Here is a 143,090-nt window from a genome sequence, read left to right on the forward strand (position 1 = left end):
AAATATGAACCACACAGACTTCCACAGGGCCACCGCCCCAGCAGAACGGCAGGCTCCTGCTTGTCCGACTCAGTCAGCTCATAAGTAAAACACGGTGGCAAGCTTATGACCTCAGCCTCCCCTCCCACCTCACAGGCGTGAACACTGCCGCAACGGGAGCGCCGCCAGCCCAGTGTCCGCAAACAAGAAGCCTGGTCCTCGCCCAGCTGCCTCGTGCTTGCTTCCTGACCAACGGCACCCCTCGAGCCCCTCGCTCAACCTGTGTCCCCCCCACATCTGTGTGGATACATGAACTCAGGAGAGGGGGGTTGTGTCACCTGTAGGCTCCCCCAGGACTTTGAGAAGCTTGGGAGGATACCTGGGTTTCCTGCCTCTCTCTAGTCACTGGGACAGTACTCAGCATGGCCCAGCCACCTCACGGCTAGAGTACAGCCCCATTGTGTCAGCCCGTTGTGTACTCACTTCCTTATCCCAAATCCACTCAACTGTGGTACATGTGTGGAGAGCACCTAGCAAAGGGAAGGTGACAGAAGGAGGTGCAGATGGTGGTGACGGGTGATGGTGGAGGTGGTGATGATGGTGATAGAGGGGATGTTGGTGATGGTGATAAACTCGACGGCGTTGCTGATGTCATTGTCAGCCTCGCATCTGTTCTGCACCCTCTCTGCACCGGGCTCACCTCTGAGTACTGTACGCGCACCAGAACCAAAATGGGAGATGGAAGCCTAGGTGGCTTGTACATGCTCATTCAGATGGCCATCCGATATGAAGCCGGTGGCAGTGCCGGGGAGGCTGAGGTTGGTAAGTTTGAAGCTAGCCTGCGCTACATGTGGGGTTCTGCGATGCAATACGTCAGGGGAGTAGGTTATGGAGATGGAGGACAAGCTTAGTTGAATTGTGAAAAGGACAAGGAACAGGGGTGGGGTGAGGGTGAGGGTGAGGGGATGAGGGAGGGGTGGGATTGGGAAGGGGGAGGGGTGGGATGGGATTGTGTGGGGAGGGGGGATTGGGGAGGGTGAGGGTGAGGGGATGAGGGAGGGGTGGGATTGGGGAGGGGGAGGGGTGGGTGGGGGAAGGATGGGGTGAAAGAGACACTGGCAGGTAAGTCTGGTAAGTGTCCACAGTGTCCAGCAAGAAGAGCCGCTTTCTGGGAGGTGCCGCTCCTCTTCCCGTACGCCCTTCCTCATTTCCAAATCACGGCTGGGGAAAACTGAAGGAGCGCAAGAGGAAAGCCTGCAGGCTGCAGGTGAGCCAGCTCTGGCCACATCACTCTGTGGGCATGATGGTGACGCTGAGGGAAAGCATCCCTGACCTACGCAGCTGGACAACGGCTGCACTGTGAGTCAGCCCCCGGATGTCCCTTGACCTCACAGCCCCAGCTCTGCGGGCAGACGGCAAAATGGTTCAAGGTGTCTGTCACACACCAGGGGCACCCACTCTGACGCTGCCAACATCAGGCTGGGCAAGCAGACGTCATCAGGACAGTGGAGGCTGGGACCTGCCTGTTTGTCAGTCAGGGGCTCAGAGGCACTTCTCCATCCCGGGCCCCAGCATTCCATGAGGACCTGCTCACTCCATGTTATCAGCAGGCCCCTCCAGAGATAAGCAGCCTTAATGTGACCCGCTAATGGTATTATTTTAGGGACCACTCAGAGGACATGCTGGAATAGAGACTCGGGCCACCTGTCATTCTTTCTGTCATCATCACCCTAAACAGGTCAAACAAAGACCAGCACTTGTACACGGAGGGGGTGGGACGGGGGAGGACACGATGGACGACTGGAGAGAATTCTCAAGCTGAAAACAGCCCCTCCCAAAAAGCAGTCGGGCAAAGAATGTGTTCAGAAAGCCTCCGCCTCTCACAACACTCCTGGGTGAACAACTCCCACGCTGAAGCCAGGGTAACCCTACAGGGCGGAGGCACAAGGCTCCTACCATGCAACTCTGTGTTGAGGAGACATGTTGAAGCCTGCTCAGACAGACCTCTGGTTGTCTCTGGATTCTGTTAGGAAGGGTCAGGGCTCAAACGTGGAATTCTCTGCTTCCTTCGGTGACCGAAACCATTTTCATGCAGCGTGACTGTTGGCCAAGCTGAACACTCACCGTCAAAGGTCGGGTGGGGAAGGTGCAGGCCTCTGAGCTCATGGTGGCCAGGCTCCGTGTCCCCATAGCCTCCACCACACTCACGTAAATTGTCCTTGGAGATTATTTAGTCTGTTATCCGTGGCTTGCCTGTGGCATTAAACAATGACGTGAGTTTGGGCAAACAGAGGGGTAATGCGTCCTTCTTAGTCTCCCTAGTCATTTCCTATAAGAAAAAAAGCATAGGAAACAGTTCGTGTGGAACGAAGGTCACGGCTCCCTCAGAATCCATGGTTTGCACACCCCCCCTACCCCCGTGAAACTCAGCCCAGGACCACCAGAGTTGCAGAACAAAATCCCACTGAGTTGTCAAACACTGACTTGGCAGTGGGAGGCCCGGAAGACCTCTCTCCAAGGTCACATGACTAGTTGGAGCAGCAACCACATCTCCTGACTCCCGGACTGTTAATAATGACATCTAGTCATCAAAACACATCCAGTCAGCTGTGCCATGTGCTGAGTGAGAGCTTCCGTGTGGTGACATAATTTGGATAACATCACTGGTCAACAGTGGCCGCCTGGGCCAGAAAGTTCTGCTCCTTCCGGTACCTCGGGGCTGAAAGTTTCCAAGGTTTGTTCACGCACCATTAAGAATGCAAGCTTGACAGTGGTGGGCATGACCTTAATTCCAGAGGCTGGGAGGCAGAGGCAGGCAGATCTCTGTAAGTTCACATCCAGCCTGGTCTACAAAGTGAGTTCTAGGATAGTTGGGCCTACACAGAGAAACCCTGCCTCAAAACAAAACAAAACAAAACAAACAAACAAAACCCAAACCAACCAAACCAAAACAACAACAAAATATCCAAACACCCAAAACCCAAAAATCAAAGCAAAGCAAAAGAAAACTCAAAAATCACCATTAAACTCTGGATGGTTGACAGGGTTTTCTGTGAATGACGACAAGTGTTCTTGTCCCTACTAAGGAATTCCAAGGGTATCAGAAACTGTGCTAGGACAAACACAGAACTCTCCTTCTCCTTCTCCTCTTCCTCCTTCTCCTCTTCCTCCTTCTCCTCTTCTTCCTCCTCCTCTTCTTCCTCCTCCTTCTCCTCTTCTTCCTCCTCCTCTTCTTCCTCCTCCTTTTCCTCTTCTTCCTCCTCCTTTTCCTCTTCCTCCTCTTCTTCTTCCTCTTCCTCCTCCTTTTCCTCTTCCTCCTCTTCTTCTTCCTCTTCCTCCTCCTCTTCCTGTCAGTTCACTAATCATTAGTTTATGTGTTGGTATTTTGCATGTATGTCTGTTTACCAAATGCATGTTCTACCTAAGAAGACCAGATGAAACCATCAGATCCCATGGAACTTGAGTGACAGACAGTTGTGAACAGTCGTGTGGGTGCTGGGAACCAAACTGGGTCCTCTGCAAGAACAGCCAGTGCTCTTAACTGCTGATCCGTGTCCCCAGCCCTCCACCTACCTTTTTAGGAGACTGGGCATAGGAAGAACAGTTTAAGGGACTGTGTCCAGCTCAGGACAAGCCCGCCCTATACTCTGTCCTGCCTCCTGCTTCTCACGTGACACATGCCCACTTCCCTCCACTCACCTCTGAGAGCCATATCTTGAGACGATTTGTCTTCCTTCTGGGACCCCTGGGTACACTCCGGTGAGAGCTTGCTGGTGTCTGACCTTTTCCTTGACAGCTTATCATTCTTTGTATTGTCATCTGCAAAAGGACCTCATCTGCCCTTCACAGCACGCCATGCCCAGGATACCACCTAAGGCTCACAGACTCTAAGAATGTCCTTGGTGAGTAACATGTGATAGATACCCCACTCTAACCTTTGGGCACAGGATCTGTGGGGCCTCAGGCAAAGTTAAAAACATGGGGCTCTTGTCCAAAGGCAGTAATCAATTCAAGCCAGCCAGGGCCCTTTGGAGGGTGGCGTCTGTGCCCTGGGACCAGACTTCAGGGGGTCCAGGAGAGCTGATAATTTATGGGTTCCAGTCAGCCCCCACGTTTTGTCTGAACTGATCAGAGTCGGGGCCTTGCCCTACAGAGCAGAGCAGTACAGGAAACCGAGATCAGTCAAGCCCGTGCGGTGGGGGCGGCGTGGCCCTCCTGGCCAGGTGCACTGTGCCTCCGTCCAGGCAGCTGCGGAACAGCCTTGGAGAGCTGAGTGTTTTCCTCTTCTATTTTTAATTCCTCAAATCTGGAACCAAGAGAGGCCAGCGCCAGAGTGCTAAAAGGTCTGAGCCAGGAGAATGGGGCCCACAGGCCAATAGGAAATGTCTAAAGAGGTCATCACGCATGTCTTTGGCAGGAACAGACGCTCACCACCCCAAGTGTGGGTTGGGAGCAGCCAGTGTGATAATGCGGCTGAGCCCTAGAGACTATGACTGGTTGGGGCTGGCAGCACACACTCCTTGGATGTGCTGTCCATCGACATCGAGATAGAGGCATCATTTTATTCATGCTGTGTGCAAACGGTTGTGTCTGCGCAGCTGAGCCCCATCCAGAAAGACCGCTCACACCTATATGGCTTCCGCTACTGAAGCCTGGGGCTGAGGAAGCTCTTGGGCTTGTCCCGAGCCTGTTCAAGTGCCAAGTACTGTGTCCTGAACAGGTCTCCTCTGTGGAGAGCAGACCACCCCGAGCCCTTCCCAAGCATACCTAGGAACTGTGAGATGAGTGACCTTCTAAAGAATTTGGGGGGACAGGTAACCATACTATACACCTAACCGGGGTCTTGGTGGGAACCCTGGGCTCAGCATAAGCCTGCAATTTTGCTTGTTGTCAGTTGACAATGTGGTCCGTGTGGTCTCTGTGTGGTTCCTGGGATACACAACAAAACAGCGTTCCATGAGGCTTTTGAGAATTCTGCCGTCTCTCCAACATGTACTTACTTGGATATGGGGGACATTGTTTCTGAAGAGAGGGCTTTCTGCAGGTAGGGTCAAGGTTTCTAAGTGTATGTAGCAAAGTGCTATGTTGGGGGCTAGAGAGATGGCTCAGTGGTTAGGAGCACTGGCTGCTCTTCCAGAGGTCCTGAGTTCAATTCCCAGCAACCACAATGGTGGCTGACAACCATCTGTAATGGGATGTGACACCTTCTTCTGGTGTGTCTGAAGACAGCGACAGTGTGCTCATATTCATACAATAAATAAATCTTTTAAAAAACAATAGAAAGAAAAGAGCTATGTTGGCCCCAGGAGACTCTTCCACAAAACCTTTTGCAGAGGAAAGATTGATGTTCCTGTGAGAGGCTCCTACAGAAGAAGCCCATGGGGCTGACACCCTCCCTGCTTCCTCACTGGTTACCAGCTTAGGGAGGGGAGGAGGGACCACGATGCTTGCCCAGGGCAATGTCATGGGCAATCTAGTTCAAGTTCCTGTCTAGAGATGCAGACCCTCAAACACTCGAAGCAGGAGAGAGACTCAGCCTGGTTTCAGACACTAATGCATAGGGTTGGCAAAGGGTGTCAGGGTCCCAAAGTTGGGAGACAATAATCCCTGCTTCTTGTTATTTTTTCAAAGAATTATTTATTTATTTTATGTATAGGAGTACACTGTTGCTCTCTTCAGACACACCAGAAGAGGGCATCGGATCCCATTACAGATGGTTGTGAGCCACCATGTGGCTGCTGGGATTTGAACTCAGGTCCTCTGGAAAAGCAGTCAGTGCTCTCAACTGCTGAGCCACCTCTCCAGCCCCAATCCCTGCTTCTTAAGCAACCCCAGGAAAATTCCAAATCTGGGAGCATGGGTTTCCAGAAGTTGTTAGCCAGAAGGGCTTTTTAGCAAACTCTGTCATCCGCTGGTGCTCAATGTTAAACAGCGCTTAGCAGAGAGGCGGAAGCCAGGAGAACAGAAAGGTGATGGGCTGTGAGTTCATCTGGTCTACCACACATGACCTGCTGTGGGAACAGGCCAGCTAGAAACAAAACACAAAAGCCAGAATCTCCCAGCGTAGCTACATTTCCCTTTTCCTTCTGGGGCTTGGGCACAAAGAGACATTCATCTGCCATTTTGAAGATGTCAGCTGACCTCGCCCCTTTGTGGAAGAGGACATAGGGTGTGGGGTGACAACGGCCCTGGCACCTCTGTTTAGTTAGTTGTGGCACACAGGGAGGAACCAGGTGGCCCACTATGCCGACTGTTGAAGAGAAGCCCAAGCTTCTTACTTGCAAAAAAAAAAAAAAAAAGTATTGGCAACAGATTAGTGTTTTTTAAAACGTGTAAACACCACTGGGGGTGGGGTTGAGAGGCTAAGGCACATCTGAGAGGCCACATCTGGACCTCCGGCTTGCGGCTCTGGTCTTCGGCCTGGAAAACGGAACAAAAGCTAAATTGTCGGGACAGCGACAGGAAGGTTTAGAAATCGCAGGGGCTGGAACGTGTTAGGAGCGGCTGGGCTGCTGGGTCTGAGTCAACAGGGGAAGACAGAGCAGCATGTCCAAGTATCGGCAGGGATTCTAGAAACATCCATCAGGTGACCTTCATGCACACTGCAAAGACAGATGGAGCCAGATGGGTGCTGCCCCAAGCCTGACGGGCTCACTCCTTCCCCCAGGCCTGCAGTGGGCCGCCTACCTCCACAGCTGGCCTCTGAGGGCAGCCCTCAACTGCCCGGGTGACAGGCACTGAATGACGCTAGCTGTGAGGCCAGTGCTGCTTTCAAGTTTGGGGTATACACCCCCCTTTCTCTCTTGTGCCTCTATTTTATTGGGATGACTAAATCTTTCGACTATGTTAGCAGTAAACACAGCTAATTTACCCCCTGCCTCTTTGAAGCAGCTGCTGACAGCTGGGCTGTAATTCAATCAAGGATTTTTGCCATCCAGCCTACCAAACTCACATTTGTTGTTTGGTTCCGTCTCTCCCGCCCCGGAGCCCCACACAGCTGCACCAAATATTGACGACTGCCCCCCCGCCCCTCCCTCGGGCCTGATGATAAACATCCCGTTAACAGTGGAGATCAAGGTCAGGGTTCTCAGCAGATGAAACTCCAACGGGAGTGCAGGGGGGAAGGGGGGGGGGACAAAGACACAAATACACACATGGGTCTGACAGCCAGAACCAAACGTCTCCTTTTATTGCAAAGTCAAACCCCCTTTTTGACTCTATTTATACAGAATTTTCACTAAGGACCACTTTATTCGACAGCTATGGGTACATCGGTCCGACTGTTAATAAATAGTCTTAAATAAGAAAACAAACAGACTGAAAGGAACCGGCTTCATTGTTCTCTGCAAGGAGCCTTTGACAAGAGCCTCGGATGGAAATAAATAACTTCTTTGTCTTGTCACAACTATTTACACATTTAAATGTACAAAAGACGCCGACTGCAGGCGGACGAGGGCCGTTGAGTAGCAGGGCGCGCGTACCAAGAGGGAGTCTCACAAAAGCCCCAGATCTGCGAAGACGCAGATCAAATCACAGGAAGAAACGTAATTCATCAGGCAGAGTAGAAGCTGCGGCCCAAGCTACTGGAGAAGAAAAACTAAAACAAAACAGAAGAGAGCCCAGTGTTTCCCGGAACACAGACACGGAGAATTGGTTTCCCGCTTGACCAGACGTGACACAGCCACCGGTCCTGCCCGGCTAACCTCATTCTTTGTGTGGATGGAGGAACAGTGGCAGACAGTCCGGCCCTCTGCATCTGAAGGTAGGAGCCAGTGTGTGATAGCTGGGGTGCTGCAGACCCAGGCAGAGTGGCCTTGTTTGAGCCATGACCAACATCTCACCTCTGAGGCAGGAAGTTTGGTTGAGGAGATTACGTTCTAGAACCTTCTAAGCCAGTACAACCCTGTTATGCAGTCTCCCTCAGACGGAGGAACCAATCTGCTGCAGGGCCTTCTGTTAGGGGTTGAGAGTGATGAGAGGCAGAGAGGTGGCTGTGAAGGGCAGGACCCGGCTCCAGAGAGCAGACACAGAGGGGCCAGAGGGGCCTTGTTTGGAAGACAGTATCCTGAATGCCCAGCATCCCCTGTGCTTTCTCAGGGGATGGGTCTGAGGAGCTGACAGAGCCATTCCAAAGTCTACACATGCTTCATGTGTGTGTGTGTGTGTGTGTGTGTGTGTGCGCGCGCACACACACACACACACACACACACACACGCCTCCCTCCACCTTCACCCCAACACCCCTTAAGGCCACATCCCTCACCGACCTCTTCTGAGCAGACATCCTCCTTCCCTCCCCACAGGGCAGATTTGGGCAGGTCTGGGTAAACACACACACACAGCCCTGCAGCCTCAGGAAGAAATAGAACGGAAAGGAAGGGCCTCTCCATCCTCCACAGCCCGGGCTTCTGTTTACGAAGTCAGAATAAACCAAGAAATGGGGATAAACTGTTTGGGAAAATATATCTGTAACATCCTAACCATTTTCAGTCATGGTTTGGTTTTATTGTGACATTTTATTACAGGGACTTCTGCTTGGTTTTCCTTCAGCACAGACGTAAGCGCCCACCCTGGTTATGCCCTTCCTCCTGCTGCAGCCGAAGGAGGTGCTTGTAATTACCCCTCAAAGGTTCCGAGCGCCAGGGACCAACATGGCCAACGGATTCTTTCTTGGAAGACATTTTTCCTGCTAGTCGTTTCCAGAGGCAGTGTGTAGGATCTCAAGCGGAATGTGCCGGAATGAAAGTATGCTGCTTATCAACCACGGTGTGCTCAGGTTTCTAATGCCTTGCACGCTTCCAGCTGGGGAGGTGAGGGGAAGGCTCAGGAGAGGTGCTTGGTCTGTTGGCTCCTCGCCAAGGTGGGCAGTGAGAGACCTAGGTGGTGAGACATTGGGGATCTGGAAAAAATGCGGTCCCAAAAGGTCAGGGTCTCAGGAAGACCTAGTGGCAGCCACAGGCCCGGACCACCATGTTTCTGTACTTCTTCAGGATGACGTTGGAGCTGTCGTCGAAGTAGAGGACAGATATCGCGTTGAGCTGGGTGGGGGCACAGCAGGGCTTGGGTACGGTGTCTGGGTTGATGAAGTGAACCTGCAAGCCACCAACATGAATCACGGTGAGGGGCGGGCGGTGTGGCCTTCTGCCTGCTTCTAGATTTCTCTAAAGAGCATCTATTCTCTGGCTAAGAGGACCAGAAAGGGCAGGTGAGCAGGTCTAATGACCCAACATGGCTCAGGACTTGCCTCCACCTTGCAGAGGAGGGGGAAAGGGTGCTCAGTCTTCTTCAGGCACAACATCTGATACGGAAGAGACAGCTGGAGCTCCTGAGAGGCTGTGGAGCTCCCCCGTGACCCCTGCCTATTCATAAACACACTCTGTTCTAAGGGTCGGGGTTGCAGCTCAGAGAGGCAGCACTTGCCTGGCACTCACGAGATCCTAGGTTCAATTCCCAGCATCACAACAACTAGACGTCTGTTTTGCTCATGGGGTTCAGACAGGGGGAAACTGAAATGCCTTGCTGGTATCGTGTGAGCACCATTGACAAGCAGGGTGAAAGTAGGCAGGAGGGGGGGGGTTGGAGGGGACTGAAAAGAGAGAGAGGAGAGAGAGAGAGAGAGAGAGAGAGAGAGAGAGAGAGAGAGAACTATTCATCAATGCTGACCTCAGCCCAGCCGACCAGTCCATATCATCAGGAGAGCCTAGTGCCCAAGACAAGCCAGGGGTTGAGTTTTTCTCCTGTTACTGGCTTGAGACAGGGGCTTTGATGTCCCAGGGCTGGCCTTGAACATGCTATGTAGCCAAAGCTGACCCCTGAGAGTCACATTATCTAGCCTCTGCTTCCTGAGTGCTGGGCTGAAATGACAGACCTAAGCCATCACATCTGCCCAGTTAATGCAGCACAAGGGACTGAGTCCCAGGGTAAGGAGTCTGTCAGCTGAGCCACGACCCCAGCTCCTGATTTGTCATTAATGAGCAACTCAAACAGTGTATGGCAAACACACGAATTCCATCTCTTCTGGTGGACAGTACCAAATTCTCATCCTCCCAGACTTCCTCCTCTTTGAGTAAATTTAATGCAGCCCCAGGTGTGTTGGTCCACTAGGACCTCAGAAAACCAGAACTTAAAGATATTCCTCGCTGCTGGCTTTGGGGGGTGGGTGCAGGCCTGTAATTCCAGCTACTCAGAGTCTGAGGCAGGAGGATCACAAGGTCACAGTGAGATCAAGACCAGACTGGACAGTTTAGTGAAACCCAAGGGCTAAGGGTACAGCTCTTAGGTAGAGAGAGCTTGAAGGACATGTGTGAGGCCGTGGGTCCATCGTTTTAACCTCGAAAGGAGGGAAAGAGTGAGAAAGGAAGAGGGAGGAGGAGGGAGCAATGGGTTGGGGACCCTCCCTCTGCCAAAGGGCCAAGCTTGGACTGACCCTGACCAAAGGCTGAAGGGCTCTGGTGACCTTGGCATCCCTGACTCACAAGTAGGAGTGGCATCAACATAGATTTGAATAACAAAACGAACCGCCCAGAGGGGCATCAGGCTTGAGCTCTTTGGCACCAGAATTCAACCCAGCATGGGTGATCCGTTGTCCAACAGGCACTGCTGAGAGCAAGCAAGGTCGCCTGGAGCCTGGTGGAGCAGCAAACACAGCATCAACCAGAGGCTGTGTGCACCAGCGTGGGCTCAGAGCACCGCTCCGCTCTCACCACATGGCTACTTCCCCCGTGGGCCATGGAGGCTGATGTGAGTCAGTTGCTGCCGTCCACCCTTCCACACACTCTCTCCCTCTGAAATTCTCTCATCTGCTTGGTCCATTTCCTCCCCTGGACATTAAAGCCCTAAGGTCAAGAGTAGTGGGCCGTTCCCTGCAGTGTCCCTAGCTCCTCCGGGCGCACAGCGGACAAGAGAATAAAGCTTCTCGAATTACTGACCTGAAGGTTCAAGTTCAAAGCTTAGAAAAGAAAAGCCATGTGCTGGGCCTAAGAGACTAAAGTCTTCCTCTCGCACGCACGAGAGGGCGGGAGTCGGCGGTCAAGTCTAATCCAACACAGGATAGCAGGCTGACACTGGAGAGGATTGTCCCCACCGGGAGGGACCCAGTGTGAGACACAGTGACCTTCCTCACCGGGAGAGGACCCAGTCTTCAGTGAGGCACAGTGACTCATGGTCACAATACCACGGGAGCCCATGAAACTGTTCAACTTTTAAAACTAGGACAAATAGGGGTTGGGGATTTAGCTCAGCGGTAGAGCGCTTGCATAGCAAGCCCGAGGCCCTCGGTTCGGTCCCCAGCTCCGAAAAAAAGAAAAAAGAAAAAAAAAGAAGAAAGAAAAAGAAGAAGAAGAAAAAAAACTAGGACAAATAAAGAAGTAAAAGAGTTTTAGGGCCCAAGATATATATATCTATATATATATAGATAGATAGATAGATAGATAGATAGATATATCTTTATACCATTACATGCCTAAAACTTGTTTCAGCCTTATAGAGAGCAGGTACCCACAAGATTCATTACACACTTGCGCAGACAGCTACTCATGTTCTGGGTCAAAGACAGTAGAAGCCAATCATACCCCCACTGGCCACACCCCCAGGAGGCACTCACAGCCCCACTGGCCACACCTCCAGGAGGGACTCATACCCCCACTGGCCACACCCCCAGGAGGTACTCACAGCCCCACTGGCCACACCCCCAGGAGGCACTCACAGCCCCACTGGCCACACCCCCAGGAGGCACTCACAGCTCCACTGGCCACACCCCCAGGAGGTACTCACAGTCCCACTGGCCACACCCCCAGGAGGTACTCACAGTCCCACTGGCCACACCCCCAGGAGGGACTCATACCCCCACTGGCCACACCCCCAGGAGGTACTCACAGTCCCACTGGCCACACCCCCAGAAGGGACTCATACCCCCACTGGCCACACCCCCAGGAGGCACTCACAGCCCCACTGGCCACACCCCCAGGAGGCACTCACAGCCTCACTGGCCACACCCCCAGGAAGCACTCACAGCCCCACTGGCCACACCCCCAGGAGGCACTCACAGCCCCACTGGCCACACCCCCAGGAGGCACCCACCAGTGTCTGGACGATAGCATGGTTGGTGGCGTTCATGTAGGAGTTCAGAGGGAAGGCACACTCTCCCTCACAGTAGTAGGCAGCATAGCCTTCAGGTGCGATGATCCAGTCCTGCGAAGAGAGGAGAGTGAAGCCAGGCGTCCGTCAGTCCACGCAGAGGGCCCAAGCAGGGTCCCACCCTTGCGTGTCCTACCTCTGCATGTCCTAGCCCTGGGTGGACTCCTTCCTCATGTCCTGTGGACACAGGGCTAGGCTATGCTTTCCTGACCTGCGGGGATTCCCTGTAGGGCCAAGGAAGTGAGCATGCATGGTATTTTGTGGCCCCAGCAGAAGGAAAAGAAAAAGGACTCGGGGTCTGGAGGGGACACTTGTGTTTCATCTCCTGGACCAGGGGTGCTATCAGTAGGGAGTGAGACGTGGGTCAAAGACCACACCTAGAGCCACCCCGTCCCAGCTCGGGGTGGTATGCTTCAGCTTCTTCCCAGGCGTGTTCATGCTACAACCGAGACCCAACACGCCACCGGAAACTTCATTAAAACACTCTAAGTCTTTCCGTTGGTTTCGCTTTGCTTCTTCTTTGTAAGTACGGTTTCAGTGAACTCTGTAGGTGGCAAGATTTTGTCCCTCTGCCAAGACCGGACATGTCTGCAAATCTAAACCAAACTCCTCTGCCTGGTGCGCCTTCTTGAGAAAAGAGGCTAATGACCCACTGTGGCTCCGGTAATCCAGACAAGGCATCCCCAGCTCTGGAAATGTTGTGTCAAGCCGCTTCATAAAGTGGTACACTCTAGGGATTCTAAGCAGAGTTCCTGCTGACGGGTGTTGGACGCAGCACACAGTAAACACTTGTTATGTGCACAGCTTACTCCCAACACGCAACATGCTTGGCTCGGGAACAAACACCTGACCTTTGTCACAGACCAGGACAGACAAAGGACAGACGGAGAAAGCTGACACTCCAAGGCTGGATTTGAACACACGGCCTTATGTGAGAGAGGCGGCCAGCCATGGGGTGGGGAGTAGGGTGCTCATGAAGTTCAGACTTCAGAAGGGTGGTCTAGGGGGTGGTTCCGATGCTTTGATTAGGGAATCTGTTTACTGGCGCTGAAGGCCCTCGCCCAATCGGGTTTTGAACTATCAATAAAGATAGCAGTGGCCAATGGCTGGGTGGAAAGAGAGAGGCGGGACTTCCGGGTTCCCGCAGGGTAGGAGAGAGGAAGAGAATGGAGATACCTGGGAGAGAAAGATGGACAGACTCGGAGCTACAGGAGAGAAGGAGAGGGAAAGCGGCCCGAAAGTGTCTTGGGCAGCAAGACTAATGGGCTTCACAGAAGGCAATGAGCAACTAAGCTGAGGGTAGACCTAGGGGTGTTGAGCTGACACTGAGCCAGCCATAAGGCAGCCTATAAATGAGCAAATGTGTGTGTGTGTGTGTGTGTGTGTGTGTGTGCGTGCGTGCGCACACGCATTTCCACAGATCTGAGGGAACCAGGGAGGTGGCTGACAGCGTGGCCCGCCCGGAGTTTAAAGCGGGGTAGTAGAAACTACACGCTATTAAGGTGGTGCGCTTCACGTTCTGGCCCAAGAGTCAATCACTCTGTGGGTGACACGGGACATCACGATGTCCTCGTATGTTCAGCCCAGGTTCTCCTCTTTGGTTGGAGCTCCTGGGTTCTGACATCTCACATGTAAAACAAGGACTGTGGGTGGGGGCTGGGACTCGGTAGGGTGCTTGCTTAGCATGCAGGAAACTCTGGGTTCCATTCCCAGCACAGCGCAAACTAGGCATGGTGGCACACTTCTGTATCCCAGAACTCGGGAGAAAGGCAGGAGGTGTCAAACTACAGGGTAATCTTAGGCTACACAGTGAGTTTGATGCCAGCCTGGGACACAGGACCATGTCTCTAGGGGAACAGAAGACATGAACTGTGACACACAACACCAACAGAGACAGCCTTGTGGTCACCGGAACAGAGCAAGCCCCAGTGCTGGAAGATTCGGGCTGTCCTTACCTGCCAGCCAAGGTCTCGGAAGCTAACATACAGCTCGTGTTTCTTGCAGGCCTGCCTCTGGTCACTGCTGCTGTTTTCTGCATGGACAAGGAGGCGGAGGAAAAAGCCCAGGAGGAGAGAGAAACACATGTTCAAATCCCTTTGGTTCTGCAGTGGGGAAGCATTGGATTCAGGGGCTGAAGGGCAGCGGTGGCTAACCAGTCACTTTGGGACCCGTGAACCTCCAAGGTCACCCCTGCCCTTCTAGAGGACCCCAGTCCCACTCAGACTTATTCTGCTTCCAGACCACTCTGCCTGAGGGGGCACCAAGATGCCGTGCACCTGTCCACAGTCGAGGTCCAGAGCCAAGGCTGGGGAGGGAAACCAGAGCGGTCCCACAGCTCCCAGCAGTAACTGCTGAGTTTCTTCAAGGAGCAAGAACAGTGTGCTTATGTTAGCCAGGATCTAACTGTGGCATTTGCGCCAAAGACGGCACTCCGTGAACACTGTGGGAGTCTGTCTGTCCGTCCGTCCGTCCCTCATGCACAGTTACGGAATCTTCCTCTATCCTGCAGCTGCACAAGTGGCCTTTCCCTAACCTGCGACTCCTGGGCCTTCCTTCACCTGTCTTGCCCATAAAGCTTGGGCCCCTGGTCTACACTCTTATAAAAGCCCTGCAGGCCAGGTGCCCGAGTGCTCAGGCACTGCTCAGCCCTCCCCCACAACACCCTGCAACTATTCTAAAACATGGTGACTGCTCCCTCTGAAGCCACTGACAGGCCACCGGGCGTCTGGTGACAAATGACACATCCCACAGAGCCCACTTCCCAGGATGCACAGGAATTCCACCTGCATAGCTCTGAGGTCAGAAGAAAGCACAGGCTAGTCTTTAGCACGCAAAGGTCAAGGCACTATCACAGCACAGGCCGCAGAGCCTGGACACCTGGTCTACCTTCTGGGACAGCTAAGGACCATGCCATAGCTGGAGGCGACAGCTAGCACTATCCACCCACAAGCCTCATTCCCCTCTTCCCTGCAGGAGCAGAGAGGGCTGTGAACCTCCTCCTCCTCAGGTCAGGGTGAAGCAACCTAGCTAGATATGGTTCTGAGTAGGATCACTGGGGCTAGACTGCCCACAGCTCCCAGTCCCGAGTAAGGGCAGATCTTGAAGCAAGATACGGGGGAAAGTGCCGTGATTATCAATGATGTGAAGGGGTAAGACCTCAGTGAAGATCTTTGGTTTAGCATGGGCAGCTAGATGTGGGTGTGCTGTGGGGGATGGGCCCTTGCTTATTCTATCTGGAGTTGTAGCTGCCCTGGGAGAAGGTGGTTGGAACCCCACCCCCAGCAGGTCCTTCTTAGCAGAAAAGGAGAGACCTAGCTCCTTTACCTTTACCCCTAATCCTGTTCCATTCACCCCACCCAGCGCAGCAGAGGGCCTGAGAGCAACAGCCAGTGCAAGCCACCAGCCACTGGGCAGCTCCCTCCAAAAGGCCCTGCCCTGGACAGGTGCTCAAACTTGCTTCCACACCCAAGGGTCAGCTAGCCAATTACTAGGGTGTTGGGCTGAAGGGGACGAGGAACCCAGGTTTTCCACTTGCAACCCAGGAGCAGCTGGAACCCTGAGGCAGGGGTGGCTGACAGGAAAGAGGCTTTCATTGCAGAGGCATGCTGGGACATGTGTCTCCAGCCGGACACATAAAGGACGATGTGTGTGCAAGAAAGAATTCAACTTGTGTGGCCCGTCATGTGAGGTGTGAGCACTTCAAAGGCACTGGGCACACGCCTACACACACACACACACACACACACACACACACACACACACGCAGGCTGCCTCACTAAACCAGGGTGGGGCTCCAATCCTGTTTTTTTTTTTAATTTTTTTAATTTTTTTTAATGTTAAACTTCCAGGCAGGGTTTGGAAGAACTTAAAAAGAGAGCAGGGAGTTGAAATCTATGGGAGTAGGCAGATTCCGAGCCAGATGGACTAGCTGTCATACGAGGGAGCGTCCCATAGCTATGGAAGTGGGTACTCTGTGGGATACCGTGGGGCGGTCAGCTCCCAGCCCTCAGTATTCCTCAGTGTTCCTCTCTTTCTGGAGGCCAATGTCTGTCCTAGATCGTCAAGATCCACGTTGCAGATCTACAAGACAAGGCCAGCTTTGCTGGGATGGGGCACGCCCACACTTTTTGCCCAGCTGAGTTGTTTCAGATTCTGAATGAAGCCCTCCTTCACCCCTGGGCTATACCCATTCTTCTCAGAGCAGCCAGCATGGCCTCACACCTACACTGCGGGCAGCCTGAAGCTGTAAAACTCCCACTCCTGCTTGGGATGGGTTTCAGACTCGAGATGAGATTCTCAAGAGAATGCCCCACCCATCCGTGGCTTCGGCCACTTCTTCGGTCCCAGCCACCAGTCTTTAAGGCTGGTGAGAGACGTCAGAGAAGCTATGTACCCTCGGGGTGCATGGGCCTCGGGGATGAGAACCAACCTGGCCTTAAGCTCTCAGCTCAAGTCCTAGGGGAAGTGTTTTTGCACCCCTGGAATGAGCGGAGTTACCCAGCCACCACCCTGACTCCTGGGCCTGTCACTGCATTCCGATGAGGGTGACAATCTGTCCCAAATAGTCTACAGCTAGGCTTTCACCACGAATTCCAATCCCAGCATGAACGAGGCCCCAGAATATGAAAGAACCCGGCATTTTATTTGGGGGCTCACAAGACCCCTTTGAGGTGCCTATCAATGGCCCCGCCTGGCAGAAGAGAACGCTTATGAAGACTTTAACCGTGACCCACACGGGCCACTGGCAGAGCAGGCAGTGACTCTGTTCAGAATAGCAGCTTGCAGGCTAGGCCTCACCCACGGTTAACATGTCTTATTGTGCTGTCCAGAGCTTCCCCATGTTGGGTCTGAGTGCTGAGGAAAGCAGATTCTTACAGCTTATTTACACGAGCAAAGCAGGACCGTCAGCCTCCTCAGAAGCTGCGACCAACAGGTTTGTGTCTATAAACAATGCTATCCAGGGATATATTTATGTCACAAACGTCATGAGCCATCCGTCATACCAGATGGGACTCTCTCGCCTGGGCAAGGAACAAAGGTGTGCACCCAGCACAGACAGGCAGGCACAGTGACCCAGGACCTGGTCGCCGGTCATGAACCTTGCACAGGGAAATTGCCACAGGGAAGGACTCCACCTGTCCCCTGGCTCTAGGTTCAGCTCCTGCCTCAGCTCTCTGCAGATCAATACCAAACCTCACCTAGGCCTACATTTGACAACTCTGCCGGTCCCGAGACTCCTTTATTTAGTTCCCACAGAGATGTTCCCTATGGCCTGGCCAGATCTGCAGCCCCAGCGTTAGGGTAGCCTCACTGAGCTGCACTGCCTCTTTCCGAGCCACTCCTTAGCCACTCTGTGATGAGTGCGTTATATAGGCAATACCATGCTGTGTGTGTGCACTGTGTGTTAAGTAAGAGTTTACTAGTTCAGTAGTAGCAAGTAGCCTTGCTGGTTAAGATCAGAATAAAACCTGAGATTGGAGGTAGCCGTCTCTACCAAGGCAAAGGGGTTCTTGGTAAATTAAAGCCGACGAATCAATATATATGTCTCTCTCTACTCACTGACGTCTACACAGGGAATAGGGGATAGCCTAGAACCAGTAAGTCCAACTCCCCCTCCCCCGTGGGCTATTTTCTCTCTTCAGAAATAAGAGTATCAATTTCAAGGCAAGAGGAAGAAGCCGTGGACAAAGCAAGTTGACCTGGAGTGGAGGGGTGGGAGGATGGGGGAGGGGAGGGGAATGGCCTGGTGGTCTCACACTTAATTCTAAACAGTCCGAACCCCCCTTGTGTGTTTCCTCAGAATTCTGAGGGCAGAAGCTAGAAGAATGAGTTAGCTGAGAGCCTTCAGAAGCAGGCCTAGTTGGTTTGTGTCTAGCCCTTGCCTTGCTTCGGGTCACCAGAGTCCTGGAGAAGCTGCACACTGGATATACATGTCCCGGGTCACAGGGAGATCTGTCTGGAAGCATCTGCAATGAGCTGGTCCCTCTGGCTGCACGGACCTACCTGCCACACTGGCCATCCTCAGTGCCTCTTGGTTCTTTGGAGTCTTGGAGCGGTTCTGGCTGCGTTGTTTGCCCCCCGTGGACCGGATGCTACGGAGATGAACCTCCGTGGCCTTGAAGAAGGCCACCATGAAGGGTTGCTTGTTCTGGGGTCCATGCCGTCCAATCAGGCCTGCCAACTTGGGGTTGATGCTCTGCCCTGCAGAGGAGGTATTCAGTGTTGGGGACAGGGACGGGCTGGGGGACACAATTCTATCCCCACCTCATACCCCGTTCACACACTTGCTGTCCACTCATCCAACAGGGGCTGACTGGGGCATTCGAGGAGCTGTCTGAGAAGTGCCCTGGTCTCTGGTGATGCCTGTGGGGCGGGGATTGAGGGCTGGGGAAGGGCAGCACATAACCAACCAGGTGGTGACCCAAACACTAAGCAAGGACCGGGAGCATGGGGATCCAGGCCAAGACCAGAGAGGAGGGGGTGTGTGTCTCAGGCTAGTGAGTTGGTCACTTGGTCAGCCAGGCTTCTGGGGATGGGACAGTAACTGTGGTGCTCTAGGAGGTGAGCATGGCTGCCAACAGTCTGATGACAGTGGAGAGGCGGCAGTGAGGGATGAGCCCTGAGTGGGAAAGGACGGTATGGGTGTCGAGCGTTGTGTAAATAAAGGCCTGATGGGAATACTCCAGGCTGGAGTCTAGGAGTGTGAGAGCCTGCTGGAGGGAGAAGCAGGCACGCAGGATAACAGTAGACAGGCTACAGGCACAGATACCCTCCAGGTCAGGAGAAGCACTCGGCCTGAACAATGTCTTTGCAGGTGTAAGTCCTTAAGAAACAGCCAGGCTGCGCAGAGCAGGCTTTACGCCAGGCAGCAGTGGCTCCGTGAAAAGGGAGAGGCCACACGTCACCACGGATGCCAGGAGACGGAGCTGCCTGAAGTCGGTGTGGGGAGGCACACAGCCAGTGACACCTGGGTGCAGGATTTCTGCGTTTATGTGGGGACAATAAAGGTCTGGTACTTGGGAGAGGGCAGCTTGTAAAAATACTCAAAGTGGGGCAAGACGAGACTGTAGAAAGCAGAGGAAGGGGCTGGGCTGGGGACTTCAAGTATTTTCTACGATGACCTTGGGCTGGCTCTGAAACCAGGTTGTAAGCTGAAGGACAGAGGCCAGACCAGGCAGAGTAGTTGAACAGCCTAGGAGGGTGGCCAGGGACCAGCCTGGGGCAGCAGAAGTGAACCTAGTAAGACACCATCAGATTCTTAGATGCCCTTCCCCTGACACCCACCCTCCAGCTGGTCCCTCGCTGCTGCCTGCTTAACGCTGGAAAGCCATTGATCTCAGTGTTCTGTTTGGAAATAGATTCACATGAAATCTCAAGAGAGTGAGAGAAGGAGAGGGGGAGGGAGGGAGAGAGAGGCCAAGCTCAGTGGTACATTCCTGTCATTTCAGCTGCTCTGGAGGCTGAGGCAGGAGACTGGAAGTCCAGTTCATGTGGGAGACAGATACATTTTGCTCAAAAATATAAAGATGACTTGGGGTGGAACTTAGCTCAGTGTAAATGGCTGTGAGCTCCATCCCATCATCTCACACACACTCACACACACACACACACATGCACACAGAGGGAGAAAGATAGAGACAGAAACAGAGAGAGATGGAGACACAGAGAGACACAGAGACAGAAACAGAGAGACAGACAAGCATGTCCCTGGAGGTCCCATTCACCCATCACCCAGTTTTCTCCAATGGGAGCACCACCGTGGCAATAATGAGTTTCAGACCTGGAAAATGGTAGGTTCTGGTGTGTTTTGAAGAAAACTGAAGGTAGTCCCTGAGAGACAGCAAAAGGACTGAGAGAAAGACAGCCTTGTGAGACTGGAATCTCCTTGGCCTGAAGCCAGGATAGCTTTTCAAAGATGGGAAACCGAGTCAAGTGGGTGCAGAGTGGAACACAGGAGACAAAGTTCAGCTTGGCTGTGCATTTGGAAATCCCTTCTTGGCACCAAGAGTTAGGGTTAGGGTCATGTGGGTGGTAGGAGGTCCTCACCAGAGTTAGGCAGGAGCTAGCAAAAGAATGGACAAGCTTTACAGGACACCTAGGCTCGGGCCAGGCTTCTTAGGTGGCTGCTCTCCTCGATTTAATAGGTCCCTCTTCCCACCATGGTACAGAGCTGTGCTCAGTTCCAGTTGAGGGGACTTGAGGCTAGACGAACATGACTAAGGTGCCCAGGTGACCCCTCTCTTCCTTAGAGAGTCCAGGGCTAGCAGCTCCGTGTGCAGGCTCCCCTAATCGGGAGGAATCTTAAAAACATGAACAAGGCGGGGTGGGAAAAGGAACTCCAAGAAAGCCTGGTAACCCTGAAACCAGAGTTAGAAGGTACAGAGAGGAGCACCCAGGCTGTGATGGCCAATCGTGACTGTCAACGTCAGCAAGCCTCTGGTTCTGTCTGTGAGGGAGTTTCTAGACTGGGTTAGCTGAGCTTCGAGGATGAGCCTCGAGCTTGGTCTTGTCCCATGGACTGGGATCCTGGGATTAATGAAAAGGTGCTGATCATTGGTGTGTCTGCTTCCTGGCCATGGAGGCAGTGTGCTGGGCTGCCTCACACTCCCAATGCCATGACGGACGGTACCCTCAAGCCATGGGACAAAGCAGACCTGAGCTTAGTGCTTTCGTGGGTTATTTTGTCATAGAACTGAGAAAACCAGCTCACACCCAGGCCAGGCTGTGCCAAGGCCCTGGCGACAGGCATGCTCTGTCTCTCCCCGTGGAACAACAACGGTGAGATTATTAGAAGCAATAACCATCCCATCTGGTGATGAATACTTCAGAGCGTGGAGACATCATGTGGCGACAATGCCAATTGCCCATAGCAGGACAAGGGTGGAGAGGCTGAGCCACCTGTCTAAAAAAACCATGCAGCCCAGAGAGCAACGGCACTCAATCTGACCTCAGACGAGGCTCGGGGGCCGGGCGGGCTTCACCAGTGCAGCTACTGCACCCCAAGTTGAGCGACAAAGCCAAGGCCAGCCAGAGGGATGTTTGGAAGTCACACCAACTAGTAGTGTTCCCTAGGCAGGTTGGAGACGACGGTGAAGGAAGCCTGACAGTTAGAATGGGTTTTAAGAGTTTGCGTTTAAGAAAACACATTTCCCAACCCCCACGATTCACCTTCCCCGCCTTTCGGCGTCTATCTCTCCTGCATTCTTGAGCAGGGGTCCCCCCCAGTTCATCCATCTATAACAAGAGCGAGTCTATAAAAGAAACCATTAAAGTCGGGCCCTGAGGAATTGCACTTCCCCCCTGGAAGGCTTTTAGGGCAGAATAAAAATGCCTCAACTCAAGCCCCCATGCCTCTCTGGACCCCTTAAATCCAGGCGCCAAGCGTGGCCCCAGTCCCCGAAGCCCTTCTGACCTGCTGGCCAGGGCCAGAAGCTACCAGCAAACCCACCTCCACCCACCTCGACCTCTGCGAAGAAGGAGCCAAAACCCACACTTGTCGCCAGCGGCCTGCCTAGCCTTGATTTCCTCCGGTATGAACTGGACGAGGCCACTGGTCTCGAATCCTCGCTTCCCTAGTTGATGGCCCGCCTTTCACCCAGGCAGCTTTGCTCAAGCTCACTCTGCCCTGGCCTCAGGGCTGGGTGGAAGGCGGTTTGACAAGAGGCACCTAATCCTTTTGGCACAGTGGCTGTCGCTGCTCAGGGGTGAGACGTGACCCAGTTCAGCCAAGACATGGAAGGGAGAAGTTTCTAGAACTTTCTAGAAAAACCTGCTAGAAATTTCTAGAAAACACACGTGCCGCTCTAATGTTCAGAGGAAACCCATTCTCAGCAGTGAAGAAACTCCACCTTCTGACTCCAGGGAAACCATGTTTCCAGACGAGGGCTACCCACGGGGGGACACCACAGAGAGGGGCTCCTGTGACACAGTTGTCACAGGGTCAGGCCAGCCTGCAGCCTACATGCTCACCCCAACCATCACCATGAATGTCCCACCTCAATGACTAAGTCTAGAGTCTGGAATTACTTCCACGCCCTCCCACACACACCAGAGGCTGGCGACAGAGAACATGGGCACAGGCTGTCTTTGGGCCTGTCACGGAGCTGGTCCTCAGGAGCACATGCATCTGTCTTCATCACCTAACATGGGGAAAAGAGCTGGGTGAGGACAGCCCAACTGCATTTGGCATCTTTAGAAGGATTGAAACACTCCCTACTAAGAGTCGACAGCTAAATTTAGAGTCAGAGACACACCTCCGGGGGTGGCTTCGAGGCACTTTCCCGAGAGGTTTAACTGGAGAGGAAGACCACCGTGAATGTGGTCCCAGGTCCCATACTGATCGAGCACCAGCGTTCATCTCTCCCTGCTTCCCTGCTGCTGCCAGAACTTCTCTGCAGAGACGGACCGGACCCCCCTCACCACGAGCCACAGGAAGCCCCTCCTCCTCTAAGTTGTTTTCGTGGGTGTCTCCTCACCGCTGTGTAGGTAATGCAGCCCAGTCCACACACAAGAGCCCACAGCTGTCTTATTCCTGATAGTCTAGAAGCAGAAAGCATAGCCAGGCACACGGGAAACGAGGGAAGGACGGTGCACCCCATTCATGGGTCCCTGGAGGGGCCTCTGTGCACTGAAGGGTGTTCAGATAGCCTCCACCCAGGACCCCAGACAACGTCACATGTCCCTTCAGAAGCAAACGTCTTGGATGGAAGCTAAGGCTGGCGGCTTACTCTGCCTCCTCTTAGATAGATACAAAGTAACCCAAACAAAGCACTGAACAATGCAGCTCTCCGGTTTGCCCATGCCCAGCGTGGAGGAGGCCCTAGGTTTGTGGCCCGCGCTGGTAATTGTTACATCATGATGGCATGAGCTGTTATATCCAGAGGTGTGCATATATACACTCCTACACATAAGCACACCCATACATGATATAGAGAGTCTCACTAGGTAGCCCAGGCCAGTCTTAAACCCACCACCATCCTCCTGATTCTCCTCCTGAGGGCTGGGCTGCATGAGCCACCTGGCTGAATCCTTCTTTTTGATATTGAACAAGGGGGGAGGGGTAGTCACAACAGGGTAGTTAAGGGAATTTCTTTCCCCTCCGATCAGGCAAGGCAGTCTTCGGTGGATACTTGTGACTGTATGTTTTGATTATCTGTATATAGCAAGGTTACTGAAATGAGGCATGGGGTAGAAATGGGTGAATTCATTAATCTTGGCAGAAAAAAAAAAAAAACAAATACTTTGAGCCATAAAATCTGTGTCTTTGGCAAAACCAGAAAATATTTCTAATTTAGTGGAGGGCTGGCTGAACGAGCGTTGTTCTCTAAGCCCACAGATTTGCACATGAAAAGGCAAGTTTTGGAAATAAGGAAGCAGGCGGCACAAACTGAATAAGGGCTTCAAAAAAAAACAAAAACAAAAACAAAAACTGTTGCTACACGTTGTTACACTCTGGGCTGCGCTGAAGCCATTACACTCCATCAAGTGTCACTCAAATTTAAGTGGCATCTTCTGTCTTCTTAAGGCTGGGACGGGACATTTTCCTCTCTGTGTCCTAAGGATCTCCTTAGAACAACAAAAAGCTGCAGGGGTGTGCACCCCTGCTGGCCTGCCAGGAAGTTAGGATGAGACCAAAGGGACTCTGCTGGCCCTCTGTGGCTGCTCCCATTTTCTGAGACAAGGTTTCACGTAGCCCAGGCTAGCGTTGAAATCATTATATAGCTGGGGCTGGCCTTGAACTTCCTGTCCTCCCGCCTCTACCTCCAGAGTGCTGGAATTCCAGGCGTGCACCGCACAACCCCTTTACGAGGTGCTAGAGATCAAACCCAGGACTTCAAACAGGGTAGGAAGTCTCCACCAAGTCACAGCCCAGCCTGTTTATTTTATTCCTTTTAAAAGTAAGGAATAATAAAAATGACTTTTTAGGGGTCTTTTTTTTTTAAATGGTGTTCTGTCTGCAAATACATATGCTGCCACGGGTGTCAATGCCTGCAACAGCTAGCTGAGTCAGCACGTGTACACACACATGCGCACACACACACACACCACACACACACATGCACATACACACACACACATGTGCACACACATACACACACACAGCACACACACACATACACACCACACACACACACACACACACATATACACACACACACAGCCTCTTCCAGTTCTCAGCGGCAGGCTGCTGCTCTCAGAGGCCACTAGGCCACGCACCGTGGTCTGGGGATGTATATGACAAAGGAAGCCCATCACCACTGCCATTGCACAGAAGCTAGCCATGCCCAGTTAGTTAGGTATCCAGTTTCTCAGGTCACTATCCTGATCCATGAAGTGCAATTTGAGGTCTCATTGGGGCTCTACATTTTCTTGACCCGTCCCCTGGACTCGCCAGTCTTCTGCGCTAACTTACTTCTATTTACACGTCATCCAGATTCTTCCACAAAGCACCATGTTGACTTTATTCTCTTTTCATTGCTGAGTAGTATTTCACCACACACACACACACACACACACACACACACACACACACACACACACACACATGTCACAGTCTGTTTATCTTTATGGACGCAGCGGGAACCACACAGAGGTTGCCATGGGAAACTGCCTTCTCATTGCCTGACGGATAGTAGAAGCTAGATCCTTCACACCTCCAGTTCCTGCATTGTGGGTGCTATCCATCGGGAAGGCCAGGGAACTCAGCTAGGCCTTCCAAGAGGTCCAGGCAGAGAAGCAAAGGTGTGATCTGAGGCACCTTTAGAGGACAGAGGGACCTGCTGACCTCACCACCCAACCCTGGTCTCTGGTCTCCCTCCTCCCTGGAGGCTGCAGACCAGAATTTCTCCTGCCTCACTTGTGCTGCGGCTGAGTGTTCTGGCTTCTGGCTTCTTGGATTTGTCTTCCTCCCTAACAAGGCAGGCACGAGAAGTGTGAAACCACTTATCCTACCCACCGACTCCCATCTCCCTCCCGACTGGAGACCCTGAGACAGCCATTTTGCCAAGTGTGCTGTGATGAGGCCCAGGACAAAATGCCAATGTGCTTAAGTGATGAACCAAAAGGGGAAAAGCCTCGATACCACAGATATTCCAGCCCAGGACTCAACAAACTGCATCTGGCCAACTGCCTGCTTTAACAAATAAAGTTTTATTAGAACACAGCCAGTGCACAGTCACAAATGCAGCCTTTGGCTGCCCTCACGCTAACTAGCGTTGGTGAGAGCGAACAAATTCCCCTCCGTACCCGAAAGCATCCAGCCCCTGGAATGTTCTATGGGCATTGCGGACATTCACTCTAACCCACATTGACCATGCCTCTTTATTTACACATAGTAAGGAAAACTACAGGTGAGTTGGGAGCACGAAACCAGTAGAGTGCTGGTCTAGCCTGCTGCACAGAGCCCCAGCTTTGATCTTCGGTACTGCCTAAAACCAGGCCTGGTGGTGCAAGCCTGGAACACCAACCCTTGGAAGATAGAGGAGGAAGGATCACAAGTTCAAGGTCACCCTTAACTACATAATGAGTTTGAGACCAGACCACTGGTGCGTCCCACAGATGAGACAGCGCCATGATTGTGCTAAGAGCCAATGCGATAACCACCATCCTCATACAGATGTGTGTTGCTGCAACAGAGGTGGGGACGAGAGTCCATACCTGGCTGGCTGACCCAAAGAGTCCAGGCAGATGTCAGGAGAAAGGACCCACAAGCCTCAAAAGGACCAGACCAAGGGGACTTCCAGGAAGCCATCAGGTAGGCATGGCGCTTTGGGAAATGAATTGAGGGCAGGGACCAACAGCGCATTGGGGCACCCAGCTGGACACGAGCACGAGTTAGCTCTTAGAAATATCCCAGAGCAGGCAGGAAGCACAAATGGGGCCTCTGGAAAAGGAGGGGTGTGTCCTCCCACATAGAGGGTGGTGCCCCGCTTTCCTGTGGCTTCTTTGCTCTCTAAGCCCAGGACCCCAGCCACCCCACTGAGAACCCAAGAATGTTCTTCATTAATTGTAGAAAAAAAAGGATTCCAGCCACTGCATTGGAAGGACCAAGGCCCCGGTGACAAATGCTTGTGACCTCCTTCTGGCCCCAATGACCCAATTCTACCCAGACCTAAACAGCCTGCTGGACCCTGGGAGGACAGGAAGGGCCACTGGGCCTCTTCTGTCCTCTGTCTTTTGGGATTCTGGGCAAAAAGGAAGTGATGTAATTCTAGAGCGCAGAGGTGCCTCTAGCCAGCTGTGCTGTGAGAGAGGCTACCCACCAGATTGGCTTCACGCCAGAGTGTCCCGGCCTCAGGCCGGAGGCTTGGTCCCTGCTTTCTCCCACATATGCCTCAGCACCACATCTGGACAGCACATGCCCTCTGGTCCTGTAAATGCCCTGTGACCACTCGGGAAGAGGAGTACATGTTCCCCTGTGCCAGAGCAGAGACTCCCTGGGCAACACACACACACACACACACACACACACACTACCACCACCACCACCACCACCACCACCACCACCACACCACACACGGAGAGAGAGATGGAGGGAGGGAGGGAGGGACATGTTTTGGAAGGTAGAGGTAGGGTGCAAAGAAGGAGGAGCCCTGTGGCCTTGAAGCTCAGGAGATGGGGTGTAAGTCCTGGACGGTGCTGAAGAAGCAGTTGTGAGAAGACTGAGGAGCTGGATGGAGCTGGATGGAGCTGGATGGAGTTGGATGGAGCTGGATGGTCTTCTGGAATTGACACGGTGTTTCCTTCTGGAGCAGGCAAAAGAGCAAAGAGTGGGGCCTGGAGTGGACCACAGGAGCTAGGACAGGATGGCTGGGACCGTCATGGTGGAAACAAGGTGGCTCTGTACGGGCAGGAGTCAGTGTGTGTCTGGGACTAGATGGCACCTCGGGAAAGTAGGCACGTCCATTTCTGGACCACAGAACGCCCTTCAGAGCACTACCCACTAGGCACCAACTTGTCCACTCAGTCTCTGTTTCTCTCTCCTTCACCACATACCGCCCCCCTCCTTGGGAGAGGCTGTGGGTCACATGACAGCAAACGCACCTTTCAGACTGTTTGCTGAACGACTGCGTAAGCTTCCAACCAGTGTGGATCAGCAGGCTATTAGCTGCAGAAAGTGCTTCGAACACATGGGCATAGGGTTGGGGAAGGGGTCAGCGTGTCTCTACGGTGCCGTAGACAACCACATCAACCAGGACACTGAGGGGTCCAGGAGTGGGTTCTGCTGACTCCTCAAACATAAGCCCAGGCGTGAGGTTTGAGTAAGGGGCGGGGGGAGCTTGTTTTGGTTTGGTTTTGGTTTTCTGTTTGAGTCTCAATCTATAGCTCTAGGTGGCCTAGAACTGTACGAAAGAATTTCGTGGCAATCCACCTGCCTCTACCTTCCACTTGCTGCCATTACAGATGTAACTCACCACCCCATGCGCTGAGAAAATGCCTTATTTTCACGGCAGCCAGGATAATTCAGGTGACACGGTCATTAAAAACTAGAACGAAGGCCATGGTACGTGGAGACACGCTCATTCTGTAGGCCCTGCAGGGGATCCATTCTTCTCTCTCCGAGGTCTCTCCACACCAGGGGAGAGAAGGGAGGTTGATAGTCAGGTGTGCAGAGGCCTGAGCCTCTGTCTGATCTGCTCAGCTGACCCTAGCACAGTCCCTTACATACCCACTGTCCCCTCAAGGCTCTCTCCTACCAGGTCATTGGTACCCACATTCCCAAAAGGTGTTTCCATCAAAGAACCCAAGCCTGAGTCCCAAGTGTAGCACTGAGAACCATGTGACCTAACCCACTAGCTTCTGTCTCAGTTTCCTCATTTATAAAAGGCTGTCCATGACCGCTGGCCTCCCCCCCTCCCCCGGCAGAATTAGGTAAATCAGCAGTAATGCAGACATCTACCATTCAGGAGCACAGAGGCAGGGCTGCCCCGAGGCTTGGCACTTTCATGGCCTCACCCTCTTCTTCCTCCCAGCCTTACAGGAGAGGTAAGGTTATCGTGTCCATGGAGAACACAAAGGAATGGAGAGGTTGGTTGGGATGAAACCACATAGCAATAACCTGAGGGGCAGCCATGGTGTCCCCAGGGGCCACAGGACTGTCCTGCTTCTAGTAACTATAGGTGAGCCAGAACCCGGAGTGACACCAAGTCAAAGCCCAGGGGCCTGGCTCGGGCCAGCCTGGTGTGCAGGACATGGCTGGCCAGGAGCTTGGGCAGAAGGAGCCATCACCTCTCCTGTGGTCTTTTCTGTATGAAAACCAGGGTCACCAGGCCTTACCCTCACAGCATTCACCCGCTCATCCTTCCCAATGCTATATGCCTGTCTCTGGGAGCCGAGGTGTCCAGAAGGTATTAACTTCCGCCCCACACCGCACACTCGCCCCCGGAGCCCAGCTGTGGTACTTTGGTGACTAACGGGGGGTGTGGGGGTGGGGGCTGCAGCTGGAAGGAGGGATAACAGGCAGGCTTTGCACACTGCCTGGGTGGTCTGGGAAGGGCACCTCTGACCCGAGACCTCCCTCAGGGCCAGATGGAGGAAGTGAGCGTCAAGCATGCTGGAGACTCTGCAATTTGCCATCCAGTAGGGTCTGACGTCAGGCCGGAAAAACATCGGGCTTCCAGAAGGAACTCTGCGGTGTTGACACCACACTCGGACAGAAACAGATGTTCTTGAGCAGGGAGGGAAACTGAGGCCTGCCAGGGAATCAGGTCCAAATTCTGGCCACCACCGGACGGGTCTCCTCCATCCAGGTGGTGTGGCTTCAAGGATTTGACTTACTGTTAGACTCAGGATGAGGACTGGTAATTTGCCTCCTGGGAGTCCGGTGCCACCTTGAGCTTGACCTCTGCAGGAACTTCCAAAATGCCAAGTTCCCAGGGTGGGCACAGGGGACTTGGCTGTCAGCTCTGTGTCCAACACAGAGTCATAGGGACTTCCCAGTGGGCCCTGTGAGCCTTTAGGCCATGTGGTTGCAGGAGGGGAGTCTGTCAGTCATCCAGCTTTCTACATAAGCAGGTATCCTCAGCGTGCGGTAGGAGAGGGACACAGTACTGTTGCTACCTAGCCAGACGCCAAGGTGCTCAAGAATACAATTATGGGACACCCTCAGGGCTTTGCTGTGGGTGCATGCCTATAGGACGGGTACACCCAGGTGACTCTAATGGGCCTGTCGCCAAGACCACGGGATGGAAAAGATCATGAACCTGAGGCCAGGAAGTGCCAGTCACTCTACCCTGTAGCTCATCCCATAAGTCCTAACCCACACAGCCTCAATGCAGTTGGATGGTCTGAGGGCAGTCCTTCCGCCAGGCCCGCGGTAGGGGGCCAGGCGACCAATGAAAGGCCGTCCTGAGAAAACGCTATACCTAGACGCCTTCCCTTCTGTGCCTTATCCAGGAAGCAGGTACATACAGCGCCTCTCCCCGACAATACAAAGTTTCTTTAGCTACCAGCCCGGAGCGCTGTGGAGGGCCTCCGATGAGCTGTTGATATTTGGAGCCCCGTGGGCCTCTGGGTATCGGGTTCCTCTCCTTTGTTTATTTTATTCGGCTGGCATTCCTCAGCCTTAACAGACCGTGGACACTTCCCTTCGAGGGGCACCTGTGGCTCTTCGGGAAGCACCGGCTGAGGAAGGCTGGTGCAGACCCAGCACCATAAGTTTATCTTTTTCTAAAGAGCTTGGCGGGTTATCGAGTGTCTGCCATAGCGATTCAGCTCTGTGATTGGAGCTCAAGAGCTGCTGTGGCCCACGGGGTCAGACGGACGTGACTTGTGTCACCAGACACATCTGTGGACGATGCCGAGAATATCACTGCTTACGCCAAGCAGAACTTTCTTCTGGTTTGTTGGAACTCATTTAAAAATACGAAAACTCCGGCTGGGGAGATGGCTCGGTGGGCCAAGCGTGCACCAGCCAAGAGCAAGGATGTGATTGGATCCCCAGCAACCACGTGAGGAGCCGAGCATGACTGACCGCCTGGGAAACCCCAGCGGGTTTAGAGACAGGTAGATATCTAAAGTTCACTGGGCAGCCTGTCCAACCAATCAGTGAGCTCCGGATTGAGGGAGGGAGGGACCCTTTCCAAAAGAGAAAATTAGGCGCGGGGGTGGGGGTGGGGGGAGACACACACATACTGGAAGGCAACTGATCTTGACCTCTGACCTCTACATGCCCGTGTGGTCTTGTATCTGTGCACACCCACCCAGGCATACCCACACCTACACACATGTACACATTCACTCCACAGAGAAAAACAGGTAGACTCAAAAGTGACCATAGCAGCCTTCAGGCTGAGAGGAGTCACCACGGTGACATTTATGTGACATTCATTTGCCAACTACTGAGGCAGAAGACAGAACTCCGGAGCTCCAGTACTTTCTAGAGACCCGGGTAAGTCTTGGGAGAGGGGGAGACAGGAAACAGTCCAGAAAGCACAGAACGATCCTAAACACTTCAGTCTACACTGAGCCTTGACCTCAGGTGAGCTTTCACAAAAGGAATGTTCTAGAAGGTGGGGGATGGCGGGGAGGTGGGGGGAGATCAGGATTGTTCCAGTTCTCTACATCTTGCTCCCACGGCCCTGGGCTGCAGCAAAAAAATTTAAAAAAAAAAATGGATGCCTAAGCCAGACTGTCTTTCAGTTACCCTCAAGATTCTAACTAGGGTCCAGACTGAAGCCATGGCCTCTGGCAGCAGGGAAAAAAGAGGCAAAGGCTAGAAACCACAAAGGAGAAAGTGATCGTGCCCACTCCTGTCTGGGGCCACAAGTACAAAGAAAGCCAAACTAAACTGGAGAGAGCTGGAACGGAACAGAACATGGCTACCAGAGTCCCAGACAGACAGGAAAATAGGGCGCAAGGTGGCCCAGTCAGTGAGGGGCTCGCCTCCAATGCATGAGGACGACCTGACTTTGATCTCCCAGAACCCATGTAGAGAAAAACACCAGGGAGTGGGAGGCAACATGGCTCAGTGAGTAAAGGTGCTTGGCACCAAGCCTGACAGACTGAGTTTGGAATCCACACGGTAGGAGAGAGCAGACGTCTTCAAGCTGTTCTTTGACCTATGCTGTGCGCGGGTGAACACACACACATACACTCACTCACTCGCCCACTCACATACACTCACACTCACACTCACACACACATACACACACACACTCACATACACACATACACATCCTCACACTCACACACACACACTCGTGAGTACACAGATACACACACTACACAAGGGGGGAAAAATCAAAGATCGAAAGTCTTTGCAATGGGAAACGCCACGCCTCTCTCAGGAGGAGAGAAGTGCTACCAGATGCAAGGTGCCTCCACCCTGTTGGGTCTTGGGTCAGGAAGAGCAGGCATGGGCACTCAAACCCACTGTGCCCCTAGAGGCCTCCGGGAGGCCTGGAAACTGGGCGGGCTGAAGAAAGACTGCAAGCAGCACAGACGGGGTCAAGTTCAGACATGAGCTTTACTCACTCAGTGGAGTCCCCACTCCTCACTACAGTCCCATTTGCAAGAGTCACAGAGGGGAAACATCAGGCCTCCAGCCCTCACCCACAGTCATAGTTTTCTCAGGCCACATCTAAGTTCCGACCACTCACAGCGTGGTCTAGGGACCAGCATCCAGCATCCTGGGGAGCAGAAGAGGCTGTCTTGAAAGACAGGCTTTCCTGTACTCTAAACCTATTCAATTTGAATCTTCATTTTTGAAAGGTGCCCTGGGAAGTCCTCTGGGAGGCACACATATTCCAGGGCACACATGTGGAAGACACCTTGCGTGTATTTCTCTCCTACCCTACGGGGCTCACGGATTAAATTCAGTCAGCTTAGTGGTAAGTGTCCCCACCCCTCTCTGTGTTCCCACTGAGACACAATTTTAAATCTCTCCCCATACCAACTCATGAAATCCTCTAACCACCCCATGGCCACACCCCTTACCACCTGCACGTTGGAGACAAGCGCGCCAAGATCCCGACGGGTCCAAAGTCACAGACTTGAGAGCGGGCATGGCTGTAGACACTAACAATGTGTGGTCATAAAACACACCTTAAAGCAAATTAGAAAGCTCTTTAATGGCAGATGGGACCGATCTCCAAGATAAGGTGCCACCTGAACACTGTGGTAGTTTGACTAAGGGATGTCCCTCTTAGTCTTTGGCATTTAAACAATTGGTTCCCTGTTGGTGGCACTGTTTGGGGCTGGGGGCAGATCAGTTAGTGCAGCTGGAGGAAGTAGGTCGTGGGGTGGGGGTGGGGGGCTCTGCGAGTAAAAAGCCTCTCCTTCTACCTTACTGTTCCACAGTTTCAGTGTGAAGATGTGAGCTCTGTCCCTGCCTCTATGCCTGCTGCCTGCTGGCACCTGTCACCATCGAGGACGCTGAGCCAAGATAAACTCCTTTTTCTATAAGTCACCTTGGCCATGGTGTTTTACAACAGCAACAGGAAAAGAAGCTAAGACACACACCATCCTCGGTGTGAGAGGCAGAAGATGGTCAGAACCTATAATAAATTCTTCAGCATCCAGACAGCATCCCTGTAAAGGTACCCGGGAGCGCTCCGTGGGAGTCGCCTCTGGGAAGTGGAACTCAGAACCTAGGGGAAGGACACTAGGGGAAACTCCTTACTGTGACACACTTCCGTCAAGTTGGCTATGGGGGAGTGAGTAGTTTCTATTCAGAAACAAATGAAAACAAGGTGCCCCCCCCCCGACACACCAAAAGAAATGTTGGAAGGGGAGCGGGAAAGATGGCTTGAGATTGAGAACACTTCCTGCTCAGGGTGGTTTGTACATGCTTGGCCCAGGGAATGGCACTATTAGAAGGTATGCCCTGCTGGAGTAGGTGTGGCCTTGGAGTGGGCGTGGCCTTGTTAGAATGGATGTGACCTGTTGGGGTGGGTATGGCCTGTTGGAGTGGGTGTGGCCTGTTGGAGTGGGTCTGTCACTGTGGGCGTGGGTTTAAGACCCTCGTCCTAGCTGCCTGGAAGCCAGTCTTCTGCTAGCAGCCTTCACGTGAAGATGTAGAACTCGGCTCCTCCTGCCCCATGCCCGCCTGGGTGCAGCCATGCTCCCACCTTGATGATAGTGGACTGAACCTCTGAACCTGTAAGCCAGCCCCAATTAAATGTTGTCCTTTATAAGACTTGCCTTGGTCACGGTGTCTGTGCACAGCAGTAACACCCTAAGACACTGTTCCGGTTGGAAGACCCAAGTCCAGTTCTCAGGACCCACATCACTCATCTCGCCACCCCAGGTAACTCTGATCTCAAAAGGATCTGATGCCTGCTCCTTGCTCTGAGGTCACCTTTGATCATGTGCAATACCCCCCTACACACACACACACACACACACACACACACACACACACACACACACACACACACGAGAGGAAACCAGGGAGACACTTCAGGAAGGTCCAGCTACAAACAATGGCAACTCAGACCACTAAGATGCCTTCAGGGCTCCAATCTCACCCCATAGAGAGCATCTGGCAATGTCTGAAGACTTTGAAGACCCGGGATGCCAGCAGCCATGCTTCATTTCCCAGACAGCCAGGAGTGCCAGGGCAGGGAGCCGAAAGCCTGGCTGGCACACCCCGCTGTTCTGCGTGTATTATGTCACCTCAGGGCTCTAGTTTTGGGAAGTTCTCATGTAGCAGGTCTCGGCTGACCCAAGATTCTGCACATCCAACATGACTGCACCCCTGCTGATGCTGTGAGCGGCAAGGCCATCTCTGGCCAAGCTTGCCCAACTCATGCTCTTCTTTTGTGAACAGCAAGAGGAAGCGTTGGGTTTAGGCGAGAAACCAGAGTACCGAGGCTGGTTTTGGTGGGTGCAGGCAGAGGACAAAACAACATGAACAAGCTTGTGGACTGCTACTGAGCCCCTTCTGAAGCTCAAGGGTAGGAGGTTTCCCTGGGACTAGAGGCGTTGGTGTCTGGGACTCACCATCCAGGGTCTCCACGGAGAGCTGTAAGCCCAGGTTGTGCCGAGGGTTGACCACCCAGTGGTTGCTGGTGGCTGTGATGTCAAATACCAACCAGCCCTCCTCAGAAGCCCAGATGGTACGGCTGTCCAGCAAGAAGAGGTCGGACTCCCTGGAGAGGAGACAGAGAGACACAGGCTTGGGGTTAGTTAGGTCACAGCCCGGCCACACTGACAGCCCATCAGCTTACAGACAGGAGAGGCTCTGTGTAAGACACCAGGCGGGGGCAGGGCACTGGTCCTCTTCACACAGACTCGTCAGAAAAGGACCTGGGTATGATGACCTCTCAGCAGTTGTGATGGGAAAGAAAGGATCGAATTTCCCTAAACAGGGAACTGACACAGGTCATCTCACTCTACCATACGTCAGGGGACCCCAGCAAGACACAGGAGAGGCAGGAATTATACAGCCTGCAAGTGTCTGGGGCAGAAGGTAACACCAACAAGGTCATCCACCATGAGTCTGCCACCACGACAAGAGCTCCATGTGCCACCACGACAAGAGCTCCATGCACCCTGTCGGAGATGGAAGGTGGCTGGGAGTCGGAGCAGTGGATGGATTTACAGATAGAAGACGGATGGGTAGCTATGGAGCTGGACAGGTTGAGTGAGTAAATGAACAGAGGAAAGATGGACAGGTGGGTGGGTGGGTAGGTAGGTAAGCAGGTGGGTAGGAGAGATGGACAGGGCATGGGTGTGTGGATGAGCAGAGGGATGGGTGGGTGGACGGTGGATACATGGACAGATGGATGGATATGTAGGTGGGTAAATGGAGAGGTGAACTGATAAAGACAGAGACAGATGATGGAGAGATGGCATATGGATGGGTGGGGGATGGATGGATGGATGGATGGATGATGGATGGATGGGTGGGGTGATGGATGATGATGGATGGGATGATGAGTGGATGGGTTGATGGATGGATAAATGGATAGATAGATGGTTATGTGGATGGGTGGATGAATGAATGATGGGTGGATGGATAATGAATAGATGGATGGATGGATGAATGGATGGATGATAGATGGATAGATGGGGTGTTGGATGAATGGATGAGGTGATGGATAGATGGGTGGATGGATGGATAGATAAATGGGGTGATAGATGGATCAGGTGAAGAATGGATGGATGAGGGTGATGCATGTGTAGGTATGTGGAAGAGGGATGGGTCGATGAACACCACCCAGCCCTTGCATACAATCTATAAGGTATTCAAAACACCTCCTGTGGATTTTTAGTTATCGAGACTCAGTTTCAACATTCTGAGCCCTTTGGTGGTCAACTGAAATGCTAGAGACCCCATGCTGTGCTGGGCACTGACGTAGTGATACCCCTCTCCAACCTGGACCCACCTCAGGGCCCTCACAACTGCCATCAGCCCTGGGGTGGCTGCCTCCCCTGGAACAGAGAAACGTTTTTGCTGTTCATACGCAAAACCCTCAGATATGGCAACTGTTGGTTGAGCACAGTTCACTGGTCGGCCTCTGGGGAAGAAAATTCAGGCAGATTCCTGTCTCCAGGTCCTCATGATAACCCTGCAAGTTGGGGATCCTGGCCCACACAACCGGGGAGATCTCACTGGGCAGGACTGAGATTCGAAAGCCTGATGGGACTTCCTCTAAACTCTCAGAGACTTTGACAAATCCCACCCATTGCTTTGTGTTCCACTAAACAGCACCCACAGCCAACACCAGATGCCAGTCTGAAAAGAGCCTCCAGTTGGTCCCAATCCCCTCCTCCTACTAAACTCCTGGCCTTTCCCAGTCATCAGTCCATGTATCTCAGAGGTCTCCATGTTCTCTCCTTGCTGGGAGCCATAATACATTGAACTGCCACCAGGCCCATCAACGCACCCAAGCGGGGAAGCTAAGCTGTACCCAGACTCGGAGCCAGTGTTTTTAACTTCTCTTGACTCAGAACCCATCAACATTGCTCTCAGAAGTTCAACAGTCGGGGGTTGGGGATTTAGCTCAGTGGTAGAGCGCTTGCCTGGCAAGCGCAAGGCCCTGGGTTTGATCCCCAGTTCCAAAAAAAAAAAAAAAAAAAGAAAAAAGAAAAAAGAAAAAAAAAGTTCAACAGTCACTCAGAAACCAAACATGGACACCACCAGACTCAGAGAGCTAGCGCCTAGCGCTCAGGCAGGTGTGAGGGGACCGGTAGTTTCATGGATCAAAGTCACCAAAGGCACAGAGAACCTAGGTGACCTCGGCAAGTCACATGCCCAGGCTTGGGGGGGGGCGGCGGCAGGAGACTCCAGACAAGGATGACATTACCAGGACCGTTGGTGGAGGTGTGGGTGGTCCCGAGGCACATGCTCCACACCTGATTTAGAAAATGTTGAATCACACCATTGCTCCAGCTAGAGAGTCATGCCAGACTCACATTGAAAGCTAATCTGTAATGGGACAATATTAAGAGGGGAGCTTTTCAAGATGGCACCCGTGGGACGAGACCAGTCCTTGTGTGAGGTTTCCAGGGAGAGCACTTGAGGCTTTCCCCTCTTCCACTGTGTGAGGACATAGCAACAAGAAGTCATCTCGAAACAGTAACATTTGCCTAACCCGGCTCCTGCCAGCACCTTGACCTCTGGCCTCCACATCTGTGATCGTGAGTTTCTGTTCTTGTAAGTTTCCCAGTCTTGGAAAATGTATCACAGCATCTTAAATGAACTAAGATGCTACAAATTCTCATGTTAAACCAGTAAACCAGCCACAGGGTAAGAGCCTATGTTGCCCCTTAGGGGGCCTCCAGATCTGCTGTAGTTGTCCTCTCTGTGACTTATTACTGGATCGAGGAAGCTTTTTAGGGCCACATAGGGTTTGAAAGGCCCTAAGTTTGGTTCTGATGTCCAAACTGAGGAGGAGGAGGAGGAGTAGTAGTAGTAGTAGTAGTAGTAGTAGTAGTAGTAGTAGTAGTAGTAGTAGTAGTGATGATAATAATAATAACAACAACGATAACAACCAATCTTCAGATTCTCCTACCTGGATGCCCCTTTAGAAGTGACCGCAGAACTTGTTTGGGGAATATCTTACCATAGCTTTCAAAGCCACACACACACACACACACACACACACACACACACACACACACACACACACACACACTCGCATGCACGCACATAGAAATCTACCTGGCTTCGTCTCCAGTTTGCCTGATGGCTTCCCTGACTCTGGAGAGCTCCCTGGACCGAAGCACTTCACTACCCTGACAGACAGTGGCTGGAAGATGTCACTCCAAGCCAACTGGAGACATTTGCTCCAAGCACGAGATGAGAAACCACAGTGGTGACGCTGTTGAGATATGAGATGTGCAGGGAGAGGGGAACAGATGCTGGCACAGGAAACGATGCCTGTGACCAGGGGACAGGGCAACTCTTCACACAGGCTTCCTGCCCACGAATGCTAAGCCTTCTTTCATGAAAGGCCAGGACACTGAGGCCAGACGTGACTTGCCGCCGGATCGCCAAGAAGGCGGCCAATCCTTATAGCCATCTCTGTTTGCAGCTTATCCCAGGCATTCGTGGAAGAGCCGCACCTTATCTGAAGGGACAGAAGGGGATGGAGGTGTAGAGACCCTTCATTAGAACGGACTCGGGACCATAGGTACTCAACAGTGTTTTCCCAACTGCGTGGGAAAGTGGACTCCTGGTCTGGTTCATAGCATCCACTGCAAGGGGACTCAGAGAGCAGTGAATGGGCCCCGGGACATCCTTCATTACCTGAAGCATAACGGCTGCCTGCCCAGCCCTGGTGGAGTGCGGAGGTGGGGAACTGGCAAGTGCTAGGGCCCCTGGGAACAGATGCACATTCATTTACCCCTGAAGCCTGGGGGCTTTCCAAGCTTGGCACTCTGAACTTCCCTCAGTCCTCAGTCATGTTAGATGCCACTCCCACGATGGGTGTGGTGGCACATGCCTGTAATCCCAGCAACCGGGACTGCTACAGGTCCAATCTACGTGATGAGTTCAGGCAGCAGATGTGGTTTCTGTCTCACGTGTGGGCCTGGGGACATGGTGCTGCTGCTTTATACATGGCAGAACTTGGTGCCATAGCAAATCTAATTTAAGAACCTCTATCCCCTGAGCCTTGTCCCCATCCCCTGACCCCCAGGTCACATCTCAGCAGGGAGGGAGGGGGGATGCAGGATCTGTTAGGTCCTGCCCGGTGTCTGCCATTCTCTGCACTGTGGGGGACAGAGACATCACCAGAGGAGCGTGGGATCCAGGTGGGTAAATACAGAAACCAAGACAGCTCATCCTTAGCTCTGGTGTCTGCCTGAGTAAAAGGAGAACAGGGTCACCTTACATGGCCATTGGGAAGAGCCAAGGAAGACAGGTACACTCCCTGGTGTTCCTGAGACGCACGCTGTACTGGTTATGGCAGGGTTAGTGGATTCCCCCTGCTATACTCTAGGAAACCCCAGGACTTGCTTGAGTATTCTCAAAGACTGTCAGCGGTGGACGTCACACACGTGAAAAGGCGCTCACAGCCGTGCAAGACTCTCTCAAAACGACCACCACCAATTCCTCCTGTCTGTCTGACCAGGATGCATTCCCTCATCCAGCAGAGGAAGCTGGTCTCCATCTTTGATGTCCAGACTGATTGTGTGACCTGTTGCGTCAACAGGTCCCTGTGGGAATAAGGTCCAGGCAGGGCCAGGCCTTGAGAATCTGAGTTGCTTCTAGATTTGTCCCCTGCAAACTGAGTCACCAGGTCAGCAAGCCTTGCTGCAGTGGGGGTTGGGGAAGGGAGACGAGGGGACCCTCCTGTGCTGGATAGTTTCATGTCAACTTGACATGGGCTAAAGTCATCTGAGAGGAGGAAACCTCAATTAAGAAAATGCCTCCAAAAAAAAAAAAAAGAAAATGCCTCCAAAGGATTAGGCTGTTCACAAGACTGTAGGGCATTTTTAAATCAATGACTGATGTGGAAGGGCCCAGTCCATTGTGGGTGGGGCCCTTCCAGGGCTGGTGGCCCTGTGTTCTATAAGAAAGCAAGCTGTGATGAGCAAGCCAGTAAGCAGAACCCCTCCGTGGCTTCTGCATCAGCTCCTACCTCTCTAGCTTCCCGCCCTGTGTGAGTTCCTGTCCTGACATTCTTTGATGTCGAACAGTGCTGTGGAAGTGTAAGCCAAATAAACCCTTTTCTCCCCAACTTGATTTTGGTCATGGTGTTTTGTCACAGCAATAGAAGAACCCCTGGCTCTGACGTCTCCTGAAGAGGGGGAAAGAGATCGTTCAGCTGGAGGTCTGCAAAAAGAGTATATCAACTACTTTTCCATTGCTGTGATAAACACCATGACCAGCAGCAACTTAAACAAAAAGGTGTTTATGTTAGCTATGTCTCCAGGGAGTAGATTCAATCCATCATCACTATCAGGGAAGTCGGGGTGTCGATCAAAGAAAGCTCAGCAGCAGGACCAAGAAGCCGGCAGATCATAGACACGCTGTCCATCAACAAAGCACAGCAGCAGGAGCAAAAGGCTTCAGTGTTCTTTGGAAAGTCGGTTGGATGGTGTTTTGCTGGGGCAAACATGTGAAGGAACATTTAGCTGAAGCAGACACAGGACGGAGGATGTTCTGCTAAAGCAAGCACATGAAAGGGCACATCGTGAAGAATTCTTAGCTAACAACACGCATGCACTGGTCCTCTTTACATGCATAGTTGGGCTGCATTTGTCAGGACTCCATTCCTAAGTGAGGTGTCAGCTTGGGCATCTCAGCTCCCAGCTTCATCGGTGACCTCCCATGGCCCCAGAAACAGAAGAGGCACCTGGCTAAGCGCTTTCCTTAGCAGAGTAGCTGTGACTCGAAACTACTCACTGTGGACAGTCAGCTCCAGAGAAAGGTTACCCGGACAATATGCAGGACGCACAGTACTGAAACCAGTCCCCCAAGAGGACTGCCCAAAACACTACAGGATGTCCGAGGCAGGAGAGTGCTCCACGGCCACCTCAAAGAACTGCATAAACCTACTTGGTGGCAAAGGGACGTGGGCACTGAGCAGAAGGGGTGCACAGCATGTCAACACCTGGGAATACAATCTAACTCAGGGAGGAAAGGAGGGAGGGAGGAGAGGAAGGAAGGGAGGGAGGGAGGGAGGGAGGGAGGGGAGGAGGAAGGGAGGGAGTGGAGGAAGGGAAGAAGAGGGAGGGAGGGAGGGAGGAAGGAAGGAAAGAAGAGGGAGGGAGGGAGGGAGGAAGGAAGGAAAGAAGGGAGGGAGGGAGGAAGGGAGTGGAGGGGGAAGGAAGGGGAGGAAGGAAGAGGAGGAAGGAAGGAAGGAAGGAAGGAAGGAAGGAAGGGAGAGAGAGAGAGAGAGAGAGAGAGAGAGAGAGAGAGGAAGAAAAAGATTAAACCTCAAGTATGCACTAGAGAAATTAAAGCATAAGGCGCCTTCCCCATCCTCACAAGATTTCCTGGTTTTCGGGAAATCAATGATGGAGCTGGAGAGATGGCTCAGCCCCTAAAGGGTAGGCTCACAAGCAAAGCCAACAGCAATGCCGTCTTAGTCAAGCTGATCAAGAAAGTACAAGACGGGAAGACAGGCTCCAAGCCTACACAGCCAAGTCGGCATGTGGCTGCCTCAGAGGCCAAGTGTAGCCGATTCTGATAGGACACAAGGAAGAAGTCGGCTGCAGCCGCTGTCAGGGAAAAGCAAATGGAAACGAAAGTGGGTACAGGCGCTTGCTGCTGCCAGCCTGACAGGCCTAGTTCAAGTCCCAGATCCACAGGGTAGAGAGAGGAGCCCCAGGTCGTCCTCTGCAAACTGACAAACAAATGTGAAAGATAAAAAGGACAGGGCGGGCGGTTCAGTCAGCAAGGTGCTTGTATTGCAAGCATGAGGACCCAAGTTCAAATCCCCAGCATCTATTTAAAAAACTGGGCATGGCAGTGCTTGGGAGGCAGAGACAGGGGGATCCCTGGGTTTTAGTTAGCAGCCAACCTAGCTGAATTGGTGAGCACCAGGGTCAGGGAGAAATGGTGTCTCCAATAATAAGGCATTCCTGAAGATGACACCTGATTTCAAATTCTGGCCTCCAAATATGAGCACATGAACCACCCCCATATATGAACCACATGCTGTACATTTCTTTTTCTGGCTTGAGTCTGAACAGATTTTATGCACGCTGTCACACCTACTGTGCATCAAATGTGCAGCCGCCCTGCATGCTGTCACACCTACTGTGTGCATCCTATGAGCAGCCCTGCATGCTGTCACACCTACTGTGTGCATCCTATGAGCAGTCCTGCATGCTGTCATACCTACTGTGTGCATCCTATGAGCAGCCCTGCATGCTGTCACACCTACTGTGTGCATCATATGTGCAGCTGCCCTGCTGTGTCCAGAAAACAGCGTTTCTTTGTAGTCATCCACCATCTCTGGCTCTTACACTCCTTCTGCAATGATCCCTGAGTCTAGGGAAGCGTGTGTGTGTGTGTGTGTGTGTGTGTGTGTGTGTGTGTGTGTGTGTGTGTGTGAGAGAGAGAGAGAGAGAGAGAGAGAGACAGAGAGAGAGAGAGAGAGAGAGAGAGAGAGAACTGTCCCATTTAAGGCTGAGCACTCCATCGTCTCTTATTCTCTGCACCCTGACTAGTTAGTTGTGGGTCTCTCTGTTGATCTCCATCTACTGCAACAAGAAGCTTCTCCGATGAGGGCCGAGAGACGCTCTATTTTTTAAATGGATAAAACTCACGGGTGGGGATCCCGATACTCGGCACAGCGCCCCCTGCAGGAATAAGGTCCTAAAGCTTGCAGCCCTCGATCAGGAAACCTGTTTGTGTACTCTTTGGACTCTAGAAGGTGGAAACTTCAACTGGTCTGAGGTTATCCTCTGGGCTGCGTGGTAGCAAGTGCACGTACACACATGCACACACACACATGCATACATACATACGCATACACACAGATGTGTGCACACATGTACGCGCGCGCGCGCACACACACACACACACACACACACACACACACACACACAGCATCAAGACACAGAAGGTCACCTTCTCCCCTCCAGAAACCCAGGCTTCCCTAGAGCCCCACTCTGTATGGCGTGAACTTGTGCTGACCCCATGCAGGCACTGTGCTGTTAATAATTAACCACCTGGCCGTGGAACGCAAGCTGCCAGGCCCAGGGCACCTCCTCCCAAGGAAACCGGTGGATGGCAGAAACCTACCAAACCGAGCCCTGGAGGGGAAGTGGGTGGAGCTGCCCTCCACACACACATCAGGTCTCCCAACACATGCTCCCTGGAAAGTTCTGCCGCCATGGAAAGTGGGTATTTTAAATCTCCAGTGTGGGAGGGCAGAGAGTCCTGTCTGGGACTTCTGACTACTCTGAGGCTATTTCTAGTCTTCAAACCCCAGGAGCCTTCAACCATTCCCTTGGGGATACCCACCTGTCCTGCTATCAAGACTACCAAGAATGGTCTTTTTCTTGGGAAGAAAAAGACAGGGCCCCCCTGGAAAATCTGAGGGCTCTCGACCACAGGCGAAGGCCTGTTTCAGAGCCCAGTCCCACCTTGGGGAACATACCTTATTTGATTCCTGCCAGAGGGCCCAGTACCCAGGGTCTTGAGGGCCCAGGAGGACCTTGAAGTCCCTGCAAGACATCTTAGTTGCAGCTGAAAATGGGGAGTGTCTGTATCGCTGCCGGTGGTGGCTGGAAGGGAATCTGGGTGGTTGCCTTAAAGAGATAGGACTAAAAGTGTTCTCAAAGTCACACACGGTGGTGTAGGCCTACAACCCCAACTACTAGGACAATTTCAAGTTCAAGGCCAGCCTGTGCAATCTGGGTAAACTCTGCCTCAAAGTGAAAATGAGAGAGAGAGAGAGAGAGAGAGAGAGAGAGAGAGAGACAGAGAGAGACAGAGAGAGAGACAGAGAGAGAGACAGACAGAGACAGAGAGAGACAGAGAAAGAGAGAGACAGAGAAAGAGAGACAGAGAAAGAGAGACAGAGAGAGTTAGAGGTGTGTGCGTGCGCGCAGAGGGGCGCATAGCTCAGTAGTAGAGTGGATAATTAATGAACTCCAGGCCCTGAATTCAAGTTTCAGAATTAAGACAGGTTCCCCAATATCACAGCCTGAGACTCAGCTGGAGCTCCTCCAGGGACCCTCAAGTGCAGTGTGCCACCTGCAGGGACCCTTAGGCAGGGGTCACCACCTGCAGGGACCCTCAGGCATAGCCCACCACCTGCAGGAATCCTCAGGCATAGCTTGCCACCTGCAGAGACCCTCAGGAATACCTCACCACCTGCAGGGACCCTCAGCAGAGCTCACCACCAGAAGGGTCTCTCAGTCATAGCTCACCACCTGTGAGGTCCAAAATCACCACAGAGTCATCCTTAGTAAAAGGAAACAGTGGACAGTCAGTCATCAACATGACATGACGGTTGGCGGAGCACCCTCAACCATGAAAAGAGGCCACTTCTAAAAGTCAGAAAAGGCTAGGAACTGAGTCACCACCCCCACCACCCCAGTCCATTTCAGACATCTGCTGTCTTCCTCTGTAATATGTATGCCATTTTAATCTTTGCAATAGGGTCCTTCTGTGAACTTGGAGCCTCATGTTTGCGGTTGCCCAAACCAGCTAGCCAGCAAGAGCACCAGGATCCATCTGTCTCTCTGCCCTCCACAGAGGGATTGTGGATTCACATCACTGTGCCCCGCCTTAAAAACAGAACACAACAAAGAAACAAAACAAAGAAGAAGGGTCTCCCAGGCTGGCCTCAAATTCACAGAGATCCACCTGCCCCTACCCACTGAATGCTGGCATTAAAGGGTGCCTGACTGCCCCGCGCTCCCAGCTTTCCTTTGTGTGTTAAGCCTCCAGATCCAGGTCTTTATGCTTATGCACCGAGGACTTTATCCCACCGAGCCATCTCCCCAGCCTGAGAGCTTGTACTTTTAACCCATTAAATGTGTGGTCCCTTGTTACAGCCCCCGGGCCAGCATCAGCATCAGGGGTCTATGCCAGAGCCGGGGACAAAGGCAGCCAGAATGGGGTCTGAGGACCAGAGCCCAGGACAGCGATGCACAAATTGGGGGGCCAAAGTGCTAACGAAGCACCTAGAAGAAAAGACTATGGGAGAGGAAAAGAAAAGCACAAGACGTGGGGGAGGAGGCTCAAGGGGACACCCCAGCAGGGCAAGAGGAAAATGAGCAGAAGCGGTATAGACCAGTATAGACAAGAGGGCTGGCACAAGTGTATGTGACAGAGGGGACAGAGAGGACCACGTATGAGACCAGTGGGGAGAGGGTACAGGTGGCTATGAGTCCACAGGTGACTGGGGTCACAGCCCGCAGGCTTCTGGCCACTGTAAGTCAGGTGCTAAGCGCTGGAGAATAGAAAGAATGTTGGGGGGCAGAACCTTTGCCAGTTATCCCCCCACCCTCCTCATCTTCCACACCTTCATCCCACTAGGCACGATTCGGGGACGGGGAACAGAGAGTACAAGCAATCCCATTCCCGTCTAGCATGATGTCATGTGGGCAGAGCCCTCATGACTCAGGAGAGAAGGCACTTGGATGCTGTACCTGGAGCCAGCCCAGGATGCACACGCATACTCCAGGCCTCGAGGAGGCCCGGGAGGCAGATCAAAGTCCTGAGGCGAAGTTGGCCCCTGCAGGGTCAGGTCACCCGGCGCCTGGAGCTGCCCACCTCAGTGTTAGGAAATGCCCTGCTTTTCCAACAGGGACCTAAATGGTCCTGGCGTCCTTGAGGCTGGCTGATGAAGTCAGAGAGGCCGATGCTTTTTATAAACCGTTTTCTGGAGGACTTACATATCCAGGAAGACCAAAATTAAGTCGTTTGGGAGAAAGGTGGAAAAACAGAGGAAAGCCACAACATCTCTTACCACAGACTGAGCTGGGGCCACCCACAGCCTTCCCAGCCAGCCCAGGACTGGCAGGCTGCCCACCGAGGAAGCCCACCAGGCAGAGGGCCCAGGACGTCCTGCACGGCAACCAGAAGGGCCATGCTGCTACATGCAGGGAACAAGCGGCCATTCATGCTCGGGACTTCAAGAGCCTGTCTGGAAGAAGATGGGTTTGGAAGGTATCAGGGTCTCCAAAGTGTGCCCCATTAGCAGAGGGCCAAAGGCTAACAGGGCTTATGGTGAAACAAACACGCTGGCCTCCAGAGATGTCCTGCCACACATATGTACATTAAAGGCTCTGACCTCAAGATGGCTTAAAGGGCTCACACAAAGCATGATCCCCAGAACCCACACAGTAGGAAGGAACCGAGTTCTTCAGATGGTCCTCTGGTCTCACACACACACACACACACACACACACACACACACACACACACACAAAAGCACACCCAACAAATACGTAAGTAACACAAAATGAATATGTATGTAAAAAAAATTTAAAGAAGAGTGAACGTTTCTCTCTGAATGTCATAAGTGTCCCAAGACATGGACTGGATTCCCAGCTCCCTGGGATTTTTGCCCACTGGTCCTATCTGATCCCCATGGAAACCGACTCCCAAATCCCAGGGCGATCGCCCACACTGACTAGGGAGAGACTCCGGGTACCTCCTCCCACCGCCTGCAGGGACCCTGACTGGTACTCTAGACTTGGAAACTGGGGGCAGGGAAGCTGCCCATTCACTCCCCTTGGTGAGGTCCACTTGGACACAGTGCACACAGTCAAGGATTGAGCCACACTGTTCATCCGGTGACACATCGAACATCATCACAGAGAGACCTCGGGAGGCCACCCTACACACACACAAGAAACTGTGGGGAGCCCTGTGGAGCTCTGAGTCAGCTCCGTGTCCTCCTGACGGACCCCTGACTGCTGGTGGTGGTGCAAAGGCGGATCTTTCCAGACTTGCACCAGTCGCCCCCGTTTCCTGCAGCCTCCAGCTCTACCCTGAAATAGGGCAAGGAAACCTCACTCCTCCTCACGGACACTCGGGAAGGCATCAACGAGCCAACATGAACAGCTTTCTCACCGTGTCACCTTTCCAACCTTTAGGGAAAGAAAAGAACCACAGACAGACTGTTTTAAGCTTCCAAAACCCAGATACCAAAAGAGGAAGGGAGCATGGTGTAGCAAGAAAATGAACTTGGCGTTGGCGGTGCGTTGAGCCGCAGACAGAAGAAGCAAGAGACGCCATGGCTGTGCCCTGCCCCGGGGCCCTCTGTAGTGTGCAGAGGACAGTCCAGTCACCTTCAGGCTTATCTCACTCTCACAAACAGAAGTCCCCACTATTCAGAGTGTGAACTTTTCAGAGCCTAGTGCAAACCTTATTCTTTTTTTTTTTTTTTTTTTGTGGTTCTTTTTTTTTCCGGAGCTGGGGACCGAACCCAGGGCCTTGCGCTTCCTAGGCAAGCGCTCTACCACTGAGCTAAATCCCCAGCCCCGCAAACCTTATTCTTGCAAGTCGACACTCTCCTCGTGCTCCCCGAACCATGGGGCACAGACCAGTAAACACCTGATTTATGCAAATGAGATATCACCAGCTATCGAGTAATCAGATTAAGTCAGGAACATGTGGACATGTAGGTGCATCGAAAACACCTCAGACAAAACCACCTCAGGGAGCTAAGGAGATGAACCAGTCTGTAAAGTTGCCTTGCGGAAGCACCCGGATCTGAGCTCAATCCCTCAGCAAACTGTGGACAAGCTGAGGTGTGTTCGTGTGATATCACACTGAGGAGATGAAGGTCCCTGGGGCTCGCTGGCTGCCCAGGCTAGCCTGCGTACTGAGCTGCAGGCCAGTGAAAAACTTCACGTCAAAATACAAAAAACGAGGGGCTGGAGAGATGGCTCAGAGGTTAAGAGCACTGGCTTCTCTTCCAAAGGCCCGGAGTTCAATTCTCAGCAACCACATGGTGGCTCACAACCATCTGTAATGGGATCCAATGCCCTCTTCTGGTGTGTCTGAAGACAGCTACAGTGTACTCACATACATAAAATAAATAAATCTTCAAAAACAAAAAAACCAAAGTGGATAGTATCTGTGGTCATGGCATACAAGTACACACTTGCACACTTACACGCTCACATGGGCATACACAAAACCATTTCATGGTTAACAGGCCCATTAGTTTATCAGACATATTAAGGCCAACGAATGATACACCATGCAGAGAGGGCACCTGGGCCAGCGAGACGGCTCTGCAGGTAACTGCACTTGCCTTCAAGCCTAAGGAGCAGGTATAAAGACCACAGCACCCTCAGTGGCTTCAGGTCCGAGTCTAACCTGTGTTTGGTCCCAGGACCCACACAGTAGGAGAGAACTATGCCAGGAGGCTGCAGGAACACTGTTTACTAGCCTGTGGCATTTCAGAAATGTGACCAGGGCAAGCCTGGAAAGATCCGACTCTGGGCCACCAGCCGCAGACAGAGGTCCATCCAGAGGACACTGGGCTGACTCACAAGTTCCACAGGGCTCCCCACAGTTTCTTGGGGGGTGGGGGAGGGCTCCAAGGTGTCACTGCCTCACTGTGATGATGTCCGATGTGTCACCGGATGAACAGTGCGGTTTAGGCCTTGCTCTGTGTCCAATCTCAGCACCGGGGAAGCAGACGCACACACACCCCACCCCGGTCCCCACGTCTGCAGCACCAGGCAGTGGCCTGAGAACCCTCACACCAAGGGAGCTGATGCGGCTTTCGAACGTCACCAGTCAACCCTGACAAACACAAACCTGCAGAGCTGTGTGAAGGACAGTGAATGCTCGTGACCACTTCCGAGCTTAAGAGTCTCCACAGCTGGCTTGGAGAGGTGGCTCGGCGGTTAAGAGCGCCGGCTGCTGCTCTTCCAGAGGTTCTGAGTTCAAATCCCAGCAACCACGTGGTGGCTCACAACCATCTGTAATGGGATCCGATGGCCTCCTCTGGTGTGTCTGAGGACAGTCACAGTGTACTCACATACATACATACATACAGACATACATACATACATATATACATACATACATAAATAATGGGGGCCTCAGGAAGCAGGGAAGGGGGTCAGAGGGAGCAAAGAGAAGGAGTAGCTAAGAAAAATGGTTCCTACTTTTGTGCTTGCTAGGTGTTGAGAGCCAGGCCAGACCTTGATTATCCTATGAACGAGGCTCTTGGGTTAGAAAGGAGAGGCTGGACTCTTCTCAGATCTGGATGGGAGGGGTTGGGGATTTAGCTCAGTGGTCGAGCGCTTGCCTAGGAAGCGCAAGGCCCTGGGTTCGGTCCCCAGCTCCGAAAAAAAGAACCAAAAAAAAAAAAAATCTGGATGGGATTCTGCGAGCAGGTGGATTCAGGTAGATTCAGGCACTGTAATCAGCGGGAGCCTAGGGGCGAGGCAATGAACAAGCTGAAGGGAGGTCGGAATGCAGCTCTGGCCCCTTCACAGCGGCTGGCCCCAAAGGCTGACACCTCCTTCCAACCTGGGCACCAAGGCCTCAGGGCTCTCACTGTTGGCTCTCGGTGACCTGAAGTCCCTGCCCCACCAGGGCCACTCTGCCGCCTACAGAGTCCACCGGCTACTCTGTTTCCACACCTAGGTGCTACAAAAGTTGTGTCAGAGGCTGGAGAGGCCACTGACCATCAGCCACCCCAGAAGAAGGCCAAACACCCACGGCACCAGAGCTAGGAGCCCTGTCTGAATGATGCCCTATGGAAGTGTAAGTTCTACAACAAGGGGATGCAACCTTGTCTATGAACTGCCACCCCCAGCAGGGGAGTGGACCACAGCTACCCCCCCCACCCCCCCGCCAGAACGTTGGCCAACAGCACCCTCCCTCCCGGCCCCACCCCTCTATTCCTATGGGCCTCTCTGAAACCTTTCACAAACCTTCATTTCAGGGCTGGGAAGAAGGCTTTTAGGGGACTTGGCTCAGGTCTGTAACCTTTCAGGGCAAGTCGGGCAAGGAAGTGCATGTATAATTTCAGTGCTAAGGATATGCAGAGCAGACTGGCTGGGAAGGAAGATTAGCCAAACTGCAGACTCTGTGAAAGACAGTATGTCAGACATGAACGTGGAGTATAATTGAGGGAGACACCGGTTTATCATCTCTGGTTTATGCTTACACACACACACACACACACACACACACACACACACACACACACACACACACACGGCGGGGGGGGGGACGGAGAAGGGAGCGGGGGAGAGAGAGAATGAGAGAGAGAGAGAGAGAGAGAGAGAGAGATACACTCACATGCACACGTATATACGGGCACACATGCACTCTCATGAGCGTGCACACACACACACTTCACAGTTGGCCCTGGAGAAACCTTGACCTGAGACCAGGGCCCCACAGGCTTTCCCGGCTGGCTGCCTCTCTCTTGTCAGGCAGCTGCATTGCCGACTGCAGGAAGCAGTGCTGGGTTCCATTAGTCGAGCCCAAGAGAAAGAAGATGGCACCCATGGGGGTGACAGTGGGAGGAGGAAGGAAGAAACCAGAGCTTGCAGAAGCCTCGGTCGTCCACTGCTCCTGACCCATGTTTCACACAGCGGAGGGCTTTGTGGAAATAGCCGACCCCTCGGAAACAGCACCTGTTTCCCCCTAGTCCTCACGGTGTTAGCATCTGAGAAGGCATTTGTTATCCCGGCTACAGATGACCACTCATAAGCAAATTGAAAAATATCGATTCCTGTTGCCTCCCCTCCAAGGAGGCTGAAGCAGTTACAGGCCCTGATATGAAACACATATGTTGATACATTTGGAAAAACAGGTTCCTAGAGGCAAGCAGGGGTCCCAATCCAAGAGCGGAGTGCTTTCGGAATTAAGGCGTCTGATCAAGTTATCCAGACAGACCGGATCCTACAGCCCACTGTCCCCAGATGCAGCCCAGCATCAAGAACCCAGGGCCCCAGCACCTGCAGCCATTCCCCTGTCAATGAGAGCCCATCGACCCCCAGACTCTGGAGCAGCCCCCGGCTGGCTCTGCCTAATATGATTCTCTCAGAGAATTGAGCGCTGTTATAATTGTAGGCAATTTTCACGTTTTTAGCAATTGAACTCAGATGGTGAGGTAAGACTGAAATCACAGCAGTTGGCAAGCGTGGGGGGGGAACCAACCAGTCCATGAGCAGATGCCCCGGGACCTCTGCACACAGAGGCTACCTGTGGGCACATCCCCGTGGCGCACAACACCTCCACACAAGAGGCACTGGCCCTACAGCAAGAGGCCAGACTATTCCCACAGTAGGCATTCTCTGAGTGCCTACCGTGTGCCTTAGACTTCACTCCTGCAGAAAGCCTCTGCAGTTGCCATTCAGAATCCATTCAGAGCTCCATGAGGCCCTGCCAGGCCAGCAGCCTGTGAACTTCACGCACTCGTGCATCTGGAGGTGGCTGACTGGGCCGCCTCACGACATTGTTAGGACAAGCCAGAAAGGTCATTTGCCTTCTCTACCTCAGTTTCCCTGGTGGATATCCGGCTGACCTATGACCCAGCTCGCAGAACTGTGTAAGGAGGAATGCATGCCCTGGTCAGCCTTCATCTTGGGTCACATGCCTCGGTTCTCTGCAAAGTGGGGGGAGAGGAAGCCTCGACAGGGTTTTGTAGCCACACAGGCAGATTCTGTGACCGCCGCCGCTCAGGGGGACAGCTACCACTTCTGGCACAGAGGTAGATCACTGGGAGAGGAGGCAGAGGATTATATCTCAAACGCTGCCCTCCCCGTGCACAGGTCTACAACAATGCTGGGGCTGACTGTGGACCCCTGCCCAGATTGACTTCATGGGATTCAGTGCCGACCGGGGTCTGAGAAAATGAGAACCCCCTGCCAAGTACCCTGCTGAACCCCAACAGGACTTTATCACAAGTGCCCCACAGATATGCCCTGTTAGCACTGACACCCAAGAAGCCGGGTGTGGGTGAAGGATGGGAGGAAAGGAAAAACACACAGATCAAACCAGCCGCCGTAGCCCACCAGCTGACCTCAGACCACAGGAAAGGAAGCCAGTGGGCACTTGGCTCCAGGACACAGAGCAGGACCGGCCGGCTGACTGCCGTTCCAGAACTAACTTGATTGGACACAGTGGCTTGCCATCCTCCCCGCTGGGTGGCATTGAATGCAAGCTTTTTCCAGAGTGACCCTTGCAAATTAGTGAGGGGACCCTGAGAGGAACCAAGCAGCACCAAGAGCCATTATCTGCCTTGTCCAAGGCTCAGAGCTGGGGTCTGGAGTGTTACCCAGGGAAAGGGGCCTTTAGAAGAGATGGTGGTCCTAAACCGGGCTTTCCACAGCTGCCCTCTCTTATGATCTTCCAGGATAGCGCTGGTCTGCTGCTACATAGTGCTTGCTGCTAAGGCAACTCACATCCCAAGCTTACGCCCTTGTGCCGAGGTGTAGTGGCAAGAGCTAGAAGCCAGGAGATGCAAAAAGCAGACACATAGGCCTTTAGAAGCAGGGGGAAGACTGGAAGCTTCTGGAAGGATCCCCACTCTCAACTGGTCTCCTCCCACCCCAGTGAGATGGACAGACAGAGTCTGGAACACTCACAAGAGTAGGTATCTGTTCTGTGAGGAAAAAAACAGTCTACCAGGGGACAAGCCATTGGTCACCAGGGCTAAAGCAGGAGTGCCCCACGTTCTGCTTATCTGACACTAGAGTTGGCCAAGATGGCAGCCACCTGCCCGGACAGAGCCTGGCACCTGGAACACATGGGCTATCTCAAGAAACGTCGACACCCAGCTCAGACCTGGCTGCACCCAGCCCACACTGGCAGCTTTATCGGATCTTTGATCAGTCTAACTGATCCCAATGCATAACCATGGTTGAGAATCTCATGGTTGCGGCTCAGAATGCAAGTGGTGCAGGGTGGGCCAGCCTCAGAGACCTGGGTTCAAGTCCCCACTCTGCCACTTCCTGACCATGTGACCTCAGCTGAGTCACTCAGTTTGTGGAAGGAGGATAACACTAAAGAGGCCCTTTGTGGGGGTGGAATACCCACCGTGTTACTGCAAACGGAAAACCCCCAAAATGGGAGATGTCCCAGTCCTCGTGCTAGAGATAGATGTCTCTTTGCTGTGTCTGAATGTGGTTATATAAAAGGCCATCAAATCCTGAGCCTGCAACCAAAGCCATGTCCACCTGAAAGTCCCCACAGAGGACAGGGTGAGGTGAGGTGCCACCCCTGGGGCCACCTTGAGACCACTGTGGGATATGGAGACCAGAGACCCTTTCTCTGGCCCTCGGCCCCAGCAGAGCTCTGCAGCAGAGCCCTGTGGTTCTCCATGTATGTCCTGAGGTACAGAGCCATGGCCTACCCTGGTGTGGATAAGAGGTCATGCTCTACCTGCTCACCCTGGGATAGAGGGAGGGAAGGCAGATGCCTCGAAGGTTGGATGCAGCGGGCTGCAGAAAGAAGCTGTGGGCAGGTTTGTAGCTGTTCTTGCAGTGGGAGCACCCTGGATGGGATGCCTCCTCTAAGTGAGGTGCGAAAGCCAGATGTCCTGCAGGAGGCCGCCGTCCCCACCTACAGGCACTCAGAACAAGAAAGGCTGGACTGGGTTGGGGGGGGGACAGTAAGCCACCCCTTTGGCCTCCTCTGCTGCGAATATCTCTCTGGAAGGACAGACAGAAATAGCCCCCTCTCCCTCACAGTGACTTGGGCTGAGGTTGATCCAAACCCTGGCATTAGAGAGGCTGAGGTCACCTTCCTGGCAGCCAGAGGCCCTGGGATGAAGCAGGGGACATTTTTTCAGCCAGCTGCAGACAACATCTCTACCTTGGGGGAATGACAGGGCCTGGCCTCCTGAGGCTCCTGGTGCAAACACATCCCTGCAGTGCAGGAGGAGCAAGCTGGGAAGCTCCCAGTTTGCAGATGGAAACAGGAGCAGAAACAAGCCTGGGGCACGGAAGCTGACTGGTCCAGCTCCAGGCTCAGGGTCCAGGAAGAAAGTCTAAGCTCCTGATCCTTTCGTGTCAACCCCGGGGCCAAAGCCTCCAGAATGAAGCCTCCATCTTCTAGGCCCACCTCTGAGCTCTGGCTCCCCAGCAGCCAGCCAAGGGCGGCTCTGGCTACCTCTCCAGCCTTTCCAGAGATCTGGGGCTTGGCTTGAGGCAGGGACAGACCATGGAAGGCTTCCAACTCCAAGAGATCAAGAGGACTTGGTGGAAAGTGACTCCCACAGGGGAGAGACGCTGAAGCCAGCCCACAGCTGGCTAATCCCAGCACCCCTGGAGTGTCTCTGGAGCCTGCCAGGAAGCCAGATGTCCAGGCCCTGAGCAGCTGGGTGGCTCGGGGGCAGCAGAGCGCAGATCCCAGGGAGGTGGCAGAACTGGGAGGTGGGGGAGGGGCGGGCACTGGGCTGGGCGAGTGGGAGGCTTGGGACAGAAGATGCACAGTTGGGGACATGCAAAAGAGCCAACGTCTATACCTAGCTCAGGCCTGAATCCTCAGGCACATGCCTATGCCTAAAGTATACAAGTCCTCAGAAGCCCAGAGAAGAGGGCAGCGCTGTGGAAGTCTGCAGCTAAGAACTCTCCCCCTCCTACAATGAGGGAGACCATTACTGAGGAGCCGTTTACTGTGGAGAATATTCTCAAAAAAAAAAAAAAAAAAAACTTCTCCATAACCCTGGGAGGGAGACACCACCATGATCACTCCCTCTCAGAGGAGAAACTGAGTCTCCAAGGCCACCACCATTCTAGCAGGATTTGAATCCAGGTTCTTAAAGCTGGGTTGCCACCCCCATGCCTCCAGAGAAGCACCTAGGTTCAAAAGCAACTGAGTAAACAGCATTAACAGAAAACAAAGCCAAAGGTTAACCTTAACTCCTGGAGAAGGGAGGCATTCTGTGAGGCAGGTTTGGAGGCCAACCAACCTCTGGGTACATGCCTGCAGGGCTCTGGAAGAACACCTACTACACCTCACTGGTCCCGCCCTCCTGCTGTCAATCAACTCTTCTCCCTCAAGGCTGCACACCAGCTGCTCTGTGTCCCCTCCTCTGCTCAGCAAGGAGCCCCGCCCCCAGAGGCAAGCCCTCAGTACTAGCCACCCATGTCACCAGTACCCCAGGGAGCTTCTATACCACATGTCCCTCTGTCAACTAGAATCCATACCTCCTCATGGCCCAGAAATGACAGGACCCACCTATCACCTGATCTCAGGGGCAGAGAGGAGAAGATGCACCAAGCTTTGTGTTTTCTGCAAGGCCCAGGTGGCCCATCCCATTCCAGCAGCGGCTGGTCTCTTCATGCTGCCTCACGTGACCCTAGGACCCTTGTGGTTGCTCCAATAACACTCTTCCTCTGTCCTCTGCTGACAGAGCTCCTGTCACTCAAACACCCTGAGGACATTGGTAGCCACAACACAGATACCAGTCTTGCCACCACTTTCTGTCACAGCTCAAGCCGTTTGCTTCTCTCTCCACTTGCTCCTGAATTCACGTCACCCTGTTATAAGTAGAACTGTACCCCCAAAAGGAGATTCTAGTCCAAACCCGAGACCTGCCCGTGGAACCATCCTTGTTTAAGAACTAATGTCTCAGAAGACAGATGAGGCACTCACAGCAGAGTGGGGTGGAGCCCTCATGCCACAGGAGACATGGGGAATGCCCAGGTGGAAACAGTTGGGGTCATGCTCAGAGACTGAGCCTAAAAGCAACCAAAGCTGAAAGCCACGTCAGGTCAAGAACCTTCAGACACAGGTGCACAAGTGCAAGCATGCACATGCAAGCCTGCACACACACACGCATGCACATACACACATGCACATGCACACACAGAAGCACACATGCATGCACTCACACGTGCACACACCTGCACATACACACAGGCATACACACAGCATGCACACAAGCACACACAAGTGCACACACACAAGTGTACACGCACACACACACACAGACACAGACAGACAGAGGTTTCAGAGGGGACAGGCACCATTGACTAATTCTGAAGTTACAGACTCCAGGGAATCCAGTCCTATTGCTCTGGGCTGCCATTTGTGAGACTTAATCATGGCCGCATCCTGGCAAACTCAGGCAACCAGTTTGCCTGGGAAACTTGGGCAAACCAAAACTTTACACGGCGGCGTTCATGCTCTCAAAGTCCTTCCCCCATTTATTCCTTCTGCCTGACCTCTGAGAACAGCAACTGGCGTGTGCACACACAGAAAGCCGTGCCTCCAGCACCTTCCACCACAGGGTAGGGCGGGTGTGCACGACACGGGACAGACATCTGCTGCACAGGAAGAACAGCGTGCAAGGCTGTGGTATTGGGAAGCGAGCTCTGCACAGGTAAGAGAAACCTCGGTGTCAGAGGCGACCCCCAGACCCAATGATCCTCAACCACTTGTCCCCACAGGGAGATGGGGAGAAGAGTGTGTCCGTGACAGTCAACCATCTGAGGTAGGCCGGCCGGGACTGGCTTGGATGAGGCTATGTGCTAGTGAGGCATTCTGAGAGGCAGGTTTGGAGGCCAACCAAGAGCCCCAGGCATAAGTGGATGCCCCACTTGTTGGTAAACGACCTCTGGGTATGCTCCTTCCCTTAAGCCATCAGCCATGGAGAAAGGTAAAACCCTCATCTGGCTAAGAGTCTTGATGGTCTTGGGGTGGAGCACTTATTGCTCAGCTTACAGGAGGGCCAGATTCAACTCCAGGCTAGCGGACAAACAAGAGTCCCCAGGGCAAAAATGGTCCCCAGTGCACAGCAGGTACCGGACCTCCAGAAAAAAGCCCATGTCCTCTTCGTGAGGCTGGGCCTGAGGAACAAGCTAAGATACACCGGGCATCTGAGTGAGTTCCTGGGAAGATTCAGAGTTGACCCACATGGCTGCCTTCCTGCCCCCAGCCACCCAGCTCCTTCTTGTGCCCTGCCTGCCCTCTAGTTCACTGTAGGTCTCTCTAGCAAGAAAGCCATGCAGGGTTGAGCTTGGTGCAGGGCACTGAGGGGCTGTAAGCATAAATTATAGCCACACCAGGATGCCTTCTGTCAGCCATCAGAGTGATCAAAAAGGTTCAGTAGGAGGCCTTGCGGAGTGTGTGGGGACAAGTCCTCCCTGGTTGGTGGAGAAAGCCCGGTGACCTCTGTGAAGGCCATGTGTGGGTACGTACGTGGGTGTGCACGTGCACACAGGTGTGTGACCTAGTCACAGTTCTAGAACATCAGGCAGACACGCTCAGGAGTGAGGCCACCCTCCCCCACAGCCCCGACCACAGCAGCAGAATGGAGGTCACCACACACTTGTGGGCAACAAATAGGTGATATACACAACGACACTACACCACACAACACAGCCCATCCCATGGGACTGTGTGAACATGAAATAATCAGGCTGGGTTATTGCCTGGGAAATTGCCACCACTTAGAAGCAGGAGAGAGTGGGTGGTGGTCTCTCCTCCAGAGAAAGAGAAACCCGGAGGACTGAGGACAGGAAGTCACTAAAAGATCATAATCCTCCTGTCTCAGCCCCTAGGTGGCTGGGTACCACCAGACTCAGCTCAAAATTAAATCATCGGGGGTTGGGGATTTAGCTCAGTGGTAGAGCGCTTGCCTAGGAAGCGCAAGGCCCTGGGTTCGGTCCCCAGCTCCGAAAAAAAGAACAAAAAAAAAAAAAATTAAATCATCATCAGAAAGTCTTTCCATAAGCTTGGTTTCCAGTTTGGGTCAAGTCCTCTTGTGTTCTCTCTCCTCTCCTCTCCTCTCCTCTCCTCTCCTCTCCTCTCCTCTCCTCTCCTCTCCTCTCCTCTTCCCTCCCTCCCTCCTTCCCTTCCTCTCCCTTCCTCTCCCTCTCCCTCCCCACCCCCTCATTGGCCTTCTGTGGTGACTTTAGGACACTTAGATCCTGTCCGTTTCCCAGATTTGTTACCTCAAAGTGCTTGCTGGTGTGTATATGAGGTGTCGCCTGGGTGCAAGACACCAGAAACACCACAGAAATTCCATTTCCTTCACCACCCAGATGAGCTGCCAAACAGCCATGCCAGAACCAGGCTTCCCTTGTCCCCGTTCCCGTCCTAGCTGAAGATTCCCCCTCTAACTTCCATGCCACAGCATCTGTGGGGACAAGTCCTACCGCCTCAGAGTACAAAAACCCAGCCACAAAGAAAGGAGACCTTGGCTGCTCCAGCTCAGAACTTTGGAATGTATCTGAGGGGATGGCCACCATCATCTTCAGTTCCTTGCCTTTCTCGAGGCTGTGAAGTGAGAGGATCTCCAGAAACAACAAACTTTGGTTCCTGACCTAGCACCTAGCGATTCTTAGATAGCCAAGAGTTCTCCAGCTGTTTGCTTTTGGTTTGATCCTCCTCTTCCTCCTCCTCCTCCTCTTCCTCCTGTTCCTCCTCCTCCTCTTCTTCCTCCTCCTCCTGCTCCTTCTCCTCCTCTTCTGTTCTTTTTCTGCCCTTAGCATTTGATTATAAATGGCTATTTTCATTGGCTGTCTGATATCCTCCAGGGCTACAGATCAGTGAATGGTAGGACCATCAACACCAGCTCTCCCTCCCCCCACCTCTCTCTCTCTCTCTGAACACAGCACCATACATAGAGCGTTCCTGTAGTCCTGTCCAGGGAGGCACAGCCCCAAGGTTCCCAGGGTTCCCCGACTCCCAATATCCGTGCTCGATTTTGCATGGGGTCATGGTTTGAAGGGACACTGACTCACCACACACCTCTGAGACAGTCATCTGGTAGCCTCAGCCCAGCCGCAGCCCGTCACCCACTCCTTCCTCGCAGCTGCAGGAAGCTGAGCATCCCACTGCCACGCAGACGCAGAACTTACCTGCCTGAGTGCTCCTGGAGCACCTGATAGACTGTGATCTGGAAGGTCTCGTTGTCAAACCGCTCCCGGATGTAGTCCTTATAGATCCTGAACTCGGCTGCGGTCACCGCCTCTCCCTCGGGGATCTTGGAAAGATCAAACCGGAACTCTCGATGGTGGTATCGAGGGTGGAAGAATTCCTTGTCGTGCTCCACTGGAGGGGAAGGAAACACACCAGCACCAAAACGGTTTAGCGTCTTGTTCCTTTCTGTCCATGCGACTGGCTTGAGCTGGGTGGACGCTGCCTTTGTGACCACCTCCCATCCCATGTAGGCACACCGTTGATTTTACAGTCGCAGGCTCAGACCCCAAAGCCACCTTGAACATAAAAGGGTGTGGCTCTGGATCCAGCCTGCTGGGGGAGACGAAACACAGCACACGAGACTGGAGTCCTAGCAGCTCAGGACTGGGTTCAAACCCAGCCTGGGCCACTAGAGTAGCTGTGACAGTAGAAAGATTCAAGACATCCCATTTGAAACTCAGCTCCACCACATGGAAAATGGGACTGTGACGGGCAAGAGACCAAATTCACATAAGCGACTACGATTAGGTAACTGTTGCTGGTGAACACAGACCTTGCTAGACCTGTCCTGGGACAGTGTGGAACAGTGGTAGTCTTCAGCCCTGGCTGCACAGAAGAATGACTGAAGATGCTTTTAAAAAGTAAAGGTGTTGGGGGCTGGAGAGATGGCTCAGCAGTTAAGAGCACTGATTGATCTTCCCAGAGGTCCTGAATCCAATTCCCAGCAACCACATGGTGGCTCGCAACCATCTGTAGTGGGATCTGATGCCCTCTTCTGGCATGTGTCTAAAGACAGCTACAGTGTGCTTGTGTAAGTAAAAATAAATCTTTAAAAAAAAATAATTAAAGGTGTATGTCATGGTGGGCTGGTGATACTCCCGGGTCTCATAATACCATCGAGAGAGAGTTCAGTGCTGACCCAGAGGCATTGACACGGGCTGGGAAGGAGTTCCCACAGCAGGCACCTCATACCTCACAGGGAACCAAAGGGGATCAAGAGCTGGTCAGAGAGAACTCTCCAGAAACCCCTCTTGTGTCTCCTGGTGTCCGCCCTCCTCCTGCCCACTCTTTGCCCAACAAGGAGCACATCCCTTCTACACCAGCACATGGGAAAGCCCAGCACACAAGAGAGAGAGGGGTCAGAGATGCCACCAGACCCTCTGGTTTACTGACAGGACAGGGAAGGAGAAATTCTGCAGCAGCTGCTGAGCGAGGCAGTCTCCTGCATGTTGAGAGCCTAGGGAGGTGACCCCAGGATAAGGAGGCAAGCTTAGGATAGTCCTTGTCATCTGCTGCTTCCTCCCACCCTGCCTAGCTTCATTTCCGTTGCTGAGAAAACACCCTAACACCCAGGAGAGGGGAGGGGCCATTTGGCTTACAGTTCCCGGTTCCAGTCTCTCATAGCAGGAAAGTCAGAGGCCAGAGCTTGGTCACAGGCAAGCAGAGAAAATGAATGTACCCACGTTGCCTGCTAGCTTCGTAGCTTTCTTCACTCTTGTGTGGGCAGGGCCTCCCTGCCTAAGGAATGCCACCGCCCATAGAGGGCTCGTTCTACAACGATTAGCGATCAAGACAGTACTCCACAGACAAGCTCACAGGCCCACCCGATCTAGACCAGTCTTGTACTCCCCAGCTGACTCTAGGCAGTGTCAGTTGGCAGTTAAAACTAACCAGTCCGCATGCCCAAGTCACCTTAGGAGGGGGGCCTGACACAGCAATGGGCAAGCATACACCTGAGACCCTAAGGTCTCTAACAGACTGCCTGGAGTGATGAAGCTGGATTCAATCCAGGACCTGCCAAACCGGAGACCTTCACCACCACGTACGTCTTCAACAGTACATGGGACAGAGATCTCTGCTTGTTTAACAGACTCCACCTATGTGTACATGTGTGTGTTGTGTTCATGAACCATGCATGTAACTCAGCAGACTGTCATGCAAATACTCCTGATGGAAGCCCCTCTGATCATTAGCAGAGCACACCAGCCTGCCCAGCCCAGACTCTCCAGCTGGGAGCTGGTTGTTGCTGTTTCCATCACTCTGACAGGAGTGACCATACAGTGTGTAGGTTCCTCAGTGTCTGACCTCCTTAACATGTTTACAATGCTGCCCTCTTACATGAATATTCATGGCTGCATAAAAGGCACAGTTCGATGACATGTCAACTCCCCATGATCCTCCAGGAAACCAGGATTCTTTTTTTTTTCTTTTTCTTTTTTTGGTCTTTCCAGACAGGGTTTTTCTGTGTAGCCCTGGCTGGCCTTGAACTCAGAGACCCACCTGCTTCTGCCTCTGCTCTGACACCGAACATACATTTTGGTGGTAGCAGTGTGTGCAGACCTGTGCTGCATAGTTTTATGTCAACTTGACCGAAGCTGAAGTCATTTGAGAGGAGGGGGGTCTCCAGAAAATGCTTCCAGAAACAAACGAATGAATGAATAGGAGATGCTCCGATAAGATCGCGCCGTAGGCAAGTCTACAGGCCAATAAACTAGTGACTAATGTGGGAGGGCCCAGCCCGTTGTGGGCGGGGTCAGCCCATTGTGGGCGGGGTCAGCCCATTGTGGGCGGGGTCAGCCCATTGTGGGTGGGGCCATCCCTGGGCTGGTGGTCCTGGGTTCTATAAGGAGGCAGGTTGAGCAAGCCATGGGGAGAAAGCCAGTAAGCAGCATCCTCCATGGCCTCTACATCAGCTCCTGCCTCCAGGTTCCCGCCCTGTTTGAGTTCCTGCCCTGACTTCCTTTGATGATGAACAGCGATGTGGAAGTGTAAACCGAATAAGCCCTGTCCTTCCCCAGTTATTTTGGTCATGGTGTTTTATCACAGCAATAGAAACCCTAAGATAATAATTCTCTTTCTCCCAAAGTGCCAGGGAGGTTTATGAAGGCAGCGCAGGGAACATGAGCTACAGGAGGTCAGAACTACGCAGGGAACAGGGAAACATGAAGCCACACAGAACCCAAGGATCAGGACAGAGACACACATCCCGAGAGCACCTCTGTGCCCTCACCACCCCAGGAAGGGACTTCCAGTGCACACTCCCATGTCTTTACCCAAGCAAGGTCGCAAAAGACCATACTGTAACCAGCCAGGACACAGATGGCCAGCCACAGTCTGCTGGCCTCCAGGAGGTAGCATCGAATGCGTGACTCCTGCCTTTGGACGCCATCTTCCCTTCCTCCCTCATAGGAACTGTGAGAGGCCCTGCAGACTCCCAGCCATCTCTTCTTGGCCCTAACTGCTGAGCTGTCCTACACTCTTCGGTCCACCTTACAAGCATTCCCCTAAACTCAAGCTTGGCTTCCTCTCTCGCTCTGCAGCCTCCCAGGGAGACAGGATGACAGCCCGCAGGCAGGCTTCCTGGATGCAAATGACCCCACCTACAGAAGACTGCCTACATGCTAATGGCTCCAACACAGAGAAAGTTCTGCATATAAACAACCCCCACACACACTAACACTCATGAGGCTTTCTCTCTGAGCCTCCTGCTCCTGCATCCAGTCCTCTCTTGATGGTTATAGGCCTCACAGACCAATGACAAGTCAGTGCCCAAATCATTCATAACCCACTCCAGTCATGGATGGCTGTCTCCTAACACATTCTCAGCTTGACCAACCTGCCCTGTTCCCTTGCTCTGGCAGAGCCCCCACAACCAGATCCACCATCCCCTCCCTCAGCCTCCAGGGCACTCATGGGCACTCCTCTCTATGTCCTCCCCATCCCCTCCTTGCTTTCCAGATGCACAGTTGAGTGTGGGTGACTTTGTCTATGGATGGGACCAGGCTATTGTGGGCACATCTGCTTTGGGTCCCATGGTGTTATGGAGTCAGGAGAGTACTCATGTCCCCATTCCCCCCACCCCACTGACACAGTTGACCCTCACTATGTCTTCCAATGTCTTCCCTGCTCCTCCTACAGAGCAGGCCAGGAAGAGTCCTCCACTTCCCTTTCCCTCTCTCCTTCTCTTCTCCTTCCTCTCCCCTTCCCCTCTCCTCTTCCCTTCTTCTCTTCCCCCTCATCCCTTCCCTTCCTCTTCCCCTCCCTCCTCCCCTCCTCCTGCCCCCTTTCCCATCCCCTTCCCCTCCTCTCTCCCTGCCCTTTCCCTCCCCATCCCCCTCCCATTCTTCCCCTCCCCTCTAGAACAGCCAGGTTTCCCAGAGCAGGTGACGCTTTCACCCTCAACAAGGAGAACTGCCCTGAGTCTGCCTAGGAGCACAGTTTTAGTCCTGGGCCTCCGGGGTTCAGAACAGTCCCACTGGTAAATGAAAAGATTGGCCAGAAAAAAAGGACAGTGGAGTGGGCCTCTCTCACAGCCAAGGATGGCTGAAGCACACGTCTTGCTAGTGCCAAGATGCTCCAAGATGAATGGCTTGACCATTGTCGGGGGGGGGGTACCTGTAAGGCTGGAGGTACCCCTGTTTTGCAGTCAGCTCACCCACAGTGCAGGTGACTACGGAGCTTGCAGCCCCGCAAAAAGACCCCTACTTTCTGAGGTCTGGCGTCCAAGTCTGGTCTCCACTGTGTCACTGACCAGCTGTATGGTCTAGATCATGTGACCTGTGCTCCATGTGCCTCGGTGTCCTCAGAGGATGGCTCTTAAGCAGCAATGGCAAAAGGTGTCTGACACTGTCACCAGGCCTCTCAATGATGAGGCAGGAGAATACCAGTGCAGAGGACACCAGGATAGGGTCACTCACAGAAGGAATCCAAGGAATCAAGGCAGAGAAATAAACAAAAGGCGACCATATTAGTTGCTTTTCTGTAATGATAAAATGCTCAGGACCGAGGCAATGCTAGCAGGACGGGGTAACTGAGCTTATGGCCCCAAAGCTGTTGAGTCCATCACCACGCTGGTGAGGAAGCACGGCAGCAGGCAGCTGGAGCCAGGAGCTGAGAGCTCACATCTTAAATGCAAACAGAAAGCAGAGTGAGCGAATCTCGAATCTCGGAAGATTAAAGCAGGTGAGAGAGCTGGAAAAGGCCTCTGGAGATACAGGAAAGTGCATGGGCCAACCCTGGGCCTCTAAAGGAAAGCGTGTGCCCGCTAACCCGCTAACCCGGCAGGGCCATACGGGAGAGCCCAGGATGCCCACAGTGCTCCTGGGGGAGGGAGGAGACAGGTTTGCTAGGAAACAGTTTCCATAGCCACCACATTGGTCAGCCCAAGGCTTGGGCCTGAATTCAAGGGCCTGCCTGGCTGGTCAGCGTCTTTTCCGAGGTGGCCTCTAATCCAAGCAACACAAAACCCATATAATTGATGATTTTTTAAAGATTTATTTTTATTATTTTATAGGTGTGTGTGTGTGTGTGTGTGTGTGTGTGTGTGCTCGAGCGTGTGCATGCTCATGTGTGTGATGCCTAAGCTTCCTGTGGAGGCAAGAAGAGGGTGTTGGATCACCTGGAGCTGGAGTTACAGGTGGTCTGTGAGTCAACCGATGTGGTTGCTGGGAACTGAACTCGGATCCTTTGGAAGAGCAATGAGTGTTCTTTAACTACTCGGCCATCTCTCCAGCCCTCAGCAGCTGCTCAACTTTAATGTTCACACGGGTAACAAGACACAGCCTTGCCACCTGTGCACAAGCCGTTCAGTCGTGCGGGACACGTTCACACGCGGCTGTAAGTGAAACTCTGCCCCCACTAAATGCTCAGGTCACTCCCCACTTCCCCAGCCCCAGAGACCCCTGAGTAACTTCCTGCGTGGTGACCTGCCCTCCTTCGAGGACCTCCTGTCAGCAGTTTGTCCTGGCTTGTTTCACTCAGCAATGCCCTCAGGATTCCTCGAGGATATAACGCGCACGCGAATGTCCCTTTTCAAAGCTGAATAATATTCCATCGTAGGTTAGACCACATCCTGTTATCTATTCGTCCTCCTGTGGAATGTGAGTAGCCTCTGTTTCAGCTGTCGTGACAAATGCCACCATCGGCATGGCTCTACAGACAGTTCCCAGAGACCCTGCTTTGGATTCTTCTGGGTAGAGACCCAAAAAGGGAATGGCTGGATCCTAATACTAATTCTGTTCCATTATCACGGGGAACCGCAATCGCGCGCACCACTGTCAGCCAGAGCAGCTGCCCGTTTCCCCAACAGTGCACTGTGCCCCGATTCCCCACGGGTCCATGGAAGCAGTGTATGGTCTGCGGAGAACACTGGAAGGCCCCAGAAACTGCTTCCATGAGTTAGCAAGTGTCCACTGCGACTGGCAGCTGTAAAGTGGGCAGCCGCCACCTTCAGAACCTTCCTTCTCGGCTAGGAAAGGCCCCGAAGTTCTGCTGCAAAGGCATGAAGATATGACTTCGATCCCCAGGACCAGTGTGGAAACGCCAGATGCAGTGACATATACCTGTAACCAACCACAGCTCAGCCAGAGGCAGGCAGCCTGTGGGACTCACTGGCCAGCCAGCTTCGCTCAACTGAATGCTGAGTTTCAGGTCACAGTGAGAGACTTTGTCTTCAAAAGTAAGATGGACAGGTTCTGAGAAATGATACCTTAGGTTAACCTCCAGTACACACACACACACACACACACACACACACACACACACACACACACAGACCATACACAAGCACCCTACACTCATATACCAACGCCATCACACACTCTCCACATGCACACACATACACACACCACACATACACAAAGACAAACACCACACACACAGAGCATACACACAAACACACCACACTCCACATGCACGCACATACACCATATACACACAGACCATGAGACCATACAAACACACCACACACACACAAAGACCATACACACACATACACCATATACACACAGACCATGAGACCATACAAACACACCACACACACAACACACACAACACACACAAGCCAGGGCCAAGCCCCCACCACCCTGAACCACAGCCATGCTTGTCCTGGGGAGGCACCTGAGCAGGGAGCCTAAGTGTGCAGAGCCCTCCGGGTTTCATGATGGTTCCCATCCACCTCACTGCCACCTCAGCTCTGGAAGGCCACCGAGTATTTGTAGTGACCGCTGGGCCTCCAGAGTCCCCACAGCAGCTCTCTGACAGGGTCTTAGGGGACACAGCCTCCTTCTGAGTGCAGGGCTGCTTTGGCACTGGGGGTGTCTCTGTCCTAAGACTGCAGCCCAGAGAGATGTCGGGAGAGAGGCAGGGCTGAGAAATGAGCTCTTTGCTGCAAGATTAAACACTTCAGTGTCCACATGTGTGCGGCACAGCTCTCAGACAATGTCATCATTGTAAACTGGATGAAGCTGAGGGTTTGGGCTGGGGTGGAGAAGGGGGAAAGATGGGTCTAATTATCTCTCCAGGGCTGGGCCGGTTGTTTGCCTAAAAAGACCCAGATTGAAAAGAGCCGAGAGCAAAGATGGTCTCTAGTCTAGGGCCTTCCTCCCTCACAAGCCGGTGGTCAGCCTTGGCCTGTCATTCATGTTCCCACATGGGGACCCAGATACCCAGGGCTATCTGGTGCCAGTTCCATCCTCAACTAACAGAAGAACACGGAAAACAACATCGGTCATGATGACGGTCCGCTAAACCAGCTTCCCCCAGGCAGAGTTTTGTCCCCAACCCTTCTGCTCCTGGCCACTCTGAGCAGCACTTGGGATATGTCTGTAGGTATCATACAGGTGGACAGGGTTACTAGAATTAAGTAGGCTGAGGTCATAATATTGCCACACCCCACAATGCACTGCATAGCAGAACAGCGTGAGGGGATTAACGGTGGCTCATGCCCGGGATCTGAGTACTGGGAAAGTTCACCTTTAATCCCAGTGCTCGGGAAGCAGAGGCAGGCAGAGCCCTGTGAGTTAGAGGTCAACATAGTCTGCAGAGTTCAAGAACACCCGGGGCTACACAGAAAAACCCTGTCTTGAAAGGAAGAAAAAAAAGTCACTTGAGCCTACAGGTTCAAGGACAGCCCAGCAAAATGGTAAGACCCACTCTTAAGTTTTTCCTTTCTTCTTTATTAATCCATTACAAAGGTGGGATTAAACCCAGGGCCTTAGTCATACCCCAGACAAGCTCCAATTTCTTGCAGCTTAGGCCAGTTTCAACCTTGCTGTGCAGCTCAGGATAACCTTGAACTCCTGATCCTCTGGTCTCCATCTCTCAAGCGCTAGGAGTGCAGGCGTGTTTCACAATGTCTCCCAGATGTTACTGTGTGGTGTTGAGAGGCTCTGAGCTAGCAGGACCTCAAGAGGTCAAGGATGCTGGACTTGGTCCCTCTCTGGGCTGTCAGCCAGCTGGGTGGGACCCCAGAGCCTTTCACCACTCCCGAGTCCTTTTGCTCTTCCAGTGGGTCATGTCACACAGATGTGCCAGCATCCCACCAACCTGACCTCCATGTGGCTCACGATGAGCCTCTCTCCTTGTGCACCGCCCATGGCAGCAGCCACGGACCACATGTGGCCGCTGTGGCTGGGTGTTTTGCTTTTGTTGTTGTAGTTAATTTAAACTTAAATAGCCACTTGTGGCCTGTGGACTCTTCCCGGACGGACACAAGTCTGCAGCGTTGATGAATCTGCTCTGTTCTGAAGCAGCAGGTGCTGACTGCTCCAAACCAGCCAACTCGTGTAACTGACACAGGAGAGGAGGAGGCACGTGTGTGGGACACATGAGATGGCTCTCTTCAGAGACAGGAGGCTTTGAGGTGAGAAGGCCTATGGAGGTCAGAATTCCACGGAAGGGCTGTGGGAATGGCTTGGTGGGTAAAGTGCCTGCTACAGAAGCACAATGTGAGAAAGAGATCCACACCCAATATTAGCCTTGGGCCTCCACATGCACTGCATACATGTGTACGTACACACACACACACACACACACACACACACACACACCTCCACATGCCTTGCATACACGTGTACAAGCACATTCATGCACACACACACACACACACTCCTCCACTCCAGAGATTGGGGTTTGAGGCCACGTGTGGTTTTCAAGGACCCTGGAGACTGATGCTTCTGGTTCTGCCTGCACAGCAAACAGAAAGACCCCTGCTCAGGTCTCAGGTTCCCTGGAAGCAGACGTTCACACTACACACACGGCTGATGCCATTGTACGGACAGTTGTCAGACATGCCCAGGTGACACGTGCTGGGCTCTGCCCCAGACTCACCCGGCCCTTGGTCCCTGGTCCCTTCCCAACTGGGCAGAAGTCAGCCTGGCATACACGGGACATCGCTAACCTCATGTAGTCTCCATCCTGTCTCATCTAGAACATGGCTACGTATCTGTTGCCTACCGCAGGAACTGAACATCAGTTTCTACTGTGGGTCCGAGCTGGGACCAGCCCTGGCTCCACATCCTGGATATGTGACTTTTGCTCCAGATCCAAGGACCCGGGCCATGGGAGGGCCATGGCTGCTCCCGCTAGATGCAGACTGTCACTGAGCAGAAGGTTGAACTTCACTTACAACCTGCTCCGAGGTTGGACATAGCCTACTCCCAAGGTATGTGCTGCTTGGGGACCCCACTTTGACAACTGCTGGGACACATGGCATCTGTGGAGCCTTTAGTACAATCAAAGGTCTTCAAAGATGGCTGCCATGCCTCTTCTGTTCACCTCAGCTCTGCCTACCACTCACCAGCCAGGTGTTCAGCAGCGTCTCTCGGAAGGAGACAGAGGGCATGAGCAACCAACGCCCTACAGCGTCCAGAACTCCACTCTGTGCCCCATTCCACTCAGGAAAAAAGCTGAGTGTGATCTCAGGGGCCTGGACATCCAGTGGGACACAGCCTCTGCCTACCACTGACAGGGACTTGGGACAAGTTAGCCCATTTCTAGAAGGCTCAGCTTCCCCCTGTGACACAAAGCCACACAAAGACCCCTACTTACATGGGACTGTAGAGGCCAGCATGCAATGTGACAAAACCCCCACTTAGTCAGCCAGGCCAGGTGGGAGTGGGGCATTGTCTCCTCCTTCCCCACTGGCAAGGGGAGACACAGACCGCCCCAGGCAGCTGGGGCTGCAGGTCAGCTGGGCCCAGCACAGCCTCGCAGCTGCTTTCATGCACTAGGCAGCTAGTCAGATCACTTGAGAATTCATAATCCTTCCTGGGGTCTGGGTTCCATCAGCCTAAACTCATTAGCCCCAGAGATGCAGGTGCCTCCAGAGAAGCAGGCTCCATCTCCTCCTTCAAAATAAGAGTCTCCTAGAGCGCTGACCTCAGGCCCCAGACCAGCCACGGACAACCATGGACAACCGAGAGCTCCATTTCACTGGGCGGCTGGAGGCGGTTTGGAGGAAACTGGAAATCTTCAAGGCCGTCCCTTCCTCAAGTTCACGTGTCTAGAAATGACACGCAAGCTCCTCGTCTGGACGACAAAAAACACGCTTAAAACCACCCGTGAAGTCAGGCATGATGGCACGACCATGCCTTTAATACCAGCATTTGAGGCAGAGAAAGGGACAAGGGCACAGGGATCTCTGTTGAGTCCAGGCTAACCGGGGCTTCGTGGTGAGACCCCGTGGACCCACTCTGGACTGAGGAAGAGGCTCTTCCTACCCCCAACAGGGCAAGCTACAGACAGGCTCATGCCGCTCCGAGCTCCGTTCAGGGCTCCAGCAATCCGCCATTAAAAACGGACTGGCAAACAAATTTTCATGATGCTTAGAGGCAGGTAGTGAAGACTACTGGGTGTGAGAACATGGGGCTTCAGAGTTGGGGGGCACCCCTATATCTCATTCTTTGCTCCAAGTGTTCAATGTGTGTGTGTGTGTGTGTGTGTGTCTGTGTGTCTGTATGTTATGAAAATAAGACACACAAGAGGGGTACAACGAAACTTATTATTATTATTATTATTATTATTATTATTATTAATTATTATTATTATTACCACTACTAACCTGGCTGCAATCAGAGAGCAGGTACAAACCCCTCTATCTTCAGCACAGCCACAGGCGACCAGAGGCTGACACCCAGACATCCATCTGTGTGGTAAGATCTACCTTCTAAAGCAACTGCATCATGAGACAGCATGTGATCAAGCCTCAAGTCCCTCTCCAGACATTTTAGTTACATTTGGGAGTTCGGCCACCTCATCCATGACTTGTCTCTGCAGCCTTTTCTGCCACTTTGCCACTGTTTACACGATGACTTTGTCTACACAGAACTGCACTCAAGGCAAGGAAAGGGAGAAGACAAAGGTTCCTTTGCTTTGCAGTCACTCGGCGGGAAGCCAAATATTTTTTTCTGAGCCACCTCCTAGCCCACGGAGCAACCAGAGGGTTTCCTGTCCTGTCTGCTAATTCGAATAACATCCCAAGGTCATTTCGAGCTGCAAGGGAAGCTGAGCACTCAGATGGGGTGGGGGTGGGGCCTATGCTGTAATTGGGAGTTGTGCACTGTTTGTTCCAATGGGCCAGGTAGCAGAGGAGGTATGGAGGGCTTATGATCTGTCTACTGACAGTGCTGGAAACCTCTATTAAACCCATCCTGCATCTTCTCCAGGACTCAGCAGATGTTGGCCTAGTATGTCCATTCTTAACACTCTGGGAGGTGCGGGTCTCTGCCCACCCCCACCACATAAGCTACTCATTGTTGAACTGTGATGCCCATGACCAGTGAATTCTGATGAATGAGATTTGGCTCCCAGCAGACGCACACTAGCCAGAAAGCACCCTACAAACATCTCCTACATCCCTTTCCTTCTTCCTCCACTGTCCATCAGAAGAAACACCCAGGCCCTGTCCCAGCATCCCCCCAGGGAACAAGCAGCAGCAGGGTGAAGGCTAGACCCCACCCATGACAAGGTCTGCCCGGGTTCAAGTCTCACCAACAGCTCTCAGGCAGAAGGCCTTTTCCACTGGGCTCAAATGTGGACCAGACTCTGACAACACTCAAGACATCTTGTCCCTGTGTATGCTCTGACCAGGGAGATGGCTTCCATGGGTCGGTCCCTGAGCAGAACTGAGTCCCATCCAGCCTGGCTTGCACCAGGGGACAGGTCCTCTGACCTTCTTTGATCACAGTCAAGAGCTTTTGCCCCTGCAGAAGGACTCCGGAAGGGGTCAGCTGGACATGTTACCGGCAAATGCTGAACTTCTGCTGGGTCTTCAAGGCCAGATCTTTGGGGTTGGGGTTAAGGTGAATCTAGCAGCAGCCTGTGGACTGCAGGGAGTCTGGTTTGATGAAGAGAAAGCGATGTGCTGGGGCACAGCTTGGAGGTGAGCACTGGCCAGCAGGTTTAAGGCCCTGGGTTCTGTCCCCAGTACCAATAAACACAAGACAACCATCAGATGCAGCCGGCCTTCTGTGCACATTTACCGAGGCACACTGCCCTGTCTGCAGGCTTTGAAAGCTGGCTTGGGTTCTACTTCCCCATGCATGCCCACCTCAATACAAGCACCAGTGTAGGAAACCACAAGAGGGAGAGAACATTTTGATCCACTGAGCGCGGCTCTCGACAGCCACATCTGACCATCCCTCTGTCTTCCATGAGCACATCTTCCTGCCCTCGCTTGCAACCAGCCTTCCAGGGAACTTCAGAGAAGTTATGCATACTCTGTTCGGGGCACTCCTCCAGCTGGTCTCCAGCGCTGTTTCTTTAAAATCCCTGACCAAAGATCTTAATCATCCAAGAGATAACTTTCTAGTGAAACAGGATCAGCCCAGTGTGATAACACTGACTTCCTGTTTTGCCTCGCGCCCTGTCAACACAGGCAAGCTTCTGTCTGAGCCAGCTTCTTTCTGCTCGGGCACACCACCTCCATCCAGTCAGTGCACTATGCTCAGGGCCCTGGCTACATTCATAGCTTGCACTCAGACCGGGCGCAGCTGAGATCCCTGGGCGTAGAGTGTATACACACTGATCTCCTCTCTGCTCCTGTCAATCAGGAAGCAGAGTCAACTCTAGAGATGGGCCCAAGTCTCTGAGCTCAAAAAACGAGGTCTTGGATCTACCAAGAGGTAGGAGTGGGCCTTGGAGCTGGGCTGCTTATGAAATGTTCCTCAATAGGGATGGGACGGAGACCTGACCACTTGGGGGAAAAGCCAGGTGAGGTGGAGCACTGCCTTGGGGTGGGGAGGAGGGGGACTCACATCATAGAAGACATAGGTCCAACTAAACCAGGAAGGAGGTGCTCTGGGTAGGCTAAGGAGGTCCCAGAAGAAGGATGATGCACCAAGACAATGTCTATTCACAGGCAGGGGTTCTGGGGGGGTCCACGAATGTACATGGTAGGCCAGGCAGGAGACACTCAGGATTTGGCCACCACAACATCTGACACCACACTGACAGGCCATTATATACTGAAAATGGCAGAGAACACACCCAGCCTGTGTGCTAGCAAGGCATGTATTTAGCATCCCCGACAGCTGGATTGTGGGTAATTGCCACATCTCCTGATGATTTGACTCTCGCGCTTTATGTATACAAACAGGGTGTGGAGAAACAGGTGAGTGGCTAGGCTGAGCCTCGGGTGATGTATGATCGGAAGTCAGCTAAGGTCCAAGGCAGTCTCTGTGCTTTGCTGAGCTTTGAGGCGCACAGGAAGCCGCCTTGCCCATCTTGTCCATTACCCCAGGCTAGGACACCCAGCCTCCTCCTGGGGAAGCTGGAAGAGAGCACGTGAATGGATCCAGAATGGGTCCAGGCAACCAACAGGTCGGGGTGTACACAGCATCTTTAGCCTACAGAGAGTGGGAATGGGGTAATCTATTTGGGGTACAGAGAGAGAACAGCTGGTTAGGGGTTCTCAAGTTATCCCTCGCCACCTTGTTCTCTGGGGCATCTCTCAGGAAGGCAGCGGGATCCAGGAGTGGTCCTGTTCTGATTGCAGTCTTTCTAGTAGTCAGGGAAAGACCCATCCCCAAGAATGTGGTATCCCCTGTCATAGCATGGCTGCTGCAAGTCTGCAACTGGTTCTCTAAGCTTTCAAAAGACATCACCCCACCCCACTGGGAGGAGGGGCTTCCGCTCACCCAGAAGATTCTCAGCCAGGTCTGGGGATAACCTTTGAGCGTCACGACTTGCGACACAGGCAGTCCTATCATCCAGTGTGTAGAGGCCTAGGAGGTGGTGGAATATCCCATGGTGCACAGAGCAGGGAGACCCCACAGGCCAAATGCACACAAATGTACTCCTAACAAAAGAACCTCCATGTTCCCAAGGTGCTGAACCACACCGGCCCCCGATATTCCTGGATCCCCTTCCCCGCCCTCCTCTCCACCCACCCAACCCCCACCGATACATTAAGACAACTCAGAGGGGGCTGAGTGGGTGAGAGGCAAGTCCCTTCGTTTATTGTTTCCTCCTGAGGGGAAGGACCAACCAGTACCTCCGTCCCATAAACATTTACTGGCCCTGGAAGGTTCCAGGCCCCACTGCCATTTTTAAGGGCTCGTCTCTCAACAAATGTTAAGGTCAAGTCAGTCAGAAAATGGAACTTGAGAAGGGGAAGGAGAGGGGGTGGTGGGGCGGGGGGTGGGGGTGTTTTACAAAGTTCTAGACCGAGAAGTAAATGGAAAGACCCCCAGACAGCCCCTGCCCTGTGAGCAAATGTCTGTTTTACTCTAAGCCTTTCAGGATAGGCAAGGGAGCTTTAAATGTCTCCGGGCGCTACCCCACTGAGTCTCCAGTTGCCCGCAGGCCCCCTTTGTGCTAATGGGTCTGAAGACTGATTGGTTACTGACCACCGGAGGTAATGCTACCACAGCACCCTGGTCAGCTGGGAGGGGCCGCCTGGCCACAAAGTCTTGAGACCTGATGCAGATTATACCTGGCAGGCATCTCCAGCAGGATTTGCTTGGGAAAAGCTTATCACACAGCAAGCTGTAAAGACAAGCAAGCATGCCAGGCATCCACACGCCCACAAGCGCTGGCATTCTGGTTGCTCCCTTTAAAATATATGAATATATGAGCTGGAGAGATGGCTCAGCGGTTGAGAGCACTGGCTGCTCTTTCAGAGGTCCTGAGTTCAAATCCCGGCCACCACATGGTGGCTCACAACCATCTGTGATGGGATCTGATGACCTCTTCTGGTGCGTCTGAAAACAACAACAGTGTACTTATACATGAAATAAATAAAAAAGCCTAAAAAACAAAAACAAAAACAAAAACAAAAAAACAAAGCAGGTAAATTACTTTGGAGTAATGAGCTTCACAAGGAAACCTCACGGCTGGTGCACAGAGCTGCTACCTGTGACCTTTACCCAGGACTCCCAAGTGAGCGTGGACCAGAAACACAGGCTTGGGTCAGAACCGAGAATCATGCTGGCGCTGCTGAACCTGAATCAGCGGGTTCACCCTGAAGGTCACGAGTCCTCCCCGTGCTCAGGGCCTCACTACAGTACACAGAAGCCTACAGGCTGAAGTCATCCCGAGTGCCTAGTGAGCCTGCGTGCTGAGCCTCGAGATGGTCAGACTCTAACCACCCTCTGCTCCTCACTGTCACTCTAGACATGTTGTAAGTCATGCAGGATACGGACAGAGGTCTTTGCATTTGAACTGCACGGCTGCATTTGTTCCCAGAGCTGTCCCATAGTGTTCCCCACAACTAACTCTCTCTCTCTCTCTCTCTCTCTCTCTCTCTCTCTCTCTCTCTCTCACACACACACACACACACACACACACACACACCTATACCCATGTGCATGAGTACACAGACACATAATGCATACATGCACACACATACCTACACCCATGCATATTCACACACACACACATCTGCAGACACACCTACACCCATGCGCACGATTGCACACACATAAATGCATACATGCACACACATACCTACACCCATGCACATTCACACACACACACACCCCTACACCCATGCACACGATTACACACATACACATAAATGCATACATGCACACACACAAGAACGGAACTCAACTCAACCCCATGTTAGAGGACATCCAGAGGATGATCACCACAAACTGCAACTCGAAGCTCTGGGCACAAGGTAAGGCAGCTCCCACAGACTTGTCCACATAGCATCATGAGTTCTGACATCTGCAGGTGCCCCGGGGTTTCCTCAGAGAGAGTAGATGAATGAAGGGCCCCGAATATGAGACATGGGCCCTTTGCCCTGCCTTAATGACAGAGGGAGGTCTTATAAGAATCAGGATGAAGAGCCAGAGCCTGCTTCTCTTTCTCTTACCCATCAGAAGGGACCACATCGTCAAGATCAAGGCCTAGCATCGGGTATAGTGTATTATCCTCCTCCATTCCTCCTCCCAGGCCAGAGAGGCTTGTGTTCAGCCACACGCACAGTCCACACTTAATAGATAGGAAAGGTGTGGCTGCCCCATGGCACTTACCCTGCAGAAAACTCAGAGAGTTAAAGGGGTAGGGGAAGGACCGAGGCAAGGGGAAGCCTAATTAAATGGCCACGTAGAGAGCTAGTTGTAAGTCCACGGGATCATCCTGACCTGTTTCAGAGAGAGTTAAATAAATAAGACTGAATTCTGCGTCTAGCTTCAGCCACACGAGTCCTGTGGGGAGTGTGCGAGAAACTGCCTCTGTGGCCCGAGAAGTTGGGACTCTCCACTCGGGGCAAGACTTGGGGACAAGAGACAGCCAGTGTCTTCTGAGAAAACAGCGGCAGTGTCCTCATCACCAGGGGCTCACCCATAAATCACAGGACATCACCAAGCAGATCCACCACCTCCCACGACCGCCACCAGCTGGGCACCAGGTGTTCAAACTGGTGGGGACCTTTCACATGTAATTCCTCACCATAAACAAACGGAGTCTGTGCTGTTTTCCTCTCTGGGACCCTGCTTACCCTGTTAGTCCCATCTATGCCTTTATAAAACAAAACAAAACAAAAAAATCTCCCAGCGTGCTATTTACTGTGCACTTTGCTTCTACAAAGGCAGTGCATTCAAAATGTACCGGGTGGGGGGAGGGGACTATGAGATCAGACACATTTGCAGGACTCTGTCTGGAATGTCATCACCCCACCCACGCACACGGACGCAGACAACTGACCAGAGAACACCTGGTGCACTCTGGGAATTGTGCAAGGCAGCAAGGAGGGCTGGAGTCCTTCATCTAAAGCCAAAGCAACCAGATGCTGTAGGCTGTATGTATTTACATGTGCACACGTGCGGATGGGTAGGCACATGTATGCGAACATGCTTTTTGCATGTGCTCGCATTGCACGTGGTCATGCCCGAGTCCCATGTGCACGAGTGGATGTGTATTTGCATGTGCACGATCGTGTGGGATCACTGGGCAGGTGAGCCACTGGTCCGTCAGAACACGCAAGAGCACAAGGCCTCACTCACTGACAGATTTAATTAAGCATGACTGTACAGATGGAAGCCTAAAGGCTTTGGGGGAGATAAAGATGGGGTAGAGCATGTGGTCTCGGAGATGCCGAGGCGTCCACACACCACGTCAGACTCTCCAAATGGCACGGAGAGCTGAAGGAAGTTTGTGGGGCCCTGGAAGGAGGGCACCCACATTTGCCTCAGGCCTCGGACACGGTCTCTCCGGCCTCTCAGGAATCCACACCAGGCTTTATTGATGCTGTCTGCACATGGCCAGCTGCAGGAGTCAGGGGCCCCTCTGCACCTGCCCCAATCACAAGTGGAAGCTGCAGGCTCAGTTAATGAATGCTCTGGGCTTGTCACTCCCCCGAGGGGAAAGACTAGTTGTACTTTGACTGGCTTCCAGAAAGGGGTGGGAAGAAATAGCTTCGGTAATGAGATTTCTTTTTTAATTAAACTTCTTCATGTTGGAATAAGTTTTTGTTTGAAGTTTCTATACAGACCCTTCATTCCGTTTTGGTCTCCCAGGTAGTGGTTTTTGTTTTAAAATAACCACAGATGTTGAAACCCAGGGAAGGAGTCAGCACTTGCTCTGTTCACTACTGGTGAGGTGGGTGTTCTGTTCTCATTTCTGTCAGATAGCATCATGGGGAGTGGTCCAAAGCCTTTGCTGATCGGGGTGGAGTGGACAGAGAAAGTCAGTTTTCTCTGAAAACAGGAGGAAACTTAACTCGGGGAATTTTCTTACATTTCCAATGCTTGTTCTCAGCATCTGTGTACGCTTTTTTTTTTTTTTTAATGTGTAGCCAGTCTGGCCTTGAAAGTGCTCCATAGGGGTTGGGGATTTAGCTCAGTGGTAGAGTGCTTGCCTAGGAAGCGCAAGGCCCTGGGTTCGGTCCCCAGCTCCGGAAAAAAGAACCAAAAAAAAAAAAAAGAAAGAAAGAAAGTGCTTCCTGATCTTCCTCCCTCTACCTCCCAAGTGCTGGCATTACACACCTGATATCATGTGGCCTCCTGTGTGCCAAACAAGAGCCCTGCTAACCAAGCTACACACCTGCAGGCCGCCCCTCGACCTCCAGATTCACAGTCAACGGCTTGGCTGAGAGATGATTCGATGCTGAATGATGCTCAGTGCTCAATCGTGAAGCTCAGGGTTGAGACCCCGGCACCCACACAGGGAGGCTCACGAATGCTAGTAACCCTGACTCAAGGGATCGGACATCCGCTTCTGGCCTTGGTGGGCATTTGTGAGTACTTGTGCACGTGCACGCGCACGCACGCACAGAAAAAAAATAATCTTTCTAAAACCCGAAATGTGGAGGCTGGCAGGATAGCTCAGCAGATAAAGGCACTTGCTGCAGGGGCTGATGGGATGACTCAGTTGTTAAGAGCACTGACTGCTCTTCCTAGAGGTCCTGAGTTCAATTCCCAGCACCCACATGGTGGCTCACAACCATCTGTAATGGAATCTGATGCCCTCTTCTGGTGTGTCTGAAGACAGCTACAGTGTGCTTATATATAATAAATAAATCTTTTTTTTTTTTTGGTTCTTTTTTTCGGAGCTGGGGACCGAACCCAGGGCCTTGCGCTTCCTAGGTAAGCGCTCTACCACTGAGCTAAATCCCCAGCCCCCACTGAGCTAAATCCCCAGCCCATAAATCTTTAAAAAAAAAAAAAAGACACAGGCTGGAGAGATGGCTCAGTGATTAAGAGCACCCACTGCTCTTCCAGAGGTCCTGAGTTCAAATCCCAGCAACCACATGGTGGCTCACAACCATCTGTAATGACATCTGATGCCCTCTTCTGGTGTCTGAAAACAGCTACAGTGTGCTTATATATAATAAATAAATCTTTAAAATATAAAAAAAAAAAGACTCAAGCCTGACCAACTGAGTTTGATCTCCAAAACCATCATGGTGGAAAGGGGGAACCGGCTTCCACAGGTTGTCTTCTAACCTCCTCCTGCCACAGGTGCACCCCCTGCCCAATAAATAAATGTAATAAACTTTTTAACTGAAATTCAAACTAATATACCAAAATGAATACAGTTTTACCCACTCCAACAAGTACATTTATCATACACCTATTTCTGGGATTTCTGTTTTCTTGAGGATCCGGGAAGGAGAGGACTGTTACCCAGCCTCTACGGCGGGAGGGGATGACTCTGAGACGTTAAAATGGCTCAATGGCTCGCCCAAGGTCACACAGGCTACTCTACCAGGGTGGAAACAGACGCATGGGTTTAAGCCGCGTCTAAAAAGAATTACTGTGGATGTTCCTCAGGGCTCCCTTGCCAAGCCACGCCCACCGCTGTCACCAAGGACTTCCGTTCCTCGCAGGGAAGCCCCCAACCCCCCACCCCATAGATCATCCAGAATTAACTGCAAAGTGTCAGGAAACTTGGCCAGGCGGCCGAGCATGAGCGAGGGCTGGAAGTCTTCACTGTGAAGCCCTTTATAGAAAGCCGGTTGGCAGCCCCGGCTCCTGCATGGGAACAAATTAACAATGGCATCCCAAACACAGGAAAGGAAGGAAATTGGAAACACAGTCAATGCTTGGCCGGCCCTTTGAAATACTGTACCATGCTACTGACATCAATTAACGAGAAGCAGGGTTGTGCTGAGAGGCTCCGGTTTGGAAATGCATTAACACACGTTAAACATGTTGGTACAGGAACCAGATTATAAGCGCTCTGGTTCTCAAACGATAAAGTGGTTGCTCAAACCCTGGTGTTCCGCAGAGGCCTCATTAATTCGATCCACCCCTTGAGGATCAGCGGAGGCTTTGCGCCGCTCCCCGCGATGCCTTCCGACACAAACGTTGAAAGGACAGCCTGGCACATGCTTCACAACGGGGCGTGTCGGGCTCCGTGCACTCCTGACATCCCCCAAATCATAAACAGCCCATTCTGGAGGAGGCGGGGGGGGGGCGGTTCCCAGCCCAGCCCTGGCGTTCATCTGTACCGCCATTGCACTTGGGGGTCGAGCGATTTTTCACCCGGGGGAGGTTAACCGTGAAATATCTGTTCCACATTAAGAAATACCAAGTCACATTTTTTGTCAAATAGTATTTGTCAAATGCCGTTTGCTGCAAAACCCGGGGAATTCAATCCCAGCTGAGCACACAGCTAATACCGACCGGCTCACATAATCGCCCCGGCGGTGCATGCGAGCTTACAGTGCAAGCCATCCTGCCTCTGTAAACACTTGCAGGGACTAGGAAGGAGAGTTCTGGAATAAATAAAGCACGTGCCCCGAGTTGCCCCCGGCACAAAGAACCCCGCATGCTGGCGGAGCCCCTAGATGGTTTTGCAAGAATGTTCTAGGGGGCGAGTTGGTGAATCTCAGCTTTTCCGACTGCCTATGCGGAAAAAGCGGGCTTCTTTGTTAAAAGTCCAAGGTCACCAACGCGGTCTCTAAACACACACCCTTCGCGGCGTCCCAGCATCGGGGTCCAAGTCCTAGGCGTCACCGATGTCCCTCTTCCCCACTGACATCATCCCTCCCAATCCCATGTTGATCTGGGATCCATCAAGCCTGGGTCATTGGAGTGTGTGAAGCTAAAAGTGTTATCAGTTTCTATGTAAATATTGGTGTTTCCTCACCCCACGGAGGCGAGGGGAGGCAAAACAGCATGGGCGCGTTTGACTTAAACTAATTAAAAACAGAGCGCTGTGCAATTCAATATATTGATTTTACCAGTGGGACTTAAATCTTTTATAATAAGTGTACACAGCTGCGGTTCCCTCCCACCACCTTGCTCTCCCGCTAATCCCTGAGTGCATTCCTTCTGACAATAACAAGACAGATCCTATACATCCCTGCCTGCGCCCTGACCCCAGAGACGCGGCGGAGCGCGCGAAGGCAAGCCGTGCAGTCTCCAGCCACATCCCCTGTGTGTCCACGGGCCGCAGCCGTGGCCGCGGAGCGCCAGACCGCTGCTGGGAGGAAAGTGTTCTCCAATCCACAGCTACACGGAGGGGCAGGGCGGGAAGGGTGGGGAAGGCAGCCGGAGGACACTGTGAGACTCGATGAGGGCCAAATATGACCTTAGCAAGTGGGGTGGGCGAGATATGAAAGCGGCGGGGTCATCAATCAACCTCCACGGGACTCTGCCTGGGATGAAGTCATCACTTGTCCCCCGGTTCAGCAGGCCTATGACATGTGCTCACGGGCGTCCGCCCCGCTGTGCTCATCCAGGCAAAAGCTTGCAGGCTGCCACCAGTCGCGGCTTAGGTAGGGCCCCAACCCAGTTCTCTGGAGCTGGGTCTCTGAGGGTCTCACTTTCTTCTCTCCACGCAGGAAAACAATCCACCGGTCTCCTCCGAGCCACCTCCCACCTTTCAAGGGAACCCGAATCCGCCCTGGGATAAAACCCCAAAGCAGCCATCTGAGCTGCCATTCCGGGCCCCAGCCTTAGCCTGCCTTGACTGCAGAAGGGAAATACACACAAAAGATCCAAAACAGTTCAAATCTGGGTCACATAATATCCTTGGGAAAAGGGGAGGGGGGAATCTTTGATTTATAGATCCAGGAAAATGAGGTTTAAAAGTGACTTTGAAAGGGTTCCTGAAAACACAGCTGTGGGTACACCCCTATGGTGAAGTTGATCTAGAGAGAGAGGGAGGGAGGGAGGAGGGAGGGGGAGAGGGAGGGAGAGGGGAGAGAAGGTGAAGGGGAAATACATGTGACATCTCTATTAACCTTCTGCTGCTAACCAAAAGGGTTGGAATGTGAGGGAGCCCCTTCCAAATTCTAAGGCGGGCCAGTTTACAGCTGCAGGCTCCGCAGCCACTCTCTGTGGCGCACTCCCCAAAGGATGCCTTTAAATTGTAACAGGACCTTTCCTTCCCCTTCCCCAGTGGCCTGATCTGTTCGGAGGGTTAAAGGAGAGATCTTAGCGCCAAACACTTGTCTCCAAAAGGGACAGCCAGATGGGGGGTAAAGTGAAAAAACAAACTGCTAGGCCTCACCTCTGCTTACCAGAACAAGTTAACAAAAGCCACTTCTCTGTGCTGGCTACAGTAATGACGGGGTCCGAGCAGGCTCCCTTTTCTAACTTAGCTTCGAAGATTAAACAAATTTCATTCCTTCCCAACCTGGCCCAGGAGATAAACAGCAGTCACATACACCCTCTCCAAGCCGGTTGGCTTTCTAGAAAGATTCTGAACAGGGCTTTTGGCTTCCCGAAGAAAGAATAGCTGGGGTTAATAATAGCTAGGCCAGGTCTCTGCAGGATCAACTTTGCCTGGGGACTGTTTGAGAGAGTGTGGCCTGTTTTGAATTCCAAAATGAAGTCTACCCAGAGGAGTAGGGGGCTTGTTAATCCAAACCAGTTTACAGATCTTGTCATTGAACTTCGGGGCCAGAGCCAGGAGGATGGGTGTCCCACGCTAGCCGGCTTTCCCAGGGACTTTATGGTTCAGGCTGGTCTTTGTCATCTGGGGCAGTCAAGTCCTCACACGCAGCACCTGGTTTTGCTGTAAATTTTCCTCTGGTGTGGATCCCACTAGGCCTGGCAGACTGCTCGAATTCCAGGGAGAACAACTTACAAGAACAAAAACCAGTTTGGCTGCAGACAGGAGGAGAGAGGCAGTGGATCTGCAAAAGCCTTCAGGGTTGAGGCAGGGGGTCCCCCAAGCAGGCAGGCCTGAGGGAGAATGGCGGAGGTGTGTGGGCAGAGGTGTGTGTGGAAGGCAGCCAGGGGGTCCGGTCTCTGGCACCAACACCAAATGCTCTAAGGGTGACAAGGGGTGGTTTGACAGGAACCAGGACCTTTTCTCATTCGGGGAGCAAAGGGTAAGCGTGAACCTGGCATTCTAAAACTTGTCTATTTCTGACCAGACTACGCTTTCTCAGCAGCCTCAGTGTGGGGATGAGTCTCTGGGGGTCGCTACACCCTTCTTCAACCCAGCTGCCATCCCCAGGTCATAGCAGCAGGAGCAGGAGGCCTATGCCTGTGCTGTGGCCCAGCAGAGATTAAAGATGCACCTACAGGAAGCTCTTAGCAGCTACAGTCTGGGGCTTCCCCTAATTACCTCTAGCTTAGCGAGAGAAGGAGAGAGAGAAAACAAGACCCTATCCCTGGGTCCTGTTAAAAGCCACCCTGCTATCTAATTAGGAGTGATGGTCCAGAAAGCCATGCCTGAGAAAGGACAGTCCCACAAAAGCCCACGGCCAGCCCCACTGATTAAGAGGCTCAGACAAGCCAGGCTTTGTCCTGTCAACATGAAAGAAAGAACGGACTGAAAGAAAGGTGTGTGTGCAGCCAGAGGAAGCCACCCAGCTGTGGCCTCCCCAGCAAGCCCCAGCTTGTACCCGAGGGAGGCCGGGGCTTGGGGGTGGGGAGCAACCGCCCCTGCCAGGTTCCCAGCAGGGCCCTGGGAGCTGCCCTGGAAGCCACCTGGCCCTTTGGGATGAGGGAAGCCAGCTGGGGCCACACGGCCAGACCTGAAACACAGAGACTGGCACCAAAGTCTGGGATTATCTGTTGCAGCTCGATGGACCAGCTCTGAACTGTCAGCTAGGACCCACTCACTGGCTTCCTGGAGATCACACCGGAGAACAGAAGAGGCCATAAGCCCTGACCCTCACCCAGGGCCTTGTTATGCCTGCCTTCAGGATAGGTTCGCAGATCCACGTTGACCACATACTGCTAAGTCTCTATTGAGGAGTCGACTTTAGTTTTTGGTAATAAATCCACATTTTTTTTAAAAAAATGGACGCAGTGAAAGGCGGCCTCCCTCTCCCAGCACACCAAGCCCTACCCCCAGGAAAAATCTCTTTGCAATTGGCCTTTCCTACCTTCAGGGTTTGGAGGCTATCCCAAAGCAGGACCTCTTCTTAACAAGTGTCTGAGGAGAATTTGAATTTGCTCTGTAATATTTTGTCAGCTCTATCACAGGCCTTTACACCCTGACCCTTGCTTGATTCATTATTTGACACTTTTTGATCTTAAATGGAAACAGACAATGGTCTCCCAGAAGCTCCAAGGCCTTTATCTGGAGCTGAGAGGATTAACGTGGACCCTTTCTTCCCGGAGATCCCTTCAGAGCCCCAGGTGCCCAGTGAGAGAGAAAAGGGGGGGGGGGTGGCCTTAAGCTTCATTATTTCCAGGTTGACGGGCGCCCATGGTGTGTTTGGTGTCTTGACTTGGGGTTTTCTCAGCAACTTCCACAAGCAGAAGAAAAGTGACTCAGGAAACAGCACTATCAGGGTGTGTTATCACCAAAGCCAAATATTTGATGGCCAGCCCCACAGCGCACGGTTGGGGGTTAGTTTGAGCAAGTTAGATACTTGTGCGCGCACAGATGCAGGGGGAGCTGTCTCAGACCAGCCGTAACCCAGCCTCGCATCCCTTGGTTGGCTGGAACTACAGTATGGAAACGGTTTCCCCAGCCATTCCATGGCGGCCTCTGTTCCGAGGTCCCCAGCCACCCAATCGCCAAAACCCGTGGTTTGCGCGCCACACGTGATAAACGCTGAAAATGGATTCTGCCCGCCCGGGACCTATCATTAAATATTTAAAATAGAAAACTCGCAATGGCAACGTTCTTTCCCCGGCTCCAGCCGAGAGTCCAAAGGTGGGCGACTGGCGGCTAGGAGAGGAGCCCCGCGACACTCCGAGCGCGCGCCGAGAAGGCGCACCGCAAAGGGACAGGTAGGGCTGGCCAGAGAGGGCAAGGAAAGGGGATGTGCGAGATGCCAGAGCCAAGCTGGGCTCAAAGGGGCGGAGGAAAGGCGGGAAGGCAGCTTTACTCTCAAGGGCCCTTTAAATCCAGGTAGCGCGGGCCGCTGAAGCCGGTTCAGCTCACATGACCCAGCCGGGCGCTTTGAACTAAGCCGCTGCCGGGCCGGGACCTCCCGCCCCTGAGTGAGATGAACGCGCGGCGGAGCAGGCAAAGAGACTCAGGGCAGGTCCTTCCCTCTCGGTACCCCCCACAAACCCTCCGAGCCGGCAAGACTCAAAGACTCACAGAGCTTAAAGTTTACCAAGACCCGGGGGCAAGAGTCTCTGGCCGGCACTGATGCTTTGCAAATGGGAAGGTGGACCACAGTGGTTGAAAGCAGGCACCCTCTCCCTGTCCCAAAGTAGCCCTGGTCTGAGATATATCACCTCCTACCGCCACTCACCTAGGTTGACGAAGCTCATGACCATGTCGGCGTCGGTGAGGAAGTGGCTGTCCTGCAGGCTGGCCAAAGGGGGACCCTGGGTACTGAAGACGGCCTTGTAGGGGTAGGAGAAGCCCTGTCCGTCCGGCCCACTCTCCTCCACCGCCATGGCGTTGTACAGGTCCAACATGAACATGGGCGCCGAATTATGTTTTCCCTGGAGGTGCGGGCGCGGACGATGGGGCAAGCCCAAGATGGACAGGATTTCCCGCTGCATCTCCCGCCGCTCCTGACTGCGGAGGCGCCGGTGGATGAAACTGGAGTGCACCTCGTTGTCCAGGCTGAAGTCGGCCAAGGCAGAGCGCAGCAAGAACAGAGGCGCCCAGAGCGCCACGAAGCTGTGTGGCGCCGCAGCGCGCAGCGAGCGCACGTGCATCGCGCCGGCTCTACGCGCGATCCGGGGCACCGGGCCCGCGCCGCCCCAGGTGGCAGCGGAGGGGGCAGGGCAGCGGTCCACGACCCGAGGTCACTTGCTGCAGACGAGCTTCACCGTGGCCTCGCCACTCATGGCCACTCCCTGGCCCGCTGCGCTCTGCCCGAGACGCCCCAGTCCTCTACTCAGTTCTGGCCCGGGGCCCCTCGGCCCGCACTCGCCAGGACGCACCGCAAGGCTAGCACAGCAACTCCAGAGAGAGAGCAAGAGAGCGAGGAGGCGGGCCGGGGTGGGAGGAGCAGCAGTTTGCAGACCTTCAAGTCCGGAGAGCGAGTGCCGGGGAGGCAGCAGGGCGCTGGGCGAACCCTCGCTCCCTCCTCCCACTCTGCTCGCGCTCGGGCCCGCGGGCACCAGCGGGAAAAAAAAACCCTTCCGATCTCCCGCGCCCCAAACAAGGACCCCAGGTCGCTTCTCCAGTCCTGCGCGCCCCAGATCGCCCGCCAGCCGCCTCGGGAGCCCCGGAATGGGGCGCGCTGGGGCCGAGGAGTGGGGGGAGGAGCAGGAGGACCGACTTCCCCGCCCCTCCCGCTCCCGCGGCCTCCCACCTGCGCCTGTCCCCGCCCTCCCCAAGCCTGGCCCAATGGCTTCATTCATTCCTCCCAGGGCGCTCTACAAATATTTACCGAGTGCCCACCGGGTGTCCGGCACTGGGACGGACGCCTCAGGGGCGCAGAGAGAGGAATCCGAGGCTGCAGCCCTCTAGAGACTCGCACTTGGAAGTGGCCAAAGTGTAGCAACTATAGGCTGTGCTAGGAAAGCATCCCGGAGGGAGCGCAGGAATCCGAGAAGGCTCCTCGGAGGTGGCCACTCTTGGACAAGGCTCATCTTTCGAACCTCCCGAACACTTCATTTGCTCCAGTCAAGCAGAAACACCCGCCCACCCCCGCCCGTACTCCCACCGCCTGCCAGCTTCGGCTGCCCTGGCTTTTGCTCCTCAGGGAAAGTTCTCTCCCTGCCCCTCCCCCTCGGGTGCCACTTCCTCTGGTAACCTTCCAGGACCGAAGATAAAGTGGAGATAAAGTTGTTTCCTCCTACAGACGTTACTTTTATTTTCTGCACTTCACTCCCCAACACACACAAACACACACACACACACACACACACACACACACACACACACACACACACACTGTCATCGTCGTCCTCCTCCTCCTCCACCTACCCCTACTCCTCTTCCCTCATCCTCCTCCCTCCTCCTCCTCAGGTTCAGCACCCAAGGGATCCGGTACAGGTACTTCGAGGCTTTTTTTTCCCCTAGTATTTTTGAACTGCGGATCCCCAGATGTTGCAGCTCTGCAGAGTTCATAAGTGAAATCTGGGACTAGAGAGTGCTCCCACCCCCTCCTCTTGGGGGGGTCCACCCACCCCTTATCCTGGCACAAGGGGCCAAAGCCTTACTGTCTAACAACCCTACCCCCAGCCCCAGGTAGGGCCTGAGGAGTAGGGAGTTGGGCATTGTACCCAAGTTCAGGACAACCCCCCCCCCACACACCCACACTGAATTTTCCTGTCGCAAAGGACTAGCCTCCCTCTCTTCACAGAAAGAAAGGACCCAGACAGATGCTGGAGCTCTCAGTGGATAGCTGCTCTTTAGAGCCTCGGTTTCCATTTCTGAAAAATGGGAGCAAAACAGCATTCACTCAGAATGGCAGTGAGCTGTGGGGTGGTAAGCCAGGCCTCCCTGCTCTGCTGAAGGCGGGCTCCAAGAATATCCATGGGAGTCTGAATTAAAGAGTGGCAAGAGGGGCTTGGGAAGGACCTTGAGTAGAGGGCTCCATCTTGAAGTCCTAGGGTGAAATGGGACAGCCTGGTCTTCCGGGCTTCTGGAAACAGAGATAGCTACCCTAGGGCTCTCTGGGCTCCTTGGGAGGATTTTAGACCATGTGGCTGCCTGAGGGGCCGCAGGGATGGCCCCAAAAGAGACCTGCAGGTCATAGTCCAGGCTGTGGACACCAACAGTACTGTGTCCCCTGCCAGCACAGCTCTGAGAGGCCCCTCCCTGGACCTGCTGTGGCTTGTGAGCTGAGGCCACTCAGGCTGTGAGCTGGAGACATGACCTCCAGTGACCAAGTTACAGTTCTTAATATTGAATAAACAAAGGGGCCCTGCCCTTACTTCGGAAGGCTGTGTGTGGCCTTCTGTGGCCAGCAGGAGTGCCACACATAGGCCAGGCAGGAGGACATCAGAGTGATCAAGCCAGTGTGGCGACCTCCATGACTAGCTGGTTCTCAGGCCCCCGGAAACATCAAGGAGGTCTGGGACAGAAGCATGGCAGTCTTTCCCGTTTCTTCTCTCTGAGAAGCATCAGAGCTCAGGTGGAGGAGGCAGCCAAGAAGGCAGAGATCGGACGCCTTGCTGGGCTTGGGTAGGGGAGGGACATGTGACCCATGGGCGGCCATGACAGGAGAACCACTGTAGTCTCTGTCCGTAAAACAGCACCCTGGGTCACTGCAGTCCCCAGAGAGACTGGGCTTCACAGATGAAATGACAAGCGGGACAGACAGCTTCAGAAGGAAGGACTTTCCTGAAAAGGTTATCAAGAAGAGCCCAGCCAGCAGGTTCCCCCAAAGCAGAATCAAGAGCTACACCAGCCCTGCCCAAGGTCTCTGCCAAAGAAGTCTCTACAGGTTATCTCTTCTAAAGTCTAGACTGACATCAGGTTAAGGTGTGCGGCTCACAGAAGCCTCCTAGTTCAAATCCACCCTCCATCTTTTGGAGCATCTCCCTAGCAAGCAAGGTGGGGGTATCCTGAAGGGAGGTGCAGGTCTGTGTGCTGCTACTTTGCACATGGAAAATACTCATTTGTCACGGGTTCTTCTTGGGTCCTCTACCAAAGACCCATCTCCTAGTGTGTTTCCTACTGGGCTCTCCCCTCCCCTTCTTCCCAACACACACACACACACACAGAGAGAGAGAGAGAGAGAGAGAGAGAGAGAGAGAGAGAGAGAGAGAGAGAGCAGATATCCCCTCACCAAGTACCTATTGGGCGAATGGCAATCAGGCAAACCAAACCTAAAAGGCCAATGTCTGAGGGGCGGACCATGAAAGGCCAACCTCTTCCTTCCCAGGCCCCTCTCCCAGGTCCCCACCTCCCAGAGGCCACCTCTTCTCATTCCTGAGGCTCCAGAGATAAGATTCCCTCTGAACTCCTACCACCCCAATTATCTCTCAGCCAAACCCTGGGGGAGGGAGGTCTCTTCTGCGCTTCCTCCCAGAGGAGTCCCCAAGACCTCACCCAGCTGTTTCCTGAGTGATAGAGCAGACAAGCAGGACAGATTCACCCCTGGAGCACCCAGAGAAGGCTTTGAGGATGCTTGGAGACAACCTGATGGGAAGGAAATGATAGCCTGGATCCTGGGAACCTGGGGCTCCACACTCAGAGCTTCCAGCTGTACATAGTGAAAGTAGAATTGGCGGGCTCCTGCCTTAGTTTTCCTGCCTGTAAAATGGGAGACTGGGATCATCCCATGGTTGCTTGAGGATCCAGGTTCCCCGGGTACAGAGGCTATCCTTGGTAAATGCTAGTTACCATCTGATTAAGACAGAAAACCCACCAAGAAGAAGCTCCTGGGAGTTAAAATGAATTAAATTTCCCACAGCAGCCTGAACAGAGACAGGAGCAAGATAGCCCAGAACAAACAGCCATGGCCTGAGAGGAAAGGAGGACCCCACCCCCCCCACCCTTTGGTCCAGGGACTTCCTGAGTAGCCAGGCCCTGACCCACATCAGCCCCAGCCCCAACAGGTTCCCCACCCCTTCTCGGCCAGGGCACCCAGCACAAGCTCCAGAGTGTAATGTGATCCCCCCAGGCCGCTCCACACCTGGGGTGTCATTGTGTCTGGAAGCTGCTCTCCTGCGGGCCTCCCTGCGCTGGGCAAGGCATTTTCGTCTGGAACACCACCTCTTCATATCCTGCAGAGGCGATTTTGACCCCAGCCGCTCATGTCTCCAAGGCAATAAAAAAGAAAAGAATTCTGCTGACTTACACATTTCGGAGCAAGGTGGGACCTCATCTTCGACTGCAAAGTCTCATTCCATCAGTGTGGGGAGTGCGAGCCCAGCCATGGTGCCCTGCACCCAGGGGTACAGGCAGTTTCCTCTGGCCCCACCCAACCTAGTCAAGGCCTGATGACCTAGATCTCAGACTCTTGGTCAAAAGCAAGGTCTCCCCACCCTCCTACCCTCCATCAAACCTGGGGTCCAAGACACAACTGCCCCCCACACACACACAGAGACACACACTCCTGTGTGCCTAGGACACCATCCCATATGGTAACTTACTTCAGCACACTGGCCGTGCCTTTCTTCCAAGCAAACGTTTCCCTACAGCAGCCTCTAAAACATTCTTTGCAGACTTTTTAAAAAAAATTAATTTATCTATCATATACACACCAGAAGAAGGCATCAGATCCCATTACAGATGGTCCTGAGCCACCATGTGGTTGGGATTCGAACTCAGGACCTCTGGAAGAGCAGCCAGTGCTTTTTTTTTTTTTTTTTTGGTTCTTTTTTTTTTTTCGGAGCTGGGGATCGAACCCAGGGCCTTGCGCTTCCTAGGCAAGCGCTCTACCACTGAGCTAAATCCCCAACCCCGCAGCCAGTGCTCTTAACCACTGAGCCACCTCTCCAGCCCCACTCCTTGCAGACTTAGACAGGAATAAGAAATTCTCCATCATCCATCAGCCCGTGGTGGCGCTGCACCTGAGTGGCAAAAGACCCCAGTTCTAAGGTGCATGAGGCAGGAGGACTGTGAGATCCAGGCCACGCTGAGCTACGCAGAGCCTATTGCCAGAAAGAAGGGAAGTGGGCCAGGGAGATAACTGGGTTGGTCAAGTGCTTCCCTTTCAAGTGTGAAGGGCTGAGCTCATCCCGGGCCGGCTGGCCAGCCATGTATGACCCTTTGCAACTGTGGTCCTAGCACGGAAAGCAGAAACAGAAAGATCCCGGTGCTCACTGTTGAGCCTGACAACCTATCCTGAGCTTCCCTTGGAAACCCTGACTCAGGGACAAAGTGGGCAGCTCCTGAGGGACATACCTGAGGTTGACCTTTGTGGGTTGATGTCTATATGCAGGTGAGGGCAGCAGGCACAAGGTAAGGCAAGGCCTGTGATTGGACAGTGAAAAAAGAAAGGCGGATGCAGTCTTTTTGAGAGGCGAGAAAGGTAGGAGAAGAACCAAGATGGAGGAGAAGGACGACCCAGATCCGTGTGGCTTTAAACAGCCACAGGTAGCCATGAATATCTCATAAGGGATGGATGGTTACAGGACAATGTGTCTTCTCTAGGTGGGACGTTTATATCAACGTCAGTTGGCTCTGAGTTTACTGTGTGAACTTTTGCAGGGTGAGAATGTACTAGTATAAATCTGATTGGTAAATTACAAGCCTCCAGAGTTTTGATCTTTACCCGGTTACTGGGAATTGTGACTGAGCAGAGTCAGCCTCGAAGAGAGCCTCGAGATAGGCGGTCGGTCGCTGCGTGGGGCTAGCCCTGGCGGCGAGACTGACGCAAGGCCCAGAGAGCACTATCGATGGTGTTTCTCTTTTTAAATATTTCCCCGCTACAGACCTTTAGCCATTACACTCAAATGCAATTACATACATGTGTACACACGTACACACACACACATACACAGAGAGAGAGAGAGAGAGAGAGAGAGAGAGAGAGAGAGAGAGAGAGAGAGAGAGAGAATATGAAACGAAGGAGAGGCAGGGTGGCGGTGAGGTCCTGGGGACATTAGCTATTCTTGCTTCTGACCCACACGACATATTTCCCCCATGGGTGGTATCTGCCGAGACCACGTTGTTGCACCCTTCTATCTCCACACGGTACAGCATGAAAAGCCTCGGTGACTGAGAGGCGGGGAAAGGCTGGCACAAGGCCCAATCGTCATGGAGCCGGATCCAGAGTAACGCCACGGAACGGGCCTACCCATATTGCTACTATTTGCTGGGGTGCAAGTTGGATGCAGGTCTCACATAGAGGCCAGGAGGCAGCTGGACCATGCCATTCCCACGACCGGCAGCTGCTACTTCTGTGGACTCTCCACGAGGGACCAAACGGTCTCCTAAGGTACAGCTAAGGTGTCCAGGCTGCAGACTGAAAACTCACAAGCCCACGCCTGCCAGTTAGGACCGGAGCCCCGCCTTTTTTGTTTAGTTATTTGTTTGGTTTTGATTTTTTTTAAGATTCATTTATTATATACACGGTAGCTGTCCTCAGACACACCAGAAGAGGGCATCAGACCCCATTACAGATGGTTGTGAGCCACCATGTGGTTGCTGGGAATTGAACTCAGGAGAGCAGTCAGTGCTCTTAACCACTGAGCCATCTCTCCAGCTCCGGTTTTGATTTTTTTTTTCCATAACAGGGTTTCTCTGTGTAGCCCTGGCTGTCCTAGAACTCACTCTGTGGACCAGGCTGGCCTCAAATTCAAAGATTTTCCTGCCTCTGCCTCCCGAGTGCTGGGATTAAAGGGTCAGAGCACTTTCTAAGATAACTGACTGCTTTCCCAACCATTCGCACCAAGTTCGGCATTATGACCCTCAGTTTGCACACCAGAGGAGCTCAGCTCAGCAGATAGGAACCTGCTCAAGGCTGCCTGCCAATCGGAGATCTGATGCAGGCTGTCTAGTTCTCAGACACCACCAGGACACCCCAGAACAGAGACACGCCCCGTGTGTCTCCCAATACTGGCAGGAGCCTTGCCTGTCAGTGACCACTGTGTCTTGGGGCCTGTCCTCTCTGCCTCCTTTGAATCAGCAGTGATGTGTCCCAGTGCCACAGCAGACACCAAGGGACCAGCACGAGCCCCACAGGGTTGAGGAATGCATGGTCCCTTGCTGGCCTCCTTGAGAAAAGTTGTGAGCGCGCAGGAGTGAGACGGAGGGCAAGCACTGCATACAGTAAGATGTGGAGGAGCCAGGACAGCAATGCCATCCCAGATGCTGAAGCTTCTGGGACAGCTCTGATCACGAAAGGAAACTGATACTGAGGCCACACACCACAAATCTCGTGTTTATTTGCTGACATGTTCATTGTCTTTAAGTGATTCTATTGCATTTATTTATTTTAATCTCTCTCTCTCTCTCTCCCTCCCTCTCTCTCTCTCTCTCTCTCTCTCTCTCTCTGTGTGTGTGTGTGTGTGTGTGTGTGTGTGTGTGTGTGTTGCACACACTCACTCACCCTGCTCTCATCCAGGAGTCTGGCCAGAATTTTCCAGCTTTAAGCTGCTGTGTGCTGATTTCTTGGTCAGCAGCAAAAGCCCTGGAAATCCAGGCTTCGTCGTTTCCCTCTTAGAGCAGGAGAGATGCCGTTCGGCCCCAACTCAGAGGTCAGTGCCAAGCTGCAGTTAGAATCTGCACTCTGGGTGTAGTCACTGCCAAACACGGAACTCTGTTGGGGAGAAGGCTTAGAGGGTCCAAACTGCCTGCTGCACAAGCAAGAGAAGCGTAGTTCCAATCCCAGCATCTGCTTACAAAGTCAGCATGGTGGAGGGGTGGAGGGGCTGAGACAGGAGAATCCTTGGGGTTTGCTGGCTGCCAGCCTGGCCCCAGGTTCAATGAGAGAGATCCTGTCTCACAGGCAGAAGATGGAGGATGACAGAGAAGACCCAAAGTCATGCACACCACCTCACAAGTGCACGTACATGCATGAACACACACACACACACACACAGAGATACACAGACACACACAGACACAGACACGCACGTGGTCTTTTCTCACTCTGTGGTTTTTCTTGTCCTCCTTAAAGCCTCCTTTAACTGGTGCGCAGTCCTGACTCACAGGGGTAAGCCAACGTGGGGAGACTAGCAGTTGGAGGTGGGGGTTGTCATAAACTGGACGCAAAGTCTCCTGAGAACTAGATTAAAGGTGCAGCTCCCCCTTGTCCAAGCCCTAGACTCCTAACCTTTCATGGGGTTGTGGGCTTTCCTGTCCCGCAGATGAGTCAAGAAGGCACGTGTGTAGTCAGTCATGCGCAGTGAGGCCAGAGTCCAAGTCCAGGAGAGCCCGATGCTGAGCGGTCTGTTCTGCCTCGGCCATGCCTACCGTGGAGCCAGTACAAAGTGTAGATTCCGCCGTGCCCACGATGCTAACTGTTGCCTGGAGCTGCCATACCTGCCGAATTAAAATCAAGACAGAGGCGTTTTTCTCATTTGTACTTCACACCACCCCCCAAGATACGTAGTTTCTTTCTTTTTTTTTCTTTTTTTGGTTTTTTTTTCGGAGCTGGGGGCCGAACCCAGGGCCTTGCGCTTCCTAGGCAAGCGAAGATACGTAGTTTCTTGTCTATGGTCTTCTTCCCCCTGTGAAGATGCGGGCGGGCGTGTAGGATGGGGCTGAAGAGTGGGTGAGTGATTCACAGCAAGTTCTGCTCTTGCAGAGGACACCAGCTCAGTTCCCAGCACTCATGTGGTAACCTGGTAACTGCCACTAATCCCAGCTCCAGATCTGATTCCTAGCCTCTGAGGACACTGTACTCTTCTCCACATGGAGGCTGGCGCTCCCCCCCCCCCACACGCTTAAAATTAAAATACTTTAAAATGTGGACATCGAGTCTACACTAACCTGTTCACATCCCTGAGAGCCGGGATGGTTTCTGAATGCATATAGTGCCCAGTGGTGAATGAATGAATGAATGAATGAATGAATGAATGAGCTTTCAGAGAGAACTATGGAATGGCTGGAAAGGCACCTGATTCAGAATCTGGAACCAACTGTGATGGACTCGGTCACGTGCCAAGTGACGGCAGACAGATGACAGACTCCTCCTCATCCTCCTTCTTCAGCTGGGCTCAGCCTGCAGTCCTTGTAAGACTGACTACCAGGTCACAGAAGATTCTATGGAGCCCTCACTCCACCAGCGGCTCCCTCCATTCCCCTCCAGCTCAGCCCAGGGACACATCCCCTGGGCTGTCCTGACTGCAAGTGTGAGACTGCCCGCCCTAGCATCTCTCTCTCTGCAAACAGGCTGCAGTGCTCACCACGTAAGCAGAACCAGGGAACGCGGCAGAGGTCGACCCGGCAGCTGGCGTGACCCTCATCACCTCTGAACTTTTCCTCCCTTTTCCAAACAGACTTAATCTATATAATCTACAGATGAGGAGTCTGAGGGTCCAAGAAACTAAGCGTGCGCTCAGGGCCGCATGCATAGAAAGCAGAGAACCACTGGGAACCCAGCCATTCACGTCATTGGTTTTTTGTAATAGCGCCACCTACTGAGGATGTGTGAAATGACCATGTGTGAAGTGCAGCGGGGGCTGGGTGGGCTTTACATGGACCCCAACCAACACCTTATGCCTCTCTAGACAGAGCTTGTCACATGCAAGCCACCATACGAGCTGGTCAGAGCGGCAAATGACGCAGCTCTGAGCATGACAATTGTGCACACTTCTTCAGATTTACTCTTTCTGAGACAGACAGACAGACAGACAGACAGACAGACAGACAGACAGACTATGGGATCCTACTCCGGGAAGACAACACAGAGCCAGCGTAGCTGGGACCAGGGAGGAGCCTGGTGTCACAGAGAGAGCGAGGACTGTGTATGAGTTGATGGGTTCCCTACACATCAGACTCAGGTATCACCACAATCGTCTCTGAAGAATGACAGCCTCCAGATTCACCACACTCTGAGCAACTGTCCGAAATGGCCTCGGCACTCTTATCCACTCGCTGAGTATTGGCGAGTGCTTATTAATTTCCCACAGCAGCAACAGTGGAGAGACAGGCATTGGCCTTTATGTTTTAGCTTGGAGAGACAGAGGAGGAGCAGGAGTGAGAGACAAGACCCAGCGTGGTCGCACACCCTTTAATTCCAGCACTCCAGAAGCAGAGGCGGGCGGATGTCTGAGTTTGTGGCCAGCCTGGTCTACATAGAGTTCCAGGACAGGCAGAGCTACACAGAGAGATCCTGCCTCAACCTTCCCTGGAAAGACTGAGAGACTGACAAGTAAGAGCCACGCAAAGACAACCGCCCAGGCAGGGGAGGCTCTGGGAGGAAGGACTTCTGAGAAGCTGGGCCTGAGGTAAAGCGGGAAGGGTTGGTACAGGGAACAGCAGGTGCGAAGTGAGTATCAATCGACCCAGATTCATCCTCTAACCCACGGGAGCGCCAGGCCTGTGCCAGCCCCTTCCGCCTGTCTGCATTCCCCTACTGTGCTCACAGGGTGGCCTAAGTCAGTCAGGACCAAACTCCTGCTGCCAGCAGAACTCAGCACAGACACCTGTCTGCTCCCTCCCCAGGAACAGAGTCCACACAAGACCCCTCCCTAGCCTGCTCTGCCCCCAGATAGTCCCATGGAGCAGTCTGTCTATCCATCCACAAGCACCCTGAGCCAGAAACGGGCATGCTGCCAGACACCAAGAGGTTTCATGACAAACCCTTTCCTGCTGGGACCGCAGAGCTGGGACATCCCAAGGTGGGAGAACAGTCTGAAGCCTCACTACCCGGCCCAGTGGGAATCGGTGCCTCCCGGTGCCCTTCCCTGTTTCTGGCACCGTGGCCTTGGTTTTGTTATGATGGAGTAAAACTCCTTTGATTCCCAAATGCCATGTGGGAATTTGCTGGAGAGAGCAGGGCAGGGGAGGAGGGCGGGGAGGGGGGCAGAGAAACAAAAGACTGATTTTCGGGGCTTCAAAAGCCTCGTTATAACCAGAAAATTTAATTTCCAGACATTTGGTTCTTTTATTCTCATCTTTGAAGAAGGCAGGAGATCAACCGAGGGCGGCCGTCCTGCGCCCCAGGCTCCAGGCACGTTGGAGGCATCTGGGCCTCAGACACCCTTGTCTTGGAATGAAGCGGTAAACAGGCTGCACAGATAAAACTTGCCTGTGGTTGGGGGAGTGGGCCTGGCTCCCAGGCAGGGTTTTTATAGATAAAAACAACATGACAGGACTCAGAAGACACACTGTGAAAGAGGCCCCATGTGGGCACCAAAGTCCCCCGCTCCGGAGAACAGCTGCATGCAGCAAGAGAAGGTCTAGGAATTTGGAGGGATCCCCGCCTCCTCCAGGCCGCCACCTGGAAGCCTCTGGGGCTTCTGGGATTGGGTTCTTCTTTTGTTTGTTCGAAGCAGTGTCTTACCCGGTCTTGAGCTCATGGCAATCCTCCTGTCTCAGCCTTCTCCGTGAGTTTTATGTGACGTCACCCCACCTTCACCAAGATGAGTCCGTCCGTCACTGTCACCGTCACCGAGAGGGAAGAACTTTCTGTTGGTAATGTTAGGAAGTGACAGTGTCCACAAAGGTCAACGGGCTTGAAGAGTCTCTGTCTTTAATGATGAAAAGGGACGTTGCATTTCTGAGCTGGTTTGGGGGGTATTTTGAGGTGCAGGACTAGAACCAGGGAATGGGGGGGGCTTTGAACATACTAGATAAGTGCACCTCCACTGACCCCCACCATCATGGGAGGTTCTAGGCAGGTTGTCTGAAATGCCCAGGCCAGTGCTTGCTCGCTCTCTCTTTCTCTCCCTCTCTCTCTCTCCTCTCTCTCTCTCTGTCTCTCTGTCTCTCTGTGTCTCTCCCTCCCTCTCTCTCTGTTTCTCTCTGTCTCTCTGTCTCTATCTCTCCCTCCCTTCCTCTCTCTCTGTCTCTTTCTGTCTCTGTCTCTCCCTCTCTCTGTCTCTCCCTCTCTCTATCTCTCTGTCTGTCTCTGTCTCTCTGTCTCTCTATCTATCTCTCTGTGTCTCTGTCTCTCTCTGTCTCTCTGTCTCTCTCTCTGTGTCTCTGTCTCTTTCTGTCTGTCTCTGTCTCTCTGTCTCTCTATCCCTCTCTCTGTCTTTCTGTCTCTCTCTGTGTCTCTGTCTGTCTATCCTATCTCTGTCTCTCTTTCTCCCACTCTCTCTCTCTCTCTCTCTCTCTCTCTCTCTCTCTCTCTCTCTCCGCCCCCCATTCCCTTGTTTCTCACAAGTGGTGAGAAAGAAGCCAGGTTGGCTCAGAGAAGCCCCTGACCTGGTCTACAGGGAGGAGACTCCTGGAGAGCAGAGCTGGCAGCCAGTTCCAGACCCTTTGACCCCTGAGAGCCACGGCCTGGTCGTCAGTGGGTTGACAACTCTGGATACTGAGTCAGCCCCCCGGTCATGCTGACACCACCATCCAGATCTTCTGGGCCTGACACTGATTCTGTACACAGTTGGTACTCAATAACTACTCACGTTCCTCTTACACATGCTCGATGAGTACCTGCTTGGTTCTCACCTCCCTCAGAAGAACTTCCAATCAGGTCTGTGGCCGTCCTGCACAGCATGACACTAAGATGCTGAGGGGGACAGTGGCCTTCTCAGGTGGTTCAGCTACATGGACTTTGTACCTCCCTTGGGTCTTGAACTGGTTTCTCCCTCTGCCCCCGCCCCCACCCTCTTAACTTTATTTCTAATTCTGTATGTATCTATATATGGATATGGACATGAATGCAGGTACCCAAAGAGAGCAGTGGGGTGGGGGTGGGGCAGCATCATCTAGGGAATACAGGAGAGGGAGGGCCTGGCAGTGGGCAGGGACAGCACAGAGAGTCATGCTCACCAAGGCCAGGCATGGCGGCTCAAGTCTGTAAGCTCAGCCCTTTGGGAGGCCACAGGTTAGCTTCACAGCAAGTTCTAAGGTGGCCTGGGCTAGAGAGTGAGAGCTGGTCTCAAAGCAACAACAGAAAGTATCACATTCATCAGGTTTAGGAGTTGCTGCCTAAAGGTGCTATTGGGTAAGGTGTGTGGCTGGGGTGCGGGGGCCATCAGAGAGTCATAAAGAGAGAGGCCACCAGGATGGCATCAGGAGTTCCCTAATAACCACCAGGAATCTGTTGAAGCCACCTCCCCAGTGTACCCTCCTCAGAGCTTCCCGGTCCATACTTGTGACCTTAGGTCATAAGAGGAAGTCATCGCTCTGGGCATTGAGGGCAAGGAGAGAGACTAGTCTGTCTGTCTGTCTGTCTGTCTGTCTGTCTGTCTGTCTGTCTCTCTCTCTCTCTCTCTCTCTCTCTCTCTCTCTCTCTCGCTTTTGCTTAGAATGAGTTCTTGCTGGGAACCTCCCTTGGCCTTCCCTTTGTCAGAGCAGGACACATGGCCATCTCTAGTTGCAAGGCTGTGCATGTATGTGTGTGTGGGGCGGGGGAGTGTCTTCATAGGTAGCTCAGTGACTGTCTTGAGACACTCACTCTCCTAGCACAGGAAGTTCTACCCTAAGCCCCAGAAGCCTGTAGCAGATGACATCTACACAGAGGGAGCGAAACGACCACGGTTTCGACACACAGAAAAGAATGCAGGAAAAAAAACCGAAATTTTAGTCAGGGTTTTTATTGCTGTGATAAAACGTCATGGCCAAAAGCAACTTGGGGTCGAAGAGTTTACTCATCTCACACTTCACCGTTCATCACTGAAGGAAACCCAGGTAGGAACTCAAACAGGGCAAGAACAAGGAAGGAGGGATGATGAGACCCAAACCTAAGCCTGCCTCTATAACTTCAAAGCTTTTTTATCCTGTAGACACACACACACACACACACACACACACACACACGATAAATAATGAAATGACATGAATCCCATGCCAAAACAGGGCACCTTATCAGCAGAAGGAGTAAAAGATGTCTACTGACATCAGCAATCATCTCAGATGGTCCTTGGTTGACCATCACTGGGCTCAGCATTTGAATCAAGATTGCATGTAGCTGCAGCAGAGACCTCCCCATGGTAACTGACCAGAAAAGAACATGAAAGGTTTGAGTTTTGTTTTGTTTTGTTTTCCCCCTCAGGGTGCAGGAATTCTATGGGAAGGAAGTACAATACTCATCAATGCAGGTTCTCAAACAGTAATTACAAGTGCCTCCTTTTCTCAAGCTTCTCAGGAAGCTCGGCCTGTAGCAGTCCCAGCCTGTGGTCTGCAGTATAGTTACTCCAGTTTCAGGCACCACATCTCCCTTCCGTTCATTCCAGAGAATTAATGGAAGAAGGAAGGGCAGAAAGCATCTGCCAGCTGAGTCTGTCCTTCATCTTTAGGAAAGTGATTGCTAGCCTTTCCTGATGTCCACAGCTAGCACTACGTAGCTGCAAGAGAGTCTAGTAGAAAAGAAAACAGGGAGAATGAGACACCACCTGCAGCATAGCTGCAAGAGACTCTAATAGAAAGGAAAGCAGGGAGAATGAGACACCACCTGCAGCATAGCTGCAAGAGAGTCTAGTAGAAAGGAAAGCAGGGAGAATGAGACACCACCTGCAGCATAGCTGCAAGAGAATGTAGTAGAAAGGAAACTGGGGAGAATGAGACACAAGCTGCTGTCTCCACACATCTCAGGCTTAGACCAGCACATCCTCCTACATCCTTATAAGGTAGAGTGAACAGATGCCCCTAGACCTGGGCCCCATGAGCTGTAGTCTGAGAACTAAATGAGATGCCTTCTATAGTTTAATGAAGACATGTTACTGAAATATAGTGATGACCTCTGCTTACATATTATCTATGGCTACCTGATTTTCTATAGTACCAATGGAGAAGATGTGATAGAGAACCCCTCAGTCCCCAGAACTAAACACATGTACAGCCTAACCCTATAGACAGAAAGTGCTCACCCATGACAAGTCCCTGCTGCTTGGATTATGTCTGTGGGCCAGAAACAGTGACTTGCCATATGACCCAAGTGGCTTTATCAGACCATCCCACATTGTCCCATTCTCTGTAGAATATGCAGATTCACTTCAAGATAACCCATGGGGACTGATGATCGTGAATGGGGATGTTATATGATAGAATAGTCGCCACTATAGTCTCAAAGGCAGCATGCCCCAAGGAGGGAGCTTCTGAATCCTCCAGGGGAAGAATCCAGGTCCATTAATACATGCTACACAGGAGGCTGAGGCAGGAGAACCACAGGACTAGGGCTAGCCTGGGCTCCTGGTAAGTTGTAGGCTAGCCTGGGCAACTTAATAAGACCACCTCAAAATACAAACTAGAAAGAGGGCTAGGAACAGATTGCCCTGTGGAGTTTTGCTACTGGGAGTCACACTGGCCCTCTCTTAGGTGTCGCTGTCTCTCTGGAGGCTGAAAGTTCACCTAACAAGTGGTGGGGACAGCTGCTCCTTTTGGGCTCTCTAGCCAGTTTTCAGGGGTGTGTACTAAAGTTCTCCTCGGCCTGTGTGGGTTCTCTGTCCATCACAGACAGCTTGGAGTGGTTTTAGCCTAGCCACCAGCTCACATGGAAGCACTCTGAGCTGCAAGAGGTCCTATACTGTGACAATGACACACATTTTTGGAGACAAACACTCTAGAAATACAAACAAGGGATCCTAAGTTCATCAAAGTGAGCCCAGACCCAAGTTGTCCCCAAACCTCATCATTGCTAATACTGAAAGAAATCAATAAAATTAAAAACTAAGGGTTGGGGTTGGAGAGATGGCTCAGTGGTTAGGAGCACCGACTGCTCTTCCAGAGGTCCTGAGTTCAAATCCCAGCAACCACATGGAGGCTCACGACCGTCTGTAATGGGGTCTGATGCCCTCTTCTGGCCTGCAGGTACATGTGCAGATGGGGCACTCATAAATATAAAATAAATAAATCTTAAAAACGAAAAACAAAAACAAAATACTAGGAGCTGGAGAGATAGTTCGGAGATTAAGATCACTTAGTGCTTTAGCAGAGGACCTGGGTTCTAGTCCCAGCAGTTACAAACATCCTTAACTCCAGTTCTAGGGAACCAACACCTTCTGGTATTATAAGCAACACACACACACACACACACACACACACACACACACACACACACCACACACATACACACAGCACAAACACACACACACTCCACACACACACACACCACAAACACACACACCACACACACATACACACACATACACACCACACTCACACACACACATACACACGCCACAAACACACACACCACACACATACACACAGCACAAACACACACACTCCACACACATACACACACACCACACACACATACACACCACACACACACACACACACACACACACACACACACACACACACACTAAAACAAAAAAATTAAACCATAAAACATCCTCCATAACACAAGGCAGTACAGCCCCACTCCTTGGGGTTCTGAAATGCTTGCTTGCTGGGCTCTTTCAGGATGGGGACTGGGGAGACAGGCAGAGTAGCGTTCTCCAGGCCATGATCCTACCTGGGTCCTGAACAGGGCCTTCATACACACCCATGTGCCTCAAAGGATACTGGGGAGCCAGCATGAAAGCAACAAGCATCCCACTTTCAGAGAGCTCCAGGGGATTCTGAAGCCGTTCGCATCAGCCCCCTACCAAGGCCTCTACCTGGTCCAGTTTAGGATATAATTTTTCTACTCAGGATGAGACATTGAAGCCGGAGATGGGGAACCCACCGCTGGCTGCTTCCAAATCTGGGGCCCATCGGGTCCACTTTCAGCAGCAGAGACCAAACTGCAGCCAGGGAGACAATAAGAACAGACAGGCTTTTGTTCTGACTAAACTGCTTTTAATGGTTCCTTCCAGGCAAGCCCTGTGGAAGTCTCAACAAGGCTGCCATTGAACCATCCTGGAAGTGCCCAGTCGGGCAGAGCCAAGGAGCTGGGGAGGGCTGGGCCTTTGCTCCGCCTTGGTGGTCTGGCCACAAGGGAGGCTGCCTCTTTTGTTTGCTGTCTGATGGAAAGGGGGGAGGATGTCAGGCAGGCGGGACTGACCCACCGTTCTGTAATTAGTGCCTTTAAAGTGTCAGGAGCATCGCTTCTTGGCCTTTTGGCTAAGATCAAGTGTAAAGTGTCAGGAGCGCTCTCACTGCACAGGGCACACGGGCACTAGCATCTGCACGTGCACTGCTCCGTGACAGGAGATGTCTTCCAGGAGGGGACAGGGCTTTCCAGGAGCTCGGTAGTGATTCTACTCAGGGGTCAGGGCAGCACCTAAGCCGACATTCAGGAGCCACAGTTCAGACCCTTGCTTTTCATCTGGAGACTACCGCATTTACTGGACTCAAGTAGAATCCAGAAGAGAAGAAACAGACAGACGAATGCAAATTCTGACTTAATAACTGAGAACTGATGTGTTCACCAACACTCAGGGGTCCAGGCACTCCCATAATGAAATCCTGCGTGCCCCTAGTCAAACATCCTAAGAGGAAAGCTTGGGCCACAGAGCCCCTGCTCCCTGGCCCAGGAACTGTCCCCTTATGTCTTAAGCATCTCTAGGATTCTGCAGTGTCCCCAATGTGGGCCAGCTGAGCCAGGCACTAGGTCTCCAGGGCCATGTTTGTGATGTGCCCACAAGCAGCTCATCCTGACCAGTCCGTGGGGAACCTCCAGTATGGCTGTCATTCAATCCTCCTCTGACTGCAGGCATGGCTGGGTAGGGCTCAGTCTGCACAGGTGTGGGGTACAAGTGTGACTTACTTGTCTTTCGGATGAGTAAGTCAAGTGCCCCAGATGAGTCCGAAGGCCAAGCCAGTGACGTGCTAAGGCCAGCTGCCGCCCCTCAGCCAGCTGCTGCTCTGAGCTTTCCTGGAATCATTGGGATACTTTAGATAAACATAGCCCATCATGCCAGGGCACAGAGGAGACACTGGCACACAGGAGTGGTAAGGGACACTGTTCTAGAGTTTTGCCAGGGAGGGACACTTCCCAACCCAGCAGGCCACTGGTGACTTCAGGAGTAATATGTCCCAATACAGCACAAGACTGGTCCTCGGTAGGCTAAATTCTCTCCCCCATTCCTCCTTCCCTTCTCCCTCCCTTCCAGTTCTCCCTTCCTTCCAGCTTCTCACTCCCTTCCAGCTTCTCACTCCTTCTAGCTTCTCACTGCCTTCCAGTTTCTCCCTATGTGTTTCCTTCCTCCCTTCCTTTATCTTCCTTCTCCTTTCTTCCCTTCACTTTTAATTAAATAAGGACGGGATTCCTTTCCAGTGACCACGAGGGGTACAGTTTAATTAAACCTGAATTAATGTGTCCTTCCTGCCCCCCATGGTCACGCATGCCATGTTCGTTTGAGCTGCTCAGAGTGACTCTGGGGCAAATGAAGTTTCCACCAAATGCTTCTCATATTTTTCATACTTTCCCTCTCCCTGGAAAGGGTTTTTTGTTCAGTCACCTTTCTCTCTCCTTGTGGTCAACACTGAGTGACACAGCAAACCCCCCCCCCTTTGTTTTATTTTCGTGAGACAGGGTCTCTGTGTAGCCCTGGCTGTCCTGGAACTTACTTGGCAGACCAGGCTGATCTCGAACTCAGAGGTCCACCTAACTCTGCCTCCCAAGTGCTGGGTTCAAAGGCATGTGCCACTATGCCCAGCTGGAGTCAAACATCTCTTAAAGGTCAGAGCTTCAAAGCTTTAAGGGTTGTGGGCAGACTTCATTTTTCTCTTTAATTTATTATTTCCTCCCTTTCTTTTTCTAAAAGAAGTGTATATTTATTTTAATTTTATGTGTATTAGTGTTTGCATGGATGTGTGTGCAGCACATGCCTGCAGTGCTCACTGAGGCCAGAAGAGGGCGTAGATCCCCTGGGACTGCAGTAACCGGCAGTTCTGAGCATCCATTGAGTGCTAGGAATTGAACCCCAAATCTCGGCAAGAACAAGTGTTCTTAGTGCCCCCCTTTTTCCTTTCTTCTTTTCTCCTCTCTACTTCCTCCCCTCTCCTTTTTCTCCTTTTCTTCACAGCCACACCTACAATAGAAAGGATAAATATGTTTTTTTTTTCTTCACATGAAAGAAAAAGGAGGTATTGCGTTGGGAGTTGTAGGGGTTTTCCATTGGTGGGAACCCCCTAGAGCAGAGGTTCTCAACCTATGGGTCTCGACCCTTTCTGGGGTCCAATGATCCTCTCACAGGAGTTACCAAAGACCGCAGGAAAACACAAATATTTACATTGTGACTCATAACAATAGAAAATTTTCAGAAAAATGAACCAGCAACGAAAAATAATTTTATGGTTAGGGGAGGGGTCGTCACAACATGAGGAACTGTATTAAAGGGTCGCAGCATCAGGAAGGTTGAGAGCCTGCCCTAGGAAGTGATACTAGGGAATCTGCAGCACAGATGGGTGAGTAATTCATCTGGGTCACATAGCTTCACAGCAATGCGGAACCGAAGGAGGGGCTCACCTCCGGAGTCCCTGGCCGCCATGTCCACTCTGTGCACGGAAGAGGAAGGACTGACCTACCAGGAGCAAGCAACTAAGAAGCCCTACAGAATCTCTTCCCCAGTTGCTGCTCCGGTGACCAGCAAGATAAAGGGCAGGGGAATTTTGGTCTTGTTTCCCTGAGAACCTTCTGTGGGCTTCCTGCCTCTCCCAGCTGGCAAGACACATGTGTAAACACTGAAGGCCAAGATTCAGACAGATTAGGGTTCACGTTGGACACACATCACTGACTTGGCCCTGGAAACTTCGCCGAGTCTCTTAACTCTTTTTAAACTTTGTCCTCCCGGCTGGGAAATCCCGGCTGATGGTGGTACACGCTTTGGAGGCTGCCTTTGCAGGCCGGGGAGGAGGGGTGGGGAATGCGCCGCTACATTGGCAGTACAAGCAGTTGAGGGAGGTGTGTGTGGGGGAGGGGGCGCAGCCATGGGATTTAAAGAATCGGAAGTGTTCAAACATCACCTGTGTTTAAAAACAGGAAAACAGGGGCTGGGGATTTAGCTCAGTGGTAGAGCGCTTACCTAGGAAGCGCAAGGCCCTGGGTTCGGTCCCCAGCTCCGGAAAAAAAGAACCAAAAAAACAAAAAAAACAAAACAAAAAAAAAAAAAAAAAACAGGAAAACAAAAAAGGACTTATTAAGCCAGCATGGGACCTGAGTCTGATTCCCAGCACCTATGAGGAAAAGGAAAAAGAACAGAAAGGCCAGCACAGTGGCTCACACCTATAATCTCAGCACTGGGGAGGTGGATGCAGGTAGAGCCCTGGGGTCTGCTGAACAGAAACCAGTGAGGTCAGCTGGATTCTCCTCCTCCGGATTCAGTGAAAGAACCTGTCTCAAAAACATAAGGAGTAAAAAACTAGGGGTTGGGGATTTAGCTCAGTGGTAGAGCGCTTGCCTAGCAAGCTCAAGGCCCTGGGTTCGGTCCCCAGCTCCGAAAAAAAGAAAAGAAAAAAAAAAAAGAAGTAAAAAACTAAGACAGAGGAGATTGATAAAGACATTGGATGTCAACCTGGCCTCACGCATGAACAGGTGCACGCACGCGCTTGCGCCGCCCCGCCCCGTCCCCACGTCCCGGCTGCGAGGAAGCAGAGACAAGAAGAGTGCCCCGTACTTTACTTGCCAAGGGCTGCAAAGCTGGAACCCGCAGCAGTCTGCTGCTCCAGCTAGCGAATAGCCGTGAAGTGCTTTAAGCTGTGGTGACACATGATTGCGATCCCAGTCCTTGGGAGTCTGAGACAGGAGGAAACTCCTTCACGGTAAGGCTAACCTGAGCTCCATAGTGAGACCTTTTCTCAAAATCAAAGCCAAATCGTCTTCTCACATTAAAAGGGTGACAGTTGGGGGCTGGAAAGATGGCTCAGCGGTGAAGAGCACTGGCTACTCTTCCAGAGGTCCTGAGTTCAATTCCCAGCCACCACATGGTGGCTCACAACCATCTGTAATGGGATCTGATGCCCTCTTCTGGTGCCTCTGAAGAGAGCAACAGTGTACTCACATACATAAAATAAATAATTTTTTTTAAAAAAGGTGAGACTTTATTGTAGATACATACATACGTGTGTGTGTGTGTGTGTGTGTGTGTGTGTGTGTGTGTGAAAAGACTTGGTATATAAAGGCTCAGATAGTATCTATGGCTTCCTACATCCAGGTACGTCTCTACATAGCTCTATATAGGATCCTGATATATAGGACAAGGGAGGGGCAACTGTCTCTGCTGGCCCAGTCCCTGAACCCCAGACAGCAGTGACATCTTCATCAACCCTGCACCAGGCCAGCTTACCCTCCATATGTGGTCAGAGGAAGCAAAAGGCAATCTGAGGTCCTGTGCCTCCACATGGGCTCCCACACTTCGGCAGTGTCTCTTATACCAGAGGGGCTGATGCAGAGCAAGTAGTTCCCCATCTTCACAGGCTTGGACCTTCCCATCTGTCCTCTGAGCTGTACCCAGGCTTGGGGTCTTATGTTTGTGGGGCGGGGGGACTTTGTCCCCACAGTACCAGCTGGTCACCCCCAAAAGCCTATGAGTAATGTGTCTGTCTCCTTCCTGATAAGTCCTGCCTCGGACCCCCCAACCCCCACAAGACTTGCAGGCTCTGAGTGAGAAGCTGTGAGGTGGGGTACCACTGAGCTGATCCCATTATCAGGTAAAACAATTTCCAGAGGGGAGGTGAGAGACTGGCATGGTTCCTGAAGGGGAAGACTGCAGGCCACACAGGATGGGCAGAGACCATGTGCATGTAGGGAGAAGTCAGGAGTTACCCCCCCCCAGACTTCTCCCCTCAGAGACCCAGTTGCTTCGACACCTGTGGGATGCTTGCCCTGCCCCCCTCCTGTCTCCTTCCACGGGATCCAGTCACACAGCTGCCTTCACAGACCTCGTTGAGTATCATCACCACTACCACCAGCAGTGACAACAAATCCCTGGCTACACCCATGAATGGCTGAGGGGAGGGGTCACCTGTGTGGCTCAAGAAACCCCCGGCTGGCCAAGAACTTTTTAATAGATGTTTATTTTATTAATGTTTTTATGAGCATTGTTGTTCTGCCTGTGTGGAGAAGGGTGTGAGATCCCCTCTGGAAGAGCAGTAGGTACCCTTAACCACTGAGCCATCTCTCCAGCCCCAGCCAGGAACTCCTTAAAATTACCTGTGCACAGATGACATTCAATTTGGAAACTGGCCTACAGCTACGTTCCCCAGGCTACTCGGACCATCTGCATAATCTTGAGATGCTAACTTCTGTGTTTGGTGAATCTCCCTTAAAGTGAGGTGATGATAACCCCTACATAACGGCTTCCCGCCTGCCATCATGCTGGGAATACACCGGGAAGTTGGACTAGAGTGTTGCTTATAGCGCTTGCCTGGCATTCGTGAGGTCACGAGTTCAATGTTCAGCACCACACACAGACACTAAACCAACACTATTCCTGAAAGCCTGTGCTGGCATAGCAGCCTCTAACAAGGGATGTGACCTCCCTGTGCTGCCTCTGCTTCCTCTCTGCACCTCAGGCTCCTCGACGGTAAATGGCTCATCAGTCATTGGGGAGGTACTGATACAGACCCAGGACTCGGTTGATAGAGTATCGTTTGACCAGTGAGTCTGCCCTTCCAAATGGACTCCAGGTCTCAGTGTCACCGCTGAAGTGTTTCAATGCTGTAAGTGTCGGTAGCTGAGTGGCCCTGTCAGCCTCCTAAGTACCTACTGATAGGACCTCACCTGGAGCCTTGGCAAATGGTATAGAAGATGACCCTGTTAGTGTGGGGTCTGGTGTCGCAATGATGTCTAGGAGGTTGGGAATTTCCCACAGAAGGGGGGTAATGAAACAGTGTGTGTGAGCATGTGTGTGTGTGTGCGTGTGTGTGTGTCTACATCTGTGTCTGTGTGTCTGTGCATGTCTGTGTGTCTATGTGTGTCTGTGTGTCTGTGTGTGTCTGTGCATGTCTGTGTGTCTGTCTGTGTGTGTGTATCTGTGTGTTTGTGCGTGTCTGTGTGTCTGTCTGTGTGTATGTCTGTGTATCTGTGTGTCTGTGTGCATGAGTGTGTGTGTCTGTGTCTATGTGTGTATGTGTCTGTGTGTGCATGAGTGTGTCTGTGTGTATGCTGTGTACATGAGTGTGTGTCTGTATCTGTGTGTCTGTGTCTGTGTGTGTGAGTGTGTGCATGAATGTGTGTCTGTGTCTATGTGTGTGTGTGAGTGTGTGTGTCTGTGTCTGAGTGTATGAATGTGTATGTCTGTGTCTATGTGTGTGTGTGTCTGTGTGTTCTGCTTTGTTCTTTTTTTTTTAAGATTTATTTTTTATTTTATTATATATAAGTACACTGTAGCTGTCCTCAGATACACCAGAAGAGGGCATAGGATCTCTTTACAGATGGTTGTGAGCCACCATGTGGTTGCTGGGAATTGAACTCATGACCTCTGGAAGAGCAGTCGGGTGCTCTTAACCGCTGAGCCATCTCTCCAGCCCTGCTTTGTTCTTCTTTAAAGACTATTGTCAGGGGGCTGGGAGATGGCTCAGTTGGTAAAATGCTTGTTACACAGGTGTGGGCACATGAGCTCAAAGATTCAGAACTCATATAAAAGCAAATCTGGGTGTGGAGTGCCTGCAGCACTGGGGAGGCAGAGAGAAGAGGATCTCTGGGCTTCACTGGCCAACCAGCCTGGCAGACTTGGTGAGGCTCAGATTCCCAGTGAGAGAGAGTCTTCGTGTTTGGCATCTGAGGAACAGCACCTAAGAATGATTCTGGCCTCCACAGGAACATGTGTTCACACACACACACACACACACACACACACACACACACACACACACACACACACACACACTTCATCAGGGAAGACAAGGAAAGGGTAAAGGAATATTCCCGAACTGCTCACGTGTTTGAGGAAGGACTTTACGTCTTTCATTCATGTTTCAATGTTTATTTATTTATGTCTCAGTGTTTATATGACCTTCACAATCTAGAAATAATATACACAGAATCCTCCTGTGGGAAACCAGCCAGGGCCGGAGCGGGTAGGGATGAGCTGTGGAACCCGGCTGTGGGGCTTACAGATTACATTCCACTGCAGTGACCTGGAAGGAGCTGCCCATACCTTCGGAAGGACTCTCAGAGCATCTAGTGTGCCTTTCTGGGGGTGGCCCGAGGGCTGGGCTGGAGCAGGCTTTCTGAGTCAGAGGCGTAGGCAGGGAGGGAGAAGGGCCTCAGATGCCATGCCAGCCCTCCTGAGCCACCAGAGACCACAGACTTCTGGGACCAGGGGCTGGAATGGGCTGCGTCGTGGGGGAAGAGAAGACAATGGAGGGTTGGAGAGCCAAGGTGGCCCCAGTCCTCTGGAGGCCCCAGGCACCTCCAGAGTCTAGGAGATGACTGAGCTGCTTTGCTCGTATACACAATTAGAGAAGGCATCACCCTGGGGACCATTGCTCGCTTCCAGCAGCTAGCAGCCTGAGAGCCAGTGTGGTGCTGTAATCTCAGACTCTACAGGTGAAGGCGAGAAAAATCAGAACTGCCAGGCTAGGGCTACATATCAGATGCTGCATCAAAAGAAAAGAGGGAGGGAGGAGGGAGGGGAAGAGGGAGAGAAGGATGGAGGGGAGGAGGGAGGGAGGGAGGAAGGGAAGGAGGGAGGGGAGGAGAGAGGGAGAGGAGGAGGGAGGGGAAGAGAGGAAGGAAGGGAGGGGAGGAGGGAGGGAGTGGAGGAGGGAAGAAAGGAGGGAAGGAAGAAAGGAGAAAGGGAGGGAGGTACAGTTGAGTGGTAAAGCCCTTGGCTAATCTGTGTGAAGTTGTAGGTCCCCCCACCCTGTACCCCTCACAACCTCCAGGGATATACACCACACTGACTAACTGGAGAAATTCTGTCCTCTAAATAAATAAATGCTGAGACATTTCCTAAAGTTTCCTGACGCTGGCACTAGGACGACTGAAGCCCTGACTAAGTTTGATTCTCAGCTATGTAAGATAGAAGGAAAGAGCTTGGAGAGATGTCAACGGTTTAATTCAAATCACACCACTCAGACATGGTAGGATTTACACATTTGGGCATTTCTGAAGTGTTTTCCAATTTTCACAAGCTGCGAGTTGAACTCAGACTCGTACGTAATAGATTGAAATTACCACAAAACCAAGCAATCGATAAAGCAGCCACGGCGCGAGAGTGCGTCGGGGCTGGAGAAGCCCGCCACAGGCTGTGGTGATGTGGGTGAGTAATATCCCCGAGGCTCCTGTGCATGAACGTGGTCCCCAGGGGAGGTTCTGGGAGATTTAGGAGGGAGAACCATGCTGGAGGAAGTGTGTCACTGAGGATGGGCTTTGAGGGCCCATAGCTTTACCTCACTTCCTGCTCCCCCTCCCGCTCCCCCTCCCTCTGTGTATTCCTATTTATGCCTTGTCTCCCTCCCATTGATGGACTCTAACCCTCTCAAACCATAAACACAGATTCCTTTCCTCGTGCAACACAGAACACATTTTCACTGGGTGCTTTCAAAGCACCATGCCCTGCTCAACTACCTAGGTCCCAAGAGGCTCCGAGGCCTCCAGGCAACACCTAGACTAGGGTTCAGATTTGAACTCATATTTAAGAATGAGTGGATAGATGGGCAGGTGGACAGACAGATGGATGAGCAGATGGACGGACGGATGGATGGATGGATGGATGGATGGATGGATGGATGGATGGATGGGTAAACGGACAGATGGACAGATGAATGAAGGGATGGATGGATGGATGGATGGGTGGATGGATGGATGGATGGACGGACAGATGGATGGATGAGCAGATGGATGGATTAGCAGATGGATGGATGAACAGATAAACAAATGGACAGATGAATGGATGGATGGACAGATGGAGGGAGGGAGAGAGGGAAGAACAGATGGATGGATGGATGGATGGATGGATGGATGGATGGATGGATGGATGGACAGATGGGTAGATGGATGGATGGATGGATGGATGGATGTGTGAATGGACAGGTGGGTGAGAAAACTTTTTGCCTGCCCTCCCCACCCCACCCCCACTTAGAAGCCACATCTTACTACATAGGTAAGGCTGGCCTGGAACTCACTATATAATAGCTCAAGCTTCCCTTTAATTCTTTATCGTCCTGACTCAGTGTTCCTGACTGCTGCAGTTCTCAGCACATGGCTACACCTGTCTTGCACATATATCCTGTGTGTGTGTATGTGTGCATGTGTGGGGTGTTTTCATGCGTGAGAAGGTATGCATACATGTGTGGGGCGTGCTCATGTGTGACAGGCATGCGTGTGTGTGTGTGTGTGTGTGTGTGTGTGTGTGTGTGTGTGTAGACCAGGGAACACTCCCTTGGGCTATGTACCTTGTCTATGAGATCAGATCTTCATCTTCCTAGAGGTCACTGACTAGGCTGAGCTGGCCGGCCAGCCCTGGGGTTCACCCGTCTTCCTCTTAGCACTCAGATTATATACGCACACCACTGTGCTTTACCGCCCCAGCTGCCCTGCCCTTACACACTTCCAGTGCTACCCCTCCCTTGTGAGGTAGAAGCCTAGGAGGTGTGCTCTTTGGAGGGTGGGAAAGAGGATCCACTTGTCTTAGAGAGGACAGCAAAATACTTTTTAAAAAACATTTAACTCCATCCAACCTGCAAATTCTCCATCGGGTGGGTTTCGGGGTCATCTGAAACGTTCAGAAACATTGAAAACAGAAGGAGCTCTTGAAAATAAAGCACACAGTGGGTGTTGTATAAAAGGCTACACAGAAACAATCAAAGACCATTCATGCAGTGACATGTCATAGCAGCTCAGGGACGGGATGGGACAGGCAGGGGTGGAGGTTTACGACATACATCTCCTTATATCTTGGAAACGTTTCATGATCAAAAGAGAAATGCTAGGTTTATTTGTGGAACAGAACTCAAGGTGTGGTCACATCCCCAACACATGCCAGCATCTGACTGTTCAATAGCTAAGACGGGAAAGAGCAAAGGAAGTAGAGAAAAAAAATCCACGCAGCAGCACAGGGCTGAGCCGAACCCTCAAGTGAAAGAGAGATGCTGGGGTTCAACGGTGCCTGCACCCTGAAGCCGTACCACACCTGGAAATGTCCCTAGACACCTATACGGAGACTCCTTTGTTCGTTTGTTCGTTCCTTCTTTCCTTCCTTCCTTCCTTCTTTCCTTCCTTCCCTCCCTCCCTCCCTGGCTTCTGGGCCTCTCATTTCTCAAAGCCTCTCCTTGTGGAGACCACCAACCTGCTTTTGACAGGCAGATCTTGCCTGGAGCTCCTGTCTCCATCTCTAGGTGCCTCCTCATCAGACATTCTTCTGCTCTGGTATCATTTCCTTCTGGAAGTCTCTCCTGGCTTCCTAGAGTTGCTCTCTGGAGCAATGACCCTTTGGGTTGCAGTGACAGAACTCAGCGAGCTGCTGTGTGTAATTGATCATCACCCGCCCACCCAGCAAGACAGAGCCCAGTGCTCTCCGTAAACGCTCACTAAGAGCCGAAGCATACAGAAAGAACTCATAGGAGGGAAAGCAGGAAGTGTGCCTAGACACGGACACCAGGGTCAAGGTCTCCGCCTGTGGGTGGGACACGTAGGGGACAAGGTTGGGCAGCATTGCAGCCTCAGACACTGCAGGAATCGGGACTGTGATAAAGAAAGGATGAAAATGGCGATGTTTGTAAGATCGACTAGCTAGGTGCGACTGTAGGAACAGGCACAGCGATGGTTCGATATAGCTCCGGGAGACTCCTATATTGAAGCTTTGTGTTAATTATTTTTCTCGTTGCTATAAACAAATGCTTGAGAAGAGCAGCTTGAAGAAGGGTTTGTTTTGGCTCACGGTTTGACTGTACCGTAGCCCATCTTGGGGGAGAAACCATGGCAACAGGAGCGTGAGGTCACATTGCAACCCCAGTCAAGAAACAGAGAGAGATGAAGCTGGTGCTCAACTCCCGGTGTCTCCTTCTCACGAAGCCCAGGTCCTGAGCCATGAAATGAAGAGGTCTGCATTCAAGATGGGTCTCGCTACCTCCGTTACCGAATCCACACGATCCTTTAGAAGCACACCTAGAGGCTTGTCTCCTAGGAGAGTCAAGATCCTACCAAGTTGACAGCCACCACAGTGCAGTAGCCAGCCAACAAACTACTTGTTGGGAAGCATTTGGAGCAGGAGAGCTTTGAGCTCATGGATGAACTCACCCTTGACAGACTTGTGATATGACAGCTCTACAGGGGTAGAAGCAGAGAGGGGAGGTCCAGGTAGAAGGATTAGGTCGCAGCCTACGAGCCTCTTTCCCTGCCGTGGTGATTGCATCAGAGATGGGCACCAGACACGGGCAGTGACCGGTGGGGTGGTAGAGGCATAAAATTTTGGCAACCTACTTGTAATAAGGGTTCAACCTCTCCCCTGTTGTAAGGCCCACCACTGAGCAGAGGTCATGGAAGAGAAAAGTTATTAGGATGTGGGGGAAGTGGACCTGTTCAGCCTACAATAGTTCTTTGGGGGTGAGCTCGATCTTCTTCGTCAGCAGTTCAGTCCCGTAGCAAATACCAACTGCTAATCAGGAGCTACCGTCCAGTCTTCTCAGCAGGCAGACACCAGGCACGAATCTGCAACTGTAGTTCAATTCTGAAAATATTACCAGGCTCACTAACTGGCCTAAGTAAGGGGAGGCCCCTGAAGCAGCAGGCTGCTGCAGGGGAGCAGTCCTTAGGCGAGCTTCTCTCAGTGGCAGCATTACCACAAGTTGAGCTCAACAAGGCTGTGTAAGGCGAACCGGCCTGTGTGTCGTTAGTGAAGAACAGTGAGGTGGAGCAAACCAAACCAAGGCTCAGTGCTGGTCTCCCACTGTCTGTAGGGTCATGTTTATACTCCTCCATCACGGGTCCTTTCACGCGTGTGTTATCTCCAATCATTCTCTCACCTGCGTGTGCTTCAGGAAAAGTCTTTCTCGTGTCTGCTTCAGAAGCAAGACACCCTTTCACCTATGTGTCCCAGCAAAACATCATTTGACATAACCGACTTTTGCAAAGAAACCAGAAGTTTCCTACTTCAGAGTGGGGCTGGGGAATCAGCATAACACTGTTCTGGGCTTCTTCTGGAGACTGTTCCTCCCAGCGGAATTATCAGGAGGGTCTAGACAGGCACTAGACACGAGAGCCATCTTCCTCGTAGAGTGGCTCCTGAGAGGAAAGGGTGGTCGAACACCTGGAGACAGGCCCACCTGCAGCTGCTACCTGGGGCTTGGGTTACATAAACCGATACTGGCTTTTCCCGTTGAGCTGTTTCACTGGGCTGTCTGGGGCCCAAAGGCAAAATATATGGTAGTCACTTGAGACTTAGTGACAGGCACGTTCTGAAAGGACGCATCCTCAGGCGACTTCCTTGTGTGTGTGGGTATCAAGGCTGAGCACAGCTGGCACAGAGGAGACCGCCTCCCACAGACAGGTTGCATGGCTCTTGTTTTGCCTTGCCCATGCCTCTCTGCTTTGCTCTTGGTGTCCTGAGGCACCGCTGGCCAAGCACCCTGCCTGATAAGCCCAGGTCCCAGGGAAGGCCTTGGCAAGCTATTGGAGGCCACCTCAGCCCTCTTCCTGACATAGATCCAGCTCTTGCCCCTGGACCAGTCTCATTATTCATCTTCTTTTTCTCTGGGTAGGAAATTGTCTCCTGTGCTGGAGAGATGGCTCAGTGGTTTAGAGCACTGACTGCTCTTCCAGAGGTCCTGAGTTCAATTCCCAGCAACCACACGGTGGCTCACAACCATCTGTAATGGGATCCAATGCCCTCTTCTGGTGTGTCTGAGGACAGCTACAGTGTACTCACATACATGAAATAAATATATCTAAAAAAAGAAAGAAAGAAAGAAAGAAAGAAAGAAAGGAAGGAAGAAAGAGAAAGAAAGAAAAGGAAATTGTCCCCTAGTTTGCTCAGAGGGGAAATCCTGGACTAACTAGTTCAGGCTAGCTAGGGCTTGGAGTGTTGAACTTAGCTTAAAGTTAGAATTGGGCCCCCCAGCTCATGCATATGCCAAGCACCAGAATCACAGCTGTGTGACCCAGGAAGACTCCTGACCTCTCCAAGACTGGGTTTCCTTTCATCACACGGAGACACTAGTTCCTATTAAATATTGCACACACAGAGCTGGCCCAGGGGAGCTGAGTCCTTCTATTAAACAGAGCCTTCTCTCTCCAGCACTCAGCCCAAGTCCACTGCCCATATCCTCATGGGGACTTGGAGGACTAAAGAGGTCACCAGCCCTGGCTGGCTCCTTTCTGAGGCTGCCTGCAGACTCTCAAATGATGGTGCAGCTCCTCCTGGAGGCCCACCCTAGTGCCTGCCTGGCCCACCCCTGAAACTGCCACATCACTTTCTGGGAAGTTCAAAGGCAGGCTCAGTAGAGATTGGCCTGTGTTCAGCAGGTTTCAGCTTGCTGTGCAGAGAAGGGAGTACCTCTGTGGGAGGGGGGATACCTCTATGGGAGGGAAAGTACCTCTGTTGGGGGAGTACCTCTGAGAGGGGGGAGTACCTCTGTGGGAGGGGGAGTACCTCTGAGAGGGGGGAGTACCTCTGTGGGAGGGGGAGTACCTCTGTGGGAGGGTAGCACCTCTGGGAGGGGGAAGTAGTTCTGGGAGGGGGATGGCAGTAGTGGGGGTGGGGTGGGGGGAGGGGAGCTGGTGGGAGGGGTTCACAAACAGCCGGGCCTGCAAGGTGCAGTCTCTCTTGGCTTTAGGACCAGGCAGCATGTGGGCCTCAATAGGTTGGCTTCTGGATCCTTGGACTCCATGCTTTAAAACAGAACCAAGGGGACAGGGAGTGGAGAATGCTTGCCTAGCATGCAGGAGGTCCTAGGCTCAGCACTAGGGGCAGGGAGGCCTTAAAGCAGAAGTGAAGCCTGGTCCTGTGCAGGGGCCTCACTGGGGCGAGGTTCCTTCAACCTTGAACCTTCACTTGCCACCCATTTTACATGGCCTCTGGGCTATAGGCATATGAAACAGATACATGAATCAAATGTTTGTGATGATAAGTCGTAGGTAAATTTATTTGGCGCTGTTAGAGACGGCTTGGCAGTTAAAAGCACGTACTGCTCTTCCAGAGGACCTGAGTTCAATTCCCAGCAACCACATGGTGGCTGACAGCCCTCTGTAATGAGATCAGAAGCCCTCTTCTGGTGTGTCTGAAGACAGCGGCAGTGTACTTATATATAATAAATAAATAAATCTTTAAAAAAAAAGAATGGTTTAAAAATAACAAATACAAATTTTTTAAAGAAATTGATTTTTTTTTAAAATTCTGCTACACATATGATTTTACTACTCATTAAAGACAAAAGCTTTCGCATATCGATGGCCTTATTTATTTTTACGCTATCACTAGAAATTCTGAGGTCCCAAGTCAGTCTCCTTGCTTGTTGTTTTCTTTTCAGAATCGAACTCAAAGCAACAACTCCAAGAGCGGATAGGTAGATAGACAGGAGGACGGACTGATGGTTGATAGATGATTGATAGCCTGATCAACTGACCGGTAGATGACTGAAGGATAGACATACTAGGATAGACATACTGGTAGAGATGTGGATGATAGATTGATAGATACATACATTCACACGTATGTAGATACATGCATATGGATGACTGGTGGATGACAGATTGATAGATACATACATTCACACGTATGTAGATACATGCATATGGATGACTGGTGGATGACAGATTGATAGATACATACATTCACACGTATGTAGATACATGCATATGGATGACTGGTGGATGACAGATTGATAGATACATACATTCACACGTATGTAAGATACATACACAGATGATAGAGTAGATGCATAGATAAAGAACTGATTAAGAGTTGGGAATGTGGATGGTAGAAGACAGTACTAGATAACTGACAGTAGATGATAGAGGATAGAAATGATTATCAATGGATGATAGATGGTAGATAAATGATCCATAGAATACAAATAGATGATGGAAGTAGATGATCAACATGTGGTAGATAAATGATAGACAGATGATAGGTAGATGGTAGAAATAGATGATCAATATGTGATAGGTAGACGGACAATAGACAGTGGACAGACAGATAATAGACAGACAGGAGATAGACAGACAGTGGACAGACAGACAGATAGTGGACAGACATTCAGACAGGAGATAGACAGATAGTGGACAGACATACAAACAGATAGTAGACAGACAGTCAGATAGTGGACAGACAGACAGATAGATAGAGCAACCAAAGAGAGAGGGAGAGAGACAGGTCAGGAGCTGAAAGAGTATGAGTTCTAGTTTCTTTGAAATATGTTTTTTTTTTTTTTTTGAGTGGAAGGGGGGAAGAGAAAAGCCTCAAGCCTGATGCCTGTGTGACTTGTCCCACTTTACTGCACAGCAATGAAGGTAAGAGGAATTTGGAACCAGCAATGGAAAGACATGGCTGCCTTGGCAACCCCAGGTTGGAAGTAGATCCCTTTCAAGGCTGCGCAAGCTATGGACAGGTCCAGGATTCAGCAGACACTAGCCACATGTTTCTCAAGGCAGCCTGGGGAGGGGCCGATTGCATCTGGATTTTGCATAACACTGAGCCAGAGTCAAAAAGGTCAGTGTGACCTCAGACTTGGTGCCATTTACCTGTGACCGGAGGGAGAACCTGTAGCCTGAGATAGACCTTCCACTGGTCAGCGTGCAGATGTCGCTGGGACCCTGGTCTGGACACAGAGCAGGAGGCTCGATCTGACAGGCACCATCCACATCGATGGACCGCACATGCCACATGGGGCGTACAGTTGCAGATTCATGGATAAGAAGAGAAAGAAACGAATCTGGGTGTATACATCTGCCCTGAGTCACAAGACTTGAGAGCCCTAGCCGGACTAGACTGCCAGTCTTGACTGCTGCCTCCAGAAGGCTCCAGGGAGCCTGGTGGTGACTTCATTAGCATGTAGCTCTCTGCTCCAGAGGGAGTCCACTGTGCGACGTCCAAGTTGGAGCCAGCCAAGGACATCTGCAAAGAGAAGTGGGGAGGAATCGAAAAGCAAACAGAGCCAGTGGTTCATCTGAACAGCGGTGTGATGAGATCAGAGAAGGCCACCAGGACTCCTCCTCAGGGCTCCTCCTCAGGGCTCCTCCTATCCCTTTCCCTGGCCCACCAGATGAAAAGATTTCCAAAGAGGATGGAAACCCACACGTGGCCTTTAGCTCTCAGGACTGAGGTCTCGTGAGTGGCCACTGACCGTGGCTCAGAAGCAGAGGACAGGACAGTTGCATAAGTTCAAGGAGTTGGCTGAGGTGAACTCTCCCCATGACGGTGACCACCACTCACAGACCCCCATTCATTTACTCTGCCCTGAGACCTAAGACACCTCAGCTGCCAAAGCCAAGCCTGTCTCTTGCCTCCAAGAAGCTGACTGAGTACGTGGCTTGTTTGGTCCGCTCCAAAAGCAATCCTTCCCATCCGGAAGAAACATCCTAATTCTATTAGTGGGGACACTATGCCAGAGCTTGGCTGGCTCTTCCTGCCTTCCTGGCAGCATAGCTTCTATGAGTGCAACACCAGGGGCAGTAAGGGCCCAAAGGTCACTCCCCTCCTGGGGGCAGGGTCTGTGGTAGTTCCAACACAATATCTTATTCTCAGGTAAAAGGTTGCCAGTGGGGGCTTCTACCTGTGTGTGTGTGTGTGTGTGTGTGTGTGTGTGTGTGTGTGTGTGTGTGTGTGTGTACATCCCTAGAGAATGGTAATGGTAATGCTTTGACATTCTAAAAGAAAAGCAGCTTCAGGGTTCGGGGTCTCAGCTCCCCTTCTTTCTTGCTACAGGTTCTCGGGTATGTTCCTTAAGCTCCTCGAGCCTCGGCTTCCCCATGGGTGAAATGAAGGCAATGAAAGACTGGCCTCAGACATCCATCCAAGGCTGACATGTGGCAAGAGTCCTGGGAGGGACTCCAAGTGACCACAGTTTGGGAGTTGCAGTCACCATGCTATAGGGTGTCTGTGTCCCAGCAAGACCTGGCTAGCATCTGTGAACATCTACAGGCACAGTTTGGAGAGATGTGCAAAGGACTCTGTAAACACCGTTACCTTAGATCCCCATAGCACAAGCTTCTCACTGCAGCAGTCAGACTCCGGGTAGCAGCAATGGAGTCAAAAGTCAGCCAGGTACAGGTGAACTACAGGTGAGGACACAGCATCTTTTAGAAGGAATATTGGCGTGAACAGTCTAACCAAGGCTAGACTGTGCGGTCCTCAGGCTTTTCCATATTCTCCCACCACTTTGCAGCCTGACTGTCTTCTCTGTCACAGAGAGATGTTGCCCCCATAGCTGGACTGCATGGGAATCCACTCCAGGCCTGAAAGGGCCTCCTTGAATCTTATGAGATACACCCACCCTTGGCATCATGGAATCTTGATTGTCAACTTGACGGAATCAACGATCGCCCAGGAGATTCTGGTGATGTGCGTATGAGGACATTTCTGGAAAGGTCTGAGGAGAAAAGACTTTCCCCCATAGTGAGTGGCACCTCCCACAGCTGGTCTGGATATAAAGAAGTCCCAGACCCCAACCTTCTCTGGGATTTATAGGTAGCTATGGTTGGTTGAGTTGAGGGGAGAGAGACATTTTCCTTGGTGGTGCAGAGTCAGGTGACCATCCTTCCTTAAGTAACTCTTCTGAAGCTCACTGAGCTACACAAAGACAGGACATAAAGGCAGATGGCATCCAGTTGGGAGAAGGAGCGGGGCTAGCGGGAGTGAGGAGGAGAACAAAGAAGGTTCTGGGGCCAGGGTATGGTTATGGTCGAAATAGACTGTGCACATACATGAAATGTCATAACGAAACCCACGTAACGTATACTAATTAAAACATGTTCCAGACCAGGCATGGTGGCTCACATCTTTAACCCCAGCATGACTCAGGCAGGGACAGGAGGATCACTGTGAGTTGAGGGCAACCTGGTTTACATATTGAGCTCTAGCCAGCCCAGGCTGCATAGTGAGACACTGTCTCAAAGAAAAATAAAAACAAAATCTTTAAGAGGAGGTGGAGAAGGGAGGGAGGAGGGGGAGGAGAAGGGGGAAGGGGGAAGGAGAAGGAGAGGGAGGGAGGAGGGGAGGAGGAGAAGAAGGAGGAAACCGGGGGAGAGGGTTAGCATTGGTTAGAGTTAGGGGAAGGAGAAGGGAAGGGGACAGGGGAAAAGACAGTGCTGCCTGCCAACCTGTCTTTACGTGTCCCTGAGAGCGTGTTCATGGCTACTACCACCAATCACTGACATCGAACCCTGGGCTCATGGACTTATCAGCACTGACTGAGGACCAGTGACTCTCAAGCAGTCCTCCAGGCTTTCAGCACCAGATTAGGATTCTAGACACACCCAGTCTAGTAGACTGGACGGCTACCAGGTTGTCAGGCCTTCCCTGGTAGACACTCCACCATTAGACCACCAACTCTATCATGTAAGTCCATCTAACACATTCATCCTCTCTCTCTCTCTCTCTCTCTCTCTCTCTCTCTCTCTCTCTCTCTCACACACACACACACACACACACACACACACATATCACACATTCTTTCTCACTCTCCCACATCGTGTCCCTGTAAAGAACACTGAGTAGTTCAATTCCCTAGAAGGGAAGGAGCCAGTCAGCCGTATCCACAGTGAGAGCAAGGATCTTCCAGTGAAGAGAAGAAACGGTGAGAGGCAATTTCCCATCTTCCTGGAGACTGTGTAACTAAGGGTAGGTGCTCACTTCCTCGGCTGCAGGAGGCCATTTACTTCCTCAGCATTGGTGAGGCCCTAGGTTCCAGTCCTATGAGCTGAGGCTGAGGGAGCCGAGGGGGCCTGTAGATGACCTGTGCTGCTGGCAGTGCAGATGCTTTGCGAACCCACTTTCTAACTCTCCCAACTGTTGGGGCTGGAGCAATGGCTCAGCCGTTAAGAGCACATAGTGTTCTCGCAGAGGACCTGAGGTCCCAGAACCCACATCAGGCAACTCACAGCTACCTGGAATTCCAGGTTCCGGGAGTCAGCCCCCCTCCTGAGGCATCTACACAGGCACGCTATATACATGCAGATAAATTACAAATACCTGAAAACACATGTTTAAAAGACATGATACTCAATGAACTTAACCAGGTCCTTTAAAAAGTAAGAGTAATAAACAATGCTTGCAGGGCAGGGTAGTGCAGAACTTACAAAAAGGAAAAAGAAAGAGAAAGCAGTCACCCCTTACCTACAAGTCACAGCTCCGCCTGTCGACTTCCTCTTGATCTTCGGGGTTTTGTTGCTTGGTTGGCTGGTTGGTTGATTTTTTTTTCTTGAAGTTTGCTTTGCACAGGTCTTTAATACATCTAAGGCTGGGTTTTGAGTGTCGTCCGTAACAGGAATGTAGGTTTTGTTTTAGACAAAGCTTTGTATATCCGGGGCGGACCTGGAACTCTTGGTCCTCCTGCATGTTGTGAGAGAATGGCGGCTCGAGTTCGGACAGACCACGCCAGGCCAGTACGGTCTCACATGGAAGAGATTTACTGAGGACGATGAAGACAAGATGGGGGAGGCGAGAGAAAAAAGGGGAAGGGGGCAGGAAGGGTCTGCCTTTTATTTAAACTGTGATGTAACTGCTCCCAGGGGAAGGTGGGAGCTCAACCAAATGGACACTGGGAATGTGTGGCTGTTGCCAGGGCAACAGATGCACCCGTCCCTGTCACCTGTGGATGACATCACTGCTGGGGGGGAGGTGGTTCCTGATACCAACACTGCAGATGTGCATATAAAATATAATTTAAAGTATATTTTATGTGTCCATGTGTACACACATGCCACAGTCATGTGCAAGTCAGAGGGCAACTATTGCAACTATTGGAAGTCGGGTCTCTACTGCTGCCGTGTGGGTCCCAGGGATCAAAGGCAGGCGGTCAAGATTGGCAGCGAGTTCCTTCACTACTGAGCCATCTTACCGGCCCCCAGAGGAATTAATTTTTTATCCAAATAGTTGTCTCCGTGATGTGTTTTGGATGGTCCTTTTCCCTCCCGTCCTCAAGGTCACCGAGAGCAAATTCCCCCTCTCTCTCTCATTTACCCACGTCTCTGTGATGGTGTCATTATTACCGTCTTGGTAACTACCAAGCGGGAAGCGCCACTTAACATCTAGAGAGAAGCCTCCCCAACATGTCCTTCTATGCCACCCAGGCTGTCCTTAGTACTTTTGCTTAAAGACCTGTAGAACTAATTTGCCAACTTCCATTTAGAACACACTCTCTACTGGCCGTTGGTAACACACACCTGTAATCCTACACCCTGGGAGGCTGACCCATGATCGTCAGTTTGAGCCAGCCTGGACTGCTAATCGAGTTCCAGATTAAACTGGACTGCATAGTAAGACTGTCTCATAGTAAGGCTGTCTCAAAACAAAGCAAAGTCAAGGCAAGCGCCCTCTCTCTCTCTCTCTCTCTCTCTCTCTCTCTCTCTCTCTCTCACACACACACACACACACACACACACACACACACACTGAAGAATCCAAAACTAGTTACTGTTGAGCAATCAAACTCCAGTTACCTTGGATACACTTCCATGCTGGCTCTGGTGCCTGCGTGTGGCATCTGTCTCTATCTCTTCTGGTGTCCTGGCGTGCCTGCCTCCGTGATGCTCTGGGAGTCTCTCTGGGAAGTCCTGGTCAGCATTTTCTTAGCTTTCTCCCCAGAGCACACTGGAGAGGAAAGACCTCGGAGGCGCTGAGACCTGACAGTCAGCTTCCGGGAAGACAAAGGATCATCAGTCAGCTGGGTCATTGTGGAAGGTCCCATGTCATGCCACACAGCAGAGCCTGTGTCAGGAATTGCAGGTCTGAGAGGGAGGGAGAGCCAAGGAGGGCAGAGGGGATATGTTAATAAAAAGATAAAGAGGGAGGGGATATGTTTGGGTGATGTGTGGTGAGATATGGGGGAAGGGGGTGCCTCAGCGGGCCCATGCTGAGGCATCCCGTCCACCTGAGGGACCAGCCACATGACGATATAGTATAGAGTAGAGTTTATTTAGGGCACGGGGAGGGGAGGGAAGGGGAGAGTATAGTAGTGTAGTAGAGAGAGAGAGAGAGAGAGAGAGAGAGAGAGAGAGAGAGAGAGAAGGGGCCAGCCATGAACACGGGGAGAGGGGGTAGGGGAATGGGGAGAGAAGGGACAGAGAGGGAAGAGAGGAAAGAGAGGAAGGAGAGGAAGAGGGCAAGAGAGAGAGGAGGGGGCAAGCAGCCCCTTTTATACTGAGTCAGGCATACCTGGCTATTGCCAGGTAACTGTGGGGCGGAGGCTAGAAGGAATGCTAACAGAAAGTACTCCTAGGACAGTGGCATCAACTTGACAAGATCTATATCCTCTGGGAGACACACTTCTGGCCATGCTCATGGGGAGTCATCTTCAAAACATAGATATTCATTTAGTTAGTTTTAAAAATTGCATATGCATGACTGTTTGGCTACATATTAGTCTGTGCACCGTTTGGGTGTCTGATGCTCACAGCGGCCAGAAGAGGGCGCTGGCTTCCATAGAACAGGAGTCGTTCAGTTCAGATGGTTTTGAGCTGCAGTGTGGGTGCTGTGAATCAAGCCCAGTCCTTCGCAAGAACAGCCAGTGCTTTGAATCGGCTGAGCCACATTTCTAGATCGGGTAGGCAATTGTTTTGATTAAATGAATTGATGTGGGAAGATCCGTTTTAATTGGGCAGGGCCATTCTCTGGGCAGGAGATCCTGAACTGTATAAAATGGGTTAAAGGAGCTGAGCCCACAGGCACGCACGCACGCACGCACGCACGCACGCACATTCATCCCTCTGTTTCCTGATGGTTGGTGCCATGATGTGACCAGCTACTTCTAGCTCCTGCTGCCTTGGTCTCTCTCTCTCTCTCTCTCTCTCTCTCTCTCTCTCTCTCACACACACACACACACACACACACACACACACACACACACACACACACACACGCCCTTTCTCCCTCCTTTTTTCGAGGTGTTTTCATTGTAGCAACAGAAAAAGAAACTAAGACTTCCTCTTGACAGAGTTGGGGGAATGCTCAGAGGACCAGGGGCTGAAAAAGTCTCAGTCCAGGAAAAGCGAGACAGCTTCTCTTTGCCAGCAATGCTGGCTGAGGCTTGCTTGGAGCAGACTGTGTTTTTCTGGTTCTGTCCCCGGTCGTGGGGTTGGGAAGCTGCCTTTGAAGTGCAGGTGCTGTAAACAGCTGCCGCAGGCGCAGGCTCGCCGCACTGCTTGGCTACTCCTCTCTGAACCAGGCAGGATGCCTGCAGGGCAGAGGCAGACAGCAGCTGCAGGCAGGACGCTCCCTCCCCCTCACCTTTGTCACGGAGGTGGGAGCCCCTGCCAGGCACCCGAACCTCGAGGCTCTCTCAAAGGAACAGAGGTTTAAGTGTCTTTGTTCATCTGCTGCCAGGTAGCTCCTCATGAGCTCTCCAGCCACCTCGGGACTTTTCACACGTCCCAGAGGAGGCGGCCGCTGCCTCTGGTGGAGTCGACCTGTGACACAGATCTATCTCCAAGGGGCAAAAAAACGGATAGCAGGAGTGTGTGAAACCCAGGAGAAAGGTGCCTCTAAGTTGTCACCTTGCCCTCCCTCTTCAAGTCCCTTTTGAAGCTTGCCTGTTGTATGGCTGTCCTCCGGAGGAAAACTAAAACAAAAACAAACAAAAAACCCCACCACCCAGGACAAAGGGCTAATTCTGCCAGGAAGAACCCTACAAAATGCTGGCCCACCCTGAGCTAGACCACTGGAGACACCTGGGATTCTAAGGATTTGACATGAACCTGGCATCAAAGTCTCCCTTTTGGTTCGGAAACCTACCGGCATGCCCAGCCTCGAGTGCAGCATTCAACCTTTGTGAGCCCAGACTCTCCATCCAGAAAGTGAGGGTGAGTTTTCCCTACTAGTGTTGTTGACTCATCCATTTCAAGCATGCCTAGCCCCTGGTCCACTTTACGGATCTCACCCGTGTATATGCTCAGTTGCTGCCTCTCCTTGGACTGGGAGCTTCCTGAGGACAGAGACCTAGCTTCCCCATCCCTCAGTAACCAGTACTGGTTAGCACAGAAGAGGCAACAGGAAGCAGGGTGGTAATGAGGAAGAAAGTCCCCCACTTGTTTTGGCTCTCTCTCTCTGTGTGTGTGTGTGTGTGTGTGTGTGTGTGTGTGTGTGTGTGTGTGTGTGAGAGAGAGAGAGAGAGAGAGAGAGAGAGAGAGAGAGAGAGAGAAAGAGAGACAAAGTTTCTCTGTGTAACAGCCCTGGCTGCCCTGGCTTTGTAAACCAGGCTGGCCTTGAACTCATAGAGATCTACCTGCTTCTGCCTCCACACTGCTGGGATTAAAGGTGTCCCCACCTCTGCCTGGAAGAAAGGCTCTTAGCACAGGTCTTGCATAAGTGTGCACGTTCACACACACACACACACACACACACAGAGAGAGAGAGAGAGAGGAGAGAGAGGAGAGAGTCAGGGTGGACAGGAAGAGGCTGTTATTCTTGCTCTGAAACTAGTTAGAAATTAAAACTGTGCACCGGGGCCTTTGGTCAGGTGGCTCTGTTTCAAGCCACTTTGGTCCAGTCAGTGTTTTATCCCACCCCTCTCTGTGTTAAGGATATGGTTCTAAGAGTCCAGGATCCTCTAGGGCTTCAGAAATCCCGCCTCCTGCTCTAGAAGGCATGGAGAGAATAGAGCAAGAAATGTCTTACCTAGTCTGCAAGGAGAGGAAGAGATGTCCACGCTATTAAGTCTTAGAATGGAAATCCTATTTTCAGGTAAGCAACAACTTTTTGTATATTTTAAAGAATTCATTCCTTTTTAAAAAAAAAATTTTTATGTGTGCCACATGCGTGCAGGAACCCACAGAGGCCAGAGGGCATGAGGTCCCATGGAACTGGAGTTGTAGGCAGATATGAGTAACCTGATGGTAGTTCTAAAAACTGAATGGACCTAGGCTCTCTGCAAGTGCATTAAAACTCTTAATGCCGAGATTTTCCAGACAACGATTTTCTAAGTAAAAGGAAATCCCAAACATTATGTGGACAGTAGAAAAGCCTTTAATCCCAGCACTCAGGAGGCTGAGGCAGGTGGAGAGGGCACGGTACAGAAACAGGAAGCCAAACCAGGCAGGAATGTTTTCCCTCACCCAAACATATACCCAGGTCTATGGCCGCCCTAGTGAAAAGTTGTAAACATCATTTCCCCAAATGACCCCACAAAGGGGCTTTACAAATATTACTTCCCCTAAGTTATCAGGCCAAGGAATCGTCGACCTCACTGGTCCTCCATGCTGGCTAAATCTGCATCTAAGAGCTCCATGTCTTGCCTGACCAGTCCTGGGGGGCGGGAGGGTGGGGCGCGCGGGTGGCTCAGATGCCCCTGCGCATGCGCACTCTGCACCATGGCTGTCCAGCAGTCCGTGGTGCAGAGTGCGCATGCGCATATGCAGAGCGCGGGAAGGTTCGCAGGGGCAGGAGGCCTCCGAGCAGCTCAGCGTCAGCCGTCATGGCGTTAGCGCCTATGGGGCCCGAGGCCTCGTTCTTCGACGCCTTGGATCGGCACAGGGCTTCCCTGTTGGCCATGGTGAAGAAAGGCGCAGGGGAGACCCCTGACAGGGCCACCCGTGTGCCCTCTAGGTACAGCAGTCAGCAGGCCACAGAAAGCCGGGGAAGGTTCCTCATGGCGCTGAGGCGGGCGCTGTGAGGAGAGTGTCGGAGGCCACGCCCGAGTCCTGAAGTCGGTGCTCCCTAACGCTCCCTGGTGGTGACCACTTCCCTGTACACACCAAATGTTCTCTAGAATGTTCCAGGCCTCTGGCCTAGTTCCTAGCCTTGTCGGTATCCTTTATAGTCAGGGAGCTAGAGACTTGGTTTGGCTTTACGTTTTAGTATTAGGTTTTTTTTAATGAAAGCTGGACTTTAATCCCAGCACCCGGGAGGCTGAGGCAGGTAGGTCTCTGAGTTTCAGGTTAGTAGAGTTCCAGGGCTGTTAGATGGAGAAACCCCATGTTGAAAATTGGGGGGGGAAAAAATATATATATATATATATATAAAATATTTGGGTTCTTACATCTATAGAAAATATTCAAATATATATATATGTAATATATATATATATTAAATATATAGTTTTGGGGTGAGGGGTAGAAGAGGAAAGAGAACATGAAAAGCATTTGCAAGGCCCTGGGTTCGGTCCCCAGCTCCGGGAAGAAAAAAAAAAGAAAAGAAAGGAGAAAAGCATTTGCAAGACCATTAGTTTCTTAGCACTAACAAAGACATCAACACATGTTAAGTAATTTATAATAAGACATTTTTTCTTGCCCCGAAGGGAGCAGATGAACATACTGTAAGTGACTTCTTCACAATCAACTACAGAGATTCTCCTATGGTTCACCTGACTGTATCTTGCCTTCTGTATTTGTCCAAACTGTTCCATACTTTTAAAAAAAATTTGTGTTAAAAAATGCAAAGGTTTTAGAATCCATTTCCAGTAGAAATGTTGAAAATTGGGTGTTAAAACTCAACGTTTTACCCATGTTCCTTGTTTAACTTGGTTTCCCTCCCTAGACAATACATCAATGTTGCTTAAAATGATATTTTTTTGAAACTGACTGTTTGTGAAATGAACAGCCAGTTGGAGAAAGGTGGGTTCAGTCTTGATATTTTGTGGTAAAGTGGCATGACTTACGTGGCCAAGTGAACTATTTGGTACAAAACTCACCATTTTTTCCCCCTTTCTCATAGTGATTAAGTGTTTCCTCTTGAATCACTAAAGTTTTAAAATGGTTAACTTTTAGGCATGATATCAACTTTAGGGCAATGTGCTACAAGAAGAGGTGTGGGCACGTGGGCGTGAGTGCTCACAGGAGCACATGTATGTTAATGTTTCTGCATTGCATTCTTGGGAAGAAAGTTCAAAGCTAGTCTTACGTCACCCTCAGTTAAAACATTTTACAGTAGTATTCCAAGCCAAGTCTGTATTGAAGTTCAGCGACACTGAAGTAAGTTAATGTGAGCAAATGAAAAATGTATTGGTAAGTTATATTAGCTCCTCATTAATGCAAAAGGGTTCTTTGAAAGATGAATTTACAGGCAAATCTAATTGTTTTGTAAGTAAGCACTGTGAAAGCAGTTGTTTGAATACATGTCGAAGTAAGAATTTAGTAAGAGAGATGGCTATTGACATGAATTTCCAAGGCTTAAAACGACAAACAGAAGCAAGGAGTGGTGGCCCACACCTAAAATCCCAGTAGACCAAGACAGGTTTGTGGGTTTGAGTCCATCCTGGACTTCATGGTAAGTTCCAGGCTAGCCTCGGCTACCTTGTGAGACCTTGTCTCCAAAAGCGAGACAAAACAAAGCAGCAAAAATATAATGAAATAAAGAAATGGTACCGGGTAGTGGATGTCCATGCCTTTAATCCCAGCACTTGGGAGTTAAAGACAGGCAGATCTCTTGAGTTTGAGGTCAGCCTGGGCTATAGAACGAGTTCCAGGACATCTAGGGCTACACAGAGAAATCCTGTTGGGGTTGGGGGTAGGAGGTTATCTTTGTATTGATGTGGGAAATGTTAACATGGTATAAAATTGAATCACCGTGTGTTTACTGTTTCAGTTCTGAGGTTCTTACGTCTATAGAAAATATTATCCAAGACATAATCAAAAGCTTGGCAAGAAATGAAGCGCCCGCCTTCACAATAGACAACAGATCGAGCTGGGAAAACATGACGTGGGCATTTTGCAATTCTATCTTTACATTTTAAAAAGATATGTGTCCGTGCCCCTGTGTGTGTGTGTGTGTGTGTGTGTGTGTGTGTGTGTGTGTGTGTGTGTACCTGAAATTGCATGTACCTGTCAGTCCCCGTGGAAGAGGGTGTCAAATGGCCTGGAGTTGGAATGACAGACTCTTGGGAAGCCACCTGACGGGAGTACTGGGAACTGAACCCCAGTCCTGTATAAGAGCAGCAAGCACTCTTAGTTGCCCAGCCAGCTCTCCAGCCCCTGAAGCTTTGCTTATTTAAGACAGGGTCTCACTATACTGACTAGCTGGCTTGTAGACCAGGCTAGCCTCAAATTCACAGTGATCTGCCTGCCTCTCCTCCCAAGTGCTGGGATAAAAAACAAAACAAAACAAAACATGCCACCATGCCTGGCCCCTGAAGTTTTACTTTAAAATCCAGTACCTACGTTGCTTGAATCTGTTGGGATTAGAGTTACAGTCACATGCTATCCTTTTTATCCTCTTTACTTGCCCCATAAAAGCTAGCAGGTTTACAAAAATCCATGCTCCACAGGAGGGCTATATAAATTAGACGTCAGTGTGAAAGACAAGGCAAAGACAAGCAGGTTAGCGATTAGAGCTGCTCTGAGGGAGGCAAAGGTTCAAAGTGCGTTTGCCCTAGTTGGAAACAGCCAGACTTCTTCTCAGCACTAGGGAGACACCCTAAGTGCTATCATCTTCCAGTCTGAAGGCAAGCCATTGCTCAGCCTTTGCACTTGGTTTCGCCAGGCAGAGCACAGCGCAAGCGTTCCAAACCCAGCACAGGGATGAGGCTCAGTCCTTATTCCTGTCCTAGAGCTGCTTATTCTGGGAGCTTCATCTAAGTTCTCCAGTCTAGCGAGAAGGATTGGCCTTTCTAGCCTGTATTGCCTTCTCTCCCAAAGGAGAGATGGTCCTCAGACCTTGTGAAAGTTACAGAAATAGAGGAACAGGCTGAGGAGGGCCTTTGTAAGTATTAGTTTAAGATCAGTGTAGTTTGCATAAGCTGTATAGTTGAGCAATTTTTTTTTTTTTGAAAAATGACTTTCACACAGCTTCTAAGCAGCTGCTGTGTGCCTGGTGCCTTCTGCCACCTTTAGGAGAGCCTGGGAGGTTCAGTTTAACAAATTAATATCAGTAGTTCACACAATGTCATGTTGTGGGTAAATTGAAATAAAATATTTCAAAAATTATCAAGTTGAGCCAACTTATTAACTGAGAATGAGTAATGGCAGATTGAGTAAAATACATACTAGTAAAATACATGTAAGTACTTAATGTGCACTGTTGCCCCAACCAAGAGCTATACACACACGCCACACTGAAGCAGGTTTACTCAACCCTTAGCTGGTCACCTAACTACCTCAAGCGATTTAAACCTTCCCATGTCCCTAAGCTCCAGTGCCCACATACACAAGCACTGTGGGAGACGGCTGAGTGGCTGAAGTGCTGGCTGTGTGAGTGGGAGCGGATGTGTCAGGCCACTCTGCTCTTCATAAGAGCAAGCATGTGCCTGTAATCCCAGGGCTGGGGAGGTGGACACAGGCGGGCCCTGTGGCTTACACACCGCCCAGTCTATAGTAACTGGCGAGCTCCAGGCAATGAGACAGAGATGGTCTCCAAAGACAAGATGGGTGGTACCCACAGACACTTTCAAGGCTGGCCTCTGGCCTCTGCACATGTGCACATGATAAGTAGAAGGTCATGTGTGTGCTAGCTTTTAGGAGTTAAGTCCTCATTTTGTTCCTTCGTTTTGAACAAAACTACAGGTTCGAAGATGCTTTTGGCCTTCAGATGAGACCTCAGTGTACCACAAGAAAAATCAAAAGCGATTCACTAAGATCAGTTAGAAAATTTGGTAAGTTAATCTTCAAGGGCACTGAGTGAGCAAGAATAGATGATTTAGTTATTTGTAGAGCATTGCTGTCTCTCGTTGGACAGCCTCGCGTGTTCTTGAGCAGGTGGCTTGACCTTAAGATACATTTCTAGAACTTTTTATTGTCAGGACTGTCGGGAACATGCTTCATTCAAAGTAAGCACTCTGCATGTCCATGTTTAGGGGAGTTACTCCGGTTTACTGCCCGGAAAGCACTTGATTTTACCAGGTACATTGGACAATTGTGCTGTATCTAGCATTTGTCTTTCAGAAAGATAATTTTTAAAGTATAGCAGAAAGCGGGGACAGTTATAATTTTTGATAATCACTAGGCGTGGTGGCACGTGCCTTCAATCCCAGGACTTGGGCGGGAGGCAGGGGCAGACAGATCTTTGTGAGTTGGAGGCTAGCCTGGTCTACAAATCGAGGTTCAGGACATCGAAGAAACCCTGTCTCAAACAAACAACAACAACAACAACAAAAACAACAAAAACAAACCAAAAAACCCACAATCGTTTTTGATAACATTATCTTTCAAATTAGTAAAGACAGAGAGAGAAGTAAATTGTTTCTTATGTCTTGTTTTCCAGCTCTAATTCTGAAAATATTGTCCATGATTTATAAATTAATACAGAGCAACACTTACGCAACCAAGAGGTAAATATATTGTTCTGGCAAATTCATCTTCAAAAACGCAATGCAGGGCTGGAGATGGCTCAGCGGTTAGAGCACCAACTGCTCTCCCAGAGGTCCAGAATTCAACTCCCAGCAACCACATGGTGGCTCACAACCATCTGTAATGGGGTCCGATGCCCTCTTCTGGTGTGTCTGAAGATAGTGACAGTGTACTCACATACATTAAATGAATAAATCTTTTATTAATAGATTGCAGTATGAGAGTTAGTTAAATTAACTTTTTTACTTTTCAATTTAATGTCTGGGTGTTTTGCCTGCATGTGTGCCTGTGTACCATGTGTATTCCTGGTGTCTGAAGAAGCCCGAAGATGGAGTCAGTTCCCTTGGAGCAAGAGTTACAGATGTGTGTGAGCTACTATGTGGGTGCTGGGAATTGAACCCAGGTCCTCTGGAAGAATGGCCAGTGCTCTTAACCACTGAGCCATCCCTCCAGACCCCACTAACTTTCAAAATCTGCTGTGAAAAGCCATGAAGCCTGGACCCTGGGTAATAAGGAGCTTTGCTTGTATGGTGTTTCCTGCAGTCTGTGTTCTCTGCAGTGTTCTGTGTTCGTCACAGTCCGGGAGCACGTGCTCATTCAGTGTTGACCTTACATTTGCACAGAGACATATACTACACTGAGAGCCAGCTCTTCAGGAACCAGGCTGCAGTGGACAGCATTATAGATGACATTTCCTGTATGCTGAAAGTGCCCAGGAGGAGTCTGCATGTGGTGAGCCACTCTAAGTACAAAACACTGCCACAAAACTGGAGTCCCAGAGCAAAGTCTTGCAGAGGCAGACAGGTTGGCTGAAGCCACACAGTGAAATCTTGGTGGGGGGACAAATGTCTCTGCCTTTTTTATGTTGTTTGATACTAAATTTTCTCAACATAACCTTAATCTGTTTCAATGTGTCCCTTTGGTCAAATGACACAAAGCAAATATTTTTATTTCCTAAATACCCTTACATGTTCTTTCCTTCATCTCTACCTAGATTCTGGTCTAAACTAAAATACAAATATCTTAACAGGTGAGCATGAGGAGAGGCTTGGAACAACAAATACATTAGTGGGCATTTTCAAATATGTTATTTTTCCCAGATATCTACATCGAAGGGATTGATTGCTGGCAACTTGAGATACGTGGAGGAAGATGGTACCCAAGTCCAGTGCATGTGTAGTGCCACGGTGAGCATCTTCCCACCTTACCTGCTCAGAGACACACGACTCCTCCATTTTGAATTGTATTTCATTCCTTGGTTTTTGTGTGTAATTTATAGATCGGGCTAAAAATTAATTATTATTGTGTGAATATGAGCATGATGTGTGTGTGTGTGCGCGCGCGCACGTGCGCGCGCTACAGCACAAGTGTGAAGGTCAGAGGACCACTTTCAAAAACAGTGCCTTCCAAGGAGGGTCTATTTTAAACACACAGTTTTCTTATGCTATTGCCGTACTGGAATAAAGAGACACATGTTCTTTTGAAGTGTGCTGTTATTTAATGGAGCTTGTGGCACAGCGGCCCTTTGGCATGGCTGTTTACATAGTCTGTGTGCTTCTGAAGTGAACGCATCTCATCCCTAACCCCTTGCTGATCAGCGTCCTGGAGTGGCAGTGTAGGTGCTCTGCTGCTCCATCGGGTGTGCAAAGCGTCTACAACCTCCTCTGCTGGGGAAGCCACAGGATCCTGTGTCTGCTCTCATAGGAGCTGGTTTGCTCCTCCCTGAGCAGCAGCCTCTAGATGACCCGGAAAGAAAAGTGAAAGCATAGGATTGTTGAGTGAATTATAAAATGCAGCTGCACCCACCTTTGTTCAACTTATAAATTGTGTTTTAACTCAGGCTACTGCTGTGCCATCTAACATTCAAGGGATGCAGAGTATCCTTTACTGGTGAGACTGTGAACCAGAACGTTCCTTCTACGACCTTTGCCCTCCTGCTGTGTAACATGCAAGTTAGGCTACTGAGACAAGCAGCCACAGTCCCCTCCCAGAGCTCCCAAGAGCGAGCTCACTGTAGAATAAACACAGGCCCCTGGGTGAAGACCGATGCTGGAGGGTACAAGGAAAGCCTTTTCCCTCGAGTGGGCTCTAAGTCGAGGCGTACAGTGCTGTGATGTAGCAGGTGACGATGCTGGGGTGATGATGCTGTGACAGCAGTTTCTCAGCCTTAGCTCCGCAGATCTGGTCACAGATGCGAAGTTTCTGCTAATCGTAGAGAAGGATGCAACATTTCAGCGGCTCCTGGACGACAACTTCTGCAGCAGGATGTCCCCGTGCATCATGGTTACGGTAGGATGCCTGCCTTACTTACCACCATGGAGCCTGGAAAGAGGCAATAATGTGTGCATTGTGTCCCTGTCCAACATAATGGGCTCTCTAGCACCACAGAGCAGAAGTATCCACGGTTTAGTTTAACGTCCCCAACCCCAACGCAGGTTCAGACTATGGTCTCCATTCTTAAACAGCAGCAGTTTTCCCAAACAGGGTTTGTCTTCATGCTCCTCTATGCCCACACATTCCTGCTGCGGCGGGTTTCTTCCCGTGGGTTTCTGTCCCAGGCGACTCACTGGGTCAGCCCAAAGGAGCTTGCTTTTGTGAACACCCATGTGCAGTCGAGGAGGAGCAGTGGAGCTTCAGGATGGCTCTGCTAATGACAGGATCTCAACCAGCCAGTGACAGCTAGCCCAGAAACACCACAGGCAGGAAGACGAGACAGGAGGACGCCTTTCTGGATTCCCGTACATAAGGGCTTTCATCCATTCAAGGGGTCCCACCCTTCTGTCCTCTACCCCAAAGCCCTGTCTCCTGAACTCACATTGAAGGGAAGGGTTTTGACATGAGTTTGGGAAGGACAAATGTATCAGTCCATCGGGGCAGTTGGTGTCCTGTGGTATGGTGGTGTTTGTGACCCTGAGTAGCCACAGGAACAGGCTTCAGGAGGGAAGAAAGCTTGGGGTGCAGCATGCGGGGACTGCAGAGTGAGAGAGTGGACCAGGCTCCCCTCTTCGGTGATCTCTTCCCAGCCTGCCTTTACCGGGCTGTAGAAAACCTGCTCCTTGGAGAAGACAGCTGTCTCTAGTTTGTTAGATGCAGCAGGAGCACAGCCTCAGCAGAGCAAGGAGCAGGGACAATGAGGCAGCGTCAGGCAGCCAGGGAGCTTCGCAAGGCCTGTCCTGTTCCATAGCATCCCAACTCAGAGCAAAAAGATGGGCTCCCAGGAGGCTTTGCAGTGTGGTTTATGTGGTCGCTGTGGGTCAGATGGCAGAAATGAGAGTCAGATAGCTTCTTGGGAGGTTTGGGCTAACCTGTGAGGGTGCAAGAGGACAACTGAGCGGGAGGACTGTGTGAAGGACTGTGACTGCTGACCAACCATGAGGAGAGTCTCTGTGGCACTTACTGTGACGTCACCACAGAGCCACAGGAGGACACAAGCACTCAGCTCTTTATCCGAGAAGTCCTAGGATGCCCTGGGGTGATGGCAGGAAATCCTAGTGGCCTCTGCTTTGCTGCAAGAGCCAAGACACAGGATAGAATAGAGACTTTCAGGTGTCCGGTGTCTTCCCCGGCACCAAGTTGGCAGGCTTTACCTGCTGGGACCCTGCACTGGCCTGTCTTTGCCACCTGAGCACTACAGTGAGCACGTTTCGTGTGTAGGCCTTTCTTACTCCCCTTCCTGAGACGGTTCCCTGGGATGGGGTCCTCAAGTAGGCACACCCAAGCAGAGGTGTAAACATGTGGCCCTCGGCTCTCCCCACCCCCGGAAGTCAAGATGGGGCCCCACTTGTCAGTGTTGGTGAAATATGGGCAGAACGGACCCAGTTCCTCCTCTGGGGCCACAATGCCTGACTCTGTCCGCTTTCAGGGAAAGGGTACTCCAGATCTGAACACGAGGCTCTTGGTAAAGAAGCTGTGGGACACCTTTCATATTCCTGTCTTCACACTGGTAGATGCTGACCCCTACGGTAATCCTTCCTGGACAGTCTGCGACAGTAGTCGTGACTGTTTCCTGTCGTGATTGTGTCTTTCTGCCTTTAGAACATTTGCATAATACATTGTATGGGCCAGGGGAAAACTCAGTGGTATCATACTTGTCTAGCATGCATGATGTCCTAGGTTCAATCTCTAATATGGTAATCAGTAAATAAATAAATTTAAGAGACTAGTAATACAGTCAGATTAAAGGTTGTAATTATTTAATGTGATGTTTAACATATGAAACTAAGAACATAATTCTTCATTGGTAATATCTACAGAGATAGGAGATTAGACATTAGATGAATTTGAGAGTGGTGTTCTGTAGCTGTGGCCTGAGTCTAATCTTAAAGCTCACTTTCAACAGGCATCGAGATAATGTGCATCTATAAGTACGGATCCATGGTGAGTACAGCCAAGCGAGTCTGCTCCTCTGCCTCCATACACAGTGTGCATTCGTTGGGGCGGCTGACTTATAGCCCAGTAAGGCGAGGCTTTCCAGAGTGTCCTAGGGGAGCCAATCTGTGCTTCATGGTGTGAGCCCAGCTCAGCATCAGCACCACACTTCAGGTAATGGGACAGGAGGTATGTGCAGGAGGTACAGCCATCCCGCCTATGCTCCTAAAGAGTGCCAGATAGTCCCTAAAGGCCACATGCAGCTTCCAGCTTTGACTTCGCCACTGGGAATGCTACAATGAGAGAGGGGAAAACACCATCAAGTCTGCGCTGCAGGCTACGCTGACCACATTCATCATGTCTTGAAAACCCGTAGAGCTTCCCTCCTGCTTCCCTCCAGAGTGGCTGAGCCTGAATCTCTAAGTCAGCTGTAACACAGCCCAGGTCATAGCAGAGGGGAGGCAGAGCAGGAGAAAGGAAGTGAGTGCAGGCCAGAGAGATCACTAGAGGAATGGGGTGCACCTCACCCTGCTGCCAACAGGAAGCCACCTGACACAGCTCCGCTCTTTATTTCAGTCCATGTCTTTTGAAGCCCACAATCTCACTGTCCCAACAATCAGATGGCTTGGTCTCCTCCCTTCTGATATTAAAAGGTAAGATGGTGCCTGATGTCACTTGCTGTCTGTAGTCATGAGTTAAATTTCTTGGAGTTTCTGTTATTTAAACAGTTAATTAAGTCCAAGCATGGTGATACATAGAGACCCCATCTCAAAAACAGAAGCAGAGCAGCCTAATGAATTTAGTTAATTTCCCTTTCAGACAATTTTTACAAGGGATTGTGGTTAAGTCTCTTGTACAAGTTTTTCATATGTAAAAGGATAATGCATGGAGAGATGTGGCAACACACTTATAATCCTGTGCTCAGGGGACTTAAGGGCCAGAGTTGAGGACTTCGAGCACATACCATTGAGAAGCATTTGAGGCAGATCAGTCCTGGGTGACTGGTGATTTTCTGCCGACAGCCATGACCTTTTCCCAGAAACCTCAAAGTCCTCAACTGTTTCTTTGTGATCTTGTTTTTGCATACAACACAATGTGATCACTTTTTTGAACCAATAAATATGTCTTTCCTGTGACCTCACGGAAACAGTTCCTACTCCTGAACTTCAGCTCTTTCTGTGCTAGCATTTTTTCAGGTCATCCTCACAGTTACTCTGGGAGGCTGTAGAAGATAGGCAGATCAAAGGGTCCTCCAGTAGTTACCTGAATCTTTATGAAGTCTCTGAGGATTCCCAGAGAGTCAGTGGGCCAAAGTGTGTGTGCATTTTCGAGGCTTCCCCTGACTTCAATAGGTTCGTTGATTTGTTCTCCCTGGAGAGTGAGCCACCTGGCCCTCACCATGGGGGAGAGCACTGCTTTTCAAATACTTTAAAAATATTTATTCAGTGATGTGCAGGCACTGGGGCATGAACATGGGAGTGCAGGTATTGTGCCTGTAGCCATGGGACCTGTGAAGCCAGAGTTACGTGCGGTTATGAGCTACCAAGACAGATGCTAAAATCAAACCTGGGTCCTCTGCAAGAGCAGTATGCACTCTTAACCACTGAGTCAACCCATCCCTCCAGCCCCTCAGGCATCCTCTTGCTATTCTCTTTCCCCTAAGAAGAACTTGAGTGTGTGAGAGGGATTTGCTGTGGCAGTGGGTTGTCTTTGAAGATGCTTATTTCCTGCACATGGGGACCATAAAGCTACAGAGTAAGCAGTAAGGAAGTGTTCCCTTTGGAGTTTTAAATGTTCCCATTAAAGAGAAGCAGAGTTTCAGTCAATGCAGCGTGTTTCTCATGGTCACAATCTCTGGGAGTGTCCTCTTTGCAGGAAGGCAATCTCAAGCAGATTTGCAACATGGAACCCAATAGTTTTTAGGGCAGAGAGAGGTCTTGAGGGAACCCAGTGGTGACTCATAACCCTCCAGTGCTCTCAGAGCCACTCCAGATAGAGCATGTGAAAGGGAAGAGGCTTCAAGGAGCAGCCTAGGTTCCCTTCAGACATCCAGACAGGAACTGCCACTGGGCAGTGCTGGGAATGCTGGGGACACTGAGGCAGGCTTACATTAGAGCTCACCTGAAACCCGGAACTTCAGAACAGATCATGTCTGTCACAAGTCCAGATATTTCTACTGCTTTCCGACTTCAGCTAGGTAAGTGTGCATTCTGCGTAAGAAAATAAGAGGTATGGCCTTGATGCTGAGACCCCGGTGCTTATAGGCTGCCACTTCCTGATGGTTTTGCGGTTCTGAGTGCCAACCACTGGCCACTCTCACCAGAGCTCACAGCTACAGGAACAGAAAGCTCCGGCTGCCCATGCTGAGTGGCTTGACTGGATGTGTCTGACATCAGTGCTTCCTTCCGTAGCCACTATTCACCTATCTGTGGTCATCTCTTGAGGGCGAAAGGGGGAGGGAACCAAATCTGTTGCTATGACAACACAAACTTCTACTTTGAACTGGGAAAACTCCCTGGCCTATGTTACAGAGCCCCCCAGATGTTGAGCTTAAAGGGAAGTGATGGACAGATCCTCATTTTGCTTAGTTTGTCGATGTAACATCATAAATGAAGGCGAAATAGAGGTGTTACAGGAGCATCTGGTCTTTACTGATCACTGCAATCCATTTTTTCCAGGTTAAATATACCTAAGGATAGTTTGATCCCACTGACAAGGCGTGACCAGATGAAGCTGGACAGTATCCTGAGGAGGCCTTACATTACCTATCACCCCTTCTGGAAAAAAGAGGTAGATGGTGTGTGTTTTTACAGAACTCTCTTTTCACTGTCATGGTAGCTGTTCACACAATACCTTCAGCACATCCGTGGACTTCTGTTTCAGGTTTTATCACCGTCACTGAGTTTTAATCAGTGTGCCCAGTTAGTGTACAAGATAACAGATCTTATTATGGAATGCCATGCATATATATCACGGTACTTTGCTCATCCCCTCCCCCACACACACCCCTGCAGGTCCGTTCCTCTCCAGCGTGCTCCCTACCTTCACACACACCTAATGCTAGCCTAGAGTCCATGCGGACAAGAAGATATGCAGCACTTTGTCCTCCCACCCCCACACCAGCTCTGTCCTGCAACCTTCCCCCAGCCTTCCTCCCGACCCAGCGTCTCCTCCGTGTTCATGTCCTACATGGACATGTTTAAGTCTGGACTCCACACATGGAAGAAAGCAGGCCCTACCTGTCCTTCCGAGTCTGACTTATTTCCTTGAAATTCTGTGTCCAACAACTGATCCCAGCATAGTTTGGCAATGAGAGTGTGTTGGAGTCACATCCCTGAATCCCTCTGACAGAGGAGACCAGCAGGAAGATGTCTGTCTGTGCTCCTTCACAGTGACGTCACTTTATCAGTGATGGAGTGGTGCCATTGCCATTTGTGTATTAAAAAAGAAAAAACTGTAAAAGTCTTAGAACAAAAATGCTGTAGTCTTGAGGCCGTACCTTACCTCTTGACCAGAAGCCACTCTGGCTGCCCCAGTGGGTCTGAAGACTGTCTGGTCTCAGGCCTGACACACGTGGTAACACTGCGGTGCCTTCTGGCAGATGGAGATGCTGGCCGACTCTAAGACGAAGGCGGAGATCCAAGCCTTGAGCTTCCTGTCGTCAGACTATCTGTCCAGAGTGTACTTGCCCAACAAGCTGAGGTTTGGAGGGTGGATATGAAACCACAGTGGGGGACCGTGAGCCTCCAGAGCCCTCATTGGCCTGTTTGAATGATAAACACTGGGCTAAGGAGTGTCGAGTCTTAGTTCTGCCACAGTAAAAATCATTTTACATTGACATATTTTTGTCAAAGCAAACTTCATAGTGCTCTTTAGAAGGTTTGATCTTCAGTAAAGACAGATTTTTATTCTATGTTCTAGAGTGATTATAAAATAATTTATTTAATTTTAAATGTTTTATTAGAAAAACTGTCACATATCGTCAAAGTCTATAAAAATATTTACTTCCTACAGCACAGCTTGTGCAGCATGAAATGTCTCACTAGTAACAGAATGCAAGCGGCCCTGAGAGGGGGCAACGAAAGGGTCACAAGGCGCCGTTTGCTAGTACTTCCTCTTGCCTCATGTACAGGCACCTTGCCCTGTTAATGCATCCTTGAAACTAATAAAACTTATTATAAATAAGTATTCAAGTTGGCGTGTGTCCCACGTCTTCTTCTACTCAGTTTAGTGTGCTTCTCTACCCATAACACCGCCCCAGAGCCGCCACACACCATTGCTCACGGCAGGCAGGCCCCGGTTCCACTTTGTCCCCTGAGTGCTGAGATTTACTGCAAGCAGGCTTCTCTTATGGTAGGCGATGCTCTCTGCTCCTCTAGCCTACCATGACTTTGTCAGACTTTGTCAGACGAGACCCTTTATGGTCTCAGTGCATCCCGACAGGGGCAGAAGCTTCAAGTGTCAGCCTGCACACATCCAGAGTGGGAGTGCTGCTCAGTGTGAGGCTTGGCGGCAGCAGGTAGAACAGGACCCACTGGGCTAGCGTGAGTGTGCTGCCGCCGTGTACACTGCTCATTTCATCTGGAGGAATGCCTCGTTTACAGGTCGGAGCTCGAAGGTGTTACTGTCCAAGGCCACTGTAGCATTGGGAGACAGTGATACCACCCGCCTTGGTGGACAAATGACAGAACATGCAGGGGCTACAGAGAAATGAAGGCAGCCCTGTTCAGAGTTTAGAGTTCCAAGACATTGGCAGCAGAGAATTCAAGCTGGGCTGAATCCTATGTGACCCCACACAAGATGCATAGTGTGTCTGCACACAGGATACATAGTGTGAATGCACACAGGATGCATAGACATGACACTGGCCCTGTCCAAGAGCTTGTAGTAAAATTAAATGAGGCAATGTGACAATCAAAAAAAGAGACCCACTATGCACAGACCCAGTACACACAGACCCAGTACACACAGAGATAGTATACTTAGACCCAGTACACACAGACCCAGTACACACAGACCCAGTACACACAGAGATAGTATACTTAGACCCAGTACACACAGACCCAGTACACACAGACCCAGTACACACAGACCCAGTACACACGGACCCAGTATACATGGACCCAGTATACATGGACCCAGTACACACGGACCCAGTACACACAGACCCAGTATACATAGACCCAGTACACACGGACCCAGTACACACAGACCCAGTACACACAGACCCAGTACACACAGACTCAGTACACACAGACCCAGTATACATAGACCCAGTACACACAGACTCAGTATATTCAGACCCAGTACACACAGACTCAGTACACACAGACCCAGTACACACGGACCCAGTACACACGGACCCAGTACACACAGACCCAGTACACATAGACCCAGTACACACAGACCCAGTACACACAGACCCAGTACACACAGACCCAGTATACATAGACCCAGTACACACAGACCCAGTACACACGGACCCAGTACACACAGACTCAGTACATTCAGACCCAGTACACATGGACCCAGTACACACAGACTCAGTACACACAGAACCAGTACACACAGACCCAGTACACACAGACCCAGTACACACAGACCCAGTACACACGGACCCAGTATATATAGACCCAGTACACACAGACCCAGTACACACGGACCCAGTACACACAGACCCAGTATACATAGACCCAGTACACACAGACCCAGTACACACAGACCCAGTACACACAGACTCAGTACACACAGACCCAGTACACACGGACCCAGTACACACAGACTCAGTACACACAGACCCAGTACACACGGACCCAGTACACACAGACTCAGTACACACAGACCCAGTACACACGGACCCAGTACACACGGACCCAGTACACACAGACCCAGTACACACAGACCCAGTACACACAGACCCAGTACACACAGACCCAGTATATATAGACCCAGTACACACAGACCCAATACACACAGACTCAGTACACACAGACCCAGTACACACAGACCCAGTATACACAGACTCAGTACACACAGACTCAGTACATTCAGACCTAGTACACACAGACCCAGTACACACACACCCAGTATACATAGACCCAGTACACACAGACTCAGTACATTCAGACTCAGTACACACAGACCTAGTACACACAGACTCAGTACACACAGACTCAGTACACACAGACCCAGTATACACAGACTCAGTACACACAGACCCAGTACACATAGACCCAGTACACACAGACCCAGTATACACAGACCTAGTACACACAGACCCAGTATACACAGACCTAGTACACACAGACCCAGTATACACAGACTCAGTACACACAGACTCAGTACACACAGACTCAGTACACACAGACTCAGTACACACAGACCCAGTATACACAGACCTAGTACACACAGAACCAGTATACACAGACTCAGTACACACAGACCTAGTACACACAGACCCAGTATACACAGACTCAGTACACACAGACTCAGTACATTCAGACCTAGTACACACAGACCCAGTACACACAGACCCAGTATACATAGACCCAGTACACACAGACTCAGTACATTCAGACTCAGTACACACAGACCTAGTACACACAGACTCAGTACACACAGACTCAGTACACACAGACCCAGTATACACAGACTCAGTACACACAGACCCAGTACACATAGACCCAGTACACACAGACCCAGTATACACAGACCCAGTACACACAGACCCAGTATACACAGACCTAGTACACACAGACCCAGTATACACAGACTCAGTACACACAGACCTAGTACACACAGACCCAGTACACACGGACCCAGTATACACGGACCCAGTACACACGGACCCAGTACACACGGACCCAGTACATACGGACCCAGTACACACGGACCCAGTACACACAGACCCAGTATGCACAGACTCAGTACACACAGACCTAGTATTCTCAGACCCAATATGCATCACATGGAAGGTATTTCTCTAGACAAATGCTGACCTGGCTCACCCTGTAAGTTAGGTACCCATTCACCATCCCACTTTATGTATGGGGAATGGGGTGCAGGGAGGTTTCATGACTAACTGCCCCGTATCCACAAACTAATAGGCAGAACAGGGGACACACCTATGATCATACCTATGGTGTTAGGATGGCCCCTGCACACACGGGACACTGAAATTTTTGTTTTGAGAACATTTTAATATGCTGTTGACTTCCTTGTGAGACACAAACATTTAAATTTTCTATAAATTAAAATTTTTTCTTTAAGTTTATATCCAGTACCAATATGCAATAATGTCACTGAATTTTGACAAGCTAAAAAGGAAAATATCAAGTTGGAAATATATTTAACCAGAAGAACATCTGGGTTAGGCTATTTTGTCAAAAATGGGAGGGAAACACAAGTCTACAGTAGTCATGAAAATTTGGAAATAAATTTCAAAATGGCTTGCAGATTCAGTCATCTAATTAAATTATCTAAAGTTTATGACTGGAAATTTTCTTAAAATAACTTCCCATTGTTTGGGAGGTGGAGCAGCCACCACACTGAAGGTGGCTCTCCTGCCCACCTTTACTGGTGCACACGAGGAACTGGAGCAAGCGTTTTGGGAACCATCTAGAACTCACAAAACCTGCTTTCAGAACTCATTACTGCACAACAGCTCTTTCCAATGGCAGCTGGCAACAGACATGCCCTCAAGGTACCCTGGGCCCATGTGGAAGAAGACAGGGCTGGAATCTGTTTGTAGTTAGTCAGGAGGAATGAGGACCACAAAAGATGTTCAGAGACTCTTGGTTTCTCCTTAAGGGCTCATAATGACCCTCATTTAAAAGGAAAAACAGCTGCGTGTGACAGCCCATTTTCTGGGAAATCGGACCGCGGTTATTGGTGATGCTAAGTGATTTCAGAAGTCATGATTTCATGCGGGGAGACAAGCAGTGCACGTCATACAAACATAGGGCAAATCCTCTTGGCTGTCCCTCGTGGCTTCTTTTAGGCCTCTTGGTTGACTGTTAGTGTGGGACAGGTATCTGTCGGGGTGCTGCTGGAGAGACCAGACCCCGAAAACTGTGCCACAAGGGTACATCAGCAGAGACGCTGGGGTGTCTCCAGAAGGTGTTGTGGATCAACGCTGACTTTGTCACCAAGTGAACTGCCCCCGCCCCCCCACATACGCACACCCCACAATTACAGCTACCTAAGGCGAGCCAAGGCTGCCCTCTGCTGGCAGAAGCTTATTGGGCACTCAAATTCTTCCATTCTTTTGAGTAGTAATTGCCTTAAAATGATTTCCACGTCATTTTTAAAAGGGCTTCATGGGAAAGCGCAAGACTCCTTAAAAGAAAGCGTGGGAGGCCAGGAGATGTCCTGTGAGCACTTCTCAGGTTTAATGAGCTAATCGGCTCCAGGTGTCCCGAATCCAAGACTCCACATTTGACTCCCAAACTGGTTGCAAACCTTAAGCCAGCCTATGAGAAATTTCCTGAAAATTTTCCAATAAAGGTGTCAAAATTAGGGGGCTGGAGAGATGGCTCAGTGGTTAAGGGTAATGACTGCTCTTCCAGAGGTCCTGAGTTCAATTCCCAGCAACCACATGGTGGCTCACAACCATCTGTAATGGGATCTGATGCCCTCTTCTGGCATGCAGGTGTACATGCAAATAGAGCACTCAGACATTAAATGAATAAAAATAAGTAAATAGAAAATGTCAAAATTAAATATCATTTAAGTTGAAATATTTACTAAAACAAAAGTCATAAGCATATCCAATTGGTTGGGAGCAAACTATAAAGTACAGTGCAGGTTGGGGATTTAGCTCAGTGGTAGAGCACTTGCCTAGGAAGCGCAAGGCCCTGGGTTCGGTCCCCAGCTCCGAAAAAAAAAAAAAAAAGAATAAAAAAAAAAAAAAAGTACAGTGCACCCAGACTCCACCACTATGGGCAATGTGTTATTCACAGCCAAAATTTCAGTGCTTTATCCTTCTGTGAGGTTTTACCCAGACTGAGTGCATAGATGATTGATCTCCCTTTGGAGCTGAGGCATAGGGAAAAGACAACATTGCCTCTCGTGTTGTCCAGGCTTTGGGGCTCCCCTCACTCACTGCCTCTGTGGTGGGGAACACATTATAATC

At 51.6% G+C, this 143,090-nt stretch overlaps 2 protein-coding genes across 8 annotated transcripts; one reads left to right on the plus strand and one right to left on the minus strand.

The window, feature by feature from the left end:
• Positions 1-8,189: 8,189 nt before the first annotated feature.
• On the minus strand, positions 8,190-84,145 carry Bmp7 (bone morphogenetic protein 7). Of its 2 annotated transcripts, NM_001191856.3 has the most exons (7): positions 83,180-84,018; positions 57,771-57,963; positions 34,056-34,204; positions 18,117-18,314; positions 14,069-14,145; positions 12,057-12,167; positions 8,190-9,070 (listed from the first exon to the last, which is right to left on the minus strand). In NM_001191856.3, exons 1-7 carry the CDS (start codon positions 83,592-83,594, stop codon positions 8,921-8,923), a joined length of 1,293 nt encoding a protein of 430 aa, NP_001178785.1. In that variant the 5' UTR covers positions 83,595-84,018; the 3' UTR covers positions 8,190-8,920. The 2 variants fall into 2 exon arrangements, with proteins under 2 accessions (NP_001178785.1, XP_038961930.1); XM_039106002.2 differs by lacking the exon at positions 18,117-18,314 and having other exon boundaries at positions 8,462-9,070; positions 83,180-84,145.
• A 38,341-nt stretch (positions 84,146-122,486) lies between these two features.
• Spo11 (SPO11 initiator of meiotic double strand breaks) lies at positions 122,487-138,145 on the plus strand. Of its 6 annotated transcripts, none has more exons than XM_039105610.2 (13): positions 122,487-123,175; positions 126,894-127,007; positions 128,807-128,895; positions 129,504-129,570; positions 130,213-130,321; positions 130,690-130,776; positions 131,430-131,466; positions 131,769-131,878; positions 133,452-133,551; positions 133,929-133,966; positions 134,534-134,610; positions 136,636-136,747; positions 137,972-138,145. In XM_039105610.2, the coding sequence occupies exons 2-13, from the start codon at positions 127,003-127,005 to the stop codon at positions 138,104-138,106; spliced, it is 966 nt and encodes a 321-aa protein (XP_038961538.1). In that variant the 5' UTR covers positions 122,487-123,175; positions 126,894-127,002; the 3' UTR covers positions 138,107-138,145. The 6 variants fall into 6 exon arrangements, 3 of the variants coding, with proteins under 3 accessions (XP_038961538.1, XP_038961537.1, NP_001402745.1); XM_039105609.2 differs by lacking the exon at positions 122,487-123,175 and adding an exon at positions 124,717-124,916; NM_001415816.1 differs by lacking the exon at positions 122,487-123,175 and adding an exon at positions 124,728-124,916 and having other exon boundaries at positions 137,559-138,142.
• The last annotated feature ends 4,945 nt before the right edge of the window (positions 138,146-143,090 follow it).

The sequence above is a fragment of the Rattus norvegicus genome, chromosome 3 (assembly GCF_036323735.1).
Source record: "Rattus norvegicus strain BN/NHsdMcwi chromosome 3, GRCr8, whole genome shotgun sequence".
In the NCBI taxonomy this organism is placed as follows: domain Eukaryota; kingdom Metazoa; phylum Chordata; class Mammalia; order Rodentia; family Muridae; genus Rattus; species Rattus norvegicus.

Excerpts from the sequence above, each read along its gene's own strand:
- Bmp7 (NM_001191856.3), bottom strand. The coding sequence starts at position 83,594 with ATGCACGTGCGCTCGCTGCGCGCTGCGGCGCCACACAGCTTCGTGGCG. Across the intron at positions 57,964-83,179 it reads CATGAGCTTCGTCAACCTAG|TGGAGCACGACAAGGAATTC; the intron begins GTGAGTGGCGGT and ends CTTCCCCTCCAG. Across the intron at positions 34,205-57,770 it reads CTCCAGGAGCACTCAGGCAG|GGAGTCCGACCTCTTCTTGC; the intron begins GTAAGTTCTGCG and ends TCTCCTCTCCAG.
- Spo11 (XM_039105609.2), top strand. The coding sequence starts at position 124,786 with ATGGCGTTAGCGCCTATGGGGCCCGAGGCCTCGTTCTTCGACGCCTTG. Across the intron at positions 127,008-128,806 it reads TCGAGCTGGGAAAACATGAC|GTTCGAAGATGCTTTTGGCC; the intron begins GTGGGCATTTTG and ends ACAAAACTACAG. Across the intron at positions 133,967-134,533 it reads TCTATAAGTACGGATCCATG|TCCATGTCTTTTGAAGCCCA; the intron begins GTGAGTACAGCC and ends TCTTTATTTCAG.